A 121,896-nucleotide genomic window follows, 5' to 3' on the forward strand; every position below is an offset into this window, starting at 1 on the left:
GGTATGCGTAGGGAAAAAAGAAAGGAAAAGCTGCTACCCACACCTATGCCAGAATTTTTTACAAGTAAAAAAGGCCAAAAAATTGATGTGCCCCTAAAGGGCAGGAACGCATTGTAAGCCGGGATGCCAGTCACGTGAGTGGCTGCAGCTAGCACAAAACTCCTTGCAATTTTCTGGGTTCCCAAGCTTGCAAATGGATTATTTCTGCAATCATTTATCACAGAAATGAGGGCTAAGTTCACTAGATTTCAGGGACCAGCTTTTGCATCATATGAAAGATTTAAAAAAACAAAACGCAAATTACCAGATAAGAAATGGTTGGAGTGATGGAATACAGCACAGTGTGAAAGTTGCCCAAGTTCTCCTTTCACTGAATAAGCCTTTTGGACAAAGTTATATCTATGGGCTTTGATAGCAGCAATGTGAGGATACTGATAGGTGGACACTAGAGGATGATGTAGCTTGGTAATTTGTAGGCTGGGGCTCTCAAGAGGTGAGGAGTAGACTTATATAAGAGAAGCACCCAAGCCTTCCATTGAAATTAATGGCTGGCACATGGCAATGCAGGTGTAACCTAGGATCAGCAGAGAAAGGGCTCAAATGAGCCCTAAAGCAACGCCTTCCCATGCACACAGTTTGCCCTGGCCTCTCTCTCTCTCTCTCTCTCTCTCTCTCTCTCTCTCTCTCTGTGTGTGTGTGTGTGTGTGTGTAATATGCCTCATTTTTTTACCATTGCCTTTTAGCAGGAATGCAATGTTTAATGAGCAGGCTACATTGATTAGTTAAGGCTGAAGTCCTACTCACTTGCTTGGGAGAAAGCCTCATTGAACTCAGTGGGACTTACTTCTGAACCAATATCTATAGAACTGCACTGTAACTTTTGCAGTGTGCTCCTATGCATTTTTACTCAGAAGTATCATTGCATTCAATGAAGCTTACTCCCAGATAAGTGTGCACAGGATTGCAGCTTTAATTGACTAAAACTGTGCTCAGATTAATTAGGTAGCATTTTTTTTAAAAAATAATCTTATTTTTAATATAAGGGCTTATAAAAACTCCAAGAAGCAAGCAGCATTTTCATTATCCCTCTTCATTCTTCTTTTAAGATGCCTGTTGCAACATGTAAGAGCATCATCTCAAAACAAAATAAGTATGCTGTTTATCCATATGCAAAGTTATGCAAATTTAATAAATATATTATTATTTTTAAAAAAATAACTAAATTAGGGATTGCACTGTTTAGAGAATAATGCATCCTGATATTTAATTCTTGTCAAATTTCACACACTTTTACTTGAACTGAAAGCCCTCCACATTTGTAGCCAGCATTCAACAAAAGTACATGGTAAACATGATCAAAAAGTATATGGTTCTGTTGTATCTCATAGCAACTGCATTGCTGGAGAGATTCTGCTTTTCTCATCTAATGAGGTGCATTAGTCAACAGCCAAAGGACCTCTGACCCTAAGATAAAGTGTCTACTCTAGAGGGAGAACACTTAGTATATGAGAGTATGATTTGACAGGAGGCAGCTGGAAGGAATAGCTGAGAATTCAAAGAATAATCCTTAAAAACTGACTGAGTGTATGTGGAAGTAACAATCATGTCCTCTAGTGAAAAGCCTTACATAGCTAGGGAGTGGAGAAGGGCTCTGGTTTCACTGCTCGATCTACTTATATCATCAGTACTGCAGTCAATAGAGAGTGAATAATAGGCTTCATGGACAGTCAAGGGGCACAAGCCACCACCAGGAAGTTCTTCTGCACATTCTTTATTATAATGAATGCAGCTGTGCAAAAAGATTCCAGTGGGTTGTGCCACAAGTTAATAAAACCAGAAGAACGATACAGAAAATAACATATTCTATGGCCTGATACTAATCAGGCAATACAGTTTTATACAAGAAAAAAAAGAACACAAACCAATTCTTCACTGGGGATGACAACTGTTATAAAAGCCAGAAATACTGTGATTGAGATGCAGAAGCATGTCTTAAATCATTAATAGTTATTTATAGCAACTCATGATGTGTTTGTATTTATATTTGGAAGATCACATAGATCATCTGGGGAAATTTTACTTATGGCACTGTACCCTACGGAACAGAACAGTGATTCCAAAATGGGCATTTTCTGCTATTGTCCCTACTCTGTGGAATGCTCTTCCCTGTCCCATCAGTTGCCTATAAAGACATATCTTTTTGCCCAGACTTTGTCTGACCCATAAGATTGGACACTGTTAGTAACAGAAGTCTGTTTTATTCTGTTTTTATATTTGTATTTTTGTACACCGCTTAGAGATTTTAAATATTAAGCTATTTAAAAGTGTTTTTAATAAATAAATTTAATACACACAAATGTATTACACCTATTTATTATACCTACACCTATTTATATAATAGCAGAAATACTTCTATAATAATGTATCCTGAAAATAGAATAGATAAGCATCTATCTTATTGCACTTCACTTACTGTTTTCTCCAGCAATATGTCTCTGAAAGACTGCAAGGCACCCTGATTCCCTTATAATCTGAACACAGTGGAGTCAAAACAAGAATAATGAGATCAGAATCAAATGATTTGATGCCATCTGTTTATGTGTCCAGAGAATTACCACTAATAAATCACAGTTGAATTAGAGCACAATCTTCAGATCTGTTACTCAATTTGGAATGGCCCCACTGATGTTGGTGAGATGGTTGCTTTATTCATGTGCTTACTCACGTGTATGCAGCAGAATTGGCCCCATGTTTCTCTAGACCTGTCCTGACATGGTATCCTTGGTGCCCTATCACCATGTCACCCTCATCCTTCACATTTTGAGCACAGAGATCTAAAAAGGGAACCCCTCAAAACAATAAGGCGCTGGTCCTTGTTGCCAGTCCACATGTCCACATTCACGGGTGAGACTGTGGCTTTACAAGCTCCTATTTTCACTTGCGGAGGAAACATTTTCTGGTAGATACATTTTGGGAAGCTGTGAATGCCGAAATAAGCCTCCTAATTTGCTACCACACAGTTAAAAACCTCAGCCTTTGCTTGCTATCTATATTCACTAATAGGCAAAACCCCTTGCAGTTTAAGAATCCCATTTCTTATCTCCCAAATTAAAAAGCAGAGAAATTTGGGACTATGTCCCTACATACTAGTCCCTGTATTGTTGCATTTAGGGTTCTAACTGTTTTTCTGTCTCCTTTTACTTTTGCTTTCCTTCACTCTTGAACCATTTTAAGAGTTTCTTCACTCATCCATTGTGGTCTTTCTCTCTTTCTAACTAGAGGTATTGTCTTTTTGCATTCTTCCCTGATAATGTCTCTGACTTCACTCCATAGTTCTTCTGGTTCTCAAATCTGTTCTTTATTTGATCTCTATATCTTCTGGGATGTTATTTAAATTGTATTTCAACTTTAAGGTTGCTTTTAGGGCCGGCTCCAGGAATGCCAGGGCCCTTGGGCATCAGCTTGCCCTGGGCCCCGGCATGTGTGTGCACGTGCATGCACACACACATGGATGTGGGGTCCCCATGGCCCCCACCTACCTGTCTGCTGTCTTTTACCATTGCCCTTAATGAAGATGGCAGCCAGGGTTTCCGTAAGGGGATGACACCTCCACCGCCATCATTGTTGATGGCACGCGTGCATGCTACGTGCATGCATCTCTGCCATCAACTAAGATGGCAGCAGGGGCTTCAGTACCTTAGGGAAACCGCGGCCACCATCTTCATTAAGGGCAATGGTAAAAGACAGCAGACAGGTAGGTGGGGGCATGGGGTGTGGGGGGGGCATGGATCACAGAAGGGGAGTGGAGGGGTGGCTGAGGGGGCCCCTGTAGCTCCAGGGGCCATCAGGCCAGTGCCCCACCTGGCCGCCCTTTAGAACCGGCCCTGATTGCTTTGCTGTTCTTCTTTAGCTTTACTTTGATTTTCGATATTATCAGTTCATGATCTGTACTGCAGTCTGGTCCTGGTCTTGTTTTTGCAGAAAGTATGGAACTTCTCCATCTTCTGCTCCCAATTATATAATCAATTTGATTCCTATATTGACCATTTGGTGATGTCCACACGTACAGTCGTCTTTTCGGTTGCTCAAAAAATGTATTTGCGAGAAACAAATTATTGGCTTCACAGAATTCAATAAATTTTTCTCCTTCTTCATTGCCATTTCCCAAGAACACCAACAAACATACAAAAATGTAATTCTCCATATTTGGAGATGGCAGGTGTTGCCACCACTCACCACATGCTCAGAGGCATGTTACTAAATTCTTCCAAGCTACACAGGAAGTGGGTTGGACTGGGAAAGACCAACCCAAATTGTGTTTGCATTTTGACAAATTTGTAGGACAGTACAATATCTGAGAGAGGAGGTCAGGTCTCCTGCTTCCCTGGCACGTTCACTATAGCTGCCCAATTTCCCTGCTTTTTAAAGTTTGATAGAAATATCTGTGGGCTATAGGTAGATTCTTAAACCGCAAGGGGGGTTTGCCTATTAGTGAATAGAAATAAATACTTGATAGGAAAGGCTCTAGGTCTAGCTAACTAACTAAGCTGGAGACACAATGGCCAGGCTTTGTCATTGCCCCCATGTAGAGGAGAGAGAAAAAGGGAAGATGTCTGTTCTCCCTCAGCTGGTTCAAGAAGGAGGAAGGAGAGGTTAGAAGTGAGGTCAGTTCCCTGAGAGTATCAGTTTACAATGGAAGGAAGACACATAGATGAAAAAATAGGGAAGGATAGGCAGCCTAGCCATCTGGAAGACCTGCTCTCTCTTTCAGTGTGCAAAGAGAACCAAATAGGAGTTGCTCTTGCCACACTTCTAACAAGTCCCAGTTACATATGCACAGATATGGGATCTATAAACATTTTCTTTGAAAGGGGTAACAACAGTCCAGAGTGGGGAAATGCTACTTTTAAGGTCAGTCCCCAAGATGACCTAAACAACAGAAAAACACAAAACATCATCAGTAATGGAAACCCTTTTCATCAACTGTACTTGGAATATGATGGCATTATACATTGCTGTAAATGCATATACTGTTTAGTTGTACTTATGCTGTATCCCAGTGTTGTGGAATGCCCTCCTTGCTGAAATATAAGAGGTCCCATCAGTACAGGCATTCCGCTGGCTCTTGAAGACACACCTGTTTAAGCAAGCATCCTCCTGAACTTGAACTTTCTGGTTTAATGGTTATAATTCTTTTTTAACTGTCAGGCTACAACATGTTTTGGGCCAGTTCTGCCTGCTTCTCCTGTTCACAGCTTCAGCCAACAACTTCAACTTCATAATTCCAGTAACCTTCTTCAGTCCATCAAAAATGAATGGATAACTAGCAGTTTATGACTGAAATTGAAAGAGAAATTTATGACAAAAGCAGTAAGAGGGAAAGAGATAGGGGAAGTTAAATGCAGGGAGGTCAGCATGGCAGGAGTATAAGGAGCATCACTGAAATTAGGGAAGCGGCAAGATAGCAGAAAGACACCAAAATGAACAAGATTCATCCAGCAAGAAGTCAGAGAAAGAAAATGGGAAGGGCCATAGCTGAGTCAGGTACAGAACCAATACGGTTGAAGGCACCACTCACGTACCTCTGTTCAACATAATCTCAGTGATCTTGTAGAAAATGGCTACTTTCTCATGCACAAGAATTTCATCATTCCAACTCTCTCATCCAATCCCCAAATTTCAAGTATTTTAAAAACACAATTGAGTTTTTGTCTGGAATGATAAATGGCAATCCAAAGCAATGCAAACTTGTTTTGTGATAATCCTTAGAGATCAACGGCTGCCTTGTTGTCTAGCTTACATTGGCCGAAGAAACTGAAATGCAAACATTCACTCTCCCCATCATTTATAATTGCTGCAGTGAAACAGATCCTGCCTCCCTTCTGGAAGTATAAAATAAAGCTTTGCCTGGGACCCATATTTTATTTACAAATACAACAATCACATGGTTTGCAATGAAATAAATCTTACAAGCAGTGCAATTATTCTGTTTATTGTAAACTGGAGATTGCCTTTAAAATGCACTCCAGGGGGAATTCCTGGACATCTGGCTAGATGAATGATTTTAACCATGAAATTTTGGCTTTTACTTTTGAATAATGGGTATTATGTAACTTGCAGAACCATATCCAGTGGCAGTGAAGGTGCAAATGAAATATGGAGCTTCAAAGCAAATTATAGTTTGTAAACAAATGTGCCTGGTGGCTTCCACTGACCATACAAGAGGCTGCCTCCTACCGTTTATCCCATCCCCAATTCTAAAGTAATTCAAGATGCTTTTGTAACAATTTAAATCCATGCACCATTAGGACAGGAGCAGTGGAGTCTGGTCCATTAGGGTGAATGGGGCAGTGCCCCACCAACCTCAGTCTGCCTTCAACCAGCTCCCAGCTCCCTGCTTTCACCCTCAGAATCAGCCCAAGGGCTGACAGTGCTTTTCAGTTTCCTCCTAATGTAAGTCTCAGTGTTGCCCCTTGTAGAACTCAGCAGAGAGGAAGATGGGGACAAAACTAGAATTAGTGGGCTCTGCCTGTCATTGGCTCCAGCCCCACCTACTATGGTGTCCTTGCCTTCTGCCCTATCTGCCCCAATGGGCACCTGCCACTGCTGGACAGTAGGCACATGCTGAACGATAACCTTGGGGGCTGCTCAGAGATCTGAAATGACTCTTTCTCTGGAAACTCCTCAAAGTTTCTCTACATATGAGCAGCCACCCTGACTCCTACGGATATTCACTAATAGGGAAAAAAACCCTTGGGGTTTAAGAACGTACCTATAGCCAATTTCTATCAAACTTTTAAAAAACAGGGAACTTGGGCAGCTCTAGTGAATGCACCAGGGAAGCAGGAGACCTCGCCTCCTCTCTGAGATATTGGACTGCCCTACAAATACTGGAAGTGGATTGGACTATGAAAGACCAACCCAAATTGTGTTTACATTTTGACAAATTTGTAGGGCAGTACAATATCTCAGAGAGGAGGTCAGGTCTCCTGCTCCCCTGGTGGACTCACTATAGCTGCCCAATTTCCCTGCTTTTTAAAGTTTGATAGAAATATCTGTTGGCTATAGGTACATTCTTAATTTGCCTATTGGTGAATTTCTCTGCTTTTTGATCTGGGAGGTAAGAAATGGGATCCTGTGCAACTTTGCCAAGAATGGATTGATCATGTGCATACTTATTGAGTTCAGTGGGATTTACTCCCCTGCAATCATGCTTAGGATAGGTGAAACTGACCACAGGGGATGGGGAAGGGAGTAGGGGGAGGGGAGCAGGCAGTAGAGGGAGGAGGAGGGCAGGTTTGATCATTTGCATGTTTATTGAATTCAGTGGGATTTACTTCAATGCAATCATGCTTAGGATAGGTAAACCTGAACATGGGGAGAGAAGACTGGAGTGGGCAGGGGAGGAGGAAGAAGGAAGAGGGGAGGAGAAGAAGAAGGGAGGAGGAAGGGAGAGGAGAGGAGAGGAGAGGGGAAGGATGGGAAAGGCAGGTCTGATCATTTGCATGCTTATTGAGTTCAATGGGATTTACTCCTGTGCAATCATGGTTAGGATAGATAAAACTGACAATGGGGAGGAGGAGGGGAAGGGAAAGGAAGGAAGAAGGGGTGAGAGGGGAGCAGAAAGAGTAGGAGGGGGAAGGAGGGGATTGGAAGGGGAGGGGAGAGGTGAAGGAAGGGGGAGGGAAAGGGCAAAAGGGAGGTGATGGGAGGGAGGAGGGGAGGGCAGATTAGATCATTTGCATGCTTATTGAGTTAGATGGGATTTGCGCCCATGCAGTCATGCTTTAAAATGAAATGGACTGCCTTCAAGTCGATTCTGACTTATGGCAACCCTATAAATAGGGTTTTCATGGTAAGCGGTATTCAGAGGTGGTTTACCATTGCCTTCCTCTGAGAGGCAGTGACTGTCTCAAGGTCACCCAGTGAGCTTCATGGCTTGTGGGGATTTAAACTCTGGTCTCCCAGGATAGGATAGGTAAAACTGACCATGGGGGAGGAGGAGGGGAGGGGGAGGGGAGGGGGAGGAGGAGGGGGAAGGAAGGGATAGGAAGGGGATGGGGAGGGGAAGGGAGGGGTGAAGGAACGGGGAGGGAAGGGGCAAGAGGGAGGGGATAGGAGGGAGGAGGACAGGAGGGCAGGTTTGATCATTTGCATGCTTTTTGACAAATGGGATTTACTCCTGTGCAATCATGCTTAGGATAGGTGAAATTGACCTGGGGGAGGGGGGGAGGAGGGCAAGAAAGAGAAAGGAGGGGAGGAGATTGGGTGGGTGGGCACTGGGCACAGGGGAAGCCCCTTTCCTTTCCAAAAGGAAAACATTGTGAACAGTATCATTCTTTTTCAGGGCTTCCCCCACCTTTTTATTCTATAGCAGGCACATGTAGCGTCTCACCCAAATTTAACCCAAAGCTGTCCCTGGCCCCCTGATTAGGCAAGCCCAGCAGCTGGGAGTCTGACTTTTAGAATACTGACAGTTCTTACTGAGCATGCCCAACATTATCATTGAGTTCAAGCTAAAATTTCTTAAATTAATTATAAATCAGCCAGGCAGTTTTTTAACTTTTAAACTGCAGAAGATGAAGGTCAGAGTATGGGGCAAGGTCAGTAATAGAACTACAGGTACTCTGTGAACATGGTTGATTTTTAATGAATTTCAACAGATTATGAGAACACTGACAGAAAAAAGTCCAAAAGGGGTCTGGTTTCTCTCTCTCTATTTTTACACTTTGAACTCTTGATTCTCTCTCACTGTTTTGTGTATCACCATGAAAATGTAGAGGGTTGTTAAGCAAGCATTTCTGAGTTTAGGACTATAAGTTTTGTAAGGTTTTGAAATGAGCCTACGGGAAGCATCAAAATGGCTTGGGGGTATTTTCAATTTAACATTGCGGAATGTGAAAAATCCATGTTGACTATAGTATACAGCCACTCTCATGTCTGTATAACACTATATGTTGAAATAATGTGTCTTTATGCTTTGCAACTAGAATTGAAACAATGGTCCCCTTCGAAGGTGGAATATTAGCTAAACATTTAAATATTCAGGGACTATTCTTAATTCAGCAACAGTATTTGCTGGGCACAGCTAGTTAGTATATCTGATATTTCCCCTAACGAAAGAATTAACACAGTGTATGATAGATGGCATGCAATGATATTTGACAGTTTGGAAGAAAACATGTAAACGCATCTAATATTTGGAAGCCTGTAAACACATTGGTTTTGCTAGTACTTTAACTAGTCAGAAAGCATCTCCAACAAACACACACACTTCTAATGCCAAGGTCAAATGTCACAGTCAACATTTATTGAGCTGGCTGTCAGCATTTGGGGTTGGTGAAATGATGTCAGATTTTAGGTTTCTACAGATTTGGCCTGCTTTATGCTGATTTTTGATGGATGGGATCAGGTTCACATTTGAATGGGTGTTGTGGGCTTGTGTCCCAAAGGGGAAATTGCCATCTTTAGAGACGGCAACAATAATGACAATAGCAGCAGCAGCAAAAAAAAAAAGAATCCTGAACCTAAAAGTCAAAGAAAGGAAGAAAGAAAGAAAGAAAGGAAGAAAGAAAGAAAGAAAGAAAGAAAGAAAGAAAGAAAGAAAGAAAGAAAGAAAGAAAGAAAGAAAGAAAGAAAGAAAGAAAGAAAGAAAGAAATCTTTATATATTTGACATCCAAATATATACAGGGGGGAAAACAGAATGTGGACTTCTTTTTCTTTCATGCCTTTAATAATTATTTCAACACATACTCAGACTTGCTTTGATAACCAACTATTGAGATATAGACACTTAACTTTTTTTTTTTTTTTAAATGTCTAGTTAAAGAACATAGACTATATTTTGTGGCACTTCAGAGTGTCATGTGGCCATTTGAACATGGCCGCCTAATCCTGAGTCAAATGAATGACTAATTAGCCTACTTGACTTGCAGGCATCTCTACATCACCATGCAGAAGACGTTCTACCCAAAATCTTTCAGCTGGAGATACCCGGAGGTGAACCTGGGACCTTATGCAGGCAAAGTATATGCTTTACTACTAACATAAAAACATAAGAGCTTACAGGATCAGGCCAGTGGTCCATCTTGTGCCCAATATCCTGTTCTCACAGTGGCCAACAAGAGGCCTATAGGAACCCTGCAAGAAGGATCTGAGTGTAGCAGCACACGCTCCACCTACCGCTTGCAGCAACTGATATTCAGAGGCATATTGCCTCTGACAGTGGAGATAGAGCCTACTAAGCTATGGGCCTTCCTATAAATTGTTATGGATTGCCACCTCTGTATTTTTCATGGCCAGTAAGTTTAGGAAATTAGATTAAATCTGTATCTATATTTTCTTGGGGTGTGTGGGTGGAGGACTGAAAATGAAGTCTGAAATGTACTATTCTAGCAACGTGATTGAAACTTACTGGGTTGGACTGGATCCCAAGTTTCCATCTCTCCACTGGAATGAGCCTTCATCTGATAGAAGGAGAACGGGATCTCTTTCTCTTGGAAGAATCATCTTCCATCAGAGGAAAGGAATCCTCGGATCTATTCCATTCAACATCATTTTTTAATAATGTGCAGTCCAGAAGAGGCTGCTATTTGCTCTGACATTTAATTCTGTTTTAATATGTTTTCTTTTCCTAAATTGTGTTGTGTATTTCCTCTGCAAAAATATATTTCTCCATTTTTACTTTTTATTTTTCTTCATCTCTTCTGTTTTCAGATGCTTTTCCTTGAATTTTACTTCTATGGCTCTGATGTAAGGGCAGCTGCAGTTTTCTAAGAGGTGCTCATGCCACTCCTTGCTCACAGTTCATCCATCACACTCAGCTGGAACATGAGGATTAACAATGCAACATGATAGTGGACTGAGCTTTTACCTCCCCAGCCATAGCTGCGCGGAGGCTGGACCAGCTGAGGGTGATGAGGAACGACATATTTCAGCAAGAACCCTCAAGAAATGTGTGAACTGGCTTTCCTATTGATTTGATGGAAGATGAAGAGCCAATTTTTGCATGTCCTGATGAAAAGAAACTTGTGCACTACCAGGAGGACTGGTGACCCTGTGGCACCAACTTGCCATACTGACAAGGACTTGCAGATTCCTTACACTGATGTTTTGAGAAAAGTATTTATAAAGCAGCTTCTCAAATCATCAAAGGTTCTTTCTCTTCAGAGTTAGCATGGATTGTTCCAATTGCGGGCGGGATCAATGGTTTTGAAACTGTGTCCCTGTGACTCTTGGAGCACCTTGAAAGCTTTTAAGGCGTTCTTTTCTTTGTTTATTTTTAGATTCTTATATGCTACTATTCATATTTTAATGTATCTGTTTACAACCTAAAAACACAACAAAAGTTACATACAAAATATTTCTCACCATGGAATCTCATTTACAGTGGAATCTAACAGTGTGGATTTTCAGATCTGCCATGCCCTTGGGAGCCAGTGCATGGAAAAAGAAGGGGAAAGGAATACAAAAAAGAAAAAAAATTACTTTGGTCAGCACTCACCTCTATCTAGCATTATGCTGTTTTTTGTTGGGTTGGTGTTTTCATTTTTATTGTATTTTCAAGAACATGAATAAAAAATAGGGTATTTTTTAAAAAAACAATACAAAATGCAACAGATCCACAAAAGCAGCAGTACAGTCGGTCTAAATGTTTATATTGCCCATTTCCAACGGAACTATAAAAGTTTCTACATGCATCTGGAAACACTGCAGGGAGATGTCCCAAAGAAGAATTCCAGAGACAGGACTGCTACAGATAAGTCCCTACTCCTCAAATTGACTAGCATGGAATTTAGTGCATGATCCCAGATGCAGGAGGAGGGGGCATCATGTGACTCATATGGAAGGAACTGTATGGAAAGAACTTGAATGAGAGTACTGGTAATGGCAGGCAAAGTGTCAATCTCCCTCACTGCACAATGCCACGGAAGTGTGTTACCCCATTCTATTATTCCGAATTGTGGAATAGTCTCCCCAAGGAGGTACGCCTGGCGCCGACACTATTATCTTTCCGGTGCCAGGTTAAAACCTTTCTCTTCTCTGAGGCATTTTAATCTAAGTTAATTTAAGTAAATGTTGTAACTTCATTTTAGATGGTGTACTTTTATATACTTGTTATATTAGATCTTGTAATTTTATTATTGTACATGTTTCTATGTTCACCGCCCAGAGAGCTGTTTGCTAGTCGGGCGGTATATAAGCTTAATAAGATAAATAAATAAATAATAAATTAACAGTGGAATCTAACTGTAACAGTGGTTTCCAACATGAACTTGAGTGCAGTTTTGAACATGTCCCCAGATCTTCTCCAGCTTTTAGGAATTCCAAGCAGATCTTAAGGGTTTCTCAATGAGTAAATGGAAAGAGAACCCTGAGTATGAAAAGCTTTAAAACCATGGAGCTAGTTACTGACTATGTTGTTTAGATATAATTCAGCTCATAGGATGGTAATCTATTAGGGATCTCAACTGGACATTACAATAATCACTCCTCAAGCTATGCATAACTAGGTTGGTTATTATAGCCTCTTTTCTATTTATATTATAGCCTGTATTCCCTGTTCCAGGGCAAATTCAAGGATGCTAGAAGGCCTCTTTTTCATATCTTCTATATATTTGCTTCTTTATAGTAGTGGAATAAGTAAAACTCTGTTTTAGCACATCTCATATGACATCTTCTATACTGAATTCCTTCAGGATTCATGCTAAACTCTTGTCTATTCCGGCTCAAAAATGCTCAGTGCCGAGGTCAGGTTGAAGAAACGTTTACATCATTTGAATATCTGAGCCTGCCCTGAGCAAGTTAGGAAGTGAACGGCCATGCATGGCCATGAGAAGACCCAGAAACATTGTTTGTGATGTCACCCAAATGTCTTCCTGATTTCAGGGGCCTCGGCATTCCAGTGGAACTTCAGGGACATCCCTTACTGTATTCCAGCTACACCCCAGGGAAATCTTTCTCTGCATTACGAACAATAAATGAAATCAGAGACAAGCCTAAAGCCAGTTAAGAACCATCTTCATCTCTTTAGAGCAATCATTCCACCCTCATACAAGATAATGGGTAATATCCAATGTTAGTCATACTCTGAGAAAACACATTGAAATCAGTGGACTTCATTATCATCTTTAGCTCTCTCTCAACACACTTATGCACACACACGTATTTTCCATAGGAGGTGGGCCATCACTACGGGTAATAGTTCCACTTATCGTGCGAAGGCAAGAATGTTTTTGAAGTCAAGACTAGGGGCGTCAGGCCCCTCCCACTCTCCAGTTCATTCTTGCCTTCGTACGAACAAGATTGAGATCCTAAGATTGAGATCCTATAGCGTAGCATTTAGCTAAGTTTTCTCATATTTGTTTATTTGTTTTGACTGGGTGCGAGCCCAGTGTTACTTGTGCGTCTCCCCAGTCCTTTTTTCCCTGCTTGGTGTTTAACTTGTTATTTAAGTTTATTTCCCTTGCTTGTCTGAGGGTTCCCTCAGAGACCGCGGCTGTGGTTCTCCCTCTTTTGTATTTAACTTGTCATTTAAGTTTATTCCCTTGCTTGTCTGTCGGTCCCCACAGAGACCGCGGCTGCGGTTCTCTATGTTTTTTGGCCGATTTTGAGCTTCGGGAGATCGCGGCTCTGTCTCTCCCGTAGCATTTTATCCCTGCCTCAAGCCACGCTCTGTGGAGCCCTCGGAGAGACCGCGGCTGCGGTTCTCTCCCAGGCGGGAGTTTGCGGCTGCGGCTCCCTGCCTTTTCCCAGCCACCTAATTTCAGCCTGCCGGGGTTCTGCCTCACTGGAGCCTGTTGATACGGCTCTCTTTCTCCCTCTCTCTCCGTGACTTTAATTTCGCCGCGGAGAGCTCTGCTCCAGGCGGCGGCAGCGGCTTGCCTCCTGCTGCCTCATCCGTCACAGGCTTCTCTCGGCACTCTCTTTCTTGGGGTTTTTTGGAGCCGCAAGTGCAGCTATCGGCCCCGCGGCTCCTCCTGCGAGACTGTGCTGGGCAGCCCTTCCCCCAGTTCGTCCCCAGATGGCCGCCATTGCTCCTTCTCTCTCCGCCATTTTTGGATCATTTTTCCCGCTCTTTTTTCCGGGCGCCATTTTTGGTTGGATTCAAATTTCCCGCCTTTTTTGTTACCCTTTATTAACCAACAGATACCTTCCCTGCAAGCTATCTGTATGTGTGTTGTATGTGTGATGTAGACAGGCTTACACAGGGCTTACTTACACATAAATTTACTGTGGCTGTATCATCAAGTCTGGAGCTTTAACTTCTGTGGCTGCCTCACACAAATCTACTGTGATTGTATTACAAATTTACTGTGGCTGTATCTGTTGGAATTGCGGCTTGCCTGTCAGGGCAATGCCACTGCGTATGACAGGAATGAATAGAGACAGAACACTAGAAGTGGTGAAGATGAATCTTTTACTGATTCAATAGCTTAGTTCAGATACACAGATACACGAGCTCTCTCCTTCACATACATCAAATGCACCCCCCACACCCTGAGCTGTTTCTATGGAGGTTTTATAGCCTTGGCAGCTTTCCTGCCCAGCCACCTGCAGCCTTCGGTCTGCTCTCTGTCCTTGAGCCCCAGAGTGTGCTGTTTAACCCTGTCTTAACTCTGTCCATGTCTTTTGGAATACATCATGTCTCAGCATTCTAACAAGCCCCCACCTTCCAAACAGACATGGCTTTTATACATTTTACATTTTACAGATTATGATATTTCATCTACATATACCACAATTACAGTTCAGTTATTTACAATTTTACAGTTTCTCTTTTTTCTGTTGCTTGTTATTGTTTAATTGTTACATTGCATTCATTGTTAATCTTTTACTATACACATGTCCATTTTGTTTATTAGTTTCAGATAGCACATCAGTCAGTTTCTGGTTTGAAACATGTTAGATACATGGTTTCCTCATTTGTTTTTCGTTCTGGCACCTCTGTAAAACCTGTATACCCATGCATTTCATCATGTTTTCGTATAATATCTATCTGGAATCTATCCGGCGGTTTCCCCAGATTAGATCTCTCTGATCTCCTCAAAACAACTTCTTGCTTGGGGCTGATTTGTGTTTCTGTCTCATCAGGTTCACGTTCCTCTTCCTCTCCTTTCACTGTTTGCCCCCCTTGTTCTGAGCCACTGTGTGTGTATGTTAGATCAACTGATACTGACTTATCCCAGTCTTCCTCCTGAGCTTTCACACTCCGGCTAAATATCACCCTTTTCTCCTGTGGTAGCCATACGCGGTAAAAAACATTTTGAAACCCCAAAATAATTCCTTTCTGGGCCCTGGGTGCTAGTTTTCCCCTACGTTTTCCCTTGGGGACATGAACCCAGCATTTTGCGCCGAATTTTAAGATGTGCTGGAGAGTAGGTTTACGTCCATATAGCTTTTCGTAGGGTGTCATGTTTATAGCACTGTGGAGCAGCCTGTTCTGAATATAAACCGCATATAAAATACATTCACCCCAGTATGCATTACTCAGATTGGCATCTCTAATCATTGCCCTCGTGTGTCAGGCCCAGGATGTGACTCAGGAACCAGACCAACATTTGTAGTTAATTCGTGTTTTATTAGGGTAATGTCCAAACAAAGACTGCGTTTTCTCATGAAGCAATACAGGGATACAGGTCCTGCGGCATTGGGAGAAAGTTGACAGAGCAAGGGACTTCTTCCCGCCTGTTCTTTAAGAAGGGGCCAAACGGGCGCGCAATCTTTCGCTCCTCCTTAACTGCCCCTCAGGTACTGCCCGCCTTCCCCCCCCTTCTCTCCTGTCTTTTCAGCTGTCTGCGTGTGCGCGGTGAGGGGGGAAGCATCACCCCCTCCTCTTCTGAAGTTTCCGATTCCAGGATGGGGGATAGGGGAGGGGCTGATGGTAAACTGCCTCCCCGCTTTTCGGCTGTGAGCAGCCCTCCCTCTTCCCCCTCTTGCTCTGAGCCTGAAAGAGGGGGAGGCGTGAGAATGTCCAGGGAGGGCTCAGGCTCCCCGTTGCTAAGCGACCTTATCACTGGCAGTTCCTCTGTTTCGTCTTCGCTCCAAAGGGGGGAAGTTCCTCCCCCTTCCCTCTGCCATCCATCCGAATACTCTTCTCCCAACTCTCCGGGATCCAGCTCCCCAGGATTGGGACCCCAGCTCTGCCTTCCGACACCATCCCCCCTCCCAGGCTGTGCCCCCCTCCCCTTGTCTGGCTTGGGACGGTGGGGAAAACGTTGATGGAAAAGTTTTACCAATTCTGGAGCATGCACATCAGCTGCATCTTCCCATGATCTGTCAGCCACCCCATAGCCTTTCCAGTGAATCAAGTACTGCAGCTTGTGGCGTCTGATCCTGGAATCTAAGATCTCCTCAACTTCAAACTCAAGCTGCTCATTTACCAGGAGTGGAGCTCCGGGAGGTTCCTCCGGCCGTAACTCACTGGGAGGGGCGGCTTTCGTTAAGAGGGATCGATGGAACACAGGATGTATTTTAAACGTGTCAGGCAGCTTCAGTCGGTACGCCACGGGATTGATTTGAGTTTCTATTTTGAAAGGACCCACCCTCTTGTCTTGTAATTTTCTACATTTGCCCGGCATCTGGAGGAAGCGGGTGGACAGCCATACCTGGTCTCCCGGTTGAAGGGGGGGGCCCTCCTTCCTGTGCAGGTCAGCAACTCGCTTGTACTCCGTTTTGGCTTCGTTTAACTGCTGTTTCAGTGTCTGTTGTGCCGCTTGCAATTCCTTAAGGAAGTTCTCAGCTGCCGGTACCAGCATTCCTTCTGAGCTGCTTGGAAAGACTTTAGGATGGAATCCATAATTAGCGAAGAACGGGGTTTGTTGAGTGCTGGAGTGCAGAGAATTGTTGTAGGCGAACTCTGCAAAATGCAAATATGATACCCAGTCAGTCTGTTGATAGGACACATAACTTCGTAAATATCTTTCCAAAACGGTGTTCAAGTGTTCCGTCTGCCCATCTGTCTGGGGGTGATGGGCGGAGGAGAGTTTTAATTCCGTCTGCAACTGTTTCCACATTGCTCTCCAAAATTTGGCTGTGAACTGAGTTCCTCGGTCTGAGACTACGCTGTTTGGCAATCCATGCAGCCGGTAGACTTCTTTGATGAATAACTTGGCCGTTTCCTTAGCCTCTAAGGCCCCTGCACAAGGAAGAAAGTGTGCCATTTTGGTAAGTAGATCCACCACTACTAAGATGGCTGTCATTCCTTGGGACTTGGGTAGATCAGTTATAAAATCCATGGAGAGGTCCTTCCAGGGTTCGTGTGGGACAGGCAACGGTTGTAACAGTCCTGCTGGTGTCCCTGTTTGTGTTTTTGTCCGCAGACAGACAGAGCAGGACTTTACATAACTCTCAATATCCCGACACATTTTAGGCCACCAGAAGTCCTTGGCCACGTTCTGAATGTTCTTGTAAATCCCAAAGTGTCCCGCTGTGATGGAATCATGACACTGGCGTAGGATTCTGAGCCTTAATTCCCCTTCTGGCACATATCTGGCGGTTTTGAACCATAACAGTCCATTTCTCCAGTGAAAGGTTACTTCTGAGTCTTGACCTTGTCCCGCCTCCTGCTGATATTTTAGCATGTCTGCATCTTCTTGTTGTGCCTTTTTGAGTTCCTCTTCCCATGAAGGCTGGCATACTCCCAACGTTAATTTCTCTGGCGGGATTACGTACTGAGGCTGGTCCTCGGATTCACTTTCTTTGTATTGTGGCTGTCTGGATAAGGCATCCGCTCTCTGGTTTTTGGCTTGGGCATGGTAAGTAATCTGGAAGTTAAACCTAGTGAAGAACTGGGACCATCTTATCTGTCTCTGGTTCAGCTTTCTGGCGGTTTGGAGGCTTTCAAGATTCTTGTGGTCGGAGCGCACTTCAATTCGATGAGAGGTCCCCTCTAGGTATTGTCTCCAGTTTTCAAAAGAGTCCTTGATGGCCAGCAGCTCCTTCTCCCAAACTGTGTAGTTCTTCTCTGCAGGTTTAACTTCCGAGAGAAGTACGCACAGGGGTGCAGCTCCTTCCCTTCTTGGTCTAATTGTAGCAGGACCCCCCCGATGGCAAAATCTGAAGCATCTGCTTCCACTATGAAAGGGTGGTTCGGATCAGCAAAGCGCAGAATGGGCTCAGTAGCAGACCTTCTCTTCAGCTCCTCAAAGGCCTCGGTGGCGTTCTCTGTCCATTGAAACTTCTTCTTCCCCCTTAAACAGTCAGTCAGAGGAGCTGTTAATTTGGAAAACCCTGGAATGAACTTTCTGTAATAATTGGCAAACCCCAAAAACCGTTGTACATCCTTTTTGGTGACAGGTTGGCCCCAGTCCAATATGCAGCTTACTTTCCCTGGGTCCATCTCCACGCCTTCCACTGAGATTCGATATCCAAGGAAGTCTAGAGACTTGAGGTCAAATCCACATTTCTCTAATTTAGCATACAGGTGATTTTCTCTCAGTCTCTTCAACACCGTCTTCACATGCTGGTCGTGGTCTTCCTGGTTCTTTGAGAATACCAGGATATCATCTAAGTAACAGATTACATACGTGTCCAACAAGTCTCTAAACACGTCGTTCATGAATTTTTGAAAAATTCCTGCCGTTCCACAAAGCCCGAACGGCATGACCAGGTATTCATACTGTCCGTAAGCGGTCAAGAATCCTGTTTTCCATTCATCTCCCTCCTTCATTCTGATCAGATTGTACGCTCCTCTCAAATCCAACTTCGTGAAGATTTTTGCAGAGCGCAGTCGGTCCAGCAACTCTGAGATCAGGGGCAGCGGGTAGCTGTTGGGGATGGTGATCTGGTTCAATGCGCGATAGTCGTTACAGGGTCTGAGTTCCCCCCCTTCTTTTTCACAAACAATAGTGGTGCTCCAGCAGGGGATTGTGAGGGGCGTATGAATCCTCGCCTCAGGTTTTTATCCAGGAATTCCTTCAGGGCCTCCCTCTCATTCTCTGTGAGAGAGTAGATTCTCCCTGATGGGATGCTGGCTCCTGGCACTAGATCAATCGCACAGTCGTAAGGGTGGTGGGGGGGTAAAGTCTCTGCCTCCTTTTCATCAAACACATCTTTGAATTCTTCATACTTTGGCGGCAGGGTCACTTGCTTGATCTCTTGCACTGCCCCCGCTAAGGTGTTCTTGATTCCTTCAGGTTGACAGTTCTCCTGGCAATACTGTGAGGTGAACCACACCACCGCCTCCTTCCAACTTATTTTGGGTTCATGCTTTGCTAGCCAGGGCATTCCCAGAATCACCTCAAAGTTCGAGAGATCTGACACGTATAGCGAAATGAACTCTTTGTGCCCAGGGATTTGAAGTTTCACTTCCTCCGTGGCTTGTGTCACCCCTCCTGACTTCAGGGGTCTCCCATCGATAGTCTCCACAGCTAGGGGAGCGTCCAGTTTCCACCGGGAAATTCCATGACGCTTGACTAACTTTGCATCAATAAAATTTGTGGAGGCTCCACTGTCAATTAAGGCAGTGGAATTAAACACCACTCCTCTGGAAGTTGTAATCTGAATAGGCAAGACCAACACCCCCTTTGAGGGAGGTTGGATCGTTGGGGGGCCTTTATACAACGCTGCCCCCAGTCCACCGGCCTGCACGTGGACTGGGTGTTCTAGTTTCCTGACGGCTCGGCTTTCCCCCCTTTCAGTCCACAGTCTCTGGCCACATGGCCCGGCTTTGAACAATAAAAGCATAAACGTTCCCGGCGTCGTCTTTCCTTTTCTTCTTCCGACAGTCTTGGCCTAGCCCCTCCCTGTCCCTCAGTTGCATTACCTGCCATCCCTGTAGTGGGAAGGGTCTTGTTGCGGGATGCCGAGGCTGAGTATCTCGGGACCTCCTGCTTCCTTTCCAGGCACCTTCCTTCCATCCGGTGATCTATCTGTAGGCATAGCTGGATGAGCCCTGGTAGGTCAGCGGGGGGGGGGAGGTCCTGGCCAACTCATCCAGGATTTCAGCATTTAATCCACTCTGGTACATAAACATCAGGGCGGCATCATTGTAACCAGTTTCCTGGGACAGAATTTTAAAAGCGTAAGTGTACTCGGAAACAGTCCCTTTAGCTTGCTTCAGAGCGCCTAGTTGCCGCGCTACTGTTTCAGCCCTTTGCGGGTCTTGAAACATCTCGGTCATCTCCTGTATAAATCCTCTGTACCTTCCTAAGACAGTATCCTTTCTCACGAGATACGGAGTCACCCATTTTGCAGCTTCTCCCTCCAGGAGGCTAATCACGAAAGCTACTTTAGCCCCATCGTCTGGAAATTCCGTGTGCCTGACATCCAGATATAACTCACATTGAGCCACGAAGGTTGCCAACTGATCACTTTGTCCCACGTATTTTGGGGGCAATCCAATGGGAACCTTTACTACGGTAGCTGGAGGGGCTGTTCGCATCTGGTCTATCGTGGCCTTCAAGGTTTGATTATCCGTCTTCAGCGCCTTGACTGCTGCTAGCAGGGCTTGAACATCCATCTGCAAATCAGCTACCTTAGTCCTCAGGAGTTCCACTTCTTCCGTCTCAGAAGTGGGGTTCGCCCCCCCCGCTGCTCCCTTTGACATCTTGTCCCAGTCAAGTGAAGAGAGCGTTGAGGGTGATTTAGGTGGCTCTGTCAAGCTGTCCGGCCCAGGATGTGACTCAGGAACCAGACCAACGATTGTAGTTAATTCGTGTTTTATTAGGGTAATGTCCAAACAAAGACTGCATTTTCTCATGAATCAATACAGGGATACAGGTCCTGCGGCATTGGGAGAAAGTTGACAGAGCAAGGGACTTCTTCCCGCCTGTTCTTTAAGAAGGGGCGAAACGGGCACGCAATCTTTCGCTCCTCCTTAACTGCCCCTCAGGTACTGCCCGCCTTCCCCCCCTTCTCTCCTGTCTTTTCAGCTGTCTGCGTGTGCGTGGTGAGGGGGGAAGCATCGCCCCCTCCTCTTCTGAAGTTTCCGATTCCAGGATGGGGGATAGGGGAGGGGCTGATGGTAAACTGCCTCCCTGCTTTTCGGCTATGAGTAGCCCTCCCTCTTCCCCCTCTTGCTCTGAGCCTGAAAGAGGGGGAGGCGTGAGAATGTCCAGGGAGGGCTCAGGCTCCCCGTTGCTAAGCGACCTTATCACTGGCAGTTCCTCTGTTTCGTCTTCGCTCCAAAGGGGGGAAGTTCCTCCCCCTTCCCTCTGCCATCCATCCGAATACTCTTCTCCCAACTCTCCGGGATCCAGCTCCCCGGGATTGGGACCCCAGCTCTGCCTTCTGACATCGTGGCATCCTGCAATGACCTGTTTTTTCTTTCCGCCAGCCCGTTCTGATAGGGGCTAAAAGGAGCAGTGAGTGCATGTTTAATGCCTTTCTTTTCCAGATACTGTGCCAAGGACTGACTGGTAAATTCCCCCCCTTGGTCTGATCTCAGTTGCTGTATGCACATGCCATGCTGTACTTTCACCTTTTGTATGAACATCTTTAGTTTCCCTTCCGCTTCATTCTTGGAACGTAAAAGATATACTGTACTGTATCTTGAAAATTTATCTATTATCACCAAGAAATAGCGGGCTCCACCTTGTGACCCCTGAAAAGGTCCTGCCACGTCTACATGTATTGTTTGGTATGGCTTATTCGTGTGACTTTCGGCTTCCTTGTGTTTGGGAGCTGTGGTTGCTTTTGTCTGCTTGCATATTTCACAATCTATATAGGCATCACATGGTTTTAATGTAACATCTTTACTTAAAGCAGGCATTTTCTTAATCATTTCATGATTTGCGTGCCCTAATCTTTTATGCCAGGAGTGTATGCAGTTATCGTGTGGCATTTGGTTTGAAAACATCATTACATTTTCTTTGTCATTAGGGTTCAGTTTCACATAATACATGGAATCCCTGAGAAACCCTCTCATGCACACTTTTTCTCCTGCTTTCACCTCACATGTTCTGTTTCTGAATGTAACTGTGAACCCCATTGCACACAGTTTGGATACAGATAAAATGTTACATTGAATGTCTGGCACGTACAAAACGTCAGTAATAATTGTATTTAAAGCACTTAAAGTCACAGTACCCATAGCTTGTACTTGTTTCTGTGTTCCATCAGCTAGCACCACGTGTGAAGTCGCTGGAACCATTGTCCTGAACATAGATTTGTCATTTATTAAATTGTGCGTAGCCCCAGAATCAATAGTCCAGGTTCCTTTAATTTTATAGTTTCTGTCTCTGTCTTTACCCTCAGCTTTCACTAGCTGCACTTGTGACGAATTCCTTCTCTGTTTTCTCTGCCGCAACTCACAGTCTCTTTGAAGATGAGTTAATGACCCACAACGATAGCATGCCTTTGTTCCAAATGACCTGCCAAACGACCTGCCATTAATCTCAGTCTTTTCACTTTTTCCTTCCGACTTTCTTTCCTTCTCCTGTTCAGAAGCCTCCTGACGTCTCTCCCACTGCTGTATCAACTTGCCTGTCACGTAAGGGAGCAATAAATCTTCTTCAGGGAGCGCTTCGAGTGAACTAATAAGATTGTCCCATGATGAATTTAATGTTGCCAGGATTATATATATATTTTGTGTGTCCGGATATATTACATTTCTTTCTTGTAACTCAGCAAACAGCTTTGAAATTTTAAACAAATGTTCAGCCATCGTGACGTTATCCGTGTACTTGAGCTGGTACAATCTTCTTGTTAAACTTATTTTATTGCTTGCTGCTTTTCGGACATGGATCTCATTCAGAGCTTGCCAGGTTAATTTAGCTGTTTCTTTATCCTGCACCTATAGCAATTGAGAGTCACTTACTGCCAGGATAATATACGATCTCGCACGCTCATCCAGCCTTATCCACGGTGCCGGTGGGGGATCAGACAGGGGATCCTCTGTTACAACAGTCCATAAGTCTTCCTTTGTTAGAAACACCTGCATCCTCATTCTCCAATTCAAGTAATTAGTTTCATTCAGACGCTCCAATGGCATCCCCTGCAAAAGTGAAATTGCCATTTTTCACAGGCACAGTTTCCTTGCGTCACTTTGGAGAAACGAAACCTCTTTTTACAGCTTCACCGTATCTGCTCCCGGCTTCTTTTACGTCCTGCACCGGCTTCCACTGGCTCCGGTCACCGTTTGTGCTGCCGTCGTATGTCGGCTCAGCTCTGCTGCCTTTCTTTCTTCACTGCACTCTGCTTATGCTCTATTCCTTTCCTGTCTCTGGGCCCATAACCCTTTGTTGGAATTGCGGCTTGCCTGTCAGGGCAATGCCACTGCGTGTGACAGGAATGAATAGAGACAGAACGCTAGAAGTGGTGAAGATGAATCTTTTACTGATTCAATAGCTTAGTTCAGATACACAGATACACGAGCTCTCTCCTTCACATACATCAAATGCACCCCCCACACCCTGAGCTGTTTCTATGGAGGTTTTATAGCCTTGGCAGCTTTCCTGCCCAGCCACCTGCAGCCTTCGGTCTGCTCTCTGTCCTTGAGCCCCAGAGTGTGCTGTTTAACCCTGTCTTAACTCTGTCCATGTCTTTTGGAATACATCATGTCTCAGCATTCTAACAGTATCATCAAGTCTGGAGCTTTAATTTCTGTGGCTGCCTCACACAAATCTACTGTGATTGTATTATCAAGGCTGGAAATTTAATCTTAGTGGCTGGTTTTGTATTCTCAAGGCTGGAGCTTTAATTTTAGTGGCTGACTTGCACTAAATCTGATTTATATTCGGTACATCCTGCCCCCTCTGTGGCCATGTATCACGCCTGAAATCCAGCCTACAGCACTAATCTGAGTGTACAAAGCCTAAAATACAGCCTATATTATTACGAACGCTGATACCATAGTGCATCCTGCCCCCTCTGTGGCAGTGCACTTAGCCATCTGCCAGTGTATCCTACCCCCTCTGTGGTCGTACGCTGTGCCAGTTCGGGTCTTTACATCCTGCCCCCTCTGTGGCCATGTACTGCACCCAAGTTAATATAAGATGGCAGAACAGCCAGGCATGTCGCAATCAGCCAATTTGATGCCAGATCAGCCAGGCATGTCACAAACAGCCAAGCCACAACATTCTAAGGCGACTAAGACCAGACGTGTTAAAGCACTGGCTAAGACAAAACATCTTTCCAGCCATAGCAAACCAAAGCGCCCACGCTATGACTCTGTGCCAACCACCACCACAGCAACTCAGGCACACATAAGCGATATATTTCATTCCCCTGCCGCTTCTTCTGACGAGGAAGATTTTGCTGGCTTTCCCACTCAGCTTTCGCCTAACCAGCCTCCCTCCGTTCTACCACCCCAAACATCTGTTCCAATACCTACTCAGGCACAAACATCTGCCACATCCGGGCTGCAGCTGTCTCCTGATTTCCTCTCCCAACTTCAAGCTATGCTGGCATTTTTCACCCAAATGCAGTCACTACCACAAGTTCCTGCCATACCTCAACTCAACATGGACCAACGTGCGTGTCATGAAGCTCATCCTTCCTGTTCACCAAATCCCTTCGATGTAGCCAGAGGCAGATGTTTTGACGAAGCCTCATATGCGGAGGAGTCAACCTTCACTGACCATGTTGAAGGAGACGACTGGAGCGACTATTCAGATCATGAGGAGGATACATCGTATTGCTTGTTTAATCCCTCAGACTATCAGCCCCTGGCACGCAGGGTAGTTAATACCCTTGGACTCCAGACTGCGCCTTCAACTTCTTCCGCCCCAGCTATCAAAGGGGCCAAGGTCCTCAAATCCCCTGCACCTACTGAACACTACATCCCGGTGCTGGACCCAATTGCCAAATTGGCCTCTGAAGAATGGGCTCACCCATTCCAATCTCGACGCTTCAAGAACCTGGCTGACAGGCTTTATGCCCTAGCTCCGGACTTTGCCACCAAGTTAGACGTCCCTGGCATAGACGAACCAATCGCTCGCCTCGTTTCACGATCTCTTTTGCCCAGGGAAGGGGAATCCCAACTAAAGGACATTACTGAGCGACGAATAGACTTCGCCCTCCGCAAAAATCACGAGGCCACTGCCCTCTCCATGCGTGCCTCCGCTTCAGCCTCCATTTTCTCCAGAGCAGCTATGATGTGGCTGGATGATCTTCAAGAGGACACTAACCCTGATCCTGTTGCCCTCAGAAGAGCACTATTGAAATTGCGTAAGACAGCAGCTTTTGTGGCCGATGCCACCTTGGATGCCACTCAATTGGGGGCGCGAGCCATGACGGCTCAGATAGTCGCTCGACGGACTCTCTGGCTTCTCCACTGGCAAGCTGATTCAGCGGCCAGAATGAATCTGTCCAGGGCTCCTTACTCCGGATCTTTACTCTTCGGCGAGGAAGCTCTAAAGGCAGTGCTGGTTGATCCCAAAGATGCCCACAAACCGGTTCTGGCCACTGTCAAGAACATCGACCACAGGCCTTTCAGGCGATTTCCTCCCTTCCGTACTAACCAGCCCTTTCGAGGAACGCGGCCAGGAGGACGAGGCCGCGACTTCAGATCCTATGACCCCACTTCATTCAGGGGCTCCTGGAACCGACGCTTCCAGGGCAGAGGTCAGTACCAAGGGCGCAGGGGCAACTCATCGTCCTCGTATAGGGGAGGTCCTCGCCAACGCAAGCAGTATTAACACACTGCCCATAGGTGGCAGATTACTTCATTTTGGAGACCGTTGGCTGCGCCTCACTACGGTCTCCTGGATCAGGGAGCTTTTCAGTTATGGCTATGCCATAGAGTTTTGGGCAACCCCATCAGACAGATTCCATCCGTCCCCTTGCCCAACGGCACCAGCCAGGCACAGAATCATGCAGACAGCTATACACCACCTCTTGGACATAGCGGCAATAGAGCCAGTTCCCACAACTGAGAGGTCGGAAGGGGTGTACTCCCTCCTATTTGCTGTGCCAAAACGAGATTTATCATGGAGGGCAGTATTGGACCTCAAGTTTGTCAACCGTTTTGTAACGTATCGCAGGTTCAAAATGGAATCACTCCACTCCATTACGGAGAGTCTGCATGAAGAAGACTTCCTGGCTTCTATCGACCTTAAGGAAGCGTATCTCCATGTGCCCATTTGCATAGCCCACAGAAAGTTTCTTCGGTTTGCTTTTGGCCACCAGCACTTTCAATATAGAGCGATGCCATTCGGCCTCTCCTCTGCTCCAAGAGTGTTTACCAAAGTGCTACTCATCCTAGTGGCTTATCTCCGGACCCAAGGGGTTCATCTCTACCCATATCTGGATGATCTGCTAATACGGGCCAAGTCTGAGGAGCTGGCTCATCATCATTTAATGATCACCCTCAATGTTTTGCAGGCCTACGGCTGGCTTGTCAACTTCGACAAAAGCCATCTCCAACCAACCCAACGCCTACTACATCTAGGGGCAATGTTAGACACCCTGCAGGCAATGGTTTTCTTGGCTCCAGATCGCATCACTGCGATCACAAGCATCGCAAGGTCCCTGATGCAACAAACATCCGCAGACGTCATGCTTCTCGCCAGAGCGCTCGGAATGTTCATCTCTACAATCCACATTGTGCCATGGGCTCGAGCCCACACTCGGCACATTCAATGGACTCTGTTGCCCTTTCAAAAGGACATTGCCAGCTCCAACCATCGCAAAGTTCATTTGAGCCCTGCACTGTGTCTCTCCTTCCGCTGGTGGACCAAGGTTCAACACCTCTCCAAGGGCACGTCATTCAGGGAACCCCGCAGAACCGTTGTAACCACAGATGCCAGCCTCATCGGTTGGGGAGCCCACTGCAACTCCCAGTACGTTCAGGGGGTTTGGTCCACCGCAGAGCAAACTCAAAGCATCAACTGGCTGGAGCTAAAGGCTGTCCACTTAGCTCTACGTCATTTTCAGTCTCTGTTCCCTTTGGACCATGTGCTCATTCGAACAGACAACACGTGTGTAAAATCACATTTGAACAGACAGGGGGGCACCAGGTCTCGTCCTCTGCAGGACTTAGCCTTCCTCATCTTTGTCTGGGCAGAACAACATCTACAATCCCTGAAAGCAGGACATCTCAGAGGGATTTGGAATGTGACAGCAGACTGGCTCAGCAGACAACAGGTCTTTCCGGGAGAATGGAAATTTCATCCGGTCATTTTCCATTGTCTCCAGTGTCGGTTCGGCGTCCTCTCAGTCGACCTGTTTGCTTCCAGTCGCAATTGCCAGCTTCCCAGGTAATTTGCCCGATACCTGGACTCAACAGCGGAAGCAGTGGATGCTCTGACAACACCGTGGCCAGACGGTCTCTTGTACGCCTTTCCTCCCATACCATTGTTAGCCAAAACCTTGAGGAAGGCGTGAACCAAGAGGGCACAGCTGGTTCTGATAGCACCATTTTGGCCACGCCGACCGTGGTTCTCAGATCTTCTGGCAATGTCAATGATGGATCCTTGGACACTTCCAGTCAGGCCAGACCTTCTATCCCAGGGTCCAGTATGGCACCAGGACCCTACTTGGCTCAATCTAACAGCGTGCCATTTGAACGGGGACATTTGAGGTCAGCTGGACTGTCTGACACTGTGATTGATATTATTTTGGCCTCGAGAAGACCATCTACCACTCGTATTTATCAACATACCTGGGTGGCTTTCTCCAAGTGGTGCCAGTCCCACCACCATGATCCATCCCAGGCCACTGTGCATCAGGTGCTGCAATTTCTTCATAGCGGCTTTATGATGGGACTTCGACCCAACACTCTACGTCGACATGCGTCCACTCTGTCGTCCATTTTCTCAGTGTCCTCTCCTGGAGATCATATTTCCTCACATCCGTTCATCAAATGTTTTTTGAGGGGAGTCGCCCTACGCTGTCCAGCTGTTGTCCATCGGTTCCCCTCATGGAGTTTGCCTAAAGTTCTGCAGGCTTTGCAACGCCCTCCGTTTGAACCCATCAGGACTGTGTCCCTACGTATGCTGTCCTTCAAGGTCTTGTTCCTGATCGCAGTCACATCTGCCAGACGCGTTTCGGAGTTGGGCGCATTGTCTTCTGCTCGACACTTCTGCTTCTTCCATAAGGACTCTGTTGTGTTGAAGACTGATCCTTCCTTCCGTCCCAAGGTCGATTCAGTTTTTCATTGCAACCAGGACATTGTTTTGCCTTCCTTTTGCCCGAATCCTACCCATCCTCTCGAGAAGGCTTGGCATTCGTTGGATGTTCGGAGGGCTCTCAAGACCTACCTGTCTAGGACCCAAGAGATTCGACGAACGGAGTCTCTGTTTGTATCCTTTCATCCAAGATCTATGGGGCATAAAGTATCCAATTCTACCTTATCCCGTTGGTTAAGGGCATGCATTACTTTAGCATATGAGTCTCTGAAGCTGTCAGTTCCAGCTAGTATAACGGCTCATTCTACCAGGTCAGCTGCCACTTCGGCTGCTTTTGCCACTAATGCTCCTGCTGCCGATATTTGTAGAGCTGCAGTCTGGTCTACCCCACACTCGTTTATAAGGCATTATAAAATTGATCGTTATGCCTCTGCTGACACATCTTTCGGCAGACGAGTGTTGCAACAGGTTCTTAATGAGGATTAACACGTGGGTGGTCCCTCCCTGTATGGGCTGCTTTGGTACATCCCGTAGTGATGGCCCACCTCCTATGGAAAATGTACCATTGGTCTCACCTGAAAGGTGATTTTCATAGGAGTGGGCCATCACGACCCTCCCAGTTAGAGGATGACTAGATAATTTTAATGGGTTACATATTATTGTTACGCTATTATATTTAAATGTAAGAGTGAAGTCAAGACTTTTAGTCTGTTATATTGTTATGTTAGAGTCATGTTATTATGCATGTGACTACTGTGTTATTTTCCTGGCGGGTCTGTTGGCCTTGTTCTTGTATTTTTAGATATCTCTTTTTAGACTCGCTACGAATGAACTGGAGAGTGGGAGGGGCCTGACGCCCCTAGTCTTCACTTCAAAAACATTCTTGCCTTCGCACGATAGGTGGAACTATTACCCATAGTGATGGCCCACTCCTATGAAAATCACCTTTCAGGTGAGACCAATGGTACATTCTATCTATCAAGAAGCAGTTCTAGCTTCGAGATCCTCTTATCTAAACATGGATAAACTTCCAATGCTGCCATCGTCAGTTTTTAGACACCAGGCTAAAACTTTTTTTTATTCATTTAGGCCTTTGGTAACTAAGCTGGCCTCAGTGATGGTGTTCTCATCTTATAGTGAGGTGGGCAGGACTTGTTATTATTTTTGTTACTGGATGAGCATTTTAGGTATTTTGTATTATATTATATATTGCTTTAAATGTCCTAGTTTCAATTGTTTTGTCAATTTTAACATGAATAGAGATGCTTTTATCAACCACCATGAATCATGTCTTTGCCCTATTCACACTCATCATACCAAATCAGTCTCTGTGAGCCCATCTCCATCCTTCTCCCCATATCCACCCCCATTGCTATTTTCAGCTTAATTTTGCCATTGTTTTTCTCTGCTCCTATTCTTGGCCCCACATAAATGACTGCAGCACATTGTGCAGGATCTAAGGGCTTCCTGTGAGACGCAACCCAGAATCTACATCCAGAAGGTAACCATCCACACACATGCTTCTATTCTCAGAGTTCATTTATTTCACAAGGCATATTGTACCCCTTCCATTCACAAGTCAGAGATTTGATAAGGTGAGAAATCTTTCTCCTCTGCCTTCTGTAACAGCGACAGCCAGGAGGAGATGGGAAATTGGGGAGGCAGAGTGCTTGATCATCCTGTGAGTTGCTGGGGCTGAGGAACTAGGCAGCATATCCAAAGACTATCGCGGCAATATGGTGTTAGTTGTTACAGGAGTTAGAGCTCAGGATCAAAGGCTCAGCAGAAAGCAAAATTTGACCAGGAAAAAAAAAATCAATCCATTGGGAGTGAGGGTCATTGAGCTCAGGCTGAACAAAAGAATAAAGAGCCCATTAAAACATCTGCAAACTGTTCTGGGGAGGGGAGAAGAAGAAAGGAGGGGAAGGAAGGAAGCCTCCTCCCCCACATGTTAAATGACCTGAATGCAGAAAGTTACATTTATATGTGTGCTGCTCCCTTTTTGATTCTTGTCCACTGAGAGAGAGAGAGAGAGAGATTCCAGCCTATTTTCCCCCCTCGGTAACATTTTCAAAATTATGTATTTCAAACTATGGTTCCTGCACTAGATTGGGAGGAGGTTGCACTGAACATTTAACACTCTGCATGCCAAATAATTTCATGCATCACCATTAGTTGAGGGGCAATGTGATGTAGTGGTTAGAGTGGTTAGCATGTTGGAGTGGGAACTGGGAAACCAGGGTTCAAATCCCTGCTTGGCCATGGAGCTCACTGGGTGACCTTGGGCCAGTCACTGTCTCTCAGCCTAACCTACCTCACACGGTTGTTGTGAGGATAAAATTGGGAGGGGGAAGACCATGTTTGCATGCCATCTTGAACCCCTTGGAGGAAAAGTGTTACATAAATGTAGTAAATAAATAAATAGTTGTTCAGGTTTTAGAGTTGTCCCAACTTTGCTTTACTGCTTCTACGGTATATTCTCTGCTCCACCCAACACACAAAAATGAAAAGAAAAGTTTATGGAGCTGGAGGCATAGTTGCCTTTATCTGGGGATTTTCTTAGACATGGGTTTTTGGGAAGGGAGGGTGGGTTTCATTCAGATGTGCCACCTATTCCCGTGTGCTCTGAGACAAGCTTACACTAGTCCTTCAGATATCTATGCAGCCAGAGGTGGGGGACCTCCAGTCCATGGGTCGATCTTGGCCCTGCTAGGCCATTTTCCCCAAACCACAGCCATCTATCAGGTGACATCAGGGCTGGAGAGGGGCTTCTGTCTTGCTGGGGTCTGCTTTGACAGTTCATTCGCTGTATAGTATACAGCAAAGAGGGTCCATCTAGGTAGGAGAGGGCAGTATAGGCTGTGCAATCCACATAGTTCAAAGTACTGGGTCATCCACCTCACCATTTCTATAATGCCTTTATTGTAACTCCTTGGTCCTTACTCTCAGCTGAAAGGAAAATTTACACAACTGCACATGCTCATATGCATCTGTTATTGTAGTTATGAATGCATCTGCCAAGTGTTTTTCATGCTTATGCATTTCTCTGGGAACTCTGGGGCCCATTTGATTCCATTTTCCTTCATTCCGTAACAAAAGCAGAGGGAAAGGGAATAGCATAAGTTGGAGCCCATTCATTCCATTTGGAGGTGAGGGGCAGCGACTACATGTCTGGTGGTGGCAGAAGCTGAATCAGTGGTGACACGAACAGACACTGGCCGATGTTCCTGGTGGTCACCTGTTTGTTTCCCCCAGAATGCCCCAATGCAATGCAGCTTCAGAGCATTTGGAAAAGACAGGCAAAATGGCTATTAGCAAAACATTAATAAATGATGGTGACAAAAAAAGGCAGTAGAAGTACCTGTTAGCACAACACAGCACATAGATCACTGTGGCAAGAGTGATCTTTGAAAGAGGATTAGAGGAATTCATGAAAGTTGTGGTCTGTATTAATTTTATTCTTCTTTGATATTTGTAAATGTTCATGTACTTTTACATTTTGTTACTGTAGTATGGGGAATAGGGGCAAGACAACATAAGTGGATTTTGTGAGCCGTTATGGTTGCTAAGAGACTTGTGCTTCAAGCTGGAAGGATAAACACCCACTGTCAATTACACAATGGTCTGAGGGCCTCACTGCCCTTGGTACGTTTGAACATTTTTTTTATATAAATGCCAATTTCATGTGGATACCTATTTTGACATCTGGAGGGCTTAAATCTCATGTGGATACCTATTTGAACATCTGCAGGGCTTATATTGATTTATATATTTAATTTTAGATGGAAGCACTGGTGGTTATTGTATTCTCAATGTAAGTTGACCATGTTTAGGGTCATTGTGGTTTTCTTTCCTCTTTTAAAAACAGAACCAGGTTTTTTCTTCTTTTTTAAATTTGACATTAAATAAATAAATAAACGCAATGAAAGTTAAATCTGTTAACAGCTATTAGTCCATGTTATTAACTAAATAGCACCTTCACTATCCCGAAGTAGTGTGCCCCCTGAATTCCAGGTGCTCAACTACAAGAACAGGGGGTGGATGTTATTCATTCTTCAGCAAACTTCCACCCTCCTGTGGATACAGCATAGGTTTGTTACTGGTTGCTTCAGGGCTCAGCAGAAATTTTCGGCTCAGCTGGAATTTTCGGCTCACCTGTGAATTGGCCTGCTGGCCAGGTTTTTCTCACCTACTCTGTACTGTAGTTCTGTTGGGCTGTTAATTGGTCACATTTTCTCAGGAAGATTTAGGGAAGTTGACAGGTGAGGGAGGGATTTAGGTGAACACCCTTAGGCACCTTTAAGGGTGACAAGAACTTGATAAGGTTCATCATTCAGGATGCGGTGGCTCATGGACAGGACACAGATAGCTTCTGAGGCTAACCTAAGCCACCCAGCTGGGGTTGTGGGGCCCTGATTACGAGGGATTTGGGAAGGTTTCCCTACTCATCTGATGAGTGGGGCTTATGGAGAGGGGCAGGGTTAAGGGCTGACCCTGTTTCATGTGTGGTTGCACACCAGAATAGCTTCCCACACTATCACCACCATTTGCGGAACATATGTTTGGTAATTAATAAAAATGGTCCTTCATTCTACCTAATCTTCTTGAGTCTTGCATCTTTATTCCCTCCTCTGTCCACAAGCTGCTATCAGAATCCTTGTAAGGGGCAAACCTGTGGACTAGAGGAATGGTACTACTCACTATCAAATGAGGTTTTGGCAATCTTTATTGAGCTATCAGGAAGCTTTGGAGGTTTGGTGGGGACCGATGAGAAAGCAAAACAGAAACCAAGAAATGCCGAGGTGAAATATTGGGCTCATGGTAAATAATGGAAGGGGTTCAATGTGCCCCAATAGTCTAATATGTTCTTTTAAGGGGGAAACTTTACCAATAAATCAGTGTTGCAAATTTGCATTATGGGAATATAGCAGTGGATGGCATGGTGGGGCTGCACCACTCACCTGAACTCTCTCTTTCTAGCAGAGTCGTAGCTGCATGCTGGGAGGGAGAGGAGAAGGAATGAGGCAGGGTAAGGTTAACACTGCAAATGTGCTGGTGGAGCAAATCCAGTGCTCCCACTGGTGCATTTGCACCACACTGACCTTTCTGCTGTTTTGCCCCTCCCCCTCTCTATCCTGGTGTGCAACAGTGAGTCCGCTGGAGGAAGGGAGGTCAGGTAAGCAGCGCAGCCCCACCATGCCATCAACTACTGTGGGAGTGTTAATTCCTATAATGTCAATTTGTAGCAGAATTAAGCCCTAGGGTAGGATTTGCTCCTGGGGTCCAACAGTCCCCTGCAATGCTTTGTAAGGCAGCTTGGTTTTTGTTTTGTTTTTTACACAAAGGAAACATACTGGGGAGGTGGCATTGCAAGCACAAATCTACTCCAGCATTCTTATTTATTTATTTATTACATTTATATCCTCCCCTGGACTAAAACCCAGAACAGATTCACTGCCCCACTGACATCAGAATCACCAGCCTCCATTGATAACCCCACACACATACACACACACACATGGAATGTACTAAGTCATTTTCTGTATCATATCGTGAGAAAATGCTGGGGTCTGAATAGAGTCCAGTTAGCTTATGCGTTGGATAGTTTCACTTTCCTGTCCATTGCAATAGGAGGTAAATTGGGACCCCTGACAATTTTGTAAGCTAAATGTATTTAAAAAAAACAAACAACAATCATGAAATCTCACAGGACAAAGGATCCCCTAATTGTTGATGAATACATGGAGTAGTAAGTGCCTTAGGTATGCTAAAAAGAAAAAAGCTTTACAAATATTTCAAACAGCTGCTGGGGTCCACAACATCTTCATGGCTTAGGGGGGTTAAATTGCCTAGCAAATCTTGGGAGTACATGATTCATAAGAGCATGGAAGAGTCACCAGAGATCTTCCCTTGTTCTTTTTGCTTAGCATGACTGTGCTTGACAACCTGACCCATTAATGAATTGAAACATAAATCTGCTAAAGAGCTATGAACAGTTGCAGTGTGGTCCTGCTTGGGAAATTTTATTTTGGTAGTGCTCCAGTCCTAATTGATGATGGGGAGTAAATAGTCTCATCTTCTGGTCACAGAGCAGAGTTTAGATTCTATCTTTCCTACAAACCTTACAGATGGCTTACTGCAATGAGTTGTGTTTTTTAAGTTTAGAAATTACTCACAAACATACCAGTGGCAGGGAGTGGAGGTCACTTCTACTTCATCTTTGATGAATCCTTCTAAGATAACAATCTGTGCCTATGCAGCATTCCCATGGGATAACTGCAGGTTGCATTGCTTTGTACCAACAACCTCTTGTTAGTAGTCAGAAGTACCATCTTACTCCTTCTAATAGTTCCATTGTAATTTAGTTTTCTTCTGCGGATAAGATTCTCAACTGGAGATACAGGCTAAGGCTTTTTTGTTTATTTGTTTCTCTGTTTAATTTCATAATATATAGGCCACCATTGATGAATTGGGCTGGCAACATATTAAAAGCATAACATTCATTTATAGCGTATTGCAAACCATAAAATGCAATCTGCAAGGGTACTCAGTGTGGTGCCCTTCCAAATGTTGCTGGAATACAATTCCTTTCAACCCTGATCTTTGGCCATGCTGGCTGGAGCTGATGCAAATTGGAGTCCAACAACATCTGGAAGACACCATGTTGACTACCCCTGCCATAAAACAACTAAAACGTCATAAGAATAGCAGATGAACAATGTCAGCAGAGAAACAGTAGGAATACAAAAAGAGTCAGAACACACAGTGTTTAAAACAGCAGCAGTCAAATGCAGATCTTAAAAGATCAAGTAAAAGCACTGTGGAAGGAAAAAAAGTCTTCAGGGCCCATTTGAAAGTCATTAGTGTAGGACCATACCTATTTAGGGAGGGAGTACCATAGGTATGGGGCCATATGATGGGGCAGAGCCATGACAGTGCCCTCCTGATACTGGCAGCACTGTAGCTTATCAGGATATGACTGGGGCAGGACAGAGTGGAAGCAAGGCTGAATAGAGCAAGTGCATCAATGGGGCTAATCCAACACTCCTCCCAGTGAATTCACTCAGTCCTGAACTCACTGCCATCCTGCCTTGCCCCTTTTGGGATAAGCAAGCATGCATGCTTTAGTAGGGAGAGGTCCCTTCTAAGCCAGATGTGATGTAACTTCGTGTTGACCAAGTGCTATTTCCTCTTCTTTGTTAAGAGTTGTTGTTTTCTTCCCTGTATATCCTCCATTAAGCCACAGGAAAGAGAAGCCTCCTGGAACATCCCAATCATGGACTAAAATCTACTCCCTACTTCTGTCTTTTCTCTCCAAGCTAGACCCTATGTTTCCTGAACATATGGAATATCATGAGTAAACATTTTAATACTTTTACCAAAAGAAGACTGTCTCTGTGCTTTATTCAGCTAGTCTGTATGAGGTGAATGTGGGCTGCTTAATTCTCATTCCATTTTACTAAAGATACTCTGCTAAGCAGGGCTGGTGCCAGAGGGTGGCCAGGTCAGGCCCTGGCTTTGGGGGCCCTGAAGGGCTCCTCCTTAGGGTGGGTGGGTAATGCTCCCTTCCATGATCCATGGCAGAGTTGGCTTCCGACCCTGCCATGAATCGCAGTGAAGGAGCTCCCAGACACCCCCCATACTACCGTACACGCCAGCAACACCTGCTTGCACACTCCCCTACCTTTCCCTTGAGGTAAATGCTGGCCAAGCTGCGGGAGCCTGCCTGCCATCAACCAAGATGGTGGCCGAGGCTTCCCTAAGGGGCTGATGCCCCGCTGCCATCTTGGTTGATGGTAGGCATGTGCACGCTGGCCCTGCTGCTAAGAGACAGAACTACTAAACTGTTTCTATCTCATTTAAGCCCAACAGCCCCAGCCCCATCCAAATAAACTGCAGCAATGCCAGTGTCAGGATGGAGGTGGCTTTGTGGCTCCAGCACCTAGGCTACTATTGGCCACCACTGAAAAGGCCCTGTCCTAGTGCCCAACACTAATCTAACACTTTGTCATTGTGGGCCCATGAGGTGAGCTTCAGAATATGATATTAAGCCCAGACAGGTTTCTAAGGGTTCCCCAGTTTCAGGGGATCCTGACTTTTTTTTCTAACAGAGTTGCTGTGTCAGGCAGAAATTCAACAGGTGATTTTTTTCCCCTAGCATGGAGATTTACAGTGAGGGGAACTTCTTCATTTTTTGGAATGTGTACCTTGCAGCTGTTAAAGGCACAACAGCCCTGCTGGACAAAGAGATATGGCAACCCTACCCTTCACACTAAGTGCAAAAGTCTCATCTGCAGCTTGGAAGCAAGATTTGTGCTGTGGCACTAGCAGTGAGATTTGTCTCACTGAGATGCTCCTGCACCTGCTTTCCAAGTTACTTGTGAATTCTCTAGCACTGAGACCTATCTCACTGCTGCTTGGGGATTCTCATTCTGAAAGTCTCTGTGGGAGTTGTAATCAAAGGTACCATTGAGCAGCGCCATATATTATTGCAGGCATATATTATTATCTTGCTTGTACATCTACAGCTACAGTTATCATAAAGTAGCCATGGGCCTAGCTAAAAACCTGCTAGCTCAGACTCAGTTGAAAGTAGTCTCCTCCAAAGGCGTTGTTTATAAATTACTTTAGTCCACTTGACAAGGTCAAATCCATTCTCTTAATGATGAATCTCATCTGCTCTGGCGCAGAAAGAAATGTTTTCTTTCACTTCGACGTGTTGTAAGAGCTCATTCATCTCCGTATGTCCTAGAAGAGAATCCCGCTACATCAGAGGAAAAAGGAGTAACCAAAGGGCAACTGATGGCCAGGAAGATATATTGAATTCACTTTCCTGGGACAGACAGTCAAGTGGTAACAAGTGATAGAAAACAGCTCTATATTTCAGCATGATGTGTGTTCTCTCCCTTATGATTAAACCCCCTGTGGGCCATCTGCATTGAATGGATCCAAAGTACTTTGTAAATCCAGATTTCTATTTTATTTTATTTGGTTCCATGAACTTTATTTATTTGAGAGGAAGCCCAATGACACCCTTGAAAAGTGCAGCCTGGAGAAATGGCTGCCAAAGGGATTTGAAAGTGGGTGGGGAAGCAAATGTATGAACCAATGTTATTTTAAACATTTAGCAGTATAAATAGGAAGTGTTAATAAACATGGGGATTTAAGTACCTCTCTGTGTATCTCTATACAGATCATTTGCCTAAAGTACAGGGGAAAATAAAGCTAATTCATGTATCTTTTCCCAGACCTTATCCCAGTCTGCAGCTATGTTAGAATTGCTTTTTAAGATGTTTTAATATATTTTTCAAGATGATTTGTTTTAATATGCTTTAAAGTCTTTTGTTTTCAAGATGTCTTTTAGTGTTTTTGTTTGCCATCCTGGGCTCCTTTTGGGAGGAACGGTGGGATATAAACTTAATTAATTAATTAATAATCTAATGGTTGAGGTCAGCTTCGAGCCCAAGAATGGAGGGGATATGCTGAAAGTATGGAAACTGGAGTCAATCTTCCTTAGCCCGGACCTTTCTTAGAAGCTTAGGGAAATCCCTTTCTCAATCCACATGGAAAATCCACATTGGTGGATCTTACCAACCACAACTGGAAACCAGAGGGGAAACTGCTGCAAGCAATTAGGTGGGGAGGGTGTTAATTAAATAACAATTGAATTACAAAAGTGTATATGAGGAAAAGGAAGGGGTATAAATGGGTTTTTAATAAATATATAATTCTTGTGTTCAGAAACAATGGAGAGGCCCACTTAGCACAGTACCTCTCATGTGAATTACACTTTTGCCAAGCTAAAACAGTCTCATTTAGTCACGAGAAAGCATGTTATTTATGCAGTGCAATGAAACCTTCTGGAACTGTTGGGATTTATGGTAAGCCTTGGGATTCTGATGCAGCCAGGATTTTCCTCATGCACACTCACCTTTATATTTGCTGCTGAACTGGGACATAAAGACAGGATTTCATTCTTTTGTCTGGATCTCCCTCCTCCCCCATCCTTTTGCCTGCCCTCCTTTTTTTCCTTGCTCTGTTGTACAGTTAAGAGTTTTGCTCACTGCAGTGGAGAACGAGGGAAGAGAATGACAGAAGACACCATGGATTCACCCTCAATGTTTTTGGAAGAAAACTGAAACAAGACAGCTTTTGAGTTCCCCCTTGCCATGAATGAAAGTGAGCTCAAGTTGTGTAGCACCACAGCAAAAAAATGAGAAATGCTTCACTTTGTGACCGTATTAGTAGATTTAACTTACATCTTACAGCAGAGTCAAAGGTTTTCTACTGCATGTAGCTTTAGCATTTCATTTTAACTAAAGCATGTTTAAAAAAAAACAAAAAAAACCTGATTTTACTTACATTTTAAAATTTTATGTAGTGTGTTTTTAATGTTTGTTTTTATTGGTATTTTTAACAAATGTTTTAGACTTTTTTGTTATAAACTGCTTAGGGGCCTTTTTTGTTCTAGTAAGTGGTACTTTGTTAAATGAACAAAAATAACTATGTCTTTGAATTTAGGGGCCCTGAGACAGGGGGGCTCTTTGCTGAGGGGGGACAATTTGCTAACACAGCAGTGGGGGACCTGTGGCCTTCCAGATTTGCTAGGCTTCAATTCCCATCATCCCTGTCCATTGGCTCTGCTGACTGCGGCTGATGGGAGCTGGAGTCCAACAACATCTGGAGGGCCCTGCTCTAAAAAGTTCAGGGAGTTCACCAGTAGCAGTGGCCTATTTCTGTCATTTTTAATGGTTGTGGCTTTGCCAATGCAACACATAGCAGCAACAGCAGAGCTCCTCTGCTGATGGCCCAACTGCTGTTTTGTTTTCTACAAAAGATGGGGTGCCATATTTTTTTTTGGCCACCACCACTGTTTTTCCATCAATGCCCAGGAATTATGGTACATCCAGGGCATTGTGGGGATCCTAGGCCTGAGGGCACATGGTGCAGCTACCTTGCTGAAATTAAGCAGGTCTAGATCTGGTCAGTGGCTGGATGGGAGACCACCTTGCACCTATATGTATATCATTCAGACTTCCCATGGGCATCTGGTTGGCCTCTGTGAGAACAGGATGCTAGACTAGATGGGCCACTGGCCTGATCCAACAGGCTCTTCTTATGTTCTAATTGTTTTGAGTTCCATGACTGAATAAAGGCAGTTTGTAAGTATACTAATAAAATCTAATAAAACAAAATGGTGGCCAGGCCCTGACAAATGAGATTTGCTGTTGCCAGCACTACTAGGGCCTGCAAAAAGACTAGGTCTGTGCTGAAACCTGACCTCAAATTTTTCAAATATTATCTTCCTCCATGAAAGAAGCTTCTTTTTTTCTGCTTCATTCACTGGGCAACCTAGAATTTCTTTACCGTTTCAGTGGCTGCAGAGTTGGGCTTCCTTTACTGATATGAAAGAGTCAAGGATGGTGTACATGCGTTTTGTTCCATGAAACATTTCTGCAGTGTTCTGTTGCCTCCCCAACTGCCCATGCTTCCAGATCTGAAAAAAGCCCCATGGGAAAAGTTACATTCTGACATCTTCTCCTGGGTTTTAGTTGAAGCTATGGAACCAAGGAGGATGGCTACTGAACACCCGAGACTGGTGCACTCGCTGATTTTGTTATTAAGGGAAATCCTTCATTTTATCTTTTTTAAAACATCAATCCACACTCATCTAAAAAAGGGTTTCATCTAAAAAAAAAAGTTGTCAAACACAGAGCATGCAGCCTCCTTCTCTTCCTAGGAAGGCCTAGCCAAAGACATTGTGGGTTTTGAGAGAGAGTGGGCACCTAGGAAGGCTGCAGAGTGCATACACCAGAGTGATGACATGTAGAATCAAATAAAGGACATTCACAAACACCACTTGACCCCCTCAAAAGCAAGGTACGTACAACAAATATCTACACTTCACCCATGACAATTTCATTAATATTATATCTTTTTGATAATTTTTTAATATAATTTCATAATTTGATTGAGAATGTTTTTTAAAAAAGGAAGAAATTTTTGGCATAACACTAAAATAAAACCAGTTAAAAATTAAAAGGACAGAGGTTGCTATCACTCTCAGTAGTGATTTCCCTTGAACAAGTAAGAAGAATTTGCCCTTCTAAAAAACTGGTAATGAGCCAGCAAAAGAGATGGGTGGGCATTTTTGCTTTGCCCTAGTTTTAGTTATCATCATACATATTAAAGTTAGCTAAATCAATATCCTTCTTGGTTTCTTGTTGTAAGTTTCCACAGTTCTCTTATAAAATTTCTTGAATGAAATACATGGATCTGCAGTCACTTTTCATGCATGATCATCATCACTATAATCTGTCAGACCAGTGGTTTTTAATCTTTTTTGGGTCATGGACTCCTTTTAGAAACTGATGAAACATATGGACCTTCATAAATAAATAAATAAAATTTATTTTATTGCATTGGAAATTGATTTTTTCCCCACAGTTCACAGTCCTCTTGGAGCCCCAGGGGGGTCCATGGACCACAGGTTAAGTATCCCTGTCTTAGACACTGGCAACATTGCATTGCAGCTGAAGTACATATTAAGATTTGCATTTCTTTTCAAATTTCTGATTAATAACTTTTTTATGCAATTAGAAAATAATAATACTTTATGTAACTATTTATGTAGGGGGTTAGAAGATTTAGGGGTGTGTGTCAGAATTCCCCAATAGTCCCCTAATTAATAGACACATTTAAAAGTAAAAGGGGAATCTTTTGGTTATAGCCTCATCACCCTGGTAAAGGCTCTCATGCATTTCAGTTGAAGAAGAGACCCTTAAAAGCAAAGAAAATGTGTGCCTAAAGCCAATCCTGTATTCTCTGTGCCTGAATAGTCAACAGTTTATTTGCCAGTAAGTGTTTTTTCAGTCTTTGTAGATTTCCTGCCTTTGGCCCTGATTGTTAAATCTGTTACAACAGGCTTCACAATAACCCTCCTCTCCATAACATTTAAACCTCATAAAGTGCTGAATTGTTATTTGCAAGTATATTACTTACCCAGCTCACTGAAGAAGCATCTCAAGCATATGCATTTCATTGCTTTGCTTAAATAATTATTAAAGCTAGAGGGAAATTATCTTATTTATTCATTGATATCCTGTTTGGATTGTGAATCGTTCTGAAAATGGAAAAGAATACTATATAATCCGCAAATGCCTTGAGTTTTGGAGTTGAAGATAACAGCCATTTTCCATTATACCCATAATTTAAAAGGCAGTAATTGTAGCTGCTAAGCCTCTGAGCAGACAGATACTAAAACATAAGCCTAATTGGTTACAGAACAGAACAATTATTTCAATGAATTTTACAATGACAACAACAAAAATAACATGGCTTGTAGAATTAGCATACATGTGCTGCTGTGATAATAGACTGCCAATCCTCCTATTAAGGAATTACTGGAAGTGCTGTAAAGATCTAAGTATGTTTTCAATGAGTTGTTTACTATACCTCCAGATCTGCCTCTATTAGTGCTATACCGAAACCAATTCTCCAGTTTCTCTTAACTTTTTCTTACCCTGCAATAGTAACTTCCATTTTCTGCCTTTTTCTCGGGACAATTAAGAATGTATTTATAATTTCAGTGAATGCAGGGTTTGGGACTTACCTTATTGTTGTGAGGTGGCTGAGGGTGTGGGTATGCCTTTCTTTCCAATAAGCATTCCTCCAATGTTCTGCAGCCAGTCCAACTGCCCACCCTTCCTGATTTGAAAAAGCCCCATGGGAGTTTTCTGGTGATACCTTCCTCTGGGCTTTGATTGACACTTGGACACCTGGGAAGGCTGCAGAGTGCAAACCACTGGTGAGATTATTTGTACAATGAAAGAAAGAATACTCATAAACACCCCTTGGCCACCTCAAAAGTAAAATAAGTGTAACAAAAACTCTGTACTTCACCCATGAGAATTACACCAAAAAAATTCTTACCTCTACCCCTTTGATAATTTTCAAATGCAATTTCTTTTCTCAATAATTGATGGAGAATGGTAGGAAAAAATGCAGGGGTCATTTTTGGCACAGCAGCAACCTCTCCTTCTGTAGGTGATATACATATCTCTGATGATAGTTTAGAGTTCAGTTGCCACTGGAAGATCCACTAGAAGCATCCTAGGACAGTGCGCTTCTGTACTTCAGAACCAGAAATGTTTCCAGGGCAGAAATAGTTGGATAGTCCTTATCAAAGCAGAATAATCCTTGCGTTATTTTGCAAAGTGAGTGGTAGTCTCAGCTTTCCTCTCATCATTAGGGACAGAGAATCAGCAGTTGTGTGATCTCCCTTGAAGTGGCAGTGAAAGCAGTACAAATGTAAAGTTCTTCTTATCTGTGTTTAAGGTGGGAGTAGGCTATGATGTTGGGGAAAGTAGGTCAAAACTAAGAAAGTTTGAGCTCAACAGGAGAAATCCTGTACCAATTCCAATTTTCCTGGCCGCAAACAATGACTTTCATGAAAAATCTGGGGCAAAAGTGAAATTCATCTAGGTCAGTGTCTGTTCCCGTTGTTCACTGCTTTCTGTGGTTCAGTTGAGCTCAGTGGTGGGGAATCTCTGGCCCACAGGCCTCCTGCTGGAAGGAAGGGTGGGATATAAATCAAATAATAAATTAAATAAATAAATAAAAATAGGCTCACCAGCCCCTCCCCCATTTGGCCACGTCCACCTGCCCTACAGGTGTTGTGCAAGTAAAGATGCAGCTCCCTGCCCAAAAGCAGGGTTTGCATGTACTGCCAGTCATCTGATCAGCAGCACCTGCAAAATCCTGTGCCTTTGCAAGTGCCACCACAATCATGGATGTTTGCAGAGCCACAAGGCTTTCCAAGTACCAATGATCAGCAGCATTTGCAAAGCCCTGGGTCTTTGTCCATGTGGTTTGATTTCTAAGGGTTGTTATTAAATTAAGTCCTACACCAAGTAAACCCATTGAAAATAGTGAACCTAAGTTAGACTTGTTCATTAACTTTAATGGGTCTACTCTGAGTAGCACTAGCATTCAACACCACCTAATCTGTGCAGGCAAAGAGAGATTGTATTTATTTGTTTATTCTTAATTGCTTTCTATTCAGAGAATCTCAAAGCGATGCAAATAAAAAATAAAATACAATAGAAACATGATTTCAAAGCATTGTACAAATGGGTCACCTGCATCATTGTGGCATTAGATGATTGCCAAATGGGTTTCCCTGCCCACCAGTCAATGGTGCCCACAGAGGGGAGGGAGGTAAGGGGGTAACCTGCACCTTGAGTATTGTTACATATATGTTGTAACTTGCATCATGGGTTATGGATGTATCATTAAAAACGTATGAAAGGTGATTATCATATTTTACCCAGTGTCTCACTGCATCATGAACATGCATACCTTAACACTACATAACTGCTAAGTCTGCATTCTTATACCCACTTATCTAGGAGTAAGCACCATTGAACTCAATGAGATTTATTTCAAAGTAGACACATATAGGGCTACTCTGTAAGCCATTTTGGACATATGAATTTGGCTAGAAGTTGGACAGCATCAAGGGATTTGCAGCCAAAGTATTTTATTCTTCACTTCCATTGCAAGACAATGTGGATAAAAGTATATTTAGGAGTCAGTTTCAAATGATTCACCTCCTTGCACAAAAAGATATTACTGTAAAATCAGATGAAATTGCATGAACTCAGAAAACATTTTAGTATTACAGAATTATACAGCCACGAGAGTGGTGGTATACTATAGCCAGCATGGATTTTTCACATTCTGCCATGTTAAATGGAAAATACCTCCCATTCCATTCTGATGCTTCCCATAAGCTCATTTCAAAACAAAATCTTATAAAATTTATAGTCCTGAACTCAGAAACACTTGGTTAACAACCGTCTAAATTTTCATGGTGATACACAAAATGCTCAGAGAGAATCAAGAGTTCAAAGTGTAAAACAAGAGAAAAAAAATCCAGACCTCTAATTGGACTTTTTTTCATCAGTGGCAGGGCCAGCTCCAGGCATGCCAGGGCCCTTGGGCATCAGCTTGCCCCAGGCCCCTATGCTCCCCTTCCACAATCCGCAGCAGGAGCCACACCACGGATCACAGGACAGGAGCTTCTGAGCCGCCCACCACCACCCCACCTTCACCTACCTTTCTTTGCTGTTTTTTGCGGCTGTGCGTACTGTGCACGCAGGGTTGCCATCAATCAAGATGGCGGCCGAGGTTTCCATAAGGGGCTGAACCCTCTGGCACCATCTTGGTTGATGGCACGCAGTGCACGCATTGCTGCCATCAACCAAGATGGCGGCAGAGGCTTCAGCCCCTTAGGCAAACCTCAGCCGCCATCTTGATTGATGGCAACCCTGCACGCACTGCAAAAAACAGCAGAGAGAAAGGTAGGTGAAGCGGAGGGATGGCAGGCAGCTCGGAAGCTCCTCCTGTCCCGTGATCTGCAGCTCCTGCTGCGGATCACAGAAGGGGAGCGGAGGGCCCCTCAGGAGCCCCTCAGAGGCTCCTGTAGCTCTGGGGCCCTTGGGCCAGTGCCCCACCTGGCCGCCCTTTAGAACCGGCCCTGGTCAGTGGACTCATAATCTGTTGAAATTCATTAAAAATCAGCCATGTTCATAGAGTACCTGTAATCCTATTACTGACTTTGCCCCATACTCTGACCTTCATCTTCTGCAGTTTAAAAGTTTAAAAAATGCCTAGCTAATTTTTAATTAATTTAAGAAATTTAGCATTGATGTCAATGATAAGCTGGGGCATGCTCAGAAAGAACCGTCAGTGTTCTAAAAGCCAGAATCACAACTGCTTGACTTGGCTAATCAGGGGGCCACACCCACACTAGACCTTTATTTCACTTTAGACAGTCATGTCTTCCCCCAAAGAAACCTGGGAAGTATAGTTTGTGAAAGTTGCTTAGAGGAGACTCCTATTCCCCTGACAGAGCTCCAGTGGCCAGTGGTTTAACAGTCAGTCCATCTTCCCAGAGAATTCTGGTGACTGGAGCTCTGCGAGGGGAATACAGCGTCTCCTAACAACTCTCAGCACCCTTCACAAAGTACACTTCCCATGAGTTTTTGGGGGAAGCCATGACTATTTAAAGTGGAATAAAAGTCTGGTGTGGATGTGGCCAGGGACAGGGACAGCTTTGGTTTAAATTTGAGTGAGAGACTACATGTGTCTGCTGTAGAATAAAAATGTGGGGGAAACCCTGAAAAGCAATGATACTGTTCATAATGTTTTCCTTTTGGAAAGGAAAGGGGCTTTCCCTCTGCCCAGTGCCCACCCACCAAATCACCTCCCCTCCCCCTCCCTCTTCATTCCACCTTCCTCCCTACCCCTACCTTTCCTCCCCTTCTCTCCCCCTTCCTCCTCCTGCCCCCTCCCTGCCCCTCCACCAGGTCAGTTTCATCTATCCTAAGTATGATTGCACAGGAGTAAATCCCACTGAACTCAATAAGCATGCAAATGATCAAACCTGCCCTCCTCTCCTGCTCTGTCCTATCCCCTTCCTTCCCCACTCCCACCCCCTCACTCCCCGTCCAATTCCCTTCCCCTCCCCATGTCCCCTCCTTTCCTCCTCTCCTCACCTCTCCCATCCTCCTCCCTCCCTCCCCCTTCTCTTCCCCCATGGTCAGTTTCACGACTGCACAGTTTCAAGTTTGATAGAAATATCTGTTGGCTTTAGGTACATTCTCAAACCTCAAGGCCTACCTAGTGAATATTCATTGTTGTTATATTTTTAAAACCCATAAAAACAAACTCTTCTTGGAAGAAACTTGGAGTGAATATTAGTAATATTGCTTGCAATTTCAGAATAAGATTCTGATTTACAGGAAATGCACTAAAATACTGCTATTGTCAAAACTTTGCATCTGCTCTAAACAGAAGCATACGTTTGCCCTAATTCAGCAAAAGAATGTCCAAATGACCATCACTACCTGCAAAAGGGAGGTTGAGGGGCTGATACTGGAGAGGAAAACTCCATACTTCCTGCAGTTGGGCTCATATATAGAGAGAGGGGGTTCAAATTCAGGAATCTGCAAGTACTGTATGGCAGCAAGATCAGAACCACTCATGTTTATAGATCTCTCTTCAACTTCTTCTTCCTTGGCTGTAAGTGGGAATGGAATCTAATTACTCCTGTCTGCTGATCACCTTTGCTCATTGATCTGTGGTCTCTAGACTGGGGCAACTGAGTAGGGGGCTATATTCTGCTGGAGAATGGTTACATGTAGCTTTAAGCATTTTCATGGTTTAATTTTAGACAGACAATCCAGCCATAAAATAATTCTTGATTATACTTTCTAGCAAAGTTTCACAACCATTTTCAGTAAGATAAGAGAACACTTGCTTAGGTCCCATAAATTTACTTCTTATTTCAAGATTATCAGATAGCACAAAAAATTGTGAAAGTGTTAAGGAGCGAATGCATATTCATCAGTCACTCCTCTCTTTGTAGAGTACACTCGTTAACCTCTATAGATAAGAAAAGGCAACTGTGTGTTTTTTTTAGTTTTAAAAAATCACTTGGGATATGGGAAACAATTTTGTGTGGAAGAATCATCTAAATGTGAGTGTATCTTGTAAACTGAATAAAACAAAAAATGAAGATATGAATGTACTTCAGGGTAAAAACGGAGATGTTTTGGACTCATGTTGAATGAAAAATATAAGGGTAATATTGAATAAAGAACTCAACCTGGATCGATTGTGAGTTTCAGGAAGTAAGTATAACTCTGTGCTTAGTACCTGACAGTACAATCCAGTATACTGCAGGGCAATCCAATACAGAAGTAAACCCCACTGAATTCAAGAGGCTTACTCCCAGGTAAGTGAGCAGTGGATTACAACCTGAATTTTTTTATTGGTAGTAAGGCATACTGCTCAAGAAAGTTGTTGAGAAGTTGAGAATGTTTTAGGGGAGAGTGGTGGGAATTTTAAAAAGATCATAGGAGGTAAGGTTGAGAGGCATGAGCATGGTTAGTCTAGAGCAGAGGAGGACACCTGTAGCTCTCCAGATGTTGTTGGACATCCCCAGCTAGCATGGCCAATGGTCCAACTCTATGGGAGACCAGTAGAAAAAGAATTGCTTTCCCAAGGAATTAGGATGTGATTACACATTGATTGATTGATTGATTATATTAAATTAAATTAATCCCACCCTTCCTCCCAAAGGAATCCAGGGCAGCAAACACTTCAGTGATTAAAAGTTAAATTAAATTAAATTAAAAACACATTTTAAACATTTGGGGAAAAACAATTAAAACATTATTTATTTATATTAAATATAAACTTGATGAAGACTGCACATAGTTGAAACAGATTTTTACCAGCACTTCATTGTGGTTTCAGGACATTTGTTATGGTTATGATATATTGTTATAGTGAGAATTTAATACACACATTTTATATTTATTTACCTGAATTGTTTTGTGGAAACCCTTATTGTGTTTAGAATTGTATCTACAGATGGAGTTCAATAATAATAATAATAATAAAATTTTATTTCTAGGCCGCCTATCTGGCCGAATTAACGGCCACTCTAGGCGGCGTACATAGACTAAAATATAACATAGAGTAAAATATAACATATAATACAAAACAACAATAAGTATACTCAATCCAATCAACATCTGGAGGACCACAGATTCCCCATCCTGACCTAGAGAAAGCAGAATAAGGCTGCAATCCTGTACACATTTACCAAGGAATGTCCCATTGAAGTCAAGGGGCCTTACTTCTGAGTACACACATATAATATTATGCTGTAAGAGCCTGTTCCTAACAAGTCACCTGGAAGAATATCCCATTTATTTCAAAGGGACTTGCTTCCAATTATGTACATTTAGGATTGCATAGTGAGTGGAGGATTCTGGCAAGAAATTTGACCTTTCTAAGACAGACAAACAGACAGACAAGGAGGAGGAGGAGGAGGAGGAGGTGATAAGAGAGAGATCAATTGTTCTTATTTTGTATATCCACCAAGCACAGGACTGGAAGCAATGGGTTAAATGAAGCCACAGAAATGGAGATTAAACATGAGCCTTGGGGAAAGCCTTGGTTAAGAATGGACTATGACAAGTTCGAACTAATATGAGCAGTTGGACATTGGAACAACCTGCTGCCATGGGATGATTGCCTTCTATGGAAGTTTTCAAGAAAAAGACTGAGCTGTGAGCCTCTAGGGAAAGATGTGTGAAATGTATGCATTTAGTCAGAATAGCATCACAGCCTGGTCCATTGCAAGCCTTAATAGTTCCAGGGGAGAGAGAAGGGAAGTTGTTTCTCTTTCTGTACCTGATGGAAACAGATGTGCACTATGTAAGTGGGCTGCACTATTTTAACAGCCATCTTCTAGCATATGGCAGGCAAATGGTTAGGCACCGTTTTGGGAAATTTGGAGGTTTGCTAAAGCTGAGATCCTTTTCACATTTGCAGTCTGTGTCCTGATGACAAGCACCCTGAAACACAACCATGGGGATGATGGCTTCATGTGGCAAATTCAGCAGAAGGAGTTCACCAGATGGTTCTGGAAACGCTCAGCCTTTAGGGAGGGGTGGCAGCAGTTGTCAGAAAATTGCTGGAAGGATGTGTTGATGTCCATATGCAACACAAATGATGTCCATATGCAACAAACCTCCATGCAGTTGCATTCCAAGTGACTACTGTGCCACTCTCTGCAAGTTTGAACTGACCTCATTAGATAAGTTACAGTAATAAGGATCCTAGTTCACTAAGTTGCAGATCAGTTCACTAGGTGCTAGATCAGTATGGACAAATCTGTCAGTTTTGGGTTCTCAGTTTTCAGTTCACATTTTTGCATCACTTTGCACTTCAAAAAAATCCTCACAAAAATGTGGTAGCATTTTATTGCACATTTCTCCTAATACATTTTAATGCAGCTGTGCCTAATATACATATTTTGCAAGCAATCTTCCCAATATAATGTTATTGTCACTAATATGTTCATTTTTCTGCACGTTTTCCTCTATGTGTTTTTATAATATATTTTTGGTTGGAGAATTACATTGCAAAATTTGGAAGGCTAGCTGTATTTCTGTTTGCAAGTTTTTCATATTAAATTGAAATAATCAAATCAAACTACATCAAATTTCTTCCCCATGCCTAGTTGTGAATCAGGCTATCTGCTATGCTTTGGGCCAGTAAACTGATCCAAAACTGTGGTTCTAGTCTTGCAACTGTTTTAAGCCATAGAGGCTTCTATAACTAAACTCCCCAGTCTAATGGCTCCAAACTGACTTGGGTTATCTGGTTCCCCATTCATCATGTGAAGCACTGCCTCTATAGACTCTCATTCATTGCAGTTCCAAAGCTGTGTGCAAAGGCATGACAAGTTTAATGCAGCAGCTGTATCTCGTCACACCTCTCCTTTAGCAAGGCTGTGAATATACATGTTTGTCCAAATGCATCAGAAGGCGCCTGCAGTGTGTAATGAGAACAATTTCCACCATAAATGCAGAGAGGAAAAGTTTAATTTAAACACAGTCATTCCAATTAATTATAAATGGGAGGAAATCGGCTTTCATGCTCTCTTTTCACTGGCTGAAGTTATTTTATCGTGTGTGTTTAAGCACAATGGTTGATTGGTTGCAAACTCTCCACTATTGCCATTCACTGGTGGGGATTGTGCTGTTCAGTTCTTACTTAAAATGCCATCATGACGATTAACAATACCAACAACAAGTTGGCTATTTACACACCGTACATTTAAAGCACTTTGGAAGGACAATGGGAAGGACTGTGGCTCAGTGGAAAGTATCTGCTTAGCGTGCAAAAGGTCCCAAGTGTCTCCAGGTAGAGCTGGGAAAAGCTCCTATCTGAAATCCTGCCAGTCAGAGTAGACAATACTGAGCTAGATGGACCAAAGATCTGACTCAGTTATGGCAGATACCTATGTTCCCCATGAATTTCCCAAAGAATCCTGGGAACAGTAGTTTGTTAAGGGTGCTGGGGATTGTACACCTCTGTGAGGGTAAACTACAGTTCCCAGGATTCTTTGGGAGTCACCACATGCTTTAAGTGTGTGGTGTATATGCAGCCTAAACAATGCAGAATATCCTGGGACGACTAGAGCAATTTCTGGTATCGCAATATTTGAGAAGGTTGGGGGCGGAACCATGACAGAAGTGCTTGAGACGATCAAGGAAACCTTGAGCTGCTTTCCTACCAATGATGCCCGAATAAAAATTATCTGGAAATTGATTTGGCATGTTCCACATACTACACCTTGAACATGACTATGGGGAAACATTTTCTAAAGGATTAAAAACACATTTTTCAATAAGAGAGTTTCATTGTCTTAAATGCAAAATACTGGTAGTTTCACTTTCTCTTATTTTCTTCCATGTTGTTATGGAAATATGTATGCAGAGTAACTCAGCGGTCTGAGCTGTGTGTATGCCAGTGTGTATTTACCCAAGAAGCAGGATTTTACCCTGCATTTAGATCACTGAGACTTAAGACTTAGTAAAATAAGAAAAGCTACTTTATTTATAGAAATACATAGCAGATAGGAAAGGCATATGTAGTTCTAACTAACTAAGTTGGAGGCGCAATGCCCAGACTTGGGTATTGCCCTCATAGTTCAAGAGAGACAACAAAGACAGAGATGACTCCTCTCTCCTCAGAGAGACAAACTGAGGGCTCGGGAAAAATATTGACTGCCTGGCTCTGCCACCCTCCTACATCCCTAAAGCTGTCGCCACTCACCCCAGCCCCCAAGGACATTCCCTCTTTCCTTCCCTTTTCTCTAATTGGCCAGAGCAGCAAAAGAGGCACATGATAAAAGCCAAAGAAGGGTGCTCCCTTCCCACTTGCCTCCATTGCCCTAATAGACTGGGTAATAGTGTGCCAGGGCACATAGCCCTCAGAAGGCTGCCCAAAAAGGAATGGGGCCCTTAGGTTGAAAACATTTCTCCATATGGGATAATCCATCTTTTGCCAACTTAGTGCTATCTGGATGTTTTGTACCACAACCCCCATCATCCCTGACCATTGGCCAAGCTAGCTGGGGCTGATGGAGTCCAAAACACTGGACAGAGGAAGGCTGGCATAATCCTATGTTCAGCTTTGTCGGCCAGTAAGCTGTTAGGATGGGGTGTGATCATTGCTCTGCCAAAGCTGTATCCTCATGGCTTTTGGTCCCAGGTTGACATTAATTGCCCCAGGAGTATCAATGTGTTGGCATGGCTCAGTCAGAAACAACTGTCCTCATCACTGTCATGTGACACAAAGTTATAAAGCAGCAAAAAAAATGGGACGGGAACGGCCGGAACTTGGTATGAGTCAGCTGTAGAGTATAGGAGCATGTGGAACATCCACAAAGTAAGCTATACTGGCACAGCTCCATGGGTAGGATCCAAGTGGTGCCCTTTCACTCACAAAAGAGGTTTTAAGCCAGTGGATGCCTCTGTTAAGGAAAGAGGGAAATGTGTTCTTCGTATTCTCCCTTCTCCTTGCAGCCGCATATCTCGCTTTGCATCCTATTCTGGAGGGTTCCTCAACACCCTGGAACCAGTGGTGGCTGGTGGTGCCCACTGGGTTTGGTAGGGCAGAAAACAGGGAGGCCAAGAGCAGGTGGCACCAGAGCCAATGACTGTTGAAGCCAACTAATTTAAGCTTTGCTCCATCCTCCTCCCTGCTGAGTTCTGCAAGGTGCAACCCTGAAACTAAAGAGGAGAGAGCTGACAGTGCCACCCCCCAGACTGGATGCAAAGAAGGAAACAGGCAAGTGGTGGCTGGCTGAAGGCAGACTGAGGTTGTTGGGGCAGCATCTAATTGACCCTCATGGAACAGCCTCTGCTATCTGGAGCTGATCAGCGATGGGAACTGCAGGGGGAGAAAGAGTAGTGAAGCTTGCTTTCCCTTCTCTTCCATTCATGAAGACCTCCACTAGATCAAAAGCCATTCTGTGAGTGCAAGGACACCCATTGTATTCCATTCTGTGTGCTAAGAAAAGAGTAGTATTGTAACAAAGCATCAGAATTGAAAGAAGGGCCTTCTCTGTGAGTGAAATATGGGGGGATGCTGCAGCAATATTGGCACATGGTAATCTATGGCCCTTCTCTGTAGTGGTGCTGTGTCTTGGAATGTCTTCCCAGGAGAAAGTGGAAGCTGGGGGCTCCAATGTCAGGGAGGCAGTGAATCCGCTCTGGGTTTTAGTCAGAAATTTCAAGGAATTGTGCATGGTGTTGAAAGTTCAGACTAACACCCAGAGTGAATTCACTGCCCCACTAACATTGGAGCCACCAGCCTCCAGTGCCAGGAGATTCTGCTTGTTCGGTGCTGCTGTGACAAATGGGTCACTGAGATATCACAAACAGGTCATTGGTAACAGGGTTTTTTCCCAACTTAACATATTACCATGGAAAGGTAAATCTGAATTAAAAGGGGGGGAGGAATATGGGTTGACATTTTGATGCCAATGATGTCATATGGATACTGCAAAAAACTTTCATGAATGAGACTGCCACAATAAACACTCATCTGGAAGCACCTTCAGACAACAAGTGAAGACCATCTCACTGACTTTTGGTTCAGCTCTATGACTGTGAAGGGTCTTCTCTCCTGCTTTTTTAAGTATTTGCTACTCAATGATGAATCTATTGGCTGTGATTTTCATTTTATTTTACTTTTCACTTTTAAGATTTTTGTCAAACCCCCACTTTGAACATTCAAGCAAACTTTAAGTATATTAAATAAAGTATGACAAATATGCACAGATGCAATGATTCATCACTATGTGCACCTTCTTAGTAGAAAGTGTGTCAATTCAGCATCCTATGCAGCAACATCTAGTGCCCTGTTGGAACTCCATCAACACGGAGGGCCCCTCCAGACAGCCTTTTTACTGTGCATGCATGATTTGTGCTCATGATGGTATCAGGACAGTTATATATGATCCCACTTTCGACACTGTTTGTGCCTGAAAAAGTTTCTAAGTGAAATAAATACTGCTTTGTTTCCAATCAGTGTGTGCCCCATAACTTCCTCACGAAATCCTGAAATTTTTTTATACCACAGATGTTACAGAGTGTCATTTTGTCCCACTTTGGTTGTGCTATAGGGCAAGAGTGTCTTACCAAGGAGCAATAATGTGATAACATTGGAGAAGCAACCAATAGAGCAAAATGATGGATGTATGGTCCAGTGTGAATTCACCACTAATGCACTATGGTTGCCTCAATGACATGTTGCAGAATACACTAGCAAAACACCCACCAGTCTAGGAAGTAATTCAGCACCCTAAATAGTAGGAGAAGCACCCTTTAGATATGGGTGATCATCTGTAATATTTTATAGAGTTTCCTTGTGCATGTACCCTGTCCCTCTCTGGCTTCCTGTCTCAAGTTCAGGGGTTGTGAGAACAGTAAGCTGGAGCAGGCCTGACTGAATCTTCTCTTACTCAGGCCCAGCCTCAAGCCTTCCTTTATTTCAATTAAGTTTGAGTTTGCCTTTATGAACTTGGGAGCATGACTGCTTCTTTCAAAGAGGCTAACATTTCATTCATCCAAAGGAGCTTGGAATGTGACAGGGGAAAGGGAGGAGAAGTAAATCAAAGCAGATAGCAATTCGCCAGATGTAAAGTATTTTTCTTCATACCCCCCCTTCCCTACTCCCTTCTTCCTCAACACACACACACTTTTTTTCCTATCAGAAATTTCAGAATGTTTGCTGACATTTTAATTCTTCCTTCATCTAGCGGAGGCACTGACTTGTCATACAGCCGCAGAAGGCTCTCTCTCGCTCTCCCTTGCTCCTGCTGAAAAAATCAATTGGAGTTTTGCCTTCAGTCCTTGCAGGGATTGACTGAAATGCAAAACACATACAACAGTGTCTACTGCTGTTGATTTTAAAATTGCAACTCAGTCCTAAGTGCAGTAGATATTCTTCAGGCTTTCCAAAATATTTGCCAGCTCAATTATAAGTTGAAATTAGCTGCATTCTCTGCCTTTGCCTTAGGACACAAGTTAAGGTTGCAGTCCTATACCCCTTATCTGGAAATATGACCTACTGAATTTAGTGGGACTCGATTTTGGATATATCTGTATATATGATTGGCTGAGTATGCACCATATGTTTAAAGCACATTTTCCTTCCAAAGAATCCTGGGAACTATACTTTGTTAAGGATGTTGTGAGAAGTAAACTATAGTTCCCAGGATTCTTTCAGGAGGGGATATGTTCTAAATGTATGGTGTATACAGTGTGTGATTCCTAATAGTTAAGGGACATTGTAAGTCCTGGCAAAAGCACAAAATAAATAAGAGGGTCATTCATTGATCAATGATGGGTTAGATTCAGAGATTCCATGACTGGAGTTTCAGCCACAAAATATCTCCACTGATGGAACAGGGGGAAGGTGACTTCTCCTGATCCCATATGCCCCAAAAATCTGCTCAGAGGACCCTCTGGAACAGTGTGGGAGGTGAACAGAAGGTTGCAGAGAGAAGGGTGGCATCAAAGAAAATAACCTACCGGGCTGGGAGTGCAGAGCATGAGTTCAAATCCCAGCTCATGTCTCCTGGGTGTCAAGGGCCAGCTAAAGATCACCCCACAGTGAGTGCCTCAGGGCTTACGTGCCCTGCCACCTGTATAGCTGTGGGCAAGCTGCATAGTCCCAAGGAGCACAGTTGCTCCCCAGCTGGCAGTTGCAGACGAGGAAGGGACTGGCTAGTACAGCTGTGGCAAGCTGAGCAGGCCCTAGACAGCTGGAGAGGACTAGCCTCAGAGGGAGGCAATGGTAAACCCCCTCTGAATACTGCTTACCATGAAAACCCTATTCATACGGTAGCTATAAGTTGGGATCGACTTGAAGGCAGTCCATCCGTCCATCTTCCATGAGTGGGAGCCTCCACTGGACTGCAGCCTTTTTTGTCTGTGGAAGGGATACCTTGGATCCAAACCTCCTGCTTCCGCACCCCCTTTCAGGATGCATGCAGACCCTAAAATATTCCAGTTAACAAAATTGAAAGGAATACTGCCTGAAGTAAAGGAATGAATGTTGTCTATCAGTGGTGGAGAACCTGTGGCCAACCAGATATTGTTGGACTTCATCATCCTCACCCACCAGTGGGTCAAGAATGATAGGAGCTGTATTCCAAGAACATCTGGAGGGCCACACACCACTGTTTTATATAATAATGACAGCCAGAATCATAGATGCTAAATAATGTGTATGTGCTCAGACACCTAAATTAAGAGGATGGTACAGACAATTATGAGATGCAGCTGTTCTGAGGAAAATAAAATGGGCCCTATTGATGAATCAGGGGGTAAGCAATTAAAAATAGTTTTGAAGATTTGAAATGGTATTGGAATGCAGAAGATAGAGTGGTGGTGTAGGAAATCCATTCCTTTTTTTAAAAAGACCTTTCTTTTGTCTTATGTTTTATTATATATTTATTTAACTTGATACTGGTTATGTGTTTATATTATGTGCACATTGATTGTAAGTTATCTTTTAAAGAAATTTTTTTAAAAAAATCTTGAAAAATATGTACAAAGATATGTCTTTCTCCTGTTACTATTTACATGTATTTTGGACAAAAAAAGCAACAGTTTATGCACACGCTGGCAGTCCATAATATTATGTGCCTAGATTTTGAACTTCAGGATTTTGAACTCCATCACTCTAAGTGGATGGTATCACATTCCACCCAGGTTCTTGTAATGTAGAATGATAACATCAGTGGCATGATAGTGTCACTTGCACAGCCTCCATGTTCCAGTGAACAGACCAATCTGGAACTGGGATCTACCCCCTGCCACTGTGAGTCATCCGGTTCCAATGTAGTGGTGAAGCTGGAACTGGCCAAATAAAAGAATAATATGGGTGGTAGTCAATGCTAGTCCTACACAGAGTAGACCAGACATGGCCAACTTAGGTTCATTCATTTCAATGAGTTTACTCTGAGTAGGACTTAGTGCCTAAATAGCACTGTAATTTCTCGGCATTTTGGAGCTTGTGTGACCATGGAAAGCCCTTAATGACTGGATTAGAAGTAGAATAAGTGCACAAAAGAGAATGTATATGTGAGAGGTATTGACAAATCTGTCCATAACAATTTGTTCTCCTTTCTCATTTTTCCATTCTTCAGTTGACCACATTTCTGCATCAATTTCTGATTTTTTTTTTTTAAAAAGTGCTCATAAACATGCATCAGCATTTTAGTGTGCATTTCTTCTACAATTACTTTTTTAGATGTTTTTAAAGGTTTTTGAAAAAATATTTTAAAGCTGTTTTGTTTTAAGATGTTTTAAAGTCTTTTGTTTTTAAGATGTTTTAGAGTGTTAGTGTTTTTGTTTGCTACCCTGGGCTCCTTCTAGGATGAAGGGTGGGATGATGATGATGATGATGATGATGTTAGTTCATTTCAGAGATAGTTCATTTCAGCTGTATAGCCTGCTGCCAGGAAGCTTACATTTGGCTTGGTTACGCTTTGTCTTCAGCCCCTAAAGAAACTAAACTAACATACATGCAATTTGACTTGTGCACATTCTTCCTGTTACCCTTGCCTCTTCCGCCCCCCCCCCCCGTTGTCTTCATTTTTGGCAAAATGTAAACTGAGAATCCTTGAGGCACAGCCCTCTTCTTGTTTCTGTTACTCTGTAAAGTATGTTCATGTTGGTGACATATATACTAATTCACTAATAGGCAAAAAACCTTGCGGTTTAAGAATGTACCTATAGCCCACAACTATTTCTATCAAACTTTAAAAAACAGGGAAATTGGGCAGCTATAGTGAATGCACCAGGGGAGCAGGAGACCGCAACTCCTATTTGGTTCTCTTTGCACACTGAAAGAGAGAGCAGGTCTTCCAGATGGCTAGGCTGCCTATCCTTCCCTATTTTTTCATCTATGTGTCTTCCTTCCATTGTAAACTGATACTCTCAGGGAACTGACCTCACTTCTAACCTCTCCTTCCTCCTTCTTGAACCAGCTGAGGGAGAACAGACATCTTCCCTTTTTGTCTCTCCTCTACATGGGGGCAATGACAAAGCCTGGCCATTGTGTCTCCAGCTTAGTTAGTTAGCTAGACCTAGAGCCTTTCCTATCAAGTATTTATTTCTATTCACTAATAGGCAAACCCCCCTTGCGGTTTAAGAATCTACCTATAGCCCACAACTATTTCTATCAAACTTTAAAAAACAGGGAAATTGGGCAGCTATAGTGAATGCACCAGGGAAGCAGGAGACCGGAACTCCTCTCTGAGATATTGGACTGCCCTACAAATTGGTCAAAATGCAAACACCATTTGGGTTGGGCTTTCACAGTCCAATCCACTTGCTGTGTAGCTTGGAAGAATTTGGTAACATGTGCCTCTGAGCATATGGTGAGTGGTGGCAACACCTGCCATCTCCAAATATAGAGAATTATATTTTTGTATGTTTGCTGGTGTTCTTCTTACTTTGCTTCTTTCCTGTGTTATTAATGTTTCTACAGAGAATCTACACTAGAAAATTTTATTTCCTTCATTATTCATCCCAGAAATCTGTGTCAAATTTATTTTTATTAATTTCAAAGCCTTTTTATTGGCCAGTGTGATATGATGGTGAAGACAGCCTTTTGTGTTTCAAATTGGAGGTTATGTTCTATTTCTATTTTGGGTGCATTAACAGTGGAATATGGACCTGTAGTTTGATGAAAAATCAGACTGATTCCAATATGTTGCTACTTCAGCAATGACTCTAGCTGTTGGAAAAAAGATGATGCATATTTTCAGCCTGCTATGTTTAAACCACTTCATTTAAGGCAAGGTGGGCACAGTCAATTAAAAACATAGAGCACACCTAGCATTTTGCTAGAATATATTTCACCTACCACTGTTTTATCTTGTGCAAATTGAGACACTCCTGAGGTCCACTGGAGACTATTCTGCAGAAGCCAGTGCCATTATTATGTTTGGAGTTTTTTTAGTATACATTTTGCAAAGTGTTGCTGTACTTCACATATTCACAAAAATAGAAACAAAAGAAAATGATTTCCTATAGGAAACGTCATTAAAATTGCAAAGGAAATCAGACATATTCAGTGACCATCTGAACTATATCAACTGTCTTAATAATGTAGCTTCCTCCCTGCTAAAACAAGATCAGCACAGCACATGTCTTCTTTCTATTCTTTGGGCTGATTGCAGGTGTTGCCACCACTCACCATATGCTCAGATGCACATGTTACCAAATTCTTCCAAGCTACACAGGAAGTGGATTGGACTGTGAAAGCCCAACCCAAATGGTGTTTGCATTTTGACCAATTTGTAGGGCAGTCCAATATCTCAGAGAGGAGTACAGGTCTCCTGCTCCCCTGGTGCATTCACTATAGCTGCCCAATTTCCCTGCTTTTTAAAGTTTGATAGAATTAGTTGTGGGCTATAGGTACATTCTTAAACCGCAAGGTTTTTTGCCTATTAGTGAATTTCCCTGCTTTTTAATCTGGGAGGTAAGAGATGGGATCCTGTGCAAGTTAGCACCAGCAGTAACAGAAATAGTTCAGCAGTGTATTTTAAATGTTATATTACCATCAAGAATGCTTTTACTTTTACAAGAGGGTCATGGCTTAGTGGCAGAGAACATGCTTTGCATGCAAAAGTCCCCACATTCAATACCCAGTATCTCCAATTAGGACTGGGAGAGATCCTTATCTGAAACCTTGTCAGTCAGTACTGAGGTAGATTGACCAATGGTCTGACTTGGTATAAAGCAGCTTCCTATGTTTCCTATACTCTACAGGGGATACACAAAGAAATATGCTTGACACCCTTTCTTTAAACATTGTACATCTTGCAATCTATATTACTTTGCAAAGTATCAGCAGTTACTACCTCTTCTGCTTTAATATCTGAATGGCAGTCATAGGGCTCGCTATGACAGATTATACACTTAAGAAGCAACTGTGAGTTCTGACATTCTTAAATCTGAAAAGAGTCTGTGAATATGTGAAGTACAGCAACACTTTGTACAATTTACATTAAAAACCTCCAAAAACAATTGTTGGATAATATTTTGTAGGTCACGCTGATTTCGATTAGTGAGCAAAATCCATGAAGCTATTTTATCCTGATCCGCAACATAGGCCCAAGAGGCCAAGACTTATATACTCTTGATTAGCAAGTGTACAAGGTCTCAGATAAAGTGCACAGTGCTTCTACATCAGATCCCTTTGTAAAGTAGAAATGCCAGGTATTGAGTATGGGACCTTCTGCATACAAACTGTGTGGGTCCTGCCTCTGAGCTAGGGGCCCCCTCCCAGCCAGACTCTTCTTATTATATTTCTATTTTGGGTGCATTAACATTTGCATCTAAGCCTGCCGCTTTGATATAAAATCAGACTTACAATATGCTGCTACTTAAGCAATGAATCTAGCTGTTGGAAAAAATAAACTTTGGTTTGCAAAGATGTATGCCTTCAGCCTGCTATGCTTAAGCTACTCTAGTTAATGAAGGGTGGGCATGGTCCATTAAAAACAGAAAGCACACTTAAAATTTGCATATTTTTATTTAATTCACCTCCTACTGTTTTATGATGTGCAGCCTGAGACACTCCTCATGTCCATTGGACATTATTCTGCACAACTGGCAGTACCATTATTCCACAATTTTTTTCCAGCTTTTTTTTAGTGTTGGAAAGTGTTGCTGTACATCACATACAGTATTCACAGACACAAAAGCAAAAGAAAATAATATACCATAGGAAACTTCACTAAAATTGCAAAGTAAATCAAACATATTTAAAGTGAATATGTGAACTACATCAACTGTCTTTATATTGTTGCTTCCTCCCTGCTCAAACGAGACCAGTACAGCACAGCACATGTCTTGTTTCTGTTATTTGGGCAGATTGCAGATGTTGCCAGCACTCATCATATGCTCAGAGGCACATGTTACCAAATTCTTCCAAGCTACACAGGAAGTGCATTGGACTGTGAAATACCAACTCAAATTATGTTTGCATTTTGACAACTTTGTAGGGCAGTACAATATCTCAGAGAGGAGATCATGTCTCCTGATCCTGTGGTGCATTCAGTATAGCCGCCCAATTTTCCTGCTTTTTATAGTTTGATAGAAATATCTGTAGCTATAGCTATATTCTTGAACCACAAGGATTTTTAGCTATTAGTGAATTTCCATGCTTTTTATAATGGAGGTGGGGTTCCCTTGCACGTTTAGCGTTCCTTTGCAAGTTTGCTGAGAATGATGAGATCATTCCTTCTGAAGCTTGGGGGAGGTAATGAGCATGGTACCAAAGGGCTCGGTCCTGGGCCCAGTACTCTTCAACGTTTTTCTAAATTACTTCAGTGAGGAGGTGCAGGGAACTCATATCAAATCTGCAGATGATACAAAATTGAGAGGGGTAGCTAATATCCTGGAAGATAGAAACAAAATTCAAAGTGCTCTTAATATGCTGGAGCACTGGGCTGAAAAGAACAGAAAAAAGAACAGAATGAAGTTTAATAGGGATAAGTGCAAAGTTCTACACCTAGCACGAAGAAACCAAATGCACAGTTATAAGATGAGGGATACTTGGCTCAGCAATACTACATATGAGAAGGATTTTGGGATTGTTGTTGATCACAAGCTGAATATGAGCCAACAGTGCAATGTGGCGCAAAAAAGGCAAATTCTATTTTAGGCTGCATTAACAGAAGCATAGTTCCAAATTACATAAAGTATTAGTTCCCATCTATTCAACACTGGTTAGGCCTCATATTGAGTGTTGCATCCAATTCTAGACACTGCACTTTAAGAAAGCAAACAAACAGGAGCAGGTTCAGAGAAGGACAAGAAGGATGATCAGGGGACTGGAAACAAAGCCCTATGAGGACAGACTGAAAGGAATGGACATGTTCAGCCTTGAGAAAAGAAGATTGAGGGGATATATGATAGCATTCTTCTTCAAAGATTATCACACCGAAGAGGGCCAGGATCTCTTCTCGATTGTCCCAGAGTGCAAGATATGGAATAATGGGCTCAAGTTGCAGGAAGCCAGATTTTCAGTTCAATGGGATTTACTCCCATGCAATCCTGTTTAGGATTGCAGCTTCAAATTTCATAAAAAATATATTTAACATGATGTGCAAATCTGTGCATCTGTCTTGCTGACATTTTCTTGTATTATACAGCCATGAGAGTGGCTGTATAATATAGAAACTGCTCTATCTGAAATACAAGGAAGCATTAAAGGTCCGATAATTTGATATGCTCTGGCAGAAACCACAGACAATTCCAGATCTAAGGTTTCCACTTTTCCTTATTCTTATTTCTTTTAATGGAAAGAGACTGGTTATATTTTTGGCACTCAGTTCATATGAAGCGAGAGCCAGTGTAGTGTAGTGGTTAAGTTGTTCAAGTACGACCTGGGAGACCAGGGTTCAAATCCTCACATAGCCATGAAGCTCACTGGTGACCTTGGGCCAGTCACTGCCTCTCAGCCTCATGAAAACCCAATTCATAGGGTCACCATAAGTCGGAATCTTGTTATACAATTTCTTGGTGCAAAGTACTGTTCAATCAATAATAAACTCTGTAGCAGAAATGGGTGTCTCTGTTCCCTGGCATTAATGAAAGTAAAACCTTCCTTCCCTACAAACCCTTAATCTCCACCTGGATACAGGATACAGAATGAAAAAATGCTGGGTTTTCTCCATCCTTCCTCATGACCATGCTAAAACCACGTTTCCACTGAACAGTCTTTGACTGACAAGGAAGACAGAGAAATTTTGCTGTAATCTACATCCTTTCCCCTCATTTCTCCAAGCTTCGCTTGTTTTTAACAGCTTGTTAATGTTATGTCTACTCCTCACCCTATTTAATTTCTTGGGGGGAGGGGGTACAAAATACTGCCTCTTCTTCTGTTTTGTCAGATTCAAGTAGTGTTTGTCCAATCAGAATGATTCAACTGCTTGTGCAAACTAAAAGACTCCTACTCAGCACACTATGACTTTAGTTCCACTGTTGGAGCCCTGAGATCAGACACTGTATGAACACAGTACCAGTGACAGACTGAGAATACTGTAACCAGAGCAGACAGAACTGTGAGAAGACACATTTTATAACGTGGTACAACAGAAAAATAAGAGGTAAGCTAGTGCGTGCTTGGAGGACACAATGAAGAGAATCCTATGGCCCTTGCGCAGAGCTTGGAAAAGTTACTTTTTTGAACTACAGCTCCCATCAGCCTAATCCAGTGGCCATGTTGCCTAGGGCTGATGGGAGTTGCAGTTCAAAAAAGTAACTTTTCCAAGCTCTGCGCACTTGTGCAACTGCACTGGTATAGCCATTAAAGTCAAGTACAAGGGCTACATGATTGTCCTTAGCATGTCCTCATGTCTACTGGACGCTATTCTGCAGAACCGTCCATGCCATTACTCCACAGCTGTTCTTGAAGGTTTTCAACATAAATTATACAAAATGTTGCTATACTTCACATATTTACAGAAAGAGAAACAAAAGAGTTTACCACAGGAAGCTTCATTAAAAATGAAAAGTAAATCAAATAAAATGAATAAAATGAATATCTGAACATCAACTGCTTTAATATTGTTGCTTGCTCCCTCCAAAACCAAGACCACTACAGTGTATACAGCCACTCTCGTGGCTGTAAAATGTCTTGTTTCTGTTATTTAGACTGATTGCTGGTGTTGCCAGCACTTACCATATGCTCCAATAGAAATCCAATAGAAAGGCTGAACATGTTTTGTAATTATGTCACATGCTGTTACAAGAAATCTAAACCTAAATAACGCTCCACTCACCCGTGCAGCATAATAGTAGCATTAGAAAAAAGATTAAAAACCCCATATATAATATGAATGACACTGGCTTTTAAAATTTCACCAAGATACCTTTTCGTTATGTTTCTATTTATTGCCTAGATTTAATGTTGCATTTTATGGCTTCTATTTTCTTTTTAACATGATCTAATCACCAGTGGCCAAAACCTTTTTTTAAAAAACAGCATATACATTTTATAATATAATAAAATATTTTAAAATAAGCATTCCTTATTTTAGTCTTTTATGTCTTCCCACCACACATCAGCATCCTAAAAACATCCCTTATCTCAGAATACCATCAGGCAGGACAGATCAGATTTCTGGAGGGGGAAAGGAAAGAGCTGACCAAATCCATTTTTAACAGGTCGGATATGCACTGCACTCCTTGAAAGTAGTGGGCAGAGAAACACTTTCACACAGCAACTCCTACAAAGCAGCTACAGTTTAAATAAAAGATTTCACCACTTCACTCGCACGTGTTGGCTGGCTGGCTGGCATGGAAACGGCAACAGTAAGAGGTGCTGTAGCCAGGAGAGAAAGAAAAAGGGGAGGGGAATAATAACGAGGCCCATTTCCCTCGTTGAGGACGCTCTGCTGAGGAAAACGAGGGGAGGCTGCGCTTGTTGATGTTTCGTTTCCAGCAGTCGTAGCCGCCTCAGTTAGTTCACTCCTGACGAAAAGGAGGAGAGACTGAGGGGCCAGAGAGAGAGAGAAACAGAGAGAGAGGACCTTGCTCATTCTACCTCCTTCCGTCGTCTGTCTCCTTCCTCAGTTGGCTGCCTCTCAGGGGAGTGTCCCTGCCACAGAGAAACAGTAAAACACACACAGACACACACAGACATTATCACTCACCTCCACAGCTCTTCACCTCCACGCTGCTGCTGCTCCCTTCACGCTTGCCCTCCACGTGGTCTGGCTCTCCACTTAGAAGGGGGAAGGGAACTGCCTTCGACTGCCCATGCGGTACGTTATAACCCGGTCCAATGCATTTTTTAAAACATTAATTAAAAATAAACTATGCCATTTTTTTAATTTAAACCTACTTCAGATGAAGTACTGTGTATGGGCAAGCTCAGGGATTTGATTAGGGATACCTTACAGTCATCTCTGAGTTGTAATCAATGACAACAGATTATGTCAATTTCAAGGGAAAAAAGTCCAAACGGCTTCTAGCTTTTTTTCCTCCCATTTTTCACTTTAACCTGTGGATTCTCCGTGGAGGGGTTGTGTATCACCAAGAAAACTTCCAGAGTTGTAGAGCAAGCGATTCTGAATCCAACAGTATAAGTGTTTGTTTTGAATTGGGACTATACAAAGCACCAGAAAGGAGTGGGGTGGTATTTTCATTTAACATGGTAGAACGCGAAAAATCCCTGCTGACTATAGTATACAGCCACTCTTGTGGCTGTATAATAGTAAACTCAGTACCAGTCCTTTTGTAGCCAGAACCATCAACACACAAGAGTAACAAGAGGGAGGCATCAGCAGGTCTGGGGGATTCAGGGAAATTCCCCCCCCCAGCTTTGCATAAATACAAAAAGCTTTTGCAGAAATCCATGGCGACAGAGAGGAATCAAAATAGTGCAATGAGGTTTGAACACGCACAACGGCCACAGAATTCTGGCTGACTGAGAGCCAGTGTGGTGTAGTGGTTAAGGTGTTGGACTACGACCTGGGAGACCAGGGTTTGAATCCCCACACAGCCATGAAGCTCACTGGGTGACCTTGGGCCAGTCACTGCCTCTCAGCCTCATGAAAACCCTATTCATAGGGTCGCCATAAGTCGGAATCGACTTGAAGGCAGTACATTTACATTTTGTTGTGGAGGGAGGGGTCAGAAAAACAGAGGGAAGGGAATCGAGTATCCTGAAAGACAGCATACTCAGGTGCTAAAACAAGAGAGTTGCAAGGCATGTACTGTGCGTTTTGAGTAGAGATTTCAGACAGATCCCTCCCTCCCTGTCTGAATACATGAGAAGTTCCAACTCCATGCAACAAAAGCTGACTCTCTTAAAGCAAAACACTCTGAATTGCAGGTGTGTACATCTGAGTGTAATAAGCCTGACTGAAACACAGAGTAACAGAGCAAGCTTCTGTACAATAGTGCAGATTTCACCAAATCATCTTTTTCTCATGGCCCCTTCAGATGTCCTTTTTATTGTGCATTCATGATGATTTGTGCTCGTGATGCTGTCAGGGCAGTCATATACAATCCCACTTTCACCACTGTTTGTGCCTGCAAAAAATGTTGGGGCAGTCACACTGCTTCACTTCCAATCAGTGCATATCCTGTAACTTCCTGCTGAAATCCTTTTATACCACAAATGATCTGGTTCATTTTTGTCCCGCTTTCATTGTGCTATAGCCCCTCCTGATAATGTGGTAGCATTGGAGAAGCATCACAGAACAAACTAAAGCAGAATAAATCCACCTGTACTCTGCTAAGAATAAGTTCACAACATTTTGCACACTGTTAAGAGGGTGGGTTCTGAAAAAGTTAAAATCCCAGCAACTGTATCTGTTGAGGCCAGATTTTAAATAACAGAGGGTTGTAGCCAATGTTAGTCATACTAAGAGTAGACCCATTGAAATTAATAGACATGACTAACCAGGGACCACTAATGTAAATGGTCTATGCTTAAAACATAGTTGGATATAGACCATTCTCCAATAAATAAATGGACAGCTTTTTACAAAAAGTGGTCTATTGTATATCCGGTCTTCCAGCATCTCCCATTTGTTAATTGGAGGGTTGCCATATTTCATTCCCTGCACACCTTGGTAAAAGATTTCCCATACAGCATTGACATAACAAAGGCATTTCCCTCTAAAGACTTCCTGCTTTACAGTGAATAAGAAATTCCTCTTGTACACAGCACTGACATCAAGCAATATACAGCAGATGTACTTCTTTAATAGATTTATTGTGTTTTTTGCAGGTTTTACAATCATATTTCATCAACTGGTACAGTAAAACCTATTTGCCTATTTTTAAAAGGGCTTCTGGAGATCGGCACACGGTGGTTCTATTTTGGGGCCTCCTACACATTTATGCTTAAAAGTTATTGTTAAATAGCATATCAGGCATTTTGCTTAAGCAGGCTTCTTTGTACATCCTGATTGCTAGCAATTCTTCACACAGCAGCTTATTGTTGAGTCCTTTAAATATGGGAAATACGAAATGGTGGGATTCTCTCTCTCTCTCTCTCTCTCTCTCTCTCTCTTCTTTTGCCCAAACACTGAAACAGGAAAGGCATTCTCTTACATTACATGGCCCAGGAGATGTTAGCAGTATGTTCTTTGGCTTTCATTCGTAGAACTGCAATACTGGAAGACCTCCGTTCAAATTCTGGCTTGGTTTCAAATGCATGTCCATTGGTGGTTCCAGAAAGTAAAGAGTCAGTGAAGAAATTGTTGAGGGGGATGTGGCCAAATTGGCTCTGATGGTTTGAAAAACCCGAGTACCCAGAATCTGTCCGAGGCGAATGGGAGTAAGGGGTCATACAAGAGGAGGTGTCACGTGGAAGCATGCAGGAAGTCACCACAGACCCGCTCGCTGCATTTCCTGCCCACAAATTATTCTGGATCTGGAACATATGAAACAAAGAAGATTAAATGTGCACATGCCCCGCCACCTTCCTTGTCTTCATTTTGTGCTTCACTTGGTCTGTTTTCAGCCAAGCATGTGACACACCTGCCTTTGAAGTAATTGCAGAACATTTATTTCTGTGGAAATGACAAATAAGATGTCAGTGGGGATCCACAGGCCTGCTTGATTAGGAACAACTTGTGTGGTCTCCACAAAATGTTCAAAATCAAAAAGGGGTAGTTTTCCAATGAAGGGTTTTTTGCAGTTGTCATCAGAAAACTGGGGTTCAGCCAACTTTTCACCTGGATCTAGTCAGAGCTATGCATGCATGGAAGTTGATTTATGGACATTGGGTTGTCTTCTGCAATGAGCTCTGTGCATTAAAAAGGCAGCTGCATTAAACGTTTCCCTCACTGGGTCCCTGAATCCAGCAGCCAAAACTATCTTTGCAGTTCCCTGTTAGTACCAAATGTATGGGAAGTTGGACTTCACTGTGCATCTTTCACTATGGAAGAGATGTGTCTGGCTTAGCATATAAGGCTGCAATCCAATACACACTTACCTGGGAGTAAATCACATTGAACCCAACAGTGCTTACTTCTGAGTAGACATGTACTGGATTGCAACCTAATAACTGAATCAGACCAAGATCCAACTACTGTAGTTGAGAATTTTCTGTTTCTAATAGTTTCCAACAGATGGATACCTCTAGAATTTACAATCAGGGCATGTAGACAAATGGATCCCCTGTTGTTTGTCCCAGTACTAAAGAGTGATCAAGGCTATTAGCCAGAAATATTCTCCATGAATTTGCCTAATTTTTAAAGCTCTCTGAGCTAGTGGCCATCAGCGCCTCTTGTTTTAGTGAGTTCCACAAGCTACTTATGCATGTTGTGAAGAAGTACCTCCTTCTGTCTGTCCTGAACCTGCTGCCAGTCAACTTCTTTGGGTGACTCCGAGTTCTAGAATTATGAGAGAGAAAAAGTTCTGTCTGTCCTCTCCTCTCTTTTCATTGTTTTATACACCTATATCATGTCATCAATTTAATTATCTGTTGTGTGATGCAGTTGTCAGTCCTGTACCTTCTGCCAGTCGGCTTCATTGACTAAGTTGTGTGTGGCACAATAAGTAAGCATGCAAAGATGTCACAAGAATTACTCAAGCATCATCTATTGCTGTTGCATTTTTATATCCAAAACAAAAACAAAATTAAAAAAACCCTCTGTGATTATATTTTACTTGTGCATCCCCTGGACCTCTCACAAGATCTTGATGCTCCTGTCTTGAGCGAGATGATCTCCCTCACCTATTTGAATCAGTCCTGGGATTCTTTTCAGCCTTAATGCTCTGATTTATGGACTGTCAGTCGCTCCTGTGGCCATAACTTTTGGGGATTCAGCTGATCCTCTCCCTTTTATAGCTGTGACAAAATTCTAGCTTCTCATTTCCAACCTGTCTGGCATTTGCCTACGTGCGACTCTTCTTACTATTGTTCACTTACATTTATATGCTATCTTCCCTCAAAGGAACTCAAGACGATGCACATGTTCCCAATCCCCACCCGATTTTTCCTCACGACAACCTTGTAAAGTAGGTTAAGCTGAGAGAGAGAGTGATTAACCCCATGGACTTCAGGGCTGGGTGAGGATTTGAACCTGGAGCCCTGACCTTCCTTGTATGGTGTTTGGTACTTTCATTTCTCTTCAGTTCTTCATCCATCCATTCTTTCTTTATTTTTATTTATTTGTTTATTTATTATTTTATTTATATCCCACCCGTCCTCCCAGCAGGAGTCCACACACACACTGCCACCACCACCACAATGTTATTCCAGAGCAACAGAAAATATGCACTAAAAGGCTACAAAGGGAATGTCCCTTTGATCTTCTGTTATAGCAGACATGCTACTCTAAACCAGCATGGTATAGCTGCAGTTTGAGTGTTGGATTAGGGGTGAGAAGACCAGCTTCAACTTCCCTGCCCCCTCCAGCCACAAAGCTCACCTGCTGATCTTAGGCCAATCCACACAAACTCTCTCTCAGCCTAACCTACCTTGCAGAGTCATTGTAAGGGTTACATGAGGATAAGGGAAGAGAAATATTCATTGCCCTGAGCAGCATGGAAGAAGGATGGGATTTAAAAAATGAAATAAGTCAAACAGTGCCCTCTGTAGTCACTTCGACCAGGTAGGTGGGCACTTGATACCAAATCATATAGAAATCTTACAAAAGTTTATCTTTTAGGACCTCACATGACATATTGAGCATCTCCCTGAGGCTGAGGAGCAAACTTCCACCTCACAAAGTTCAGTTATTTAGTACCCACATCCAGTCAGGTTCTTATGGCATCTCAGGAAGAAAATCCCACCAGCACTTCTCTCTCCCTCCCTGGCAGTTAAAATCCTGAAATACTCAAACAGGTACCAATTTATTGCCCTTTCATGACACACTAAATCAGCTACCTCAGGTAGCTATCTCACTACACCTAATGATAGGGTCTGTCCCTGGCAGATTTTTTATTATTAATAATAATTATTTATTATTACATTTCTCTCCCACCTTTCCTCCAAGGAGCTCAAGGTGGCATACATGGTTTTTCCCCCTCACTGTTTTATCTTTACAACAATCCTGTGAGGGAGGTTAGGTTGCGAGTCAAAGACAGGCCCAAGGTCACCCACTGAGCTTCATGGCTAACTGGGGATTTGAGCCCTGGTTTCCCAGATTCTAATCCAAAATTCTAACTGCTACACCACATTGCCTCGCTACAGACATTCTCTGATTTCCTTCAGAATTCGTTTCTAATATATTTTTAGAAAACCTTCTTTCTAAATAAAAATTATGCTCATGAGAAGGTGTGTGCATGCATGCATCAACGCTCCCCATAAAAAATGTATGTTTTAGTGATGAGCCAGACCTTCTCCAGGTTTCATTTTTGCTCAGTGCTTTCTGAGAAGCTGAATGCCTCTTGTCTTTTTTTTCCACATGACTGTTTCCAACTGTTCATAGCTGTTATTTTCCTAGTGACTGGGTGTAGGCAAGGGGCCTCATTCCTTAGTTCCAAGTTAAGTTTGTGTGCAGCTGCAACCTTATATTCTGGTCCTAGGGGTCACTGCATGGCAATGTGAGCTGTAAAAGTCCACGCAGGAACAGCTTATCCGTTTGATCTGGTCTTGGACTCAGGACCTGGACCAAAGAATGAATCGGGAAGAGGGGCGGGAGAAATGCAAAGTTACTTTGTCTAAAAGCAAAACAGCACAGATTCATTTCAGCTGTGGCAGGACAAATATGCCCTCAAGCAATGGTTTTTGTAGATTTTTTAAAATTCAAAGCAAAGGTCATCTAAGAAACTCCAATGTTTTATAACCCTTAAAAATCCAGGGTGACTGAATCCCCCACAAAGGGGGAGTGGGGTTGCACTTTGCCCTCCACCCCCACATATTTAACTAAAGTTGAGAAGGACCTATGTGCATGCACCACTGTACATGCACAGGGTCTGAACAAGCAACCAGGGACCCTGGCATGATTGGCATTCCCAGCACATGTATACAGTGTACAAGTACTGTTGTACTTATATAGAGCACATTCACCACATTGGACAGCTCCTCGAAAGTCTGGACTAAAACCCAGAGCAGATTCACTGCCCAACTGACACCAGAGCCACCAGCTTCCACTGTCTTGGTTTCATGGACTGAGGCAGGCAGGGGCAACATCTGCACTTGATTTTACCCAATGGAACTAAGAGCAGGAGGATGCCACTGGAGGAAAACTCCCAGTAATGCTATCAGCAGAGGGCTCTAGGGCAGAAGTCAAGGGCCCCACTCAACAGGATGAGCAGGAGAGCGATCAAATGCAGCAGCGCCCTCTTACCCCGATTTGAAGTAAATTAAGTAATGATGAATTTATAAGCACTATGAGGTCCTATCACAGGGTCCCATAAGACCATTACATCCATAACCTAAAATTACCTAACTGTACTACTGTAAACACCCCTTCTTCCAGCACTACTTTCCCAGTCAAATTAACTGCTCCAAGCGGCTGCTCTGAAGTTAAAATAAAAAAAAAAGTAGGAGATCCTGCTGATCATGGATCTCCTGCATGAAAGCCCAGTTGGTAGACATCTCCTTTTGCAGCTCCAGATTGAAAGTTAGATTGTAAGCTCTTTGGAACTCTGCTTATGTTTCTCTGTAAAGAAGGTAGCCTGATGGTGTTATGTTGATCAACATTATAAATGCCACCCATCTATACATTCCATTTACTTGCTGAACTGCTTTGGCCTGGCTAAGGTAGGCTCTGAAGATGACTTAGACCTTAGTTTCACTCCCAATGTGTCATGCTTCTAGGCTATACCTTCACAATGCCTCCTTCATCTGCATGTCTGCAAGCCAGCCCACAGTCAAGTGCTCCTTACTCATGTGCTTTGAGCATCCTTCTGGTCTCCACCCTTTCCCTTCCTCAGAAAGCCTCTTGCACAGGTACTCCAACATTGCTGGGCAGCTCCCCTTGAATGTCAAAGAAGCTGGGCTGGTATTCCTGATGTGTAGCAACATATCAGCTATGTCCAATGTTACTATATTGTGTTTGCTATGAAATCGCCAAGCAATCTCATAGGAACATAGAGTCCCTTAAGAAGATAGGAAGCTGCCTTATACACAGTCAATCCATTGGTTCATTTGGCTCAGTATTGTCTACCCAGACTGATAGCAGCTCTCCCAAATTTCAGACTGGGGAGGGGGGAAAACATTACCAACTGTAGCTGTAGATGCCAGGGATTGAACCTGGGACCTTCTGCAAGCAAGGCTGATGCTCTACCACTGAGCCGTAGCCCTTCCCCTTAAATGGAAACAGCTTACTACCACATCATGTGTGCAGGCATGTAGGGTTGTGTCAGTATAACTGAACCCATGTTGGCCAGTGTGCTTTAAAGATGCCATGCAGAATCCCAGGCTCTCTTAGAGATGTGAAGACCCGGAGAAAAAAACCCCAAGACATTCAGAAAATAACAGGGTTTCCCCCCCTTTTTTTAGATTTTTCCAGGATTTTCTATTTTTGAAAAATGGGGGGGGGACATTTTCCCCAAATATTTTCTGGTTTTTTTCTGGACCACATCTCTAGTCCCTCTCAGGTCTGTCTCCCCAACCACGCAGCCAAAATGCTGCCAGTCATGGTGTTTATTTGGCTGATCCTTTTCATGCAGCAGCTCAAAGTACTTGCATGCTTCACAAGTAGCAATTATTTAGCAAGCATTTGCTAAACAAATAATTAGAACAGAAAACAGTATTCAGGATCATTTGTAATAATTTATTTCTTGATGAGGGTGTTCCAAAAGCTCAGAACATCTAGGAAAGATTTTACAAAAGCTGTCCTTGCTATGAAAACTTCACCACTCTTAGATTGCACTTCATGTTGCTCATGGTGATTACATCATTTCTGCCACCAAAGAGGTGATCAGTGGATTGATAATTGCAATAGAATTTCACTAAACCAGCAATTCTGAAAGTTTGTCTATTATTGAGAACAACCTTGCAAAGGCTGTTACCAAGGTCATATTGAAAGCCAATAGCAGTGGAATGAATCCCTAACTGTTAGAGGCCAGTGTGGTTGGGGCATGGCAGAGCTGCCCTCCTGACACTGGCATTGCTACAGCATACCTGGACAGACTGTAAGTCATGGGTTCTCAACAAGGGGGGAATTCCCCCACGGGGGGGAATTTTAGGGTTCCAGCGGGGGAATTGGGACCACTATTCAGCAAAGCGTGATGTCCTGTAGATTATGTACAATCTGTAAAATTGTAGTTTGTTTTTAATTTAATCTGCGACATTCAATAAAGTTTATTGAATGTCACAGATTAAAATCGATTCTTGAACATGCAGCATTATTTTCATTTGCAAAATTAAATTATTATTTAAAGACCAGAAAGTGCTCCAAGAAATTCTGTTATAATATAAACTAAGACATTTTTCTCTCACGAGAAACACCACTGTCACTCGAGAAACGTCAACATGCTATGAGAGACTATCTTGGGAAGGGGGGAATTATATTCTGAACAATGGTGAAAGGGGGGAATTGAGCAAAAAAGGTTGAGAACTACTGCTGTAAGTTATCACCTACTCCCTTCAGTATTCACAGGGGCAGTTCTATTGGGGTAACTTGCACCTTTATTTAAATGCATTTGAACAGAGCAATCTTACACATGTTGATCCAGTCCCACTGAGCTCAATGAGGCTTGCCTGGTGTAAGGATTGCAGCCTTAAATAGCTCAAGGGTAGCTAGCTCTTTCATTGAGGGAGGGTGATGGTGAGCTCAGGGCTGTGTGGACATACCAGTGGGGCCATGATGCTGGTGGTGCATCAGTTCAGCCCTGAGCCCACCACTGCCTGCTTCACCACATCCAGGTAAGCTGCAGCTACTCCCTATCCCACCAAACCAGCGTTTGTAGGGTTCCTCAAATGATGTTCTGTCCCAGGGTTTGTCAAGTGAAGAACCTGGACTGCCAAGGAGCAATGGGAGCATGTTGGAAGCATATGAGGGATAGGGTTGAAAGAAAGAAAGAAAGAAAGAAAGAAAGAAAGAAAGAAAGAAAGAAAGAAAGAAAGAAAGAAAGAAAGAAAGAAAGAAAGAAAGAAAGAAAGAAAGAAAGAAAGAAAGAAAGAAAGAAAGAAAGAAAGAAAGAACCTCAGTCAGTGGTATAAATTATTTATATGGCAAAGTAAAAAGGGACTGACTCTTTAAAGAGCCAGAAGTTCCTGTGGCAGCCCATGCTTTAAGTGCAGCCAGGCAAATACTTCCAATGTTTTATCACATACATATCCCTTTCATTTGTCTGGAAACACTAGAATTTAACCACAAAATCTATGTCAAGCAAATAAACTGAGAATTTATAAAGTTGGCAAGCAGATTGTTTAGTTTTTCTTTAGCGGAGGGAAACAAAATCATACATTTGATAACGAAAGAGTGTCCAGAAGGACTCTCATGGGTTAACTAATGAACCTGATGTAACTTTAAAAGTTATGATTCTGTCTGTTTCACAGCACTACTTAAAAGCCTAATTCTCTGCTACAAAATTGCAACTCTTGATTTTAAATGCATGGATGAAGATGTGCTACAAGCTGACTGTTTAACAAGATATATACTGTTAAGTGTCTCAAAATAGAATCCTAAGTGTAAAATATATCTTGGAATAAAATAAATAAATACAGCCCTGTTTTACAATACGTACAAAACTTCAGTGCCTCTTCTGGAATGTAGGAGGGAAAGGAGACAGTACTTGAATTTAAAGAAAATATTTTCCCTGTGATCTGTGCAGTATATAAAAGGCAATTCAGGGCGATTCTGAATAAGCCTATACATAGATCCCATCTCTGGTTTCTGTTAACATCACAGACATCTTGAGTTTTGCTCTTGTGGTTACCATGAAATCACCAAAGAACTCTTCAATATATTTCTTTACTAACGTGTATGTGTGTGTGTGTGTGTGTGTGTGTGTGTGTGTGTGTGTGTGTGTGTCGGTGTGAGACAGAGGGGAGGGAGAGTACTGCAAGATTAAATTGGTTTAAAAAGCACATTAATCAACAGCAATTTAACTTAAATCTATGAAGGGACGTATATGTTTTGGAAGCTATTTTGACCCCAGTGTGTTACTGTAATAGGAAAAAATGGAAAATATTAGATGGCTTTTTCTTCTGACAAGCTGATCATTTTTTTATCACCTACTTCCTTCAATATCTCAAAGGGGCACCTATATTTTGGTAACTTGCTCATTGATTTGAATGTATTTGATCAGCGCAATCTTATACATGTCAACTCAGAAGCAACTCCCATTGAGCTGAATGGCTCCAGGAAAGTGGGCATAAGGATTGTAGCCTTAATCAGTTATAGGGCCGATAAGTCAACTTAAATTTATTTCATTGGCTTTCATTACTAGTGGACTATATAAATAGGCAAAGAGCAATTAAACATACACTAGCAACCTTTTATGAGTTAGGCCTCTGAATTTGGCCCACGAGGCCATTTTGGGCAAACCACGCCCACCTGTCAGTCATATGATATCTGTTATCTCCAGTGCTTGGAATGAAATAGTTCACTTGAACGAAGTCCACTTCCAAGGTCTTCCAACAGGAGCTTGCAGCAAGAAGTACAAGCAAATGAGGTCTTCTGCCTTTAACAGCTGTGGAGCAGGCAGAAATTAAACAGGGTAAGCCTTTTCTAGTATGGAGATAGAATTATGGAGAGAGCTTCACCTGTTGACATGCTGTATAGTATGAATAAGAAAATAGATTTCTTATTCATTGTGTGTGGCCCCTGGTTTAATTTTAGACCACAGTAACATGCTGAATGTGGGGGGGAAATGAACTTGAACTGAACTACAGTAGTTTGTTTTGTAAAAAGACAAACTTGTACTGGAACTAGTTCTTTTTAAAAATGAACTTTCTAAGCAGTGGTTATCTCTGTTCTAAACACTAAGAGATCTCTCATCTCCAGTCTTAGTGCTAAGCACCAGAATACAAAGATCAGAGATAAGGTTCTATCTTAGCACTGTGGTGCTTAGCAGACAGTGTTTTTCTTATCTCTGATCTTAGCACTGTGGAAACAAAGGAAATAAGCCTCTGTCCCTTCTTTAAAAGGCAGCAGGCACAAAAGGCCTCTCTCTGCTCTTTAAGAGGCAGCAGACAGAGGTTTATCTCCTATCTTAGTTATATTTTACCATCAAAGAACAAGTGAAGGCTTATCTCCAATCTTACCACTTTTGATTTAACATAATCGTCTAGCTACAGCCCTTTAAAAAGGCATTGGTACAATGATCACATTTTATTGTTACCACTGCAGTCTGTCAACCAGATCTGCCTCTGGCCTGTGCTATGGTTTCAGTTTCTTCTGTTTTAAATAGTTAGTATTCTCTGCAGTTTCTTTTAAGTGTCTTAAACATGGATAGCAAGCTCTTTAAACCAGAGTATATGTTTGACTTGGCTTTAGGCAGAATGCATTGTAAAGCAGACACCTAATATCTGATGGGATATTGATTGCCAACTGCTACTGTTAATATTGCTTTTACTACTTCCCCCATGTCAATGATGACAGTGTTGGTGGTGACAATTATGATAACTACAGTGATCATGACAATGATAAATGTCATATTTATCTAACCTAATTCCCCTTCTCTCACAGTACCAGGATTTAGCAATGTGACATAACTGGAGGGCATTGATAAGCCAATAAAGGTAACTATAACCAAATGAGAGTCATCCTTCAAAAAGCATATTGCATATGCAGAATTTTATTTTAAGGAATTCTCTGCAATGGGTTCATTGACTGGACTTAGGTTGGTCACATATTGCTATATCTCAGTGTTTCTGATCTGTAAAAAGGGACCAATGTTGTCTAAGTTCTATACATACAATGTATTTGTTTATTTGTTCAGCTTTTTAACTACCCTTCATCAAATAACCCAGGGTGGTTATTTTGCATGTGTGTTTATTGTATGCCTTTCACTTGGCTGACTATTTTACCATCTAAGCCATTGGCTTTTATGCAATTATAGTTCCTCATTTCTGCTTGCTGTATAATAGAATCTTGATTCTGTTGGCTTCACCACTGTGTCCTTCCGCCGACAAGCAAAGACCTTCCTATTCCAACAAGCCTTTGGAATTGAAGGCTAAGGATAGGGCGTGAAGGGTGCTGCATTGCTAATGTCTATTATATCATTTTTAAACTAGTCTGAATTCTTTTAGCTGTATGTGTGTATGGTTTTAATATTGGAAATGGTTTAATCTTATTTTAATGTAGACTTTGTATGTTTTTAATTATATGTGTTTTTTATCTGGAAGCCGCCATGAGTTCCAGTTTTGGAAAAATGGCGGGGTATAAATAAAGATAATAATAATAATAGAAAGCTGTGCCACTGAGCTTCTAGACTCTGGTCCTAGTCCAACCCACTCATGCACAGGAGTCTCTAAAGTTGGAGATTAGCTGTATCCAAGATCCTCCAAGATCCTCCAAGATCCAAACAGCCCTGAAATGCCCATGGGCAGCCCAGTCATAATCAGACAGGGGCCCCCAACTCTCAGTCACCAGACATCACTGTGACATCTGGTAATGCTGCGCTTTGAAGCCCCAGTTGTTGGGATTTCAAAGTGCAGCGCAAGACTGTTTGAAAGCCCTTTTGCAAGCAGCCCCTTGCAGCTCTTTCAACTTCTAAAAACTGTCATATAGTACATTAGATGTAGGTGGGCATGGCTTGCCCAAAATGGATTCATGGACAAAATGGGGAGACCCCGTGGGTCAAATTTGGCCCACGGACTCAAGGTTCTCCAACCTTGGACTACAAGATATACCAATAGTCTGACTGTATAAAGCAGCTTCCTATATCGAGTGTATGGACAAGCTTTTGCTTGATAAGTCTCCCAGGGCACATATCTAACAAAAATTGCAATGGGGATAAATGATCCAAAGACAACTGAAAACATTATACTGAAAATACTTAGAAATTAAATGACAGTAATGATAATCACAGTAACATTGCTTCTTGCTCAGTCAAGTGTTATGCTAGATAAATATGGGGTGGTATGTGCAAAATATGATTCACTGTATGACCCTGCCCAGACTAAAGGACTGTGCTCAACACAAATCAGAATTGTTGGCTCCAAGAAGGACTGGGAGCCTCCTTGGTTATTTGTCAGCTTTGTGCAGAACAAAAACATATTTTAGCCCCCTGCCATGTGGTGTGTAATATACACCATATGGAGTACATAATTGGAGCATGTAACTCTGATTATTGCTTATGGAAGTTCCCCATGTGTGCTCTGGTCATAAAGGACCCCTATGTGAAATTAATATGCAAGATTTAACAAAGGGCATACACATATTTATATATTTTCTCACACCCTTGGCTTACAAAACAGAATCATGAGCTCCCAAGTTTCCCTACTGTTGGGAAGGCTGCCACTAGCGAAATACATGAACATAGGAAGCTGTATGAGACCAGCCTTCTGACCATCTACCTCAATATTGTTGACACTGACTGGCAGTGAGTTTCCAGGCAGGTGTCTTTCCTAACTGTATCTGCAGTCACCAGGGATGGAACCTGGGACATTCTGCATTCAAAGCAGTTGCTCTGCACCACCAAACTATGACCCGCCCCATTTCTTCAAGTGTGCATACATTATCTGAGTTTCTTCTGTAGTCCCTGATAACACGGGGGGGGATGCTATCTTATTGCTACACTCTTTTAGCTTTCTTTTGCAGAATTTGCATGACCACTTTGAAAGTGCAAAGCAGCAGCTCAACTCTGGCCTTCCTCAGGTCCCTTGTTAGCAAGCCCTGCTCTCACATATGCCTTGGGAGCTGGGATTTGGCCCAGGTTCTTCCAGTTGCTGGCACCTATCTTTCACCAAGCATTTACAGCACAATTTTGTTTTGTTTGTATTTCTTTATCGTATGTGCATCCCACTTCTCCTCCCGACAGCTGAAGGCAATGTACATGGTTCTTTCTTCCACCTCACTACAAACTACAGGTGGAGAAGAAATTTGATTCGGTTCACATTTAAAGCCAAATCCTATCCATTTGCACTTTCTGAAATATGAAAACCGAAACACAGCTCTCCTTCGAAAATCACACTTATCTGAATTTTGCAATGCAGTTCTCCAACCAATGCTTAGAAAAATGCATATGTTAGGGGAAAGTGTGCATGAAAATGAATATATTAGCGGAAATAGCATACAAAAATTCATTATAATTCAAAGAAATTACTTGCAAAAACATATACATTAGTCAAAACATCATACAAAAATATGTTTCTTAGGAGAAATTTGCACTAAAATGGTGATGGATTTTCATGAACGTTTTTTTTTTTAATTGCAAATTCCTGAAGAAATGTGGAGAACTTAATTTTAGGTTGGAAAAAATGAGAAAGTGAGAGGACCAAAACTGACAGATCCCTCCATCCCTACTACCAACCTTTTATCCTCACAGTATTGTGGTACTGGACAATAGCACAATATATAGGTTACAGTGAGAAACCGTGACTGGCCTGAGGTCACCCAGTGATAAGTGAGGATTGAGCGACTCAACACCCTATCCCCAATGGCAGTCTGCCATCCTTTGGCCAACTCAAAATAGTATCAGCAGCTGCTTCTAAGAACATAATGCCGTATGGGAGCATATGACAACCCCAGGTTGAAAGCAGTGTGTCACAAAACCTGTTCAATCATTAGTCCCAGGGGGAAGAGACAACACCAGGTATAACAGGGCTGCAGTCCCCAAGGTTGCCCAGCTGACTTAGCCCCTCTCAGGTTGAGGATGAACTTTGGCAGCAGGGAGCTTTAAGGATTCCTGCATGCTTGAGGACCCTGGAAGATCAGGGTTCTCCATCGCATTGGGAAACCTCCATGGATACAAAAGGCTCCCTGCTGCCAAAGCTCATCCGCATCCTGAGAGGTGCTGGGAGGGTTGTGTGACTTCAGGGATGAGACTAAATGAGTAGCCAGTTGTACCTTCTCTAGTAACGCCTGTAAATGGACAGCTTGAATCAGGACTGAGCAGGTTCACATGAATTCTATAAAGTAATTTGCAAGGGGACAAGATAATTTATAATTTACAATTATAATCTGCCATGGAAATATAGTTGAAGGGCACTAACTAAAAACTGGTAAAGAAAATGATTGGATGAATGAGTGAATAAATAAATGTATCATTCACAAAGAAATCATTTCAAATGTTCTTTTTGGAGGACACCATGGATAGATATTGTTGGAATTGTGGGAATGCACCTCAAATTGGGTTTGCATGTCAGGAGTCCTCCAGGTTGTACCTGTCCTTTGCTCATCTGCTGAACTTCCTTCCTGCAAACTGATATCTCCTAGGGATGTTGACCACACCTTCCAACTCTCCTTCCAGCTTCTTGGGGAGATGATGTCTCTCTCACCTGCAGTATAAGGTCAAAGACCATGCCAGGTCTTTGTGCCTCCAGTGCAGCTAGCTAGTTAGAACTAGAACCCCTTTCCTATCTATTATGTATTTCCTTCAATAATAAGCTTTTCTTGTTTTACCAAATCTGAAGCCTCAGTGATTGTAGCAGAGTAAATGTCTGCTCCTTTCCTGGTACAATCACACACATACACTTAGTCTGCACTGCTGCTGATGATCTAAAACCTGACTCTGCTAACAGATATTAAATCATTTTTAAATGTATATAATTGGCAGTGTATTCATAGCCTTGAAATCCCACATTACAATTTGGACCCTAAATTACATTTTAGGATTCCTTCACACAGTGACATTTCTTGAGAGAGGGAACTAGGGAGGTGAGGGGGAGGCAGGCAGACCAATCAGAAATGTACATACTTGGTTTCTCACATAAGAACCAAATGTAGCCAGTGCCCCAGACATATCTTATCTCTCTGTATCTCAGCCCACTTGGCTTCCATTTGGCTGTCTCTGTGACACTGGGAGGAAAGTTTTCCTGAATCTTCCATTAAAATTATGAAATATTGCCCCATAAGGAAAAAAATACTAAAGCCTATATTAGGGCAATATCTTTGTTAAGTGAACCAAAATGTCACAAAATAGCGAGCAAGCTTTCAAGTCCTCTAGAACTCTCATCAAGCTAGATGGTAAACAAAGGGGTGGAGAAGAAGTTGACTGACAGTGAAGCCGTGATGTTTAAATCTGCTCACAATCTTAAAATGGAATGTGGGAGGAGGTAGCAGACAATCAAATGAGGCTCTTTTAGGTGATATGCAGGTTGCAGGTTGTACCTATGGTTACTGGGAAGAAGGAACATACCAAGGCTGATGCCTCACATTTAAAAGTATAAAATTCAGCTGTTCCCAAGTAAACAAACCACTAGATGGATATAACCTCTAGATTAGTGAAAGAAGACAAAAATATGAAAATGGTGAGAAGATTCTCTGGTTTCCCCCCCCCCTCAAAAAAGTTCCTTTTAATGCAATGTGCTTTGCTATCTTTAATGTTTCGAGCCACAATGCTAGAAACAGTTCAGGTAATCATAATGGTCAAGAGGACAACAGCTTGCAAGGATGAATAGGAAGCAGAGAAGCGAGGAAACTGCCACTTCACATGCACAAAGGGATGGGGAACTGAATTAAGCTGGTGAGCCAAATCCTGACTTCCCCCACCCTTGGCGATCCATCACTATGGTGTGGGGCAACCCATTTTTCCTTTGCAGAGCAGCAAACTGTGCTACAAAGGAGAGTTCAAGCCCAGCCGAGCACAACTTGGTTACCACCAATCGGCTGATCAGCACTGACTTGAAGCTCTGCTTTCTACAGGGACTGGCTGCACTACTGAGTCCACAGAGTCGTCTGCATGGAGAACTCAGTAGTGAGGTCAACCCCAGCAGGATGCAATCGTCTGGTTGGGAGTGATAGCAAGCCTCCCCTGTCAATGCACAACCAGGAGGGCACCTTAAGGCTCCCAATTGTCCATTGGCAGACAAATCTCTGCCTGCACCTCACCTGACCTCACATATGAGATTCCCCATGCCTGGGTTAATATAACAAAGAGTTCTGGAGAACCCAGAAGCTTGCCACGCTTTTGTGATGTTTTGACTGGGCCCAATGCAGGTATCGCCCAAGTGTTCATTTGGGTGTTGGAGGCTGATGCTGGGACCCAAAGAGGTGAGAGAAATTACATTCAAGTAAATACCTGTACACTTTGTGAAGATTGTTATATGGTTAGCTGTGGGTAAGCAGCTAACTTAAGAAGCTGACGGGTCTTCTCCCATCACTTGCCACCTGAACCTTTCAAGAAGAGATATCAGGAATCAAGCCTGGGATGTCTGCTCTGCTTGGAAAGCATGCACTTTGCCACTAAGTTAGGGCTCCAATGTGAAAGGTAGGCCTAAGGCTATTGTTTGACAGCAGGGGCGTTGCAGGTTCAGATGCTGAAAGCCAATGTGAAACAAGCATAAGGTATCGCTCTATTCAACAGGAAAGGACAGAAAGCCAAGATTCCGGTAGACTATATAGAAGGCTTGGCCAATCCATTTATAATGATCACAAGGTTTGATGTCACATGCCCACCTGAAGGGAACTTTAGTCCTGATAGTCCAAGGGTGGAGAACCACAGGCCAGGGGGTGGGGAGGGGGCAAATGTGGCCCTCTAGGCTTTTCTATTTGGCTCTCAGGACTCTCCCTATAACACACTCCTCCCTTGCCCTGCCTCACAACCTCCTTGAATGTTTTTGATTGGCTGGGATGTGCCCTTGAATGCTAACAATGCCTCTTGCTTGCCTGTGTGAAGGACAGAGAGGGCTGTGCTAAGTGTATGTAGAGTATGTGTTGCACAAAGGTGAACTTTGCATTAATTGCACCACCTACTTTTGCCTCTGGACCCACCTTCCACTTGCATGTGGCTCTCAGAAGGTAGCCCAGGAGGGAATGCAGCCCGAGGCTGAAAAACATTCCCTACCCCTGAGATATAGTCCATGGTAGCTCACCAGGCCTAGTCCTGACCCCATTCCATGAAGGTCCAGGTCCAAGCCCCTTATTCTCCCAACAAGTAGAATAGTAGTATAATGGATTCTTCTCTTCTGCAACAACAAAAGTAGGGTTCTAAGTCTTCTTCGGCCAGCCTAACCTACCTCACGAGGTTGTTGGGAAGATACAATCAGAAGGAGGACTGTGTATGCCGTCTTGAGCACCTTTTAGGGTAGGGATTTGCAGCAGTAGTGCACAGGCCTTGTGTGGAGAAAGTCCTGGGTTCATTCCCTGGAGTCTCCAGCTAAGGAGTCAAGTGTCCGTTAACTCAGACAGATGGGCGGCTAATAAATAAAATTTTATTTTTTTATTATATTATTATTATTATGAGACCCTGGAAAGCTGTTGTCAGTCAAGAGTAGGCAAGATGGGCTAATAGTCTGTCCTGGCATAAGGCATCTTGCTTTGCTCATTTGCTAGGAAGTCTCAGGCCTTTTTGGCTGAGTTTGTAACTTTCACTCCCCTTTCGGCTTTTGTTTCTCTGTTTGTTTTCTTTAATGGGTCTTTTATTGCTTTCACCCTGTAGTGTTGCTTTGTTATTTTGATTTACTAGGTGTCCTGAAGATCCCATTTGGGAGGGAAAGCTTCAGGATCATCTAAATGCTTTGATAAATAGCTACATGCAGAAGTACAATAAGGAAGCGCAAGCCATTGATTTTACAAGTTCAGATTATCCAAGGGAGATGCTGAGGGTTGTGCCAACTGAGAGCTGTGCTTAGATGGATATGAAGCTCCCCCTGCCACAATCCACTTGCTAAACTCAGGACTGCAAAATTCAGCTGCTTCTGATTAGCAGCAGCAGCAGAGCTCCCCTAGATGCCATAGCACCTTTCATATTTCCTAAATTCAAGCTGAGACACCGTCCATCAGCCGTTCCTGAGAGGAGCTCTGAATTTCAGTCTCTTCATAGCCAAAAGAGTTCCTGGGTGACCACTGACCAGCCATGCTCTTTGCCTGACTTTGCCCTTGGTTACTTAGAGGAAGGATGTGACACAAAGGTAAGCAGACAAAACAGTAAAATGTATGCCTAAACATACCCATTTAAGAGCTTTCCCACTCCCATGCCCTGTAATTAAATGTTTGTAGTGTATTTTGATCTGGGCAGAAATCTTGCAATTATATTGCCATTATATTAATTGTATGTTGCTCTGTTTTAAATGCCATTTTTGTTTGTGTGCTCTTTTACACTGGTTCTGAGTTTTTATGTTACTTGTGCTGAGATTGTTTTTGTGCATTTTGCTGAGTTGTGTAAACTGCCCAGACGAAATGTAATCATTAAATAAATAATATAATAAATACAATACATCCCCCAAAATCACATGTATTTAAATGCTTGACAGCAGTCAGAGTATTAACTTTGAATCTGCTGGTCCCATTCAATGTCTAACATAAGTATATGTTGACCAGATAGATAGATAAATAGATAGACAGACAGACAGATATATAGATCTGTGTGTGTATATGTATGTATGTATGTATTTTTACCATATGTTTACATATGGAGAGAGAGAGCATCTTTTTGGGAACTATAAACTGTTATATTTTTTGTACAGCTCCTAAAAATGCTAAGCCCTTTATAACAAATTATATTTAGGTCAGAAGTTGATGAAGAAATGAATGAACTTGGTCCGTGGCAAAGCCAAAGCAGCTACTTCCCAGTGACTCCCTAGACTCTAGGGCTGCTTTCAGACATGGGGCTTATTATGTTAGCTTAACAGATTATAATGGTAGTGCTTTTGTCCCAATTTCTAAAATTTCTTTCACACTGAGGTACTTGTTGCATTAAGGAACAGTAGCTTTTTCAGCCGATATACTGGCATTTTGCAGAACTGTCTTTCACACAGCTGCAATTAACATCTTGTTGTCGTCCCTCACCCATTATACACATGTGCAGTGTAGTTCCCCACTGTTTAGGAGGTCTAAGATCTTGTTCCGTTGCCATGCAACCCCTCTCCCTTTAGTATCTGACTTTTTTGGGGGGGGTTGTATAGACCCAGGGGTGTGTGTGGGAAATGCTGCTGCTACCTGCACCTATGCCAGAACACCAGTACAATTTTTGTCAGGCAAAACAAAAAACAAAAAACCCCAGGTGCCTAAAGGGCGGGAATGCACTGCATGCTGGGATGCCTGTCACGTGAGCAGCTGCAGCTAGCGAAAAACTCCCATGATTTTCCAGGTTCCCAAGCTTGGAAATGGATTGTTTCCGGTATTATTTATCATGAAAATTAGAGCTAAACTTGCACTATATTCCACTAGAATTCCAGAACTAGCTTGTATGTCATGTGAAAGATCAAATATAATGCACAAATTACCAGGTAAGAAATTGTCAGAATAACGGAATAAAAAACAGTGTGAAAGCAGCCTAGGACAGAATAGGGGAACCTCAGCCAGCACGGGCAATGGTCAGGGATGATGGGAGTTGTACTCCCACATCATCTGGAGGACCACAGATTCCTCATCCCTGCTCTAGGACCTACAGCCAATTGAGTAGCCCCAGACAGTAGCTACCAGTTAGTCAGATCACTCAAAAAACCACTTTGCTTGTACAGGTGTTGCATGCAGCCAGACATGATAAACTCATCTTAAATACATGGTAAGCAATTCCATTCATTGCCAGGTTGATGACAAGTGCCACTCAGTTAACTGTGGGCAATTGTGTTGCCATTTTTTCATTGGAATCCCACATCTAGCTACTTTTACTTGGAAGTGCATTTCATGTATTTCAGACTTCCAAAGAAATAAAGACACTACATTAGTTTTACGATATTAGCAAAGAAAAACTCTGTTTAAGGATGAGGTAGCTAACTGCTGGTTCATGAGAGGACCCTAAATTACTTCAAAGATTCTGCCAAGAATCATTGATAGGCCAGACAAAAAAGTAAGTGCCTGACATTTTACTAGCAATCCAACTTGGTGACTTTGGAAAGAGTTGAAAGAATTTTTCCCAAATTGTCTTTTTATAAACATACATTCCCACAATATTCCAAAAGCTAATTGTTTATCTTTGTAAACACTTCAGCTGCTCTAATTACAATGCTTTCTGACATTTATGAAAGGCAAAAAAAAAATCCAAAATGTGTTTTAGGGGAAATAAAATTATACAATTAATGGTTGGGCGCAGAAATAAATAAAAAGAAAAACAGATGGTTGGCAGCAATTACTGTTTTTATAGAATTCTTAGACAAGCAGGATATAGACTGCCAAAAAAAGCCCTCAAAATATTGTCTTATCCTACCCCGCAAAGTTACATTTCATCTAATAGTTAACAAATGCACTAAATCTAGAGAGCAAAACTGCACAACAATTTGATCATAACTGTAGCACATTTACCATCTGGTTGGCTTTCTAGAATTTGTAGCCGTACTCATCTAGAAATTCTATTTAAAATGCCTCATATAAATTATAATTAAATCAAACCTACAAATTAAGAAGCAACCATCCCGATCACTGAAACATCTTACAGCTGGAAAATCTCCACTGCGCACATGAAGCTCAGCTCTCCCACATGTGGGGGCTTTCCCATTCATTCTAATGCAGGTAGGGCTGTTCTTGGCTTCAGATAAGGAAGGAAGATGAGAGGTCTGCTTGAACTAAAAGTCTGACTTGATCTTACTCTCTCTCCACTAGGTGCGATAGACTTCCCATGCAAGAACCCCATGGAGCGCCCAAGTGTGCCCAATGTGGCTTTAGTCTGAGTGCAAATAATGGTGAAAATGTGAGTTTGTTTCAAAAGTGTCAACACAGAGAGCCTGTAGTAAACCTTTGGTTCTTTTACTATATGAAATACCTGTGGGTAGCTATCAGTCCTTGGTAGAACAGATATGTCATAGGTGGCAGCAAAATGACTTTTTGCTTGTTGGATTTGCCCATACCGTTCTCTTTTTCTCCACTTGGCTCTTCGGTTTTGGAACCAGACCTACATCAGAGAAGACAATCACGGTTAGAATATCCAGAAGCTCATTTTTTTTCTCTGGGTCCTTTCCCAATCCCCAGGATTAACCAATGGTACTCTCTTGAAATGACTAGCTATGTGCCAAAATGGGGATAGCTAGGTAGGGGTACATATCAGAAGTGGGGAAACTTTTTCAGCCCAAAGGCCATATTCTCTTCATGGCAACCTTCCAAGAGTCACATGGCAGTGGTGGGCAGGGCCAGAGACAAGGGTGGATCAAGGGATGCAAATGTTGCCTTTGTACAGTAGGCTAGTTTCTTCACACTCGCATACCCCTCTCTGTCTTCAGTCCAGGTAAGCAAGAGGCCTTATCAGCTTTCAAGGACACAAGCCAGTCATGCAGAAACATTTGGGGTCCAAAGGAGGGCCAGTGAGAGGTATGGTCTGTGGAGAGTGGGTGTGGTTTGTGGAGAGTTTTGAGAGCCAGACAGAGGCCTGGAGGGCCACATTTGCCCCATAGGCCTAAGGTTCTCCATTCCCCATATATACCAAAAGGCTTAATATGGAATTCTAATTATCCAGCAAAGTCCAAATCTGAACACTTCTTAGAAGTGTTTTCAGATCTTTCACCTGGATGGGGCTGAAAAAGAAAACCTAGCAAAAGGTTAAGCTCCAAGCATCATTTAGATGTTATTTTAAAAATGAGCATTACTGGCATTTTACTACAGACACGTTTTAATCCATTCTTCCCATCCCTGAGGCTTTGGCACAGGGTGGGATATAAATTCAACACACACACAAAATGAAATATTGTAAAGGATCCTGGCTTCATGGCAGGCTCACCCATTGGCCAACTGTAACTATTATTGCAGCACTGGTTTTGCATCTTGAGCAAAGGGAACCCTGTAGCCTTTCAGTTAGTGCTGGACTCTCAATTCCTATCAGCTCCAGTCAGCATAGTCAGTGGTTAGGGATGATGGGAGATGGAGTCCAGAAACGTCTGGAGGGCCACAGAAACCCCACCCCTGGGTTAGAGCTAGCCGTCTCAGGAAAAGGAGACCACAGCAAAAGGTAAAGGATCACAAGGGGTGGGTAGCACAAAGTCAGGGCCCCTTTCCGCGCACCTGAGGACTTAGGTAATAATTCTTTGGTAATTATTCCCATGAAAAGAACCTTGCCAAGCAGACAAATTGAATCTCCCCGTTTCTGCTTATGTTCATCTCCTTTCAAATCCAAACTCCCAGTTTCTTTACCCTTAGTCCTAAATATGTGATGGTAGATTCAGCAGAAGTCAATGCAGCCAAAGTCTGCACATTGATCAGGGAAACAGTCAAGCTGATTGAACGCATATCTGTTGCACATCTCATCTTAACCAAGAAAACAGTATCTGTCAAATTGGTTTGAATGACCAGGATTTGGTAAAATGATTTGGAGAACACTTATGCTTTAAAAAATAAAGTTAAATTAAAGGCTATGCAATTTAGTGCTCTGAATTAATAGTAATTTTTCATCAAAAATACAGATCTTGCAGCCAGACCAGAGACTTTTCCTCAATCCATTTTTATCACAAATTCGCAAACCCACGAAGTGTACCTAGCCATTAGTGTACCTAAAACTATTTTAAAAGTGTAATAGTTGTATTCCAATAAGGACACCTAAATTAGAAGAATGCTATGCCTATGTAGATCCTAGATCTAGCTAGGGGCAATTAAATGCCAGGAATGAAAGAAATGGAATGGTTAGATAGCTTTATATATTGTTACCCTCAATTCCCCCCCCCCAAAAAAAACCCCTCAACCCAATTCTCTGAGTGGTGTGAAGTTCCACTGGTGCAGAAGGTAACCAGGTTTGTTCATCCATCCATGTATTTATTTATTAAATTTATATTAATAAATTACCAAAGGGAACCCAGGATGGCACATTTCTTTTGGAAGGAGGTGACAGGGGACTCATGGCCTTTTCTCGATGTATAGACCTACTCACAGACATCTGATATGAAACCCCATAGCAGTAAGTACATGGGTGTTTAACATGGGCATACATACATGCATATTTTACTTCCTCACTTCCTGCTGTGTAAAACAATTAGTGACAGACCAATCCTACTCCAGCAACTGTGATGTATAGAACTGCCATCGCTCCTGCTGAAATCAATGTTTTCCCTCCAAAGCTAAACCACTTATTTTGATGCTAGTTCCACTGAAGACAGTTGTATATTGACTGATTGATTACATTTTTGATAAATCAATCTACCACTTTTCATCAATCAATTTATAAATCTCAAAACGGTTTACAATATACACAAAACCATTTTAAAAAGTCAAAAATAAACAGCTAAAACATCCCAACAGTCATAAGCATTTGCAGGGAAGTATGTTTTATCATCTGAATGCTCATTATGTAGGCCGAAAGGGGAGAAGGATCATAGCAGGGAAGCCTGGCAGAACATTCAGGCAGCTGAGTCCTACACAAGACAGTCATCAGCTCCAGCTGTTACTCAGTCAGCCACAATCTCAGGGCGGTCACCTGAATGCCTCCCTGTGATTTCCTAGGAGCTTGGATTCAAATGCTACAAGACACATGCAGAGCTCTGAGCTCACTGGCTCCGTTTAGATTTCATATGCTGAGTCAGCATGTTTTGAGTCCCAGGCCTACCGTGTGCTCATGATGGATCAGAATAACCTATCACCACACTAAAAGAAAGCACCCATGGTGGCTTCAGAAATAACTTCAGGTTAGCCTGAATGCCTCCCTACATAAGGTTACTGGGAGAGGGGGGTCATCTACTATAAAAATGTATAGGAACATCATACTTTATGGCAGGGATGTGAAACCTGTGGCCCTACAGACACTGTAAACTGGTCCATTAGGGCAAATGAAGAGTGCCCCACCAACCTCATTGGGGACTAAAGGAGGACATAATCTGCCTGCCCTCTTGCTTACAATCAGTCCAAGGGGAGGCATTTCCTATCGGATTTTTCCTCCTCAGTCTCAGTGTTACCCTCACAGAACTCAGCAGAGAGGGGGCACGGGCTTTGCCTGTTCTTGGCTCTGGATTAACTTGCCATGGGTTGCCCTGTCTTCTGCCCCACCAGCCCTAATGGACATGAGACACCACTGCCTCCAGATTTATTTATTTATTTATTACATTTATATACCACCCCATAGCCGAAGCTCTCTGGGCAGTTTACAGCAATTAAAAACAATAACAACAAATATACAAATTCAAAACAAAGAACAATTTAAAAACACAATTAAAAAAAAATAAAAACAATTTAAAAGCACATGCTAAAATGCCTGGGAGAAGAGGAAAGTCTTGACCTGGCATAGAGAACTTAACAGTGTTGGCGCCAGGCGCACCTCGTCAGAAATATTATTCCATAATTTGGGGGCCACCACTGAGAAGGCCCTCTCCCTTGTTGCCAGCCTCCCAGCTTCCCTTGGAGTAGGCACCCAGAGAAGGGCCTTTGATGCTGAGCGTAGTGTATGGGTGGGTTCATGTCGGGAGAGGCATTCCATCAGGTATTGTGGTCCTAAGCCATGTAAGGTTTTATAGACCAGCACCTTGAATCGAGCTCAGAATCCAGATAGTGTTGGATTCCAGCTCCCATCAGTCCCAGCTAGCATGGTCAATAGTCAAGGCTGATGGGAACTGTAATCCAGCAATACCTGGAGGGCAACAGGTTCTACAGCCCCACTTTATGGGGTAGGTATGTCATACATGCAACTGACCATGGGCCCCTGCTGCACCATGTACTTATAGGCCTGTGCCTCTATTTCACCCATTATGGAAGCAAATGTCATTGTGGATGTGGCAAACGCATCAGCCCCAAGATTGCATAAAAATGGCATCTTCTCCAATTTTTTAAACAGGCCTTGTGTGGGATTCTGATGCTAATCCACTGAAAGAAGGCAACAGCTATGCATCATCAGATATGCTTAACAGATGTCATCCCTCTCATATACAAATATTTTGGAGAATTTTGAAATAATTTTCATTATCTTCTTTTGAATGTTTACTCATGTGTACTTTGTCAGTTTGTCTTGCAATGGTTATACCCATCAGAGGTTATTTGCATTAAGTTCAATGGCACTTATTCAGCGGTATCACTAGCTGGGTGCGGGGAGTGCGGACTGCACCAGGGTGACACCATGAGAGGGGGGTGTCACCCAGAATAGGGTTGCCATATTGCCCGATTAGCTGGGTTTTACTCGGATTCTTTGCATGCCACCCAGTGTCTGTTTAGCCCCTTACCTGGCCCAGATTCTCAGCTTTCATTAAAAAAAAATTAAGTTTCTAGGTGGTCCGGTTCTCGAGATATACATAAAAACATCAGCCCCCCCGTTAAATCTTTTTTTAAACTACTGTATAGCACTTCGTAGCTTTAACCCCGCCCATTCAGGATTGCAGCCAATCAGTGAAGTGTTTGGTTGACCTGTGGCAGTGTCTAGTAAACCTCATTGCAAGCCAGAAAATGGTTTCCCCTCCTGTTTATCTGAAAATCTCATAAATTTGGTAAGTATATACATTTCAGTTTTTTCCCCTCTTGTGTGTAGGAGTCAGATCCTGGGCAGTGTTTGAAAACCTTCCCAATACTTGCTTTTGTGGGGGTAAAAGCATTGCTAATTCCATATGTCCAGAGTAAATCCCATTGAATTCAATAGGATTTACTTTTGAGTAGACATGGTTATGAATGTGCTGAAAATCAATGGGACTTTGGAGTGAATGTAAAAAAGAATTGTGTTTGTGTTCTCTTTCTGTCCCCCCTCCCTCCTGTCCTATTTTAAAGCAAGTAGGCAGGGCTTACTTAGGTATTACAGTTTTTATTCTGTAGGAAACTAATACTGATTTTTTAAAAACTAATACTGACTTTTCTGCAATGACCAACTGTTTTTATTATATTTTTATATTGATTGTGCATTTTTATTGTTTTTATTGTATTTGTAAGCTGTCCTGAGCTCTGTTTTTAACAGCAGAAGGGCAGGATATAAATCCTCTTAATCAATCAATCAACATTCCATAGTGTTGGAAACTAGAGTCTAGGCATTTAAGGCTGAAAATGTTAAGTTTTTTTTAAAAAAGATTTTTCACATCTTTCCCCAGTTTTGGTGCTAATTCCTAGGCACAAAAACAAAACTGGACAATCCAAATATTAATATGAAAATATTTGCATAATATGCAAATTAGTCAGCCCGGATTTGTGGAACTGGAATATGGCAACCCTAACCCAGAGCTGCCCCGCCCCTAGGTACCCTAGGTCTGGTATGGGAGGAGGTCCATGGGGGGTGACACCATGAGTTACCGCACCGGGTGACACCATGAGTTACCGCACTGGGTGACACCAACCCTAGTGACACCACTGCACTTATTTCCAAGTAAGTGTACATAGAATTGCACAGTTGATGACCATTTACATACTCTGAGCCAACTGAAATTAATGGGATTTTCTTCTCCTCTAACCTACTTCTCTGTACCATTTATTTATTTATTATTTATCAATTTTCAGTATTCTTACTATTTTGAACAATGCTCAGAATGGTAAACAAAACAGATGGAATGCTAATCATCATAATCATAAATAACATTTACAAACTATTAGTATACCCCTCAGTATAACACCATTTAAAATATAACCTAATCACTTAAACTCATCCTGAAAAAAGAGCCTGCTGGAATAAATATGCTTTCATTGTCCACCAAAAGACAATTTGATCCAGAGGGCCTCCTTTAAGAGACCCAGACATAATCTTGTCACCATAATGGAAAAGGCCCTGCCCCTCATATGCCCAAAGGTAGGGGGAGGGACTCAAGGCAGGGGGCCTCAGTGATGACTTCAGCATTCAGGCAGGTTCATACAGGATGAGGCGGTTCTTAAGCTATTTAGGGCTTTAATAGATCCAAAAAAATGAATTGGGCATAGAACCAAAGTGATAACCAATGAAGATTGCATAAAACAGGGCAGGGGTAGGCACCTGCAGCCCTACGGATGTTGTTGGACTCCACCTCCCATCAGCCCCAGCCAGCAGAGACAATGGTCAAGGATGATGGGAGATAGAGTTGAGCAACATCCGGCGGACTACAGGTTCCCCACCCCAGATGTAGGAGATGCCATGACTCCAAATAGTGAACTCAACTGGTAAGTGCCATCAGGATCAGGAGAACTGCCAGGTTCTTCAAAAACTGGGGCACAGGTCCATGACACCAAACTTACGTGTGCTTATTTATATGTAAAGATGCCCATGGGAAATTAAGGAGGCAGGTGACTGAGGTGTCATCTGTAGTGCACTTTGCGGTGTGCCTAGCCTTTTAAAAAAAACCTTGAGGGAATAAAACAACAGCCTAATGATGACTAAGCTTTTCAGTAAAGAAACCATTGAAAAAGAAAAACAGAGGAGTGGTATACTTGCTTGAAGGGAATTATAAGTTTCCAAACTATCTTCAAAGGCAGCCCTATGCAGAATACATTACAGTAGTCTGCAGTATAGTAACCATATGGAACTCTTGCATTTGCGGTCTGCCCTTTTTCATTTCAATAGAAAGGCAGCTCCACACATATCAAAAAAATGCATACACTGAACTTGCCTCTCCATTGAAGTGAATGGAACAGCACTTGTGATCAGGGAAGATCCATATACACTTTGGAGCTCCTGTTGGAGCAAGTCATTACATTGTGACAAATGTATTTAGGATTTGTAACCTTAAATCATAGCAGTAGCCACACATTTAAGTAAGGCATTTTCATACGAGTTACACATATCACCACTGCAGTCACTGGCAAAGCCACCACCTCCTCTTGCTCACCCCTTTTTATACCTTCTGAATAAATAAATGGATCCTGGGTTTTTTCTTCAATAAAAATGTAAAAACTTGAAACAAATATCAAAAGATAGTGTAATGGTGCCAAATGGCAAGGGAGCTGTTCTAATCTGTGCCACAATATTTATGCACAGCGTTAAACCCAACACAAAAATAACACTGCTCTCCCTGGCTTGTGTTTAAAGACCAGCCATGGCCTAAAGCTCTTAAAGCTTTTCAGATCTAATATCAGAGCAGGAACTTTAAATGAAAATGTTTCTGAAACTGATTTGAGTGTTAATTATTTGCGGAGGTTATTTATTGCTTTTAGTCCTTAAGGATTCAAGATACACACACATTCACCAATATTGCCTAAAGCAGCAGGGATATATTTTTAATTTCCATAGACCTGTTGCAATTTTAAAATGGCAGTTTTGAAAAATGCCCCAAAACCATTAAAGCACAATACCAACTCATACCTATTGAGCATTTTATTTCTTTTCTTTTCTTTTCTTTTCTGGACCTGGGCTGCTGCTGCTGCAGTCCTGCCCTTAGCGACTCACAGAGAAATCCAGAGCTTGGAAAAGTTACTTTTTTGAACTACAACTCCCATCAGCCCCAGCCAGCACGGCCACTGGATTGGGCTGGTGGGAGTTGTAGTTCAAAAAAGTAACTTTTCCAAGCTCTGCAGAAATCCCACTGAAGTAGTGGGACTTGCCCAATGCATAACCAAATGCAGGATTGCACCCCTTGTTGGTAAATTTGTATTATCAATTGTGCCGAAGGCTACATGAAACCATTTCCCCCTCTTGCTATCTCTGCAGGAGGCACAGAGAACATGTTATGGGAATTTAGTAATGAGGCCCTTTCATTGAAAAAGTCCTTGACAATCTCCTTAAGCTGGGTGCCAATTACTCCACTGACATGCGGCAGGAAAGAGAACAACTTCAATAAATTAGGTTCAGGCTGACTCTCTCGGCATGGACGCAGGACGAAACTTAAATTGGATCTTGATGAAATACCCAGGAAGGGAGACGTGCGGAGCATATCCAGCCAGTCATTTGGCTAAACTAAATAAAACAATTTTGCTTGAATTTAAAGGAACTGACGGGGAAGAAACTCACATTTTTTAACGCTGACACTCCCCCAAAATGTTTCTGTTTACATCGATTTATTCAAAGCTGACTCTTGGCAAAGATAAAGTAACCATTTGCCTATACAAAATAAGGCAACAATCTGCTGCTTGTTATCCCTGCCTAGCCAGATGCTGGTCTCTAATGATGTCAGGCCTTTGAAAATTGCTTAATATTGTGGTGGAAGACTGTTGCCACTCAGAGAAAGAATGATCCCCATTTTCTTGCATGGGTCTTTTTCAGTAGGCTGATCAGAAATGCAAAAATCCAGGGCATTTAGTTCAATAAGCACGGAAATCTCTGTGTACACAAAGCATAAAATAAACATTCTCAGAGGGAAAAACTGAAACCGGCAATTTTGTTCCAAGGAGAGCATATAATATATACAGACTGTAAGTTCCCTCTCTCTTTATTGTGCTCCACACAAAACTAGACAGATCTGATTCCGCCACCTTTACCCATCCTGGGCAATAATGTGGTATGAGGAAGTCTAAACTCAATGCAATGGAGAAAATAAAACTGAAGTAGCTTTCAGCCTGCTTGAGCCCAGATTCTATTCTATTCTATTCAAAAAGCGCAAGATGATGTTAAATATGGGAAGAAATGTAATAGCCAAACCTTACGTTCATTTGTTATGTGCAGATCATCGAGGATCAAATTCTGTCAAAACTAAATTTTGTTAAGAGGTGCCATGGAATGTTCAATTCCTCATGTCTGAATACCTGTTGCCTTTATTTCTTAACAAAGTGTTTTTAAAGTGCAACATGATCTTCATTGTCAAGGGTGGCATTCTGTTCTGAAAAAATCTTCCCAGCTCAATAGCTATTCTGCAGACTACACTGTAGGGACAGAACATTCTAATTGTATGTAAGCATTGTTTCACTAGACTGTAAAGATTTGTCTGCTCCTAACAAGACATTTCATTGAATATGATGGTTCATTGATTTGCAAATTAACATTTATTTATTTATTCATTCATTCATTCATTTAATTCCTATACCGCCCCATAGCCAAAGCTATTATAATTAGTGACATGTTCTCAGTGTGCAAAGTGCTTTACCATTTTTATCTTGTGGAGTTCAGTGGGATTTGATTAGGCAAGATCTAAAAAACCATAATGCCCATTCCATGAACCCAAGAAAGCTTTGCAAGGCGATCCTGTACATGTCAACTCAGATGCCCCCTTCAGACTTTATTAGCTCCCTCCCATTGTGCTCTACACAAAAACAGGGAGTGGGATTGCACTGAATAACCTCTCCCCTGACATTGCATCATCATCACTGCTTCATCCAGCCCTTCTCCTGCCATTCACACTTACATTGCAAGCATCTGTAGTGAGGAGGCTTTTGTGCATAGTTGTGCATACAAAGCCTTCAACAGAATCTGGAACCCCGATCATTCAGTTTCCATGGCCCCCTCCCTACAGACATTGGCATTGCATGTGTGGACATCAGGGTGAGACCACTCAGCCCAGCTCCTGCTCCTAACTGTTTACAGCAACATGGGAGCTAATAATGCCTGAAAGGAGCCTATATTATTCACAGGAACACAGGATGCTCCTTTGGGAGGAAGGATGAAATATAACTTGACATTATTATTAGAGATTCATTAGGTCATATAGTTCAGTATTGTCTGCTCTGACTGGCAGCAGCTCTCCAGGCAGGATCTTTTGCCAGCTCTACCTGGAGACACCAGGGATTGAACCTGGGACCTTCTGCATGCGAGGCAGATGCTCAACCACTGAGCCACAGTCCTTTCTCATGAGTGCAAATGGACTTACTCCCAGGTGAGTGAGTACAGGACTGCAGCCTCAAACTTGTCTTATCCTCCCCTATCCCCTGACACATGGCAAACTGCTTTTGAAAATGGAGAGATGTTTCAAAAGTGGTTCATGATATGTTCTGGAGGGTCAGCTGTTTGATAGAAAAACCAAAAATTCCGCTAGGTTAGCAAGCAAATCCCTTTCTTGAGCCTAAGCAGCTCTTTGGATCCTGGCCAATAGGTACTAGGCAGCGATCCAAACAGCCAAAACAGAAGAGAAGGGCAGTGTTTCCCCCACCAAAAAAAAGAGACCTCCATACATACATATGCAACAGAAATAAGACATAATCCAGATTTCCATCCTTCATGTTTCTGAATGAATCTTGTACACCCACACAATTCTCAGGATTGTGGATTGAACCAAGACAAAGGGTTTTTTGGAACATTATATGTGTCAGTTGGCTTACCAATGCTAGGCTGTCTCTGTTGTCAACAACTGTTTTGTGAATTACCATCATTAATTAGGTACTTATCACTACTTTTCTGCATTTAAGTTCTCTCTGACCTCATTGTTTTCAGTCCCCCCACCAAAGAAAACCATGATACAGGTATGCATATCTACACACATACCTGTAACTTAGAATAACACTTCATGCATCTGATGAAGTCCACAAAAGCTTCTGCCATAATAAATTGGTTAGTCTTTAAGGTGCCACAAGATTCTTTGTTGTTTTTGCTACAATACTCAGGGTGTTTCTCTGGAGGCAAATCCCATAGATGTCCCTGTTCCATACTTTCATAATGAAGTGATAAAGACAGTGCCTTTGGTTCAGCCTTCTCCAACCTGGTGCCCTCCAAATGCTTTGGACCCCTATTTCCATCAGCCCTAGTCAGCACATATAATAGATGAGAGTTAGAATCCAAAACATCTGGAGAACACCAGGTTGAGGAAGGCTGTTTTAGATGGAGAACTATTGTTTCTCAAAACTTCCACACGTTAATAATTTGGATTTAAAAAAAATCTTACTCTTTCAAGGGAAAAAATCAAGACTAGATTATCTTTCTTTTCTTTTTGCAATATTGTAATGCATTTTAAACAACATGGGCAAGTCCTATTGATCCCTGTTACACACCGTATTATACCCTTAGTGCTGATCTAAATCCAAAGCATGCAAATTTAGTAAGTTCCACTGGAATTAACAGGTCTAGATTTGTTTCAAATATTGTTCTCCCAGAGAGCCCCCACTCTTCACTGGTACACCCACAGTTGGTGCAAGAGTTTATTGTACACATGTACTAAAGAAAACTTCTACCTTCAACAGTTTTGTGTTTGTGACTCCAATTTGCTACAGTAGTGCTGAACTGCACACTCATTACTCAGTTTTCATTTAAGCAATGCCAGCAACGTGTTTGATATTTTCAAGCTTCTCAACATGCCTCCACAGATTTCAGTTTCCAAGAAAAGATACTGAGGACTTATAGCCATAACTAATAAGGAGTTTTTTCATACATTACATAATGGTTTTGCCACTGAATATATGCTTCACAGGCCACAGACTGCCAGCCCTGGTGATGTGGATACGTGTATTATGCATGAACTTGCAAACATAGTCCTCACTTATTGCTCATAATTTACATTTTTAAATGTACACTGAGCCGTGTAGAGCTAGATTTTTTTAAATGTAATGTATGAAACAGTCCTAATTGGTCACCAACACTTGTGTTCAAAGAAGTGCAAGGATATTGAAGCCAGCAATTAGCATGCCATTGTTCATTAACCATGGAGAATCTATAATAAACCAAAGCATTCAGACAGGTTAATGCAATAGACTCTGAAACATGGAACTTACGGCAATAGACTCTACATATGGAATTCCAGTGTTCCCTTTCTAATAAAGGATGCAAGATTCCATCCTTTTAAAAATACCTTATTGATTTTGATGTGCTTAACTGCTTTTCAGTAAAATGCTGCTAGTGCAAAAGAGTGTCAGTTCATGTACTGGAATGATCTGGAAACGTACGGATTGTAAACATATCCCTTTAGATACTCTGGACAGTTCTTGGGCCACACTGTGTAATCATAAGGCTGATGCAGTTTCCTTATCATATATGATTGCTTACCTCAGCGTTTGCATTTCCAGAGCCCATAATTTGAATGTATTACATGAACAATGTATTCCTTTCCTCCACTCTGTTATCCCTCATCAAGATCATTCATATCTAAAATGCAAACAGTGCCTGCAGGAGAGGCGCAAAGCCACTTTTAACATCACATGTAAATAAAGGCCAGAAAATGTGAGATAGTGTTAGTCCTGCTTCAGATCTTAATGCTTCCAAAGTTCAAAATCCATGAACTCACTAGATGTCCCTAAGCAAATCCCTATGCTTCAGTCCTAGCATCCATGCCTCAATGTGAGGATAATAAATATCCCTGCCCTGCCTTATAGGACTGTTGTAAGAACAGCTGAAAAAAACAAATGATGATGACACCAATGATTTATTAAACTTATTAGTTGCTTAAAACCTCAGCTCTAGGTAACATTCAATACAATGTTAAAAGCAAGTCAAGATAGCAATCCAACTCTTACTCAACAGAACAACGATGACAAGCTGAGGTGCTAACCCTCCTTTCCCAATACCAGAGGAGGAATCACCACCAGCTAAATGGAGCGAAATAGTCAATGTGGTAACAGAATTGTTTAAAACAGCGTAACAGTGAAGTGGTTTTTTTTTTTAAAGGCCTGGGAGTGAAGGAAGGTCTTTGCCTGACACCAGAATGGCATTAATATAGGTGCCAGATGAGCCTCTTTGGGAAGAAGATTCTACAAACAGAGAAAGACCCGTTCCCTCATTGCCACCTTTCATGCCTCAGAAGAAAAGGACTCTCAGAGGAGAGCCACTGTGGAAAACATTAAGGCTCAAGGAGGCACCTACAGGGAGAAGAATACCATCAAGTACCAGATGCCATGTGGGACTTGAAATGATTTAAATATCTGCTCAGTGTTACGATTGCTGACGCCTTCCTGGTCGAATCGCAAAGCTACCAAAATAGTTGTGCAGTCTGCAGCCCAAGCATCAGCTAGAAACACAACATTCTCCTCTGTCCAAGGGATAATTCTAAAAAGGCTTTTGCTTCACCCCATGGTCTAAGGAGCTTTTTTAGCCTCTCGAATGAGTAGTTTGTTTTTGGACAGAACGGAGGCTCCTACCTGAACTCTGGCCTCGGTGAGTTCTGTTCTCAGAGCCAGCTGCTCCCGTACATAAACATCGGGGTAATGCGTTTTCTGGAACACTTTCTCCAGCTCTTCCAGCTGCAAACTGGTAAAAGTGGTCCTGTGTCTCCTCTTCTTGCTGCTGGAGACGTTGCTGTCACATTTATCTCCCAGTTCATCCAGCTCTCCTTTTTCCTGCATCCCTTTGGCGGGAGACATGCGGAGGTTGCTGCAGTTGTCCAGCGGCCTGCCCAGCTCGGTGTGAAGCGGCTGACCTTCCACTTTGGTAATCCCATAGTTCACTGTACAGCAGAAGGAAAACAAGCTGGGTTTGGGGTTCATTTCATTTTGAGTTTAGAAGCATTTTCTTTAAGAAAAAAAACATTAAGGTTGAAATTGCTACTACTGAGGAGGAACAGTACTTGCCAAAATTAGAGATGTGAAGGCCTGGGGGGGGGATCTGTTGATGTTTTTTGTTTTTGTTTTGTTTTGGTGGTTTTCTGTGGGGTTGTGAAAAATAGGGAAAAAACTGGGGGGAAATTTAAAAAATGAGGACAAAACAGTATTTTCCCTAGATTTTTTTGTTTTGTTTTTTCTTGGCCTTCACATCTCTAGGCAGGATCACAGATTGTACACATTCAAAAATGCCCTTAAGCATACTTCTGTGCCTTTCTGCTCAGAAGCATGCCTGATGAAGTTCAATGAGATTTACTCCCAGGCAACGTGTCTACAAGCAGTGGTAGCCAACATGGTGCCCTCCAGTTATTGTTGGACTGCAACTTCTATCAGCCTCAGCCAGCATAGGTCAAGGGTCAGGGATGATGGCAGTTGTAGTCCAAAGACATCTGGAATGCACCCCTTGGCTACCCCTGGTCTATAGGATTGTAGCCTGTTTGAATACCTTTACAGAGAATGCTGCATTTACTTGGAGGTAAATCCCACTGAGATTTCAACTGAATTTGCTTTGAGGTGATATTTATGATCACTGCTATTCATTTTGCAATGCAAGTAAACCAAATAATAGAGACTATGGAACATTAGATCAAACTAACACACAACACAACCTTATGTATTTGTTCTCAGAAGTATGTCTAAATTTATTCTCATCCCTACCAAGTCTGTTTAGCCTTTCTGACTTAAATACTTCAGCTATAATCCTTTGCACACTTACCTGGGAGTAAGTTCTATCTGATACAGCAAGGCTCACGTCTGAGTAAATATGCATAGGCTCAGGCTGGGAAAACAGCAATGCAATTTTTTAAAAAAATGCTTTGCTTTGGATGAATCGTGTACAAATTATTTCATTTTGTTTTGTAGCCAACTTAGCAGTTTTTCATTACTTGGGGAGGGAAGTGTATGAGAAGGGTTCATTGAAGAGAAGAGCACTCATGAATCATGAACAATGAAAGGAATGAAAGGAAACTAACATGCTCCACTGTTCAAAAAACAAAAAAAGAATGCCCCTGGTTTTGTGAAGTGGCTTTGTTTCCAATTAAAGTTATTTTTACAAACTGGAGGGGGTTTTCTTCAAAATCATAAGTCAGTCAAAGAGATTATTTCCTATATTTTTGCACCAGTCCTACAAGAACCATTTATCTTTGAGAAAACACTCGCTGTCCAAGATAAGGATTAAAGTATTTTCCCCCTTTAGCTTCTGAACAAATTCCCAGCTTTTTCTAAATATTTCTGAGATAACTGATGCAGCATGTTACCAGATTTGAATGATCTTCCACTTTTTTTTTCTTGACAGTTGGGGGTAGAGAGAGGTTCGTCATTCAGAATAGTAAAACATTGCATAGGATGGCAACCAGCCTGACCTTTTGAGGTTGTTCTAATGCTCTCAGCTACTCCCTATAATTTCTTTACACAGTTCTGTCCATTTGGTGGAATTTTAACCAGACGCAGGCTGCAGTCCAGAGCAGCACACTTACTTAGTAATCAGAAATCAGTGAGGCTAGCTTCCTAATAAGGCTGCAAGCACAGTTCCTGCGAAGCAAGTCCTCTTGACTGCGGTAAGGGTCTACTTTTGAGTAAACATGGTTTGGAGCTATAAATTAGAATGGGAGTTTTTCAATTGCTTAATTTTCTCAGCAGTAAGTAAAAAGAGTTAAGGTACATAATTTAATCAAGCTAACTGGCAATGACTTCAGCTCTGCCAACAATATAACTTTTTGTTACTTTTACTGGAGTTACTCCTATACTATTGTTTAGCACTGTCCCAAATTTAATCAAGAACCAAGTGTATACGTATAATGGTAAACTTATCATAAGCATGTTGTGTTTGATTCCCCAGTGATTATTTCACTTTTTCTATACTTAAGGATCTTGTGAAAGGTTTCTCCCCACTTCTGTCCTACACACTTGAAACTAACTGCCTTTTGAACTTGTGTGAACTTACTGTCAAATAATATTAAAGATGGATGGGCTTTTCTTTTTTAAAAATCCGTTATTCTAAGTAACAAGGGGAATATTTCATTTAGATATAAAAATGATGCAGTAACTGATTCCAAAATGTTCTAAGAAGCATTCCAAGAATTCAGAATAGGTGCATCTGTAGAGCTCTCTGAACAGGATGAACATTTAGTCTATTAGAAATTAGACATTTATAGCTGAATTGATTCCCTTTTACTTCTCCCTTTCGTATTTCTTAAATACTGTTCCAAAAATTGAACTATAAATAGAGTCAGAGTGTTGCCGATCTTTTTTAGTTTTTGCAGTCAATGAAAACGGCAGGGAAATGTTGTGTCTAATATTAAATACTGAAATAGAATTTAAAAATCTGTTGCGAGATCTTTGGCACTGAAAACAATGCAAGAAAGAAAATCCATTCAGATTCCCAAGACAAACAAAAGGTTTCAGACAGGGATCTTGCAGCTTAGCTTATTTTTATTATTTTATCGTCATGCTTCAGCATTTGCTATATAGTGGGAAAGATCTCCAACCTCGTTAAACGAGGTTACAATAAACATTTCACGTCCTATGGATTTGTCGGCTTGAAAGGACATGCTGCAGCTAACAGGTTGAGGAGGAAGGATAAGTTGAGGATGTCCTTCAATGAAAAACTGCAAGTTTGACAAGATTGTTTGCAAGGGAGAGAAAAGATAGATTTTTGCTGTTGTGCCTTTTATGACAGCATTTGTACTTAGAGATTTTAATCCATAATAGTCTTTTCCTCCCCCCACACAAACATTTAACAAGCCCCATTCAAAACAATGCTACTGAAAATCAGTGGGATTTAATTTGTAAGTCACGATTGTCTTTAGGATACAGAAGATGGAAGAAATCATGTAGATCCTACTCAAAGACAGATGAAACATCAGTGGCCGGAAGTATAAACAGCATCTATAAATAATGGCCAGAAGTATTATGGCCACCGGCATGATTACCCTAACCCGCGGCAGCAAATCAAAGGGTGCAATCGTAGGCACAGTTACCGAGGGGTAAACCCCACTGCAGTCAATGGGGCCTCCTTCCGAGTAAACATGAGTACGTTTGCGCTCTGCTAGATGTGTTCCTCGTCATTAAAAGAATCATCCGACCATATGGACTTCCATATTTTGTAAAACATGGTTGTTACTAATGGTGATGATTTCGGACGGTGATAGGACAGGGAACTGGCTAAGAGCGATTTGGAAACCTGGATGTTTTTCAGGACATCATAGGTTGACATTTGGTTGGTGATTTCACGTTTTCTAGAGCGCTGGTGGGCTCGACGGTTTCTTCAAAGACAACCAGCTTAACCAATTTAGCCAATATTTCCGGTGAGTATAGAATTAAGCGAACGGGTAGGATGGGCAGCCCTTTGTTTAGGGGAAAGTAGCGGACCCTACGTGCCCCCAGTGCTCTTGATAGTAGTCGTTCGCTTGTTTTAAACCGCAATCTGAAGTTACGGAAATAGCAGTGAGAACGACGACGAGACAAGCTGATCTGCAAACCAGCAGTTAGACAGACTGTGTGGATGTAAAGAGACAGACATCAGAATCAAGGACTGAAAGTTTCACTGGAAGGCAGATTGGGCATGACAGAATACTGCCCATATGATGCAGAGAAAGAGAGAGAGAAGATCAGAAAGCAATGGAAGGGGTGTTGCATTCAAATATAGTCTGGGTCCTGGACGAAAGCACGAATATATAAACAGCTGACTGAGAAAAACAAAGCAAAATAAGCTTAAAGTCGGACAGGTCAATATTTCGGCTCCCGACTTCCTCAGTAATATCACAGCAAGATATGAAATGTTCTGAGGTACACAATAGCATTCATGGACACACATTCAAGGGAGTTCATGGCTCTGCGGCATTTTAGTCGATCCTAATACCTTAACGTTACTTTTGGATATTCCCCACCCATCCCTGAACCACCACGGCTCCCTGCGATGGTTGGCTGTGACTTTTCCCCACTTGCTGATAATAAAGAAGTGCCTTCTGTTAAGTAATTAATTGTCCATCACCGTTTTGTCAGGCAGCTTTTGTCTATATTATTATTGGCCTATATTATCTCATGCTGCAATTATTACTTTATCATATATTACCACATATTATTAATATTATCATCATCATCATCATCTTAGATATCTGACAGATAGATTTAGAAGACGACTGGGGGTAGCTACTGGATCTTTCTGTCTCTCACACACACACTTGTTAGATATTTTATTGCATATAGCTAAAGCCTTTGCAATCTCTCCGTCTATCTTTACATTTTTAAAAAGAAAACACCACCAAGCATTATATATATATATATATGTATATGTATATGTATGTACATGTGTGTGAAGCAGGCTTAATCTGTTGGAGGGTAACATGGAAACCTGCCTCCGCCCGAGGTATCTGTCCTGCTTTGTGTTATTCTCTCTCTCCTGCACCTCCCTTAAGGAGAGAGCTCAGCATTCCTAGCTTAGAGCTTCTCCCAGCCTCTGGCTGTAAATCCTTCCAGGGATTCGGCTTTCACTCCTTGAGGAAGAAAAGGAGAGGGCAATTAGTTCTGTGCCTTTTGCTTGTGTGTCGTGAGTGGGTTCCCCACTCCCCCACCCCAAAATGATGACTTTTGGAGCTTCCCTCTTCTTCAGCTCAATGAAGAGTGAGGGCCAGAGGATCTGAGATCCCGCGAGAGCAACCTTCAGAGCCCACGGGGGTTTAGAATGAAGCAAAATAAAATCTAAGGGGGAAAAACGCCTCCAAGCTCTCGGCCAGTCGAAGAAGGACTTGAAAGGGGGGAGACGAACGCCCGGAGCATTCGGGGGGAATGAAGGGGGGGGGCGATCATGGCGTCAGCCACAACCTCCGTCGGAGGAATCTGCAGGCACGGGCATAAATGAAAGTCAAATCATACTGTAGCAGAAGAGGAGCATCACCTTCGCATCAACTTTTATCGCCTTTTACTCATTTAATTAGCTACTTGAGCATCCCCGTCCTAAACACTCCCCCTTCCCTGAAAGGAAACCGGTTTTTGCTATTCGGTGGTGGCTTCCAACGCGTTAGTTTAAGGTCCGGATGTTTCCAGGCGGCCAGACGTTTTGGGATGTGGGCTAGACTAATCTTGATTATATAACGAACGTGGCAAAAACAAACAAACAACCCTCTTCTGCGACGTTTTTCTATACGGAGTTAAACCATGTTCCGTGCCCAAATTCGTCGGGAAGCAAAAAGTACTGGGTGAGTTCTCCCCAAAAGCCCTCTCCTAATCTAGGACGGATTGGGCCCAACTTGTTTCTAGTAGAGTATGCGTGCGTGTACGGGGTGGTAGTGCTGCGCTTGTTTTGTGTGTGTGTGTGTGTGTGTGTGTGCCAAGTATATTTTAGCTTTCCAACAACTTTTTGCACACAGACGCCAAAATAAACCGGTTAGTTTGGCCCAACCGGATCCCAATCTCGTTTACTTAGAAGGCAACCCTCAGTTCGGTAGGAGACCCACTTCCAAGCAAGAGATGCGGAAGGAGAGCCGGAGCCGAGGCCGCTTTTCTGATACGGCCGGCCGCCCGCGCCGTCCAGATTAGCGCCCGTCGTCCAACAAACCCTTCACTCACCGGAGCCGTCCCTGGCCGGGGACGCCCTATCCAGCCTGGCGTGGGGATTGTAAGTGGCCTGCGCCACGCATTTGCCTCCGCCTTTGCCGTAGAAGGCCTCGCCGCCGTCCAGCGTTTCCATGACGTGCTCCAGGGGGCCCCCGGAGGCCAGGTAGAAATCGCCTCCTTTGCTGGCCGCCGCAGGGGGGCTCTTGAGGCCGAATTTGTCGCTCAGGAACTCCATAATCCTCGACGGAGCCGCAATCGCGCCTTGTCCGTTGCTGTGGCTGCTCCTATTGCTGCTGCTGCTACCGCAGCAGAGACGCCTCGACGGCGCTTTTATATCTTGAAGCTCAGCGGGGGCTTCTTGCGCAACCTTCCCAAGCTGAGGCCTCCGCTGGCTCCACCCAGTCCCTGGCCCCCTCACTCTCCCCCCCCTCCAACCTCGGCCCGCACAGCGGATGGATAGAGAAGCGAACAGAAAGCGAGGGTTTGAGAGAAGAATCCCTCGCCAACCGCAGCCGACTCACATTTCGCCATGGATTCTGCAAACCGAGAGGATTCCTCCCGACCACCACCCCGTTCCGACCCCTCCCTCACCGGCGACGCCAGCTCGATCCGAAGGGACTTTGGTTTGCTTTTGGTCTGTGTGAACCGGCTGCGCCGGGCAACGAAAAGGAGGCCGGCAACCGGGAGCAAGGAAGTCCCACCACTGCAGCGGAGGAGGTGGGACGGGAAGTGGTCTCCAAAGCGGTCTCCAAAGCGCCCTTACTTCTCAGTTTTCCAAAAAGAAAAGACGTGTCCGCCTCCGGTGGAAAATTTGCCGGGGCGGCTGGACTCTTCGGCGTAAACCGTTTGGGGAAATCGCCGGCGGATTACGCCCAGAGAAGCGAAAGGAATCCTGAATGGATGGGCAAGGCACGAAAGGCAATTGCCCTCTGGCAAGCGAGGATTTCCAAGGTGCAGAGAAAAAAATCGCCTTTGTCTTCACCATCCCCGATCCAGCGGAGCGCCTTTACTCGGAAGTAAGTCGCGCTGGTTTCAGTGGGACAGTTTTCTCTCGGGGTCATTTCGGATCGGAATTTCCAACTCCGGCAAGGTGAGATCCCTTAACAGTGCTGATTTCCATGCAAGGCTGTAGTCCTCTGTGTATTATTTACTTGGAGTAATTCCTATTGAACTCAGCGGCGGAGACACTGTCCAGGAAATATTTTTAGGACCTGCCTCCAGTCTGATGCAGATCTATCTGCCAAGGGTAAGTCTGTGTGAGAAATCCTGGAAGTTTGCTTCCCTACGAGGAAACACGTTTAGTTTTGTGCTTTAGATGTGTTCAGCGCTACCAATTCTCAAGCCTCTGACTCCACAGTAGCCCCGTTTACTTCCAAGGGGATATTGCAGAGTAAAGCAACAGACTGATTTGGATAGTTTGGGGAGGAGAGGAAAACGGGCCCCGCAAGTTTAAATTCTGATCGCTATTAATAATATAGCAGAATTCCACCAACCCAAAAGCGGAGGTCTTTTCTTCGCATTAAAAAAGAATAACTCAGAGGTGTTTCAAGGGCAGGCAGGATATAGTTCAAGTATGCACACAGATTTTTAGATAGGAATTGCAGATAAAGGACGTACAAATTGTGAAGCACTTTATACACCGAATATAGCTAATAATAATAATAGTTACTACTACTACTACTACACGGTAGCTGTACTAGTGCTTTGTAACAGCGGCATTCAAGAGTTCTGTAGTATCTTAAAGGCTAACAAACTGATTTAGTATATGGGCATGTGAACTCTGGTATTGGAAAGGTCATTCCCCACCCCCATCACACACACACACACACACGCAGTTAGCCTTTATGGTGCCACAAAACTGTTTATTGTTTATTGCTAGGATGTGCACATAACAGAATCGTAGGAATCATTCTTCACATACAAAAAAAAAACCCCTTTGTCAAATATTGATTCTTGTCCTTTCTTTCCAGAAGAGTTTGCTGGGCGGATTCAAATCGCGCCCCCTCCCCTTTATGCTTTTCCCGAAGCCGACGCCTCCTGAAGACCCTTCCTTACATATTTCTCCCGTCGATAATAAGACGCCAGCACTTTCTGTTCTGCGATTGCCTGCGTGTCGCCGAGGTCGTGTGAAGAACGTTTCTTGCAGCGCGGAGTCTAGGGGTTCGACCTGCCCAGACCTGTCTCCTTCCCTCCCTCCGTCCCTCTCTCTCTCTCTTTCACAAGGACCGGGGACAAAACAAATAACCGAGGCTTCCTGAAAGTCGCCGAGGTATTTTGTTTCCTTCGATTCGTTGTCAGTGGGCATCAGAAATTCATTCCTAAGGGTCGGGGCTGTTTATGTCCACGGTAACATTCCCTGCCCTTTACCAGGAAGGTACAGTTGCACAGGAGAGGCTTCCTCAAAGAGCTGTCGTGTGGATGCCAGAAAGGCTACGTGGGCAAACAGGATATGGTTAGCAGGGGAGGAAAAGATACCCGGCCGTCCCTGGTTAGGGTTCTCCTGAGGCATGCAAAGCAGCCTCTTGCCAGACTTTTCATGACCTCCGTTGAGCTCCCAAACGTAGCCTCTTTCTAACGCCTTTCTTTATCTATGGGCTTGTTTGTTTGTTGTGTGCTAACAGTGAACTGTGTATTATCTATTAGATTTACATCCCCGCCCTGTAACCATGAAGGTTACAGACAATTCAAAGGGAGAATGTCCTACCTCGGGATTCTCCTTAGCGAAACCAAACTAGGAATAGAAAGGGAAGGCTGTATCACACTCAACCTTGTAAACTCCTCGGGGCAGGTTTGTGTTTTGTTTTTCCTTTTGTTACATAAATCTAATGAAATAAACAATAAAACGAGACCCACGTCAGCTTTGGCAGAAAGATCCATCAAGAGAAATGGCCACCATGGGCCTTCAAAAGTCTGCTGTGGTACGCCCCGATTCGGATCCAGTCACTGGAGCGGGTCTGGCGCTGAAGGTGGATGTATTCTATCCCGGGTCTGTGTGGGCTGTACTCATCCTAAAGGGGCAGAAAAATAATCTGGATACGAAGCTATAAAGAGATGCCATTTGCTTGTTGCTGGCCACTGGAGTCTGACGTTTCCTCCAGTCCACGGTAATGTTGCCGTTGGGTCGGGTGGGAGGCAGTCTGGAGTTTCTTTCTGCTTTAGGGAGCTTGCTAGCGTCAGCCCTGGACGTCGTCAAGAGCCAGTTTGGCCAAATCTATCCGGAACTGGCTCCAGGTTTTCACTGAGCACTGGCACGCGCGCACACGTATACACATACACGTTAACGCCTCTGCTTCGGGGAAGGGGGCGGATCAATAGCTGTGTGACAGCCGCCGTCGGGATCTCTTGAAAGGCAAGACGTCCCAAAACCTCACCCTTTCCACACACCGAGCCTCGGGAAAGTGAGGGCTGCGATCAGACCCAGCACAAGTGTTCACGAGAGAGCTCCACGCCGCGGCTAAGGGGCGCCGCCGGGGGGGGGGCTTCTTTCCAAGGCAGTGTGTTGATGAATCCTGCTCTAGAACGACAGAAAGATTCTGCGTCAGACAGGAAAGAGATCTCGCAGTTGGGACTGCTGCGAGAAAGCCACACACAGTGCAAAAGAAAAAGCAGATTCTGGCTTTTTGAAGACGCTGGTCTTCGGCTGGGCTTGGATGCTCCAATTGGCCTTTGGTGGATCTCTCTCTCTCTCTCTCTCTCTCAGCCTGAAGATCAAAGACACACACCCCCAGGCCACCTTTCGGCCCCCTCGGCCTCTCACTGCTAGGGCCGAGGGAAAGGTATCCGAAAGAACGCGCTCAGTGCGGCGAGTTCGTGGCTCGCTCGGTGTCTTTTAAATGAAAGCCACGTGCGGGGCTGTTGCAGCCGCGGCGCTCCCCTTATCCCAATAAAAGGCAGCCTGCTAGTAAACTACAGGGGATGAATGAAATGGTATTGGGGGGAGGGGGGAGGGAATCGGCCTTCAGCCACAACTTTCAGCGCTACACAGGATGCGCTCCCAGGGACTGCCGGGACGAGCGAAGGAACCTTGCTCAAGCGGGCCTTCTTCAGCCGGAAGCCTTCCCAGAATCCCCATGCCTGCTGCACCAAGGGCTCCTCTTCGGATCTCCCGGGCCTGCGGTCAGGCTGCTCCAGCTTCGCTGCTCGGATTGCCCTCCCCTGTGCCCCGCACAACCTCCGCATTCTAGGGTTCTCTGGTCAGTTTCACTCGGCTCTGCCACTGACGTCCGTCAGCTCGTGTGCGTGTGTATGAGTGCGTCTTTAACTCCCCCCCCAGCGGGCTTCTCCCTGGATCTGAGGCTAGAAACCGCTCCCCGCTCGCCAGACAAGCTCCCTTGATTTATAGGCCTCGGCTCTGATAAAATCAGGCCGTGGGTGTACAGCCAGGGAGGGACGGAGGGAGGCTTTGCAGCAGAAACTGAATCCTCCACAAAAGAGGGTGGGGGAATTAAAAGGAAAAAGAAAGGGGGGGGAGACAGATTTTCTTGCTGGAGTGTGGGAGAGGGATCAGCCCCGGCGCTAAGCCGATTGTCCCCACCCTTCTTTTTTTCCCCTGCTGGCTGCCCGCTTTGCTCATCCGTTGGCCCTCGAGGGTCCCTCCCGGCAGGCAGGCAAGCGTAGGCCACTGCCCAGCCTGGAGATGCGCAAAGCGGACTCTGCCGGGCTGCGAAGATACTTTGAAAAGGAGAGTCGGGCTTGTTTCTTTTCCAAGAGGCGGCTGGAGGTGAGATCGCTCTGAAAAGCATCTTTCTTCGGGATGGATTCCCCCGGCTATAAAAGGCAGACAGCCAGGGCCTTTTATACGGGGCCGGGATACAGATGTGTTGCTGTGTTTCCAGAGATGGAGTCTTCCCTGAACCGGCTGCGAGAGGGTGTCGGCTCGATAGAGAGACGGTTCTTGGCCGGGGGGAGGGTGTGCAAAGGGGAGGAAGACAGTTCCCTGAGATAACCCCGAGAGAGTTCCCGGGCAAACTGCCTCCCGGCTCATGATGCCGACGGAGGGCTCGGAGCGTTGATCTAACCGCGCTGAAAAGTGCAGCTGATGAGTTGCGTCAACCCTTCAGCTCGCAGGTCGGCCTCGATTATTCGCCCTTTCAGATGGCGATCGGGGAGCTGCATGAGTAAAGGGCAATCGCGCCGGAGCGGGTGGGGAGCCCCAGCAGCCAGGTTGGGAGGGAAAGACGGCGGACTAAAATGCTATATATGCCGATGGGGGGGAGGAAGAGAACAGACGGATCCACACTGTGAGCGAAAGGAAAATGAAACAGGATCTCAGCGTAATTTAATGTATAATAAAAAGATTGAATAACAACATCTGAACGGGATTTTCCCCCTCCCCCAGATACGAATGAGGTGTTAATGGTACGTTAAAGTGCAAGTCGTCTTTATCAGAGCAGGATGAGTGCTTATGGGAAGGAGGATGGTTGTAACGGGTCAGCAGCTGTCCCCTCCATATCCTTCTAGCCTGGTTGCCTGCCTTGCTGTCTGCTGCCTTCCTCTAGAAGCAATTCCTTGCAAACTTCCAGGTTGTTATGGTTGTCCTGGTGGTTGTTTTTGTTGTGCTGTGTGTAGTTGTGTTGCTTAATTTCGTTTAAAAGCAGCACCACAGCAGCAGAGAGTAACAGCAGATGTTGAAATGCGAGTGTGCCAGCCTGTGCGTGCGTTTGCCTAAGAAAGCAGGCTTTTACCCTGCATAAGCATCACTGACACTGGAGACTTAGTAAAATAAGAAAAAGCTACTTTATTTATAGAAATACATTGTAAATAGAAAAGGCAAACCTAGTTCTAACTAACTAGCTAAGATGGAGGCATAACTCCCAAGTGTAGGAGTCAGCCCCATGCTCGGAGAGAGAGAGAAACAAAGGGATGTCTCCTCTCTTCTGGACAGCCGAAGGACAAAGGAATGGAATGGGCGGAAGGAGGAGGGGCAGGTAAGCTTCCCTAAAGGCGTCACAGTCTAGCGACAGAAGGAAGTCAGTCAGAGCATCACAGGTAAAAGGTAAACAAAGCCTATCCATCTGGAGGACCCTATCTTCCCTCTAGAGCTTAAACAAAAGAACAAAACAGGAGTTGCTCTTGCCCCACTTCAAACAGTTTTAATCTCTAGTTCTGAGCTCTTTAGAGAGTCGGGCTACATGCGGTGTGAAATTGACAAGGCGGCTCTCTGCCCTGTCCATTTCAAATCAGGCGTTCCCAGCCAAAGCCCTCCTCCCCTTTCTGTCTTTAGAACTCTTATCTTCCCTTTTTCTCCCGAGACAATCAGGTTAGCCCCACGGCTTCAGTTTTGACCTGGTCTGCTTAGCGTCCACTTTTCTTCCACTATTCCTTACAGACAAGGAACCGATTTTATTGCCTACCTTTCAAGGGTGGCGGATATGTAAGTAATAAAAAACGCCCGGGGACACATCTCTTTTCCGTTTCCTTGAAGGCGAACGTCAGGGGAAAACGTGGACTTGCCTAGGGTGAATTTCTCTCACTTCGGGCGGTTTTCTAGAACAGACGCCTATGATTATCCACTAAGAAGGGTCTGAGACTGACAAGGGCAGATAGATGGATATTTTTAAGCGCTTCTTTCTCAAACTGGCCCTGAAGTAAGCCAGTGAGTTAGAAGCGGAGGAAATCAGTCAATCTGTCGTCGAACTTGATCGAGTTGTCCAAACAATGGCAAAAACGCTCCTACATTTTAAATGACACCTTGGTTGTCAGATGGTCACCGGATCCAGGTGGGTTAGCCCCTTTTTCCGCTGGGGAGGGGGGGATTGCCTTCCTGCCTTGTCCAGATGAGGCTACAAGGCTTGCTCCTCTTAACGTGGCAATATTCAAACGTTAAAAATAAAACCTGATACTCCAAGTGTACCCTTCATATCCAAAGGGCGTTGTGGGAACAATGTTAAGCAGATGGGCTCAAAGCACAATCGAGTTATGCGGAAATATTTGAAAATTTAGGGTTCAAATCTGGGGGTGGGTGCTTGTAAATATTTCGGCTTATCTGGGCTGCGTGTGTGTATGAAGCTGTAACCGGGACAGCAAACCGGAAGTTCACAGGCGGTATAATTTAGGCTGCAGTCTTAAATACTGTACATTTACTAAGTGCGTGCCATTGAACCCAGCGGGATGTGCTTCTGAGGAAACGTGCACAGGCTCGCTTTGAGAGAAATGTGCCTCCTGAAATAGTGAAGTTCAATGAATGGTAGGCTATTAAATTTTATAGGTGGTATAAAACATATTTGGATTCATGCATTCGTTCCTTCATTCATTGGGCATATATATGGCACTTCTGATTGGATCTGTCTGTCAGCTTTGCCAAAATCTCCGTTTTCACCTTTGTTCTAAACAGAAACTCAACCAAGTAAAGGCGGGCTGGATCCCACTGCCAAGCTAGGGTGGGAGAACGAGAAAGTCCCCGAGCCAGAGATAAAGCCCCCTTTATCAAAATCTTCCAACAACACCGTCAAACTGATCTCCGGGGATTTAAAGCAATCTGCGTCCTAATCTGGTCTTGTGCAGTTTTACCTGAAAGTAAGATCGACTGCTTTGAAAATGTTTTACTTCTAAGTCAATGAGTTTAACATATTTTCAGATGGTCCATGTTCAAATGCTTCCGACTTGGACATTTCAGTAAAAAAATCCCACTAGAAATAATTGTTTGGCTTTGGGGGCGTATTGGTTGTGCCTAGCATTTATCTAGTGTTCCACGCACAAATCTTGCTCCTGAAAGTCACCCAGGGTTTTCTTTCGGGTGTTAATTTGTTGGGAATAAGTGGCACTGTTGGGCGCTGTGCTCAATGCCCTTGAAGCGGATTAGAAGCCGCATCCTGCCCCTTGACACGAATTGACCGTCGTCTGCACTAACCTAGTAGTTGTGAGCATGGGCGGCTGGTTAAAACGTGTTACTGGATAGCTAATGTGCATGAAGTGTTCCTGTCTTGAATATGCAATGGGAACACCCCGATTGGAAATAATAACACTGCCTTGGAAATAAATTCCATTGAAATCAACTTGGAGCTCATTACCAAGTCAGTGGTTTAGGATCTCAGCCAGCAGAGTGAAGGCGCTGCTTCTCATTGGTGCCATTTGTGCTGGAGGGGAATGTGGGGGCTCCTCGCAGCCTCTTGGGAGGCAAACATGACATTCTCCCTGGGCCAAGCCAGACTTCTGAAATGTCACGGTTTCATAACAAGCCTTCTTTTCAGGATGGTCAATTTCATGATTCTTCCTCTTTCAATTATTTCATTTTTTAAAAAATCTCACCTGGAGCCCACTGGTTTAATACTCGCCTTTGGAAGAAGAACATTCAAACTCTCCTGGAGCGAAAAAGATCCGATCCTGATAGATCAACGTTTTCCAAGTAGCTGGCCACGCTTGACCAGCGTTCCCAGCGGAACCTTACAGGGACTAATCCTGCTACGTTGTTCAGGTGCTGCGTGTGGGACTGGGCTCTGAGAAACGGGGATCCAAAGCCTCCGCCTTTGGTGGCGGAGGGCGGGGTGGGGGTGGGGAGGGATCGGCCTGTCAGTTTCGTCCTCAGCTTTCCTTTCTGCAAAGTGAAACGCCGGCGCGTTACCAGGTTGGGAGGAGGGAAGTGGGCTGAGAAAGGCCAGGTCTGCAAAACATTGGGACCCTGGAACGCGCTCCAGCCCTTCAAAACGCGCCGAGACGAAGGACGCTCCTTGGGGGCCGATGGGGAAGGAGAGCGTTGGCTGCCTGCCTAACCCATTCAAAAGAATCCAGCCGTTTTCTCGCCAGCCTCGGCCCAGCGGGGGTTGGCAGAAAACCCACCCCAAGCCATTTCTCTCTCTTCCTCCTTTCCCACCCCTCTCTCTCCTAGGCGTCTGATCTTTAATAAAGTCAAAATGGATCTCTCAAAGTTCCAGTCTTCAGTCTCTACTAGGTCAGGGCAGTGACGCTGAAAATGTGAGGCGGTCAAAAGATCAAACACTTCCCCCCCCCCCGAAAATGCAGCGAAGAAACAAGGCGCGCTATGCATCCATATTGATCGGCTGCTTAAATCCCCAAAACTTCCATGGAATTGATTGATGCGTCCAGCAGCGTAGTCAAAAGTAAGGGTGGCCTCAATGGACCGGACCGAAGGTCCGTTTGCAGGTCGCTCCTCTTGCGCGTTCGCTCAGAAGGAAGTCTCCCAACGGAGTTCCATGGGACTTACTCCCAGGTAATCGTGCCTAGGACTGGAGCCCTCCTCAACCGGTCTGTTTCCAACATCCGTCCTCCAGATGCGCCAGGAAGTTCACAAGCAGGGCATGAACTTTCCCCCCTCCCCGTTGTCTTTCCCCCTCCCGCGGAGTCTGGTATATTGCTGCTGTACACCGAGGTTCCATGTTGTAGGTGTTGGCGGACCTGTCCTGCAATCATTCGTCTACGGCTTTTTAAGCTGATTCCTGTTATTGTTGGAATATATGGGGTTCAACTCCAGCTTGGGTTGAGGCTGCAAAGTGTTAAAAAGGGTAGCTAGAGAGGAGACCTCTTGGTTGCTAGGCTATACCTGTCCTTCGATCTCCTGCTGTCTCTTCCTTCCTGCTAGACTGATATGCAGAGGATGTTCCTTCCCTCCTTCCCAGTCTTCTTTCTCTTGAGAGGGGAGCAGACATATTCCTTTGTCTCTCCCTCTCCTCCAAAGCATGAGGGCAAGCACTGGTTCCAGTCGCTTTTCAAGCCTTGGAACGCGTCTCTCCAGTGAAAAAATGTTCAGCCATCTTTTCTATCTCTGTTCTGCTTTTTTTCTAACTTAAAGTCTCCTTTGTAAATTACACACAAGCACCTTTGCTGGGCCCGTAACCTTGTTGTGCTGTGTGTAGTTGTGTTGCTTAATTTCGTTTAAAAGCAGCACCACAGCAGCAGAGAGTAACAGCAGATGTTGAAATATGAGTGTGCCAGTGTGTGCGTGCGTTTGCCTAAAAAAGCAGGCTTTTGCCCTGCATCAGCATCACTGAGACTGGAGACTTAGTAAAATAAGAAAAGCTACTTTATTTATGGAAATACATAGTAGATAGAAAAGGCATACCTAGTTCTAACTAACTAGCTAAGTTGGAGGCATAACACCCAGGTGTGGGTGTTAGCCCCATGCTTGGAGAGAGCAGAGACAAAAAGGATGTCTCCTCTCTCCCAGACAGCCGGAGGACAAAAGAATGGAAAGGGCAGAAGGAGGAGGGGCAGGTAAGCTTCCCTAAAGGCATAACAGTCTAGCGACAGAAGGGATTCAGTCAGAGCATCACAGGTAAAGATAAACAAGCCTGTCCATCTGGAGGACCCTAGCTCTATCTTCCTTCTGGAGCAAAAACAAAAGAACAAAACAGGAGTTGCTCTTGCCCCACTTCCATTTCACACCCGAGGTTTCAAACTGGCCTGGTTTTTACTGGTCTCCGTTACAGTAATGGGGAATCAGTGGCCCTCCAGATGTTGTTGAACTACAACTCCTATCATCCCTGATCATACTGGAGAGGGCGGGGGGGGAGGGAGCTGGAGTCCAACTACATCCCACCATCTCCGAATTCGGTAGCAAAGCCAGTTATAATGGCAGCCCTGTTTAAGGCTAGAGAGAAAGTCAGTTCGATTTGACTTATCCCACATACACAACCTCCTCACCTAGTACCAATGAAGAAAAAAGGGCCAAAGGTTCAGTCTATTGCGCTGTGTATAATTTGTGTGCTTAATTTAGGTTAAAGCAACACCACAGCAGCAGAGTAACAGCAGATGTTGAAATGCGAGTGTGCCAGCGTGTGCGTGCGTTTACCTAAGAAAGCAGAATTTTACCCTGCATTTAGATCACTGAGACTTGAGACTTAGTAAAATAAGAAAGCTCCTTTATTTATAGAAATACATAGTAGATTGAAGAGCAAACCTAGTTCTAACTAACTAAGTTGGAGGCATAACGCCCAGGTACAGGAGTTAGCCTCATGGCTTGGAGAGAGCAGAGACAAAAGGATGTCTCCTCTCTCCCGGACAGTCGGAGGACAAAGGAATGGAAAGGGCAGAAGGAGGAGGGGCAGGTCCCTAAAGACATCACAGTCTAGCGACAGAAGGAAGTCAGTCAGAGCATCACAGGTTAAGGTAAACAAGCCTATCCCTCTGGAGGACCCTAGCTCTATCTCCCTTCTGGAGCACAAACAAAAAATAACAAAAAAGGAGTTTCTCTTGCCCCACTTCCAACACCTCTTCTCAATGAGTGTTTGGTTCAGTCCACGAGATTCATCTTGTCTCGCAGCTTGCAATGTCTGACTTTGCCCAATGCCATCGTGAGAGCATCTGCAGTCATGTCTTCTGTTGGACAATACTCCATCTTGAGTAGTCCTCTGCTGCAGGTGGGTGCTTCACGTCTATGTACTTGGTGTGTGAACTCACCCCTTCTGACTCCAAGAGTCTGTTGCATACTTGCTTGCTTCCCAGTCCCTTTTGGTTGGTGAGCTAGTTTTTCAGCACAGGTATCCCACCACCACCACTACATCTGGCTTGGTAACAGTACTCACACACAGGTTTTTCTTTAGCATTTGGCTTCTTCTTGAATTTCCCCTTGTAGCCAGCAGCTTTCTTTCCTTGAGGAAGCTTGGTCAGTGTCCAAGTTTTATTTTGGTGTAGAGATTCCAGCTCTTCCTTGGCTGGCTGCCTCCACCTCTCAGCTTCGGCTTTGGGTAAGGCTTCAGTCTCTTTCCAGGTCTCTGGTGGCACACCTCTGTTGGTGTGTTCAGAGCGTCTGGGTGCTGGCGCTTCGGCTGCCCCTTCCGGATCTGATGCATCAAGTTTTGATCTCTTTTCTTTTGGGATGTCCGCAAAGGCCTTGCACCCAAATACATGAAGGTGAGACATACTTGGTATCCTACCATGCCATAGTTCAAATGGTGTTTTGTTGGTTGCAGATGCAGGAAAGTTCTGCAGGTAAGTGGCAGTAACCGCAGATTCTCTCCAGTACTTCTTTGGTTATTGTGCATCATCCAACAAGGAATTAATCATTTCTTCAAGGGTCCTGTTCATTCTCTCCGAGACCCCATTCTTCTCTGGGTTGTATGCAACTGTAGTCTGGTGCTCTATGCCTTCCTCATGGAGAAAGTCTTGCATAGCTCTAGACACATACTCCCTTGCATTGTCAGATCTTATGATCTGTGGCTTTCTGCCAAATTTGTTGGACACAATCCTGACATAGTCTTTCAGTTTTTGAAGCACTTGACTTTTCTCCTTTATCAGATACATGATAGTATACCTGCAGTAGTCATCTATAAAAGTCAGCATGTATAAATTTCCACCTTGGGAGGGCATTCTCATTCACCCACAAAGGTCAGTGTGAATTAACTCTAGAGACCTTTTGGTTTTCCTCTTACTTTTCTTAGGAAATTTTGGCTTCATACTTTTAGTTTTAATACAGCACTCGCAAGTCTGTGTACAATTGCACTGTTTCAATTTAATGCCTCTTGCTAAATTCTCTTTTTCAAGAGCAGTAACTCTGGCAAAGCTGGCATGTCCCATCCTTCTATGCCAGATATGCAAGCATTCAGAATCACTGGTTTCCTTGACCACATTTGCATGCATGGTTTCCAAGTATTCTAGAATTAAAAGTCAATTTTTCACTTTTGCAGTGCAACTTATTCCTCCTTTAACTAAAACATGGCAAAATTCTCCACTCATATGAAGCTCACCTCCAAATCCCATTATTTTTGTAACACTTATTAAATTGTCTTTAAAATCTGGAACATACAGTTTTTCAGTTCCACCTGTCTTTTCCCACTTGGCACTCTGCATAATAATTCAACTGTCCCAATTCCTTCACAGTGAATTTCTTGTCCAGATGCTCTAAGTATCTTTTGTGACTTTTAAAACTTTTAAACAGGTTTCTATCAATTATAATATGCGAGGTGGATCCTGTGTCAATTAAAAATCTGCTTTTACAATCACTGTTGCCTTCATGATAAGACACATAGCTATAAGTCTCTGTTTTTGGCTTTCTCTGCCAAGTTTGCCTGGGGGCTTCTCGTTTGAAGTCAGGCTTTGGAGTTGTCTGCCACCTGTCACTTTCCCTTTGAAAATGTTTTGGAGAGTCACATTTAAAATGCAAATTCCATCTGTCTTCCCCCTTTTGTGGATTGGGGTGGTGACTCATGTGGCTACCTTTTGTTTGTTTGTTTCTCCCCATAGTAAAGTTTGCTTGCTCAGGCACAGCCTCCATTTCCCACCTTTCCCGAAAGTCCTGGTCTTTTAAATACGATATAAGGTGACTCAGACTTTGATCAGAATTTTCTAGCATGCAGGAAATTAATTTATGATCCTGATAAAGAGAGCTTAAAAGCAATCCTTTCTTTAATTCTTCATCCAGAATTCTGCCACATCATTCCAATTTTGCAAAAAGTTCTGAAAACTTTTCTATGTGTTTATTCAGACTGCCCCTTTCTGCAGTCTCCTTCAGAGTAAATAACTCTTTGTAAAGAAACATAATGTGGCTCTTGTTTTCTTGTTATAGACTTCTCCAAGTCTGTGATAATTTCCTTTACACTGCTACATCCTGCACAGAAATTTAATGGTTCATCTGATAGTGCAGAAATAAGCAGGGATTTTACTTTTGCATGCTTACGTCTCCATGAAGCCCTTGCATTTGCATCCTCAGCCAATGGTTCAGGATCAGTCAGAATTCCTTTCAAGTCTTCTCCTTTGAGGAGGCCTGTGAACCTTATATCCCATAATTTGTAGTTATCTTTTTCAAGCCTTGGAACGCATCTCTCAAGCCATCCTTTCTATCTTTGTTATGCTTTTCTTTCTAACTTAAAGTCTCTGTTGTAAATTACACACAAGCACTTTTAGCTTCAGCTACAACTTGCATTCAACTTAGTTTGCTGGGCCCATAACCCTTGTTGCGCTGTGTGTAATTTGTGTGCTTAATTTAGGTTAAAGCAACACCACAGCACCAGAGTAACAGCAGATGTTGAAATGCGAGTGTGCCAGCGTGTGCGTGCGTTTACCTAAGAAAGCAGGATTTTACCCTGCATCAGGATCACTGAGACTGGAGACTTAGTAAAATAAGAAAAGCTGCTTTATTTATAGAAATACATAGTAGATAGAAAAGCAAACCTAGTTCTAACTAACTAAGTTGGAGGCATAACACCCAGGTGTGGGTGTTAGCCTCATGGCTTGGAGAGAGCAGAGACAAAGGGATGTCTCCTCTCTCCCTGACAGTCGGAGGACAAAGGAATAGAATGTCAGAATTTCTCTATTGAGATGTGTAGCAGAGTTGTGTAGCACTGCAGAACAGAGAGTATTGAGCGAGCTTAGTGTGTGTGTGTTTGAATCTTTGCTAAGATTCTACCTTCCCTGCAAATTAGTCCGACAGAGACTTTAAGCTTTAAAATAAGAAACAACTACTTTATTCTGGAAGTACATGCTTGATAGGAAAGAGTTCTATATCTAGCTAACTGGCTATGCTGGAGCAGCCTGCACTGGTCCCAGTGCTGGCCCTCATCCTGGTTGAGAGGAGAGACAAAGAAAATATGTCTGCTCCCCTCTCGAGAGAAAGAGAACACTGAGAAAGGCAGGAAGGAATTGGGATCAAACATCCTTTGCATATCCGTCTAGCAGGAAGGGGAGAGACTGCAAGGATCAAAGGACAGGTATAGCCTGGCAACAAGGAGGTCTCCTCCCTAGCTACCCTTTTTAACCCCATGCAGCCTCAACCCACCAAGTTGGAGTTGAACCTCATACATTCCAACGTGGAAAGGGCAGAAGGAGGAGGGACAGGTAAGCTTCCCTAAAGATGTAACAGTCTAGCGACAGAAGGAAATCAGTCAGAGCATCACAGGTAAAGGTAAACAAGTCTATCCATCTGGAGGACCCTAGCTCTATCTCCCTTCTGGAGCACAAACAAAAAGAACAAAACAGGAGTTGCTCTTGCCCCACTTTCAACACTTATCGCTTCAGCTACAACTTGCACTCAACTTAGTTTGCTGGGCCCATAACTCTTGTTGGCTGTGTGTAATTTGTGCACTTAATTTCGTTTAAAGCAGCACCACAGCAAGCAGAGAGTAACAGCAGATGTTGAAATGCAAGTGTGCCTGCATGTGCATGCATTTACCTAAGAAAGCAGGCTTTTACCCTGCATCAGGATCACTGTGACTGGAGATTTAGTAAAATAAGAAAAGCTACTTTATTCATAGAAATACATAGTAGATAGAAAGGCAAACCTAGTTCTAAGTTGGAGGCATAACGCCTAGGTGCGGAAGTTAGCCCCATGCTAGGAGAGAGCAGAGACAAAGGAAGGTCTCCTCTCTCCTGGACAGTTGGAGGAGGAAAAAGTGGAAAGGGCAGAAGGAGGAAGGACAGGTAAGCTTCCCAAAAGACATCACAGTCTAGCGACAGAAGGAAGTCAGGCAGAGCATCACAGGTAAAGGTAAACAAGCCTATCCATCTGGAGGACCCTAGCTCTATCTCCCTTCTGGAACACAAACAAAAGAACAAAACAGGAGTTGCTCTTGCCCCACTTCCAACACCACTCAGAACAGACACACTAAAATTAAGGGACACGAGTAACTTAGGCCCTTTCGTTTCAATGGGTCTTTTCTTAGTACAGCATAGTCGGATACAACTCTTACCAAGGTCACTCTGTTCAATCATGGCGCCAGAACAGTTGGATCAGGGCAGCTGTGAAGCTTGTAGGGCCTCCTCCCGCATTTGTGTTTTCCACGTCTTCAATTCCGCCTCTCTTGTGATACTATGAATCTCATCCTGAGCGCACTTAAGCCCAATTGCTAGGTCTGAAAGTGCTGTGCAGCTCCATCATATTCATGGATCACGTCTCCTCCGAAGTAAATCCCGCGGAGTTAGTGCGCATGAGTGGATCCTTCCACGTGGAAGGGACCTCTTGTGGATCGCGTTGATAGTCTAGCCAGGAAAGATCTGTTGGGACTTATATCGAAATCTGCTTTATGGATGTATACAGAGCGATCCATAATTTTAATTCCATTCATAGCTTTTAACACTAATGCTAAACCAATAAGACACTGGCTGTCTTCCCTCAGCTCAGTGGGAGTTACTTCAGATTAAAAATGTATGGGCCTTAAACGAGTCACAATTTTAATTTTCTGTACTGGAGTCCAGATTTTTAATTCTACAATATCTAAATCGATCATCAACTGTAACCCCTAAGGACTGATCCAACCAGTTCAGCACTTGTAGGTTCCCTTGATTTCAATGGAAGGAAAACACATGCTTAAATTTTTCGCTGAAATAATCAGCAGCATTGGAAGTGCACGATGAGCGCGATGATGCTAACGCTGATCAAGGCTAAGTGCCAGTTGCAAAATGCTAATACGAATGTCCCAGCCGCATTGATTTGTAGTTCAATGTTAATCTTATTTCCATATGTGCTATAACGGAAATGCAAAAATGCACTACCTACAATTATAACAAAGTTCCTTTCTGACAGACTGTTACAGTAGGGAAGAGGACGATGAACCCAAATTCGTTGTCTTTGATCATAAGCGTTTCTATTCGAAGTTCACACTCAGTCAGCCAGAAGCTCTACCACCCAAAAAGTGTTTGCCTAGTTTTAACATAAGGTTTAGGATCGGGGCTCAAAAGTCCTCCAACTTGTAACTCCTCCAGGCCCAGACAGCGTAAGAGAAACGCCATGGCCGATGCAATGCCAAGGAGAGCGACAGGAGCTTAGTTTTATTGAGTGGAACTCCTGGCTCGCTCTCGCTGAAATTGACAACAATATCTGTGGAAATATGGTCGGCTCAAAACAGACGCACATCCCAGTTGCCTCCCAGCCTTCGGGTTTAATGAAACTGATGCATTGTAGTCGGGGGCAGATCGGTTGGCTGCCAACCTAAATACCCTAACTCGCGAGTAAACCCGCCTCAGATAGGGAGCAGAACTGAGAGTAAAGTGACATTCTTCTTGCTAAAAGCCGCCAGAGCAGTCCCGTGGTGCGTGCGTGCAGTGGTTGGGCGTGTGTTGTTCGTGTGCGTCTGGCGCGCCTGTATTCTGAAGGAGCCATTCTGGTCTGTTTCAAACCGTCGGTTTAGTCCCTATTCTTAGCTCCCTCCTAAAGGGGACCCTGCCCTTTGGAAATATCCCCTCAGCGCCGAGGTGACCGCCGAAAACGGACCTTGTGGTCATCAGGCTTGCTCATAATATTTTAGCAAGCGTGCCTTTCGCTTTCCGCCGAAACGAACACTTTATTTGTTCCCATCTAAATAGGAATGTTTTCACCTGGACAGAAGGGTAACGATTGCTCTTTTTATCTG

The 121,896-nt window shown here is 43.4% G+C and overlaps 1 protein-coding gene, 1 long non-coding RNA gene and 1 other non-coding gene across 5 annotated transcripts; all 3 read right to left on the reverse strand.

Annotated features, from left to right (window-relative positions):
* Positions 1–34,441: 34,441 nt before the first annotated feature.
* On the reverse strand, positions 34,442–63,702 carry LOC133390638 (uncharacterized). The gene is made up of 4 exons (XR_009764439.1): positions 63,632–63,702; positions 41,944–42,579; positions 41,624–41,798; positions 34,442–36,759 (listed from the first exon to the last, which is right to left on the reverse strand). It is a non-coding gene; the product is annotated as an uncharacterized LOC133390638 (long non-coding RNA).
* A 2,035-nt stretch (positions 63,703–65,737) lies between these two features.
* ALX1 (ALX homeobox 1) lies at positions 65,738–120,328 on the reverse strand. Of its 3 annotated transcripts, none has more exons than XM_061639638.1 (5): positions 120,238–120,328; positions 98,651–98,955; positions 85,647–85,775; positions 67,274–67,330; positions 65,738–66,366 (listed from the first exon to the last, which is right to left on the reverse strand). In XM_061639638.1, exons 1-5 carry the CDS (start codon positions 120,257–120,259, stop codon positions 66,046–66,048), a joined length of 834 nt encoding a protein of 277 aa, XP_061495622.1. In that variant the 5' UTR covers positions 120,260–120,328; the 3' UTR covers positions 65,738–66,045. The 3 variants fall into 3 exon arrangements, with proteins under 3 accessions (XP_061495622.1, XP_061495619.1, XP_061495621.1); XM_061639635.1 differs by lacking the exon at positions 120,238–120,328 and adding an exon at positions 104,675–104,934; XM_061639637.1 differs by lacking the exons at positions 67,274–67,330; positions 120,238–120,328 and adding an exon at positions 104,675–104,934.
* Positions 95,364–95,434, reverse strand: TRNAA-CGC (transfer RNA alanine (anticodon CGC)). The gene has a single exon. It is a non-coding gene; the product is annotated as a tRNA-Ala (tRNA).
* Positions 120,329–121,896: the final 1,568 nt, after the last annotated feature.

Source organism: Rhineura floridana, chromosome 8 (genome assembly GCF_030035675.1).
Source record: "Rhineura floridana isolate rRhiFlo1 chromosome 8, rRhiFlo1.hap2, whole genome shotgun sequence".
NCBI classification, from domain to species: domain Eukaryota; kingdom Metazoa; phylum Chordata; class Lepidosauria; order Squamata; family Rhineuridae; genus Rhineura; species Rhineura floridana.

Excerpts from the sequence above, each read along its gene's own strand:
- ALX1 (XM_061639635.1), bottom strand. The coding sequence starts at position 104,897 with ATGGAGTTCCTGAGCGACAAATTCGGCCTCAAGAGCCCCCCTGCGGCG. Across the intron at positions 98,956-104,674 it reads CCCGGCCAGGGACGGCTCCG|TGAACTATGGGATTACCAAA; the intron begins GTGAGTGAAGGG and ends TCTGCTGTACAG. Across the intron at positions 66,367-67,273 it reads TTCAGGACAGACAGAAGGAG|ATCCAGAATAATTTGTGGGC; the intron begins GTACTTCTTCAC and ends CATATGTTCCAG.